At 34.0% G+C, this 144179-nt stretch overlaps 9 protein-coding genes across 10 annotated transcripts; 5 read left to right on the top strand and 4 right to left on the bottom strand.

Annotated features, from left to right (window-relative positions):
• The first annotated feature begins 21709 nt into the window (after positions 1-21709).
• Positions 21710-26702, top strand: LOC123696636 (epoxide hydrolase 4-like). The gene is made up of 6 exons (XM_045642956.1): positions 21710-22083; positions 22659-22969; positions 25218-25341; positions 25586-25691; positions 25896-26084; positions 26388-26702. Exons 1-6 carry the CDS (start codon positions 21868-21870, stop codon positions 26501-26503), a joined length of 1062 nt encoding a protein of 353 aa, XP_045498912.1. The 5' UTR covers positions 21710-21867; the 3' UTR covers positions 26504-26702.
• A 1831-nt stretch (positions 26703-28533) lies between these two features.
• On the bottom strand, positions 28534-40554 carry LOC123696635 (adhesion G protein-coupled receptor A3). The gene is made up of 9 exons (XM_045642955.1): positions 40096-40554; positions 39492-39557; positions 39093-39308; positions 37951-38831; positions 37587-37735; positions 36792-36986; positions 36207-36435; positions 34905-35033; positions 28534-33515 (listed from the first exon to the last, which is right to left on the bottom strand). Exons 1-9 carry the CDS (start codon positions 40302-40304, stop codon positions 30706-30708), a joined length of 4884 nt encoding a protein of 1627 aa, XP_045498911.1. The 5' UTR covers positions 40305-40554; the 3' UTR covers positions 28534-30705.
• A 264-nt stretch (positions 40555-40818) lies between these two features.
• LOC123696877 (kinesin heavy chain-like) lies at positions 40819-52520 on the top strand. Its single transcript, XM_045643259.1, has 14 exons — positions 40819-41330; positions 41425-41679; positions 41933-42061; positions 42360-42476; positions 42844-42994; positions 43385-43571; positions 46697-46845; positions 47498-47627; positions 48070-48214; positions 48636-48722; positions 48979-49014; positions 49090-49174; positions 49652-51728; positions 52116-52520. Exons 1-14 carry the CDS (start codon positions 40977-40979, stop codon positions 52255-52257), a joined length of 4044 nt encoding a protein of 1347 aa, XP_045499215.1. The 5' UTR covers positions 40819-40976; the 3' UTR covers positions 52258-52520.
• Positions 52521-61771: 9251 nt separating this feature from the next.
• On the top strand, positions 61772-71007 carry LOC123696889 (pre-mRNA-splicing factor Slu7). Its single transcript, XM_045643271.1, has 12 exons — positions 61772-62079; positions 62496-62650; positions 62756-62848; positions 63138-63327; positions 64139-64221; positions 64491-64636; positions 65473-65656; positions 67849-67994; positions 69331-69436; positions 70045-70126; positions 70354-70532; positions 70802-71007. The coding sequence occupies exons 1-12, from the start codon at positions 61914-61916 to the stop codon at positions 70973-70975; spliced, it is 1704 nt and encodes a 567-aa protein (XP_045499227.1). The 5' UTR covers positions 61772-61913; the 3' UTR covers positions 70976-71007.
• Positions 71008-71623: 616 nt separating this feature from the next.
• Positions 71624-76088, top strand: LOC123696818 (sorting nexin-12). Its single transcript, XM_045643190.1, has 4 exons — positions 71624-71886; positions 72048-72143; positions 72400-72502; positions 75078-76088. Exons 1-4 carry the CDS (start codon positions 71716-71718, stop codon positions 75203-75205), a joined length of 498 nt encoding a protein of 165 aa, XP_045499146.1. The 5' UTR covers positions 71624-71715; the 3' UTR covers positions 75206-76088.
• Positions 76089-79709: 3621 nt separating this feature from the next.
• LOC123696869 (cAMP and cAMP-inhibited cGMP 3',5'-cyclic phosphodiesterase 10A-like) lies at positions 79710-90969 on the bottom strand. Its single transcript, XM_045643249.1, has 14 exons — positions 90077-90969; positions 89146-89348; positions 88595-88768; positions 88153-88301; positions 87563-87732; positions 87149-87282; positions 86123-86241; positions 85410-85647; positions 84330-84485; positions 83665-83766; positions 83270-83347; positions 82581-82679; positions 81083-81252; positions 79710-79860 (listed from the first exon to the last, which is right to left on the bottom strand). The coding sequence occupies exons 1-14, from the start codon at positions 90390-90392 to the stop codon at positions 79734-79736; spliced, it is 2235 nt and encodes a 744-aa protein (XP_045499205.1). The 5' UTR covers positions 90393-90969; the 3' UTR covers positions 79710-79733.
• Positions 90970-91811: 842 nt separating this feature from the next.
• LOC123696868 (ashwin-like) lies at positions 91812-93974 on the bottom strand. The gene is made up of 3 exons (XM_045643248.1): positions 93800-93974; positions 93374-93727; positions 91812-92004 (listed from the first exon to the last, which is right to left on the bottom strand). The coding sequence occupies exons 1-3, from the start codon at positions 93872-93874 to the stop codon at positions 91942-91944; spliced, it is 492 nt and encodes a 163-aa protein (XP_045499204.1). The 5' UTR covers positions 93875-93974; the 3' UTR covers positions 91812-91941.
• A 1404-nt stretch (positions 93975-95378) lies between these two features.
• On the top strand, positions 95379-138167 carry LOC123696614 (blood vessel epicardial substance). Of its 2 annotated transcripts, none has more exons than XM_045642923.1 (6): positions 95379-96261; positions 116208-116365; positions 131900-132002; positions 133432-133572; positions 134324-134459; positions 137139-138167. In XM_045642923.1, exons 1-6 carry the CDS (start codon positions 95779-95781, stop codon positions 137201-137203), a joined length of 1086 nt encoding a protein of 361 aa, XP_045498879.1. In that variant the 5' UTR covers positions 95379-95778; the 3' UTR covers positions 137204-138167. The 2 variants fall into 2 exon arrangements, with proteins under 2 accessions (XP_045498879.1, XP_045498880.1); XM_045642924.1 differs by lacking the exon at positions 137139-138167 and adding an exon at positions 135358-135586 and having other exon boundaries at positions 95380-96261.
• A 3148-nt stretch (positions 138168-141315) lies between these two features.
• LOC123696884 (dnaJ homolog subfamily C member 25 homolog) lies at positions 141316-142849 on the bottom strand. Its single transcript, XM_045643265.1, has one exon. The coding sequence runs from the start codon at positions 142706-142708 to the stop codon at positions 141692-141694; it is 1017 nt and encodes a 338-aa protein (XP_045499221.1). The 5' UTR covers positions 142709-142849; the 3' UTR covers positions 141316-141691.
• Between the last annotated feature and the right edge of the window lie 1330 nt (positions 142850-144179).

Here is a 144179-nt window from a genome sequence, read left to right as displayed (position 1 = left end):
TAGGCTCATAAACTACTGGACCGATTTTAAAAATTCTTTCACCATTCGAAAGCTACATTATCCACAAGTAACATAGGCTAGGTTTTATCCCGGAAATCCCGCGGGAACGGGAACTATGCGGGTTTTTCTTTAAAAACGCGGGCGAAGCCGCAGGCGGAAAGCTAGTACAATATAAATTTTGTGTTATTTTAACCTTCTTTTCTTCCATTATTACACCAGCTTCAGTAAGACACTTTAAAAGTACTATAAAATTTTCCAAGTAAATCAATCCAACAAAGATAATATACCTATTCGCAATCGTGGGGTTATACTCGCTATTTACTTACAAGGAATTATCGAAACAAAATCCTTACTTACCTACAAATACATATTAATCTCTTTTAGCACAAAACATATAATTTGACTAAATAATTATGCATGAAGAAAATGCATTTAACCGCTCTATATAGATATCATCTTCGGACGCTCCGAGAATATGACAGTTGCCGAACAGTGACGAAGATTTCTATGCGCATTATTACTTTTGGATTACTGTATACCTACATTTTTTTAAAGTGAAACTATTACATCGTTTTATTTTATTACATCGTTTTATTACATCGTTTCAAACTTTTTGGTCCGTGTAGCGCATGTCGCGTGACGCACGATACGTACGATAATTATCGTACAAATACGACAATTTTTAGTTAAATGTCTATAGTGTGAAAAAAAGTTTCACTTTTACCGTGGTTTCATAAAACCACACAACATTTTTTTATTCATTGGCTATCTTGCATATAAGCGTTTCTTCAAATAATGTAAATAATAATTACACTCGACAAATAATAGTGTAAAGACTCATCTAACATCTTGTTGGTCTAACAACGCATGATAATATTTTTTGACGTGACAACGTCTTATAATTCGATAGAGCCGGCTGCACGCACGAAAAAACATGACTCATGTGGCGTAACCTCGCTCTGAGCCTCTGAGGCGTTCCATGTAAGGCTTGAAGTGCAAGCGAGAGCGCGGAACGAGCGACAAAGAAGCACAATCGGACGTTGTCACGACTTTACAGACAACCAATTTTTTTACTGTTTAAAAAGTGTTCAAAACTTATCTATTTCATAAACATAACTTTATGAAACATTATCATAACATTATACAAGACATCTATACGACCAAGAATAGCTCTACATTTACAATTAAAAAATATAAATAAAAATTTAATAAAATTACCACAAACTGGCAGCCCTAACAAAAGATCGCGAGACGTCCGCGTTGACGTGTCTTTAAAACAGAGTAAATATAAAACATCTCATGTTACGAGATCGATTTTAAAACAATATAGCTCTGCCCGGCGCCTCCGGGCAAACAGGACAGACAAACATACCTACACACATCTCTGTTTGATGTATCGTAATTTATTTGTCGGATAATTAAACTATCGTTACACGTTAAACAATAAAGTTTTATTTGATCCTTGTGGGTATTATAATTATTTATAATTAAGAAAACAATAGAACTTATAACGATAATAACTTATATATTATAATACTTCTACACTACTATTATAAAGAGGAAAACTTTGTTTGTTGATTGTAATTTGTAATGAATAGGCTCATAAACTACTGCACCGATTTTGATTAAATTTGCAGGCACCGACAATCTTTAAACCCTGAGAAAGAACATAGGCTACATTTATTGCGAAATATGTACCACAGGCGAAGCCGGGCGGACCGCTAGTTTATTATATAGGTATAATACTTAACGATAGAAATAAATCAAAGAATCAGCAATTACAAGTCGTGGCTTTGCTCGCATTGTATCCGTTTTCGTAAATATAGGTATATTATGTAGGATTGTAATTTTTCAATTGACATTTGATAGTTTAAGAGCAAGAGACAATAAATATACCTATATTGATTCATAATTACCTAATATAAAATCAATTAGAAATTGGGTAGGTACTGAAAATTTCTTTTTAATCCCGAAAAATTCTCTCATTTTTTAATATTATGCATTTGAATTTTACAGCAGATATTACAAAACCTACGTTTGCATTTCTAACTCCATGAATATTCATAATTAAATTATTCAACCACTTATTTATTAGGCATTTGCAGATAAAAAGTATAAAATAAACCCTGAACACTTATTTTATCACCTCGGCAAAGTTTATTTACAATTACCATTTACCATGCAAATTGTTTAAAAGAACATTGGATTTTAAAATGGCGTACGCAATAAATACGCTGTGTTCACGTAAAATATATTTCTTTTTACATAATGTATCGTGTTCCGTTTTATGAATCCCTATCAGAGCTTATCAAATTACTTTTCTACAATTCTCTATAAGGAAGTACACCTGTGGGTCAAAAACTAGAGCAAGCTAAAGCCATTTATAATCAAATGCCAACGATAAATAGCCGACTGTAAAACAATAGACAACAGATAATGTGATTATTGTGTGGCATAGATTAGCTATATTGAAGATGCGACAAATCTTTTATGAAGTAGAGTGTAAAAATATTGTGTACGAACTTTTAACTCGTTTGATTAAATACATTCTTTGATATTTGAATGCTGACAATTTTTTGGTAATTGATTATCAATTTTCGAAATTTTACTCACTGAATTTGATTCTCAATATTCAAGAGGTTTTTTCTAGATCGATCTTATGAGAGTATGTTTATGTGTTACAATTTGAATTTAATCATACGAAATTAATATTTTGAAATGATCTGATGATATATTTATTAAACCTCACAACTCAACTAATAAAGCCTGAACCAAATACCACATCTAAATATTTAATCTATGTATTACAGATACATTATGTTTGTGAATAACCGACTGCTTTACCAAATATGGCAACATTCAACATAATGAGGTGATTTTAAATACTTAGTCTGAACATGTGCATTCTAGCGCCTTTGTTATAGAATATAGACCCTATAAGTTCTGCTTATAAAGAATAAAATACTTTGTATTGCCCTACTTCAAACAATATCTATCAGTAACTTTAAATGAATACATTTTAATAGGTACCTACCTATGTCATTTGTTACTGTGAGAATTAATATCTCTACAACCATCTAAAATCTGAAATATATTTATCATGTATCGCTTCATTAGTACAAATCACAATAAACATATTATAGTACCTACATATTATATAGCAAGTACCTATCTATCAATATCAGACGCCAGCTGAAATGAAAAAGAATGAATTCTGAAGTACTAGTAGGTATTGTCTTATTTTCATATTACTGTTGTAAAAATTATTGTAAGCTACATTTCCTTAATTGTTAACCTTTTATGCATTTAATTTTGTACAAAGTATGTACTTAGGTATTCAAATCAGCAACATTCTTATAAGTTCCATCAAACCTTTAGCTCGTCTTATTTTACGCACTACAAAAGAACATTCAAATCATAAATTGAAACTTACATAATACATAATGAGCGCACCTTTAGTTGAACATCGTGTACTTTATTTCGTTCAGGTGTACAAGTGTACAATAAACGATATTCCAAGCACATGCATGTTAAATTAGTAAAAATGTTGTTTTATAATTAAATTTAAAAGTGAAAATGCAAATTGGTATGTAGTCTATTTGCTGGGGTTGTAATAAATCCTTTGTACCTTTTAAATAGATAATAAATACTTATGTTTAATTATGTTGTACCCATCGCAAGTAATTTATAACAACAAGACATGAAAGTAGAGTTTTTTCTGTAGAAAAAGAATCATTAGGATTGCACTTAGGTTGCGTTTATTTTATAGCTTAGGTACTTGCTGTCCCGGCAAACGTTGTTCTGCCTTCCTCTTATCTGCTTATCACTTAGGGGTATAAAAATTATATGTTGTGTGATTACCAGACCTCCCGATATGCACACATCATTTCAAACACTGCGACGCGAGAATTTTTTATGTTACTTATAAAACAAATGTTTTGGCAAAAAATGATAAAAAATAGTATTCTCTCAAAGGGATTGAATCACCGAATAGGCAGGCACCTAGTCGAAAACTATTATTGCTTGTTGCTCCTGAACCTACACTATTTACGATAACAAAAAAAAATTGAACAACATCAAGAAAATCGATTAACGACGCAGCCACGCGCCCGATCTCTACGAAAAACGTGGCACATGTCAAAAAAGGCCGTTACACAAAAAAAATACCATCATCATTCCCCTCCCAATAATCATGACATGTAAATAAAGTTCGCGTATGCAAAAAACTTTAATCTGTATTTAATTAAAAGGAAATGAAGTCATCTCTTATAATTATAAGGTGGGCGGTGGTGAGCCCAGTAATGGCTTGGTAATGAAAAGATGCCCGCGATACAAACTTTGGACACCTGTCAAAGCGTTTTAGTGATTAACAAAAAATAGAGTGTATTGTTCGTAATTAAGCTTTTATTTTGATAGCAATAAGGGTGTGCAAGTTAACAGGAGACACTCGTTATTTTCATCTGCAAAGGCATTCAGAGTTACATCTTGCCACGCCAGAATATGACAGTGGCTCATTTTACTTTTACAATAAAATCTATTGTGTGTCATTAAGAATTTAGAAAGTTACACTGCTATATGTATAGCGCAATTAATTACACATATAATTAACTAGCGGTCCGCCCCGGCTTCGCCCGTGGTACATATTTCGCAATAAATAGCCTATGTTCTTTCTCAGGGTCTAAAGATTGTCTGTGCCAAATTTCATAAAAATCTTATCAGTAGTTTATGCGTGAAAACCAAAAAATAGTTTATTTTCTTTTATATTTTTCCTTAAAAAACAGAAGATACATTTAATAAGATTGATATGCTATTATAAGATTTAACTGCTCTATTAGGTATCTTGAATAGTAAAATATAATATTGCCAATGACCTTATAATATTGAAGTAAACTATTGAACATAAATAATTTAGACAATTAACTGTTTATTATTACAAACATATTGGCGCAGACTACAATAGTCCATTTAGTGTTGTCAAGCAATTCATTATGTTGGTTAATACATCGTCAAACTGACTTTAATTTTACAAGCCTTCTGTAAATTATACACCAATTTGCTAACATCGTAAAATAAAACCTTTTTGTATTCCCGCCAATAAAATACTTTTGTTATTAGGTACACCGTACAGATTATAATTAAGTATTATTGAAGCTAAATAAGTCATAAAAAAACAGGTTCAATCTTCTGATTAAGATGACTATTAAAATCATAACAGTCGACAAAACCGTCGCCACAAAGCTGTTTAATATGATGCCCTACTCAAAAAACAATATCTATTAAACCCACCAAAATCTGTTTGTCATCCTTGACAGTGAAACTTAGAAAAAAACATGGCGCCGGCGCGTGAGAACCGCCAAAACCGAAAACTTTTACAGAAACAACAGTAACCTAATATTTTATACCGCAAAAAGTTTTCATATAATAACGGAAGTGTATCTGAGTGTTTATTTAGGCACATCTCGATGTAATGGAGAATAATATTTAGCCATCTTGTCGCAAATATTTTCGAAATGTTTTTACAGTAAATATTGGTGATGGTAACCCTATTTAGGCGTCATTTCGAAATGTCACTTCTATTATTTTAAATCATTTAGACCAATTAGTTGGCTGAAATGTTTATTGTTTGTTTCCTATCGATAACAATGCATTAAAATTATACTATAAAACGATTTTCAATAACTTACAAACGTTTAACAACCGATAAATGACAAAATAAATACAACGAATCAATATCTTTATTTATTTCTGTTGCTGTTTTAACTATTGTATGGTATTCAATTCCATAATAAGAAATAGTTATTATTTTATCTATAAAAATCAGTACTTGTACTATTATAAAAATACAGGATATTTTAAGACGAATAGATGCGGATGTGCAGGCGCCGTCATTACAGTTGGAGCTCGTCTATGCACGACTGAAATACTATGTCTCAAGTCATAGGCGGTAGCGGATAATTATGCTGAGTTTAACAGAATGTATTAAAAGCGCCCCTAAACGCAGTGTAGCTAGTTGGAGTTTCAGTTCAAAGTTTCCGTGCAAACCTTAGTTTTTATAAAAGAAAAATCAATACGATAAAGCTATAACTAGACTCTTAGGTTTACAAGACTATACGTCTATTACGTCTTAGGTTTACAAGACTATACTATTACGTCCGTTCGCGCTGGCTTGGTAGGTGGTACCTACACCCTAAATATTATCATCTAGGTCAAAATCTTTATGTTTATCAAACATTAGTTAGTTTGTACCATACGAATGAAGCTGTTATCTACAACTAGTATTATAATATTGCAAAGTGAAAAAGTCGTAGCCGTAAAAAAAATGGAATCATTTTTTCGTAAAACCTACTTACATACCTAATACTAATAACGTAGTAAACCCACTTTATGATATACATGATATACACTTAATAGCAGTTTCCTTTACCAAGAAAATAAAAAATAAAAATATTTATATAAAATAAAACAATTCAACGCTATTTACTATTAAATTGTTTATTGTACCACAAATCTCCTGAAATCTGATCAGCCAGGTTAGAGGTTAACTGTCTGCGCCGACGTGACAACCAAATGAACTTACGTCTTACACTGTCAACGCACGGTTAAAACCAAGTTAAAACATACTGTATACTGTATAGTGTTACCAACACTCAATATTATTAGAATCGTAATTTTAACACATCTTATTCAGACTTTAAATTGTTTATTCAGAAATTTACTTGATATCCTAATAATTATGGTACAAAGCAAAATATATTCAAATGCTTTTGATAAATTAATAAAATAAATTTTGTAAAATTTCGTAATTTTTCATTAGTGGTATTGAACTAGGGTTTATATCAGACTAGCGGTCCGACCCGGCTTCGCCCGTGGTACATATTTCGCAATAAAAGGTAGCCTATGTCCTTTCTCAGGGTCTAAAGATTGTCTGTGCCAAATTTCATCGCGGGAAAGCGTAACAGACAGACAGACAGAATTACTTTCGCATTTATAATATTAAGTAGGGATATGTACAGAAAGAGTACCTAGCTGACCCGTCAAACGTTGTCCTGCCCAGACACTCTAATACACAGTCTGTTAATCTGTCGACTGCGACAATCGACATTAACAAACTCAAACTCAAACATTGATTCATTCAATTACACTTCTTATAAAAGCACTTTTGACACACTTTTTTTAACATTTTTTAACATTTACCGATTCAGAAAGCAGTACCTATCAATGGAGAACAACCGGCAAGAATCTCCATAGTTGCTCTTTTAAAATCATGTCAATATTACAATTTAATTTAACATACTTAGTAGGTATTATGTAACTAACACATAGGTACCATAGTTGGCGCCTGAAGGGTCAGTCAGGATAATTTTATACTTACGTCTATCTAACATAATATAGTTAGTACCTACAGCCTAATTACAACGCTACCATGAGCAAACACGCTAATTCTAATGCCAAATCCAAACTAGGTCGAAATCAACGGGCAAACAAATTAATGCTTAGCAATTCCACCAAACAGCGAACCGGTCATCGCACAACCCTTCGAATATGGCCGTTGAATTATTCATGTACCACAGTAGCTAATTGTAATGAAATTTATGCCCCCACCCTTCGCGCCGTTTACTCTTGATGTGGTTGGGGCTACATGCCGCTGTGACTGACTGTGGAAGAAGGGGAATGGTTTTCAAGGGTATGTTGGTCGGAGCAAAAGAAATGTACCTACCTATGTTTATATTTTTTATCTTTCTATATAAATTTTATGAGTTGTGTAGTGCAAACTGCAAACAAAGGATTTTAAAGCATTCAGTTTTTAAAGAAGTTTCATATTAGGTGCATGCTGCAGTTAAAACTTGTTTAATGCGTTGTGAATTACCGAACATAAATTTGACGTCGTTTCATTATACGACCAATATGTTTATGAATGCATAGTTAATAATAATGCGCTAAAATCATTACAAAATATCACATAAAATGTAATGATAATAACAAAAATACAATATACCGTAGATATAGTTATGACTCATTATTTATTTAAAAATGTCATAACAAGAGAAGTATATTTAAATGCTGTTAAATTTAAAACAATACCTAGCGTAAATCTGATCTGTAATTTGTTAAAAATTAAGACAGGAAATAAATATATCCGGGTGTATATGTTATTGTTCTTATGTTTAACAAGTGGTTATTATGTACCTACTATGAATTATATATTAATCACGCTTTATTTTTAATGTGTAACTTGTCATCATAAAATTTTATAAAATAGCGTATAAATCCTGAGCTGGTCATAACTTGATATAAATAATTGTTTTGTTTCTACTGTTGTTGTTATTTATAAGAATTACTTCCGTGGTCGACGATGCGTTACGAATATTTTGTTTAGATAAAAATCTTTATGCACAACTTTTATAATTGTTTAATTCAATGATTATGTAAATAGAGACGATGGAACGACATTGCAAGATATTTATTTTAGTTGCCATTACATTTCCTCAATATATTTTTATCCTAATACCAACCAGTTGTAATCCGATGCGAACGGCTACTATATTATTATACTGCTGCTCCGCGCGGTTTCACCCCCGTGGCTCCACTCCTGTTGGTCGTAGCGTGATGATATATTATATAGCCTATAACCTTCCTCGAAAAATAGGCTATCTAACACCGAAAGAATTTTTCAAATCGGACCAGTACCTAGTTCCCGAGATTAGCGCGTTTTAACAAACAAACAAACTCTTCAGCTTTATAATATTAGTATAAGTCTATACTAAAATACGAAATATATAATAAAAAAAAAATAAAAATAAATAAATATATAATATAGTCTATACGAAAGCTAGTCAGCTTTCGCCCACGACTTTGTACGAGCATCCCCATTTTTCCCCGTTCCCGCAATAATTTCGGGAAATCCTTTCTTAGGGGACGCCTACGTTATGACATCTACCTGCATTCCAAATTTCAGCCCGATACGTCCAGCGATTTGGGCTCTGCGTTGATAGATCACTATATCAGTTACCTTTTAGTTTTATATAATATATAGATTATACTAGGTATGTACTATAATATGTTCTAGATGATTGATAACGGTTATCAACAAATATTCAAATTTCTTTTAATAATGCAAGGTCACCTTTCTCTACCTTTCGCATAAAAATAAGTTTTTTTTTTAAATAAAAACTCATATATCTGCGTCATGTAATCCCAATCTTACATCAAGCGTTAGAGAACGAGCGAGTCTTATTATTTTATTAGTTCACGCGCGATTTAATCACGATTGTTGGTTTTGGTAAGTTAATAAGCGACAACGGGTTGGGGTCCAAATGACAATTTGCCGCAGCGAGAGGGTTACGTACTTTAGTTGTAATGGCGGGCTGGCGCCAATATTTTGTGCAAAAACCTCTAAATGCTCTAATAATGTATCCTTGTAAGATGCATTTTAACGGCGCCAACCAAATTGTGATAAATTATTATTAAATGGCACTTCATTAATTTTAACAAAATGCAAATTATGTGAATTGACTTCTAATTAATGATTGAATAAATTATGTGTCATAAAATGAGTGATTCCATACATTTTATTACGAAAACATGTAATAGTAAGTAGGTAAATACATTATTTATGTCAAACCAAATTCTCTGTCGAAAATGTTATCTTATCAACGTTAACCAAAATCGCTACCAAAATACATACCTTTCACAGGAAATTACTTAGTGTAAGCTCAATATTGGACGAGGGCAAAAAATCGAAGACATTTTGAAAGCTCAAAAGACATCTTTTAGAGATCTCAACAATAGATACAGTTCAATGGGGTGTCGCCAGACCTTTTTTAATACGACGTTACAAAAATGTGTTTCGCGCGTTTTGTACGCGTTGGGGTAGTTTCGACCTAGCGCCCTGCTCATTAAGGGTTGTGTTTTTAGCAAGGAATGTATATGGGAAGTTGTGATAAGTAATTTTGAGTAGAGTGGGGCGTTATCGGTCGGTTGTGTCCATCTATTTACTAATGACTTCCGGGCTCCGGCGTCAGGTGCGACCTCCCCGTCCTATTTTTTTCGACTGAACTCTGATGAAATGTTCGTTTTTAATTTACGAAATGATCTAGGATTGTCGTGATGGATAAATTCGATAGGTACTGTTTAATGTTGGGATAACGAAATTTTGTAGAATCGAAAATAATGTTCGGTTACTACAAAAAATCATAAAAGGTAATTTTTCTAACCACACATTGATAAGTGATAACTAACTTACTTCTAGAAACTTAGCATAATTTCTTTTCATAGGTACTTACCAACAAAGAATTTATAAAATTTTTCATTACAATAATATTATAGTCATACCTAGTTGTTAAAATAAAAACTCAAATTGATTGCCAACACATCCAGTAGGTACTTATCTAGATTTTATCTTGCACCTACGGGACAAGCTTAATTTATAGATTAGTACTTAAGGTTGTTGTACTTACTTATTTTCTACTAGCTTCCGCCCGCGACTCCGTCCGCGCGGATGTCGGTCTTCGCGTGGATGGTTTATTTCTCCATTTTGAGTACCTCTGACAATAACATCTTATAAATATCTATTGCACCCAATTCCCAAATACGGCTAGGCCTATAATAATACGCAACGTGTGTTCGCGGTTCTACTGAACAACGTCTATGGATAAAACTGAAAAATTAAGATTAATTTTTTTCTACGTATTTTTCCAGGATAAAAAGTATCCTATTTTACGCCCAGGATAATAAGGTTTATTTATACCAAGTTTCATCGAAATCGAACCGCTAGTTTTCACGTGATGCCTTCACATACAGACAGACAGACAGACAGACAGACAGACAGACAGACAAAAATTTTTTTAATCACATATTTGGGTTTGGTATCGATCCAGTAACACCCCCTGGTATTCATTTTTTCAATATTTTCAATGTATCTACAGAATTGACCCTTCTACAGATTTATTACCTATATATGTATAGATTATAAGTTATTTTCTATTATAAGTTATCATTAATATAATCTAACTGTAACATGGCACCTGGAATAACTTGTTCATCTACAAACGTAACTTAGGTAACACACTTAGGTATACAAATATGTATACTTACATATTTTTTATAGGTATAGCCATGGTATATCATAGAATTGAAGACACAGCTGAAACTTTAATACAAATTTAAAACAATTTATAAATCGGTTTCCTTATTCTATAGGTAAGTTGATCAATCAGTCCTTTAAATAAGTTAACAATGGAAATGAGATAATTAATCTTCTAGGTAGGTACATAAAATGATTCGACATTACAATATACAGAATATTTACCTAACAAAATTTATAGTCCCCTATGTACCAAACATACAATGCCAAATAGCTTCTAACAACATCAATTTAACGGGACCATATCAATTACACTACAAAACCAAACAAAATTGAACTCTACTAACACACATTAGAGTACAATTTTCAATAGCAACTCTATACAGTACTGGGGTATCGCTTACAAAAGTACCTATAGCTATGGGCGGGAAATTGTGCTCTATCCCACAGGAATATAGGCGGGTTTGGTGTGAAATCAATTTAGAAGAAGTAAGGTATCAGTTACAGGATTGGCTGACATTGACTCCGCCTACCAAGTAAGTACAATATGATCATAGATATTGGTGACAGATAGATATAATAAAAGAACTATAGCATCTATAGACACTCCTTATCAATCCTGGAGCTTTGAGCTAAATAAATCTATTGATTTGTTGTAGGTACAACTTACAAGTGGTTTAAATCGAAATTGAGTAAGATTGCAAAAATAATTATACTCAAATTCAACATAGGTACAACTGAAAACATTTTCTTATATTATTATCATTATCATTATTTTATTATGTAGATACCTATGTACACAACCTAAACTTTAACAAATTGTAATTAGATTATACCTACCTCTTACCACCTATTTAAAATGTCGTTACTACCTATGTACCTATTAAAGAATCAGCAAGAAACTCAATTCGTGTTTTTTTTTAAGTCAATTACCTACATCAAGTCAATTACCTACCTACCTAAGTACCTATTAAAAACAACTGTCAAACTTCCAAATCATCTTCAATACATTTTGATTGATATAATGTTATTAACTAGACAAAATCGATTAACAACGAAAATAATCGATTGCAATTATGTTTAAATAATTTAGAACAGGCTATGACTTCATGTTTTATTAACAAGAAAAAACTACCTACCCATTAGGTATCTATAGGTGATCGATGATCGAATTTTTCTATTCTTTATATCTAAAACTAAAATAGGTAGGTACTTACCTATCAAATTCAACCTAAATTAATAATTGAGCATAAGTACAAAATCTTATGCAATAATCTTATACCTAGGGCTAGGTACAAAACAGTAAAACAATCTGAAACAAATTTTATAAGATTTTAAATGTCAAAAATCAGATAAATCTGTGGATAAATCAAGTTAGGTAATCAAATAATATATTTTTATTTTACCACTGTAACGATAATATCATAATAGGTAGGTAATTATAAGCACCACCATTTCCGTTCATTTTTTCAAATAAAATGAATAAAATATTCAATATTCATATTCAATTCAACTATTTTCGTTTAAAAATATTAATATTTCGAAACTCTTTTTTTTATATGATTATTAAAATAACTACAAAGAAACGTCATTCAATTGATACTAAACACAATAATAGGCCAACAATAAAAATAATTTAATACGCATGAGTAATAAAAATAAATATCCGAACATCAACAAACAAAATTATAATAAGGTTGAGAACGTCAATTAACAGTTTGATGTGTTTAGAGATCCCTAGGATATTGTTTCCTACCTATATACAATTTCTAATGTTCTGCTACAAAATCTAAGGTAGGTACCTACTTAGGTACTCACTCTAGGTACACACTTTTAAATTTTAATTATTAAATTAATACCTATAGGTAGATATTTAGAAATTACGTAAGGTAGTAATAATTTTACAATTACATAGTTTATTCAAAAAAATACTACTCAACGATGACGATACTCGACGATGTAGAATAATTATTATATCTAATAATATCTACTTAATTTCATGCAAGCAATCTGTTCATCTTAAGTAATAAATGATATAGGTAACTATAGGCATATAAAAACTTATACAAGACGCGGCATTCATCTCCATTCTCCACGGAACCCCCAAATAATTTAATCAATTCTAACATAATCATGTTGCCGGTCACGCACGGTCCAGTTGAAATAACACAGCATCCACACTCTCATCCCGTTGTCTATGCGCCGTACGTGACCAGAGACAATAACTGGCCATAGACACTGACCACAGATAAGTATGCTCAAGTGTCAAACTGAGTAAAGAACATTTTTTTGTATTCAGTATCAGTAGCATCTGCTTTGAAGAAAGTACTTGAATGCCGTATTTATTTTGATACGATCTTTTTAATTAACATCTGCGCGACCAGTTGCTTTACAAAGATATTATTTATGTTTATTTTATTAACTATTTTATGTTTTGGTATTTGGTCCTTTAAGCTTTATGGAAGATTTGTGATTCCTACTTAGCGGACGACTATGCATCTATTTTATCAAAACTAACTACGTAAGTATTATAATAGGTATATACAATATTAAGATCATAATAATTAGCTCCATCTATTGATGGCAGGTAGGTACCTATAAGTAAGTAGATACTATAATTATTAGAATACGATGTATAAGTAGATCATACAATAATTAATTGCAATTTTTGTGAACTCAGATACGAAGTTTACATACCTACCGTATACTGTCAAAATTAGAAGTTCCTAATGGCTTATAACTATTCACTAAAATATTTATGAAATAAATTGAGTAGTGAATGACAAGTTCATTGACCATGTCGCAATTTAATCCTCATTATAAATAAAAGGTTACCAGCTCAAACAAGTCTAGATTTAGGCTAGTCACAAAAAATCACTCCAGCACCCTTCAGCGTGATAATTGTTGGCAGTTGAAGAAGCCCGTCTGCTCTTTGCCTAACGAAGCCACTTACGAGACTGGCATCTGCCCGTCATCTTCAACGAGTTTATACTCTGTCTATGGTAACGTCTGTATTATTTTTTATCTGTGGTGGCGTTGCTACTGTCACTTGTATTATACAGCCAAGATGTTTCTTTTTTTTATTTACGATTGATAGAATATCTGCAAACTAAACTTTTACAAGTAATAACCACTAGAGTCTAGACTATGGAAGTTGTGTGACTAGAATTATTGGGATCAAATAGATTGTAGTTAGGCATCTTGAAAATAATATCTATGGCTTTTGATCTAGGTATGTAAAACAGTTTTAGGTACCTACACATACACATATCAAATTTTCGTATAAGTGTAACCGCACTCCTCCGAAACTGCTTGACTGATTTTTATATTATCTTTTTGTGCACAATAGGTAATTTAATCTAAGAAGAGGAAAATATTTTCATACCGCTAAATGATAAGGGTGTCCTAGTAGGTACTTAGAACTATGATTGCCAGGTAATAAATTCAATGATCAATATAAGTAAATAGATACCTATAGTACCTATGTTGGTAGTTAAGTACCTAAGTACATCATTAGCATTCAGCATTCATAAATTAATGACAACAAAACTGTTGTAGTCCCCCATGTCGACGGCACAATATGGGGATCAGTAATGGTAGATATCCTGTCTCTTTATCTAAATTATAATCATATATCTATGCATACGAATATACGAGAGTTAGGTACCTAGGTATATGTTAGAACCTAGATTATATTTGTCCATGGTTAGAACTATATAAGCTATAAATGATCAAATATATTATAGTCATACCCAAATCCTTACTAATATAAAATACTAGGTTTCCACCCACGGCTTCGACCGCGCAGTCAAAGAAAAACCCGTGGGATTTCCGGGATTGCGTCATTTTCCCGGGATAAAAAGTAGCCTATGTCCTTTCTCGGGTATCAAAATATCTCCATACCAAATTTCATGCAAATTGGTTCAGTAGTTTAGGCGTGATTGAGTAACAGACAGACAGACAGAGTTACTTTCGCATTTATAATATTAGTATGGATTATACCTATATTAGTAAGTATAGGTAGGTAGGTATATTTTATTGTTTATATTTCTATTGAGTATGGCTAGAGAGTGATAATTGATATGGATAAGCTACTTTGTACCGCGGTGAAACGTCGCGTTACCACGGGAATTTAAAATTGAAATTACATGAACAAATAGGTACGTGGGCGGAAAAGTAGCAGGAGCGTGATGAAATAATCACGCCAAAAGAAATTAATAAAACGGTTGTGAAATGCATTTCACCATAAAAAATGGGCATTTTTAGTAAACTGTTATTTACTTATTACTAAATTACCTATAACTATCTTCATATCGGTAGGTATATCTCATATTATTATTTATTATGTAAGTAGTCGCTACGCTACTACGTCCGCGTCGGTATAAAGTGTTCAATCAAAAACAGTACGGTACACCTAGCGCCATCTAGGGCGTTCAAGGGAAATTAATGATTTCTCAGAGTTTTGTTTTGCTCACAAATCAGAGAAATTGAATAAAATTTGTAAACAGTTAAAGGAATAAAATATTACAAGGCCCATTTCATTAAAAAAAATAAAGATGCTAATCTATTATTATAAGTAAGTAGGTAGGTAATTATTATAAGTAAGGTGAAGGTGAAAAAAGAAGATACCTTAGTAGATACAATTACATTTTTCTGTTAAAAATTTGATAAAGTTCAATATTAGAAAATACATATTATATATGACATTTTTTAAAACAGTTAGGAGCAGTTAGGTATAGCTTGTGCACAATCTAGGTTATCTTGAAAGTAAAAGAAGAAATGCATATCTACCCATTTATTGTACCTATGTGTATAAAATATACCTATTAATTAATATTAAAATAAAAGAGACCAACATATGAAAAATGTATCGCAATTAATTAAAATAAACTATAGAGTCAATAACTTGACTTCACAAAATATCATTGATTCCTAGTATTATATAATATCGTAAATTCAAAATTCATTGAACAGTTACAATAGAGAGTAATACGTCCATTCAATTATACGTTACACAACTTAAATAACAGTGCTCACCCTAACGTTACAACATGGCGACATGTCAACCGCCATAATTACTATAGACAATGTTTTTTTTTTTCTATAAGGCATAGAGCTCGGAGTCGAACGAAACCTCTTTTGTAATTTATTACAATATGATTTTACAGAAAGGCATCGATACAAAAGATGTACATAGCTGGGTGTAAAATAACATTTTAAATGAATCTTTTCAGAGGGGTGCCATAATAGGTATTGCGAGCTCTCGCTACGCGTGACGCACCCTCTAAGTTGAAATCAAAATGTTGTATTTTAACACACGAGGTCAATGGTCGTAGAGAATTTACGATTAAAGAAAATTACTTATTTAATTTGCAAAATACTGTTGTACTATAGTACCAACTGCCATTAGCGTGTTAAAATCAAATCAAAAATGATCTTGCATTTTCTTCTATAACATGAAAACACAAGACATCAAAATAAGGCCAAAAGAATCCTAAGACGAACAGCCTGAGGAGGACAACAACTTCAGGAGTTAACAACATTTATTATCTATACCTACTTATCTCTTCATAAGTAAGTAGATACTATTGTGAAATCGAAATTAATTATTAAATATCATTGTACTTAGTTACTATCATGAGTAGAATAAACGACACCAAATAAAAAAGGCCCAACAAAGTCCTCATCACTCCACAGTTAAATCGTATCGAGGGTACCTACGTGAGCGTTCACAAACGAAGTTACACAGTCAAGTAGATAACGAGTGCCCTCTATTGTGTCCTACACGTAATGCACAGAGTACGTAACTTTGTTACCGGCCGCCGGAGCGCATGCTAATGCCTTGCGAAAAAATTAAAAAAAAAGAATGTCAGAGCTACGCGATGGCGCGCGCGGCAAATGAATTTCAATTTTTGTGAAAAACGAAAGAGTCGGCCGCGGCCGGCGGGATGGTGGTTAATCGACCGGGACGAGTGCAATAAAAATGAGAATCCTAAACGATATCCAGTGGATTAGTTTCACATACCTATTTGTATAGAATGTATGAAATTACTATAATAAATAATTTTGAAGTAGGCATAGGTATAATATAATTACATCGAAAGTGTAAAATCGAAAGTTTAAATACTGAGTAGGTACTGTAGCACAGTAATACAGTATTACCATATTTCCTATAATATTGTAATACTGTAACTGTAGTATGTATGTAACTAACTATATTTGTTTTTATGTCAACATTCTTATAATATTTTTGAAAGCCGACATTTAAAACGACCCAAAAAGGCTGCGTGACGGAAAATAAGATCGATATAACAAATAAATATCTACAATCTGCGCGCAATGCTCACCGAGGTTCATATTACAAGACAAAAATAGCAACTCGACACCGCATACCTGGCGCATTATAACGAATAATTTGATAAATATCTCCATTACGGGTTGAAAAAGCTTTTGTGCTATTAATACGCGCTTTCAAATATTATTTTGTGTGACACGACAGTTGTGGTAACCTTTTTGAAATATGTGGGTCTTATCTGTATTGAGTTGGCTATGGTACGGGCGTGTTTTGGCGGGATTTATGGTTTGTTTTTTTTTTCTTTTAAATTTGTAACGAGAGTTTTACAAATTACAACTGTGGTTTTACTGTATTTAGGTGTTTTTATATCTATGCTTTAATATAAATAAAATACATTTTCCTTATTAACGTTTGTCTGTGTTTAATTTCTTTACCTTTCCACGCATTTTTTTATTGTAGATAATAATATTATGTACCTACTTCTAAGTTTCAATGTTCCATAGCCTCCATAGGTTACTGGGTTTAGTCCATTACTACTAGGTATTAACAGTGCTTTTTTTCTATTTTGTTGCAATATAAAATTAAATCAACAACTAAAAAATCTACAAAAAAACGAAATACACACAAAAATCCCCAGGCCATTACTAAAAAAAATAATTACATCCCAATGACATCCAATACATAGAAGGGTCCCTAATTATAAATCACATCACGACACGGGGCGTGCCTCTTGTCGTCTCCGTGTCGCCCCCGTCGAGGCATTTACATCACAATAATCCTAGCTATGTACTTAGGATACTTGTATGTTAATAGCAATGTGACAAGCCCCCGCTGGGTTGCCATGTCGCTAGAGATTTGGTGAAGCATTAACCGATTTGGAAAAATGAGGATTTATTGAGGAACGTTTTGTCTCAATTTTAGTGGATTTTTTTCACGATTCTTGTTAGGTGTTGAAAATGAATCAAACACCTAGTGCCACTCTACTTAAAAACGTGTAATTAGCACCAGGATAGGTAGAAGCTAGATAGATAATTGGGATTTTCTTAAACGGAAAAAAAAACTTTTTTTATTCTGCACCTGATGAAATGTTTCCAAATTTTTTTTGCTAATGTTCACGTACCTAATTAGGTATTTAGAAAATTAACGACAAAGAAGTTATTTTTATTATTTAAGTAACTACTTAACTTTATATATTTGAACTCACAAACCATTGGAGAAAATATAAGGCACCTATTTTTTAACGTACATATAATATTTCTTTTACGAGTGCGTAAAAACAAGAAAGCTTGTGAAATAAAGAATTTGTGTATCAGCAATTATTAAAAAATGGTGTTAAATAAAGATACGTTCTGTCTCATCAATGTGAATAATAATGCAGCATCAATATGAATAATAATAGCATATGTATTAAACTGTTTATGCATTTTATACATATCGCAAATGCATCGACACGTAGGGAAATATCAAAGATAAATCGAGCTTTATGTGATAAGCACGTAGGTATGTCAGCAAGATTCGCGTCTGAAAGATACGAAAAGACAATAGGTTTAATATTTTCATCTGTAGTGTATACTGAAAAGGTACGTATATAGTACTAAATTTATTCAATACTAGCTTTCCGCCTGCGGCCTCGCCGCGTTATCAAAGAAAAACCCGCATAGTTCCCGTCCCCGTGGGATTTCCGGGATAAAACCTAGCCTATGTTGCTCAGTGAAGATGCAGCTTTCTAATGGTGAAAGAATTTTTGAAATCGGTCCAGTAGTTTATGCGTGAAAACCATACATACATACATAATTACAAACCTTTCCTCTTAATAATATTAAGTATAGATTTTGCTTGAACAATTAAATAACGCTAACTTGGCAAATGTAGAACAGTTATTGATTAATCATTAATTAGGTACCTAACCAAAAAGTTAAACTTAAGAGTAGGTACATAAATGCCACAGCCTTTGAAGTAAAAATCTAGTATAGATAGAGACAGGGCTATACGACTATAGACAAAATATTTTAATAAAATAAGTCAAATGTGAAAAATAATTCCATAAAACAAAATAAGATTAAAACATGGCTTGTGATATTTCAATAACATCGGTTATAATACATTTCCAATAAAACATTCAAATCGGAATCCAGCATTAAGTACATAAGTCAAAACTTCAGTCCCCTTCTTAGGCTGGTTGCAGAGCTTGACCGACCATCAATGCGTACGTCAGTCGCGCTTGTCATAATATGTATGGAAATTCATAAAACCGTTCATAGCTAGACCGACCATACGCACGCGTATTGTCATGCGCATTAGTGTCATAGTTAGTCATATTGTTGATGCGTATCGTCAGGACCGACGCGGACGGTACGCACTGACGGTCGGTCAAGCTCTGCAACCAGCCTTAGGGAAGTCAGTCGTCACTCGTATCTAAAAGTGTTTGCAATGAAAACAAAACAACTCGCTCCTGACATAAAAAAATATAAAAAGCCAGTACTAAGAATATTTTCAAACAACGTTTCAAGATATTCATTCGCGACATAATCGATCATGCAAAGAAAGGAATCGAACAGATTATACACTATGAATAAAGCCCCTTGTCATCCTGAAGGCAATTTTTCACCAGCGAAATGATTTTATTGCATTCACATTGCTGTAGGCGTCACATTCTTTGCATATGGTGCGGATTTAAATAATTAAAGGCCCTATAAATGCCTTATAGTTGGTAAAATGAGACGTGATACACATGTAAACACGTTTATTAATAATATGACCGAAATACTCTGAGTAAGTCTGTTATGTCTAAATAGTAAACACATAATACCAACCTATGTATGAAAAAATAATTCAACATCTCTTTTGAGGAATCCGACTATAATATATAATATCTAATAATATTATATCTGCCAAGCATCTGCCAAGTACCTATCCTTTGCTTTCCCTTTGCGATGAATGTTTTTTTTTCTCATTTAACAAATTATGAAAACCATATTTTAGAACATATTCATTCATAAAAATCAGCAAACGAGTCCTAACAACTTTAAGTTTCGTTTTATTTTTTATCGAAGGCAATGGTCCCGAGTCTGACCCTGGTGCTTTAAACTGTGACTCTCATGGCATCGTTAGCCACCGTGACTTGCTGTCTACGATTGTCATTACGGGTTACTCATCTTAAGTGCGCTGTCTCACAGCCTTAATTTGTTTTTAAAACCAAATGACGACATTCAACAACAAAATATGCTTACATTATCCTCCTAAAAGACATTGAGTCAATATAAACATTTTAAGAGATTTTAGTGACCGAAATTAAAACATTTGAAATGATAGGTATAATGTTAAATTCTCGCAAAGAGTATTATGTACTTGCAAATACACAAAGAGGGGAGGTGTACTCTAAAATGAGATATGTATTGATAATCGAGTCCAGTTTATCTAGTTATGCGCTATAACCTAAATCTTATTCAACCAACTTCACTTTACTATTATTTTTTAGGCTCTTATGACCACTTATGAATAATGAGAGAAGACGTATTATGTCAGTAGTTATTACAACGTGAACGCCAATGGCCATAGCCTTCTCTATCTACAGGAGATAGAGAAGGCTATGCAATGGCCCACACAATGGCCCAATGACTTTTTGTGTAATGCAACCACAGAACATATAAATGTTCTGTGAATGCAAAGTCACAGAATACATAATAGTAGCTAAACGCTACAGAACGGACACTCTCCGCCTCCCGCCAAAATTAAACACTTACCTCACCCCGCACGATCAGACATGTTATGGTACCCATTTCCCCGCAAGGACGATACCAACGACGTCTTTAGACGAAACGCAACGAAGATTGACAACATTAATCAAATTGACTTAAAGCAATTTTATTATTTTGGATTTGTGATTATCGTTTTTCGTAGAAAATGGTTAGATATTGTGCTGTTTACGGATGTATTTCATCAGAAAAACGCGAATTTTTTTTTACGCTAGTCACAAATGTGCCAACCATAAAGAGTTTACACACACATTTGCAGTCTCTACAGTGTGACTGTCAAAACTATAATTTTTGTATGGAGTGTCCGGGGTGTGGCAAAGTACTAGTCCACGAACCTTAATATACCTAGTCATAGCTTAGACTAATCATAGTTTATATAAATAAATGAAAACCTTTAGGTTACTTCTATTTCACATTCTATTTTCTTCACCTCGTAGGTACCTACCTACTTCTCTAAAATATTAAAATAGGTATCAAGAGTTCGCAGAATAAAATTGGAATTTTAAAACTTGAATGACACCTATCACACAGGCCAACACTTTTCTGACAAATGACATATTATGACATTGACAAGCACATCCGCCGTCCGCGGGTAGCCGCTCGAATTCAAAGTTCAATCTCGGTTCAAACTTTGATAAAGAAGATAAGAAAATGTTTTAAGATAACTTACAGTATGCGTTGATCACGGTCGTGTTACACATGTGATGTCTATATTGCTGTGATAATAAATAAACATGGGTGTTAAAAGAAGCGGTGTACTTGAATTGGTGTCAGGTTGGGCGGCGGTGGAATTATTTTTCCAATGTGTTTATATTGGTTTGTGGCAATTACTCCAGCTAGCTGTGCGAAGGTTATGGAAAGGACATCGTAGAAAATTATCCAATAACAAGCCACCGGTGGAATTGACCGTGGACTCGTCAATTGGAACTCATTGCTATATAAAAATTATGGTATGTACAATGTGGGTATTTTACGAAATATAAAATGAACTAAAAGTATTGCATGAAACTTATGATTTTTTTTTTTCATTAATTATAAACATAAACCTAATAACAAACAATATTAATATAATAAATAAGAACATGGCTTAATAATGGAAATATTATTTTACAATCTCTACTATATTATATTTTATCAATAAGATATTTGTATCAATCCCTTCCATTATTTTAATATTTACTTATTTATTTTCTAACTAGGTTTCCGCCCGCGGCTTCGCCCGCGCAGTCAAAGAAAAACCCGCAGTTCCTGTTCCCGTGGAAATTTCGGGATTGCGTCATTTTCCTAGGATAAAAAGTAGCCTATGTCCTTTCTCGGGTATCAAAATAATACCAAATTTCATGAAAATTGGTTCAGTAGTTTAGGTGTGATTGAGTAACAGACAGACAGACAGAGTTACTTTCGCATTTATAAATTAGTATGGATAACATGTATTTGAAAAGCGAAATTAGTTTAAATTTTTTTAAAAGGATATTTTTTAATAAGGTTTAGAATACAGTTTTAATACATAATTACAACATTTCAGGGAGTCAAATACCACTACGTTGAAACAGGGCCTCGTACAGGCCAAGTGATATTAATTCTCGGAGACGCCCCTGACACTGGCAACCTATGGGTACCCTCCTGGTCCTCCATAGTTCGGAGGCTAGCTGACAATGGTTACCATGTGATCACATTGGACCTCCGAGGGTCTGGAGGCAGTGAGAGTGGGGATCGACGAGACCTGTCTCCGCCAAGGGCTGTGGAAGAATTAGCGGGGCTGTTGAAAGCTTTAGGGGTGTCGGAAGGCTGTCCCGCTATTGTTATTGGCTTTGGAATTGGAGGTTTACTTACTTGGTAAGTTTTATATCTTCAAGCTTTCATTTATTGATTTGTACTGTGTCCTTAATCACTACATAGTATAAAACAAAGTCGCTTTCTCTGTCCCTATTTCCCTACGGATTTTGATGAGGTGTTTTAATATTTAGAGTGATTCAAGAGGAAGGTTTAAGTATATAATTTATTATGTTTTAGACAAAGCGGGCGAAGCCTTGGGCGGTAAGCTAGCAAGTAGATAAAATATTTTTCACTTCCCTCCTTTAAAATATAAATGTTTGTAAAAATGTGCATTGTAAGTATGATGGCTGGTAGAATAGTACAGGAGAAACATGAAAAAGCATTTAGTTGTTGTGAGTAATTTATTTAACAGGTTATTTTACAGGTACCAAATTGTGCTCTTTACAATATGTAAATAGCTATTTTTTTCCTGTATTGTTATTCATAGTGTCATTGATTTATTTTTTTACTTAATTTTACACAAAAAAGCAATAGGGTGACCATGACCACTGCACCTTGTACTTAATGCATTTACATTGAGCTCTCTTCATACATTATTGTAATAGTGTTTGAGTGTACGGATTTACGACAAACTTAATATGTATTTTTAATACCTAATTTATTATTCAACGTCAACGTTTGCTTAGTATTTTTGGAAAGCTGGATATGTCGTTAATTAATTAAATTAAGACTTATTTATAGAAAGTGTACCTTTGCGAGCGTAAACGAATCGAAACTTTTAAGATTCATCAAAATAAGTTCAGCAATTATACGTGGAAGCGTAACAGACGGCTATTTAAATTCTCTCATAATTTTAATACGGATTTGTATGATAATAGGAAATTAAAATCGTATTGAATATAATTTTTTAACCCGAACTTGAGTATAATTAGGACAAATGTACATGATGCAATGTTTAGTGTATTTTTATATCAGTTTAAATGTGTTTAATACTATACTAAAATTATTTTAATATTATCTGTCAATCGTTCAATAACCTTTAGGCCTAGTCTGTCGTAATCAGAATACCTTGGAATATTTAGATTATCAGATGATATCTTTAATTTAATATTTGTTTACTAGATGCAATGATTGGTTAATTTGTATTTATTTGAAAAAACCCTTTTATTCCTTTAAAATCATATTACATCGGGATTCGAATGCTACGACTTGCCCAACCAACCCATTATATTTCATTCACCCCTAAAACTTTTCGATAAATGCATTGTCCAAACTAAATACATAGGTATTTTAAGTTCGATCGAGTAGTTACTAGATTAGCTCATTCAAACAAATTCAGCTCTATATTATCAGTGTGTAGTTACGTGACCAAAATTACAAAGCTACGTAACTTATACTCCCAAGAGCTCACGTGCAACCGTTTATTTCATAGGAAAATATCCTTGAAAGATGAGCAATTATACAAATTCCTCAAATAATTAAATGACTAACAATTAATTCTATTTAATATCCATGTCATTGGATGATTAATTACAAAAAAAAAACAGGTCGCATTGCTTCGTTGTAATCATTGAATTGACATGTTGTATTGATACAGAATAATTTTTGAAATATTTTGTACCGGTGTTTTGTTCTCTTTAAACTAGCTTTTAATTATAAAATCTCGTAAAATATTGGTTTTCTTATACCTAGATTCTACATTTCCGTCCCAACTAGTATCTAGTCGTAATCTAGTTATAACAAGATAATTACAACATTCAAAACTTAGCGCATACTAGTCAAATTCCTTATGAGTTATTTGTTTCTTAGATAAGAGAGATAGGGTAATACCTCTGATAATGAATCAGCTCATTTTAAATCCGTATAACAATTTATACCTGTCTAATACTCAGTAAGTAGACATTTACAAACTTATATCACGTAGGAGGAGGGTGTTTTCAAGATAATTACTTTTTAATTTACGTAACTACATTTTAGATCAGTATTTCTTTTTATAAAAAAAATAAATCGTTTGTTACGGCTGAATATTATTTATTCATTATTATTATGAACTTCGCCTCCATACCAAGAATTATCTCATTAAGTTGTTGTACCATAATAGTTGTTTTAATAGATTATAGATTATAATAAAACGGTGTCCGCAATAACAACACAATCATGGACATCAATCAGTCATCAAATAATTCGTAAAGCGACTGCTATTTACAATAATTACCAACTATTTTGATAATATTATGTATGTGACTCGTAATTAAAGCTTAATATTTCCTACTGTATCTTGCCTAATAAATTAAGCTTTTCTTGCTAGGTATCTAGTACACTGCCAAGGGTCCCTGATAAGCAAGTTCATAGTGGTTGGAGCACCACATCCGAATCTCTACTGGCAACACCCACCAGCTAAGTTTTGTCAACGATCTCTGCATTTCATACAGGTTTGTATAAAATATATTGTAGAATACTTTATAGAACAACTTATTATTATTTATTAATAATTTAAGAAACGAAAGAACGTAAATCTTCAAGATACGTTTCCCGTATCTTGAAGTTTTTCATTTCCGTATCTCTTTTCAACTCTAACTATATAATATGTTTTAAGTTTTTTAATTATCTCTGTAGTTATGCTTTAGTTTATACGGATTTATTGTTAAGTAAGTTCAATTGCTTCTTTTTGTACAGTGGCCTTATTTCCCTGAAAGATGGCTTGCTGAGGGCGTGTCAGAAAACAATAAATGGGCAAACTCTCGAGCAAGAGATTGGACCGGCGCGTTAAACTATGTCAGAGGTAAGAAGGATTGGTTTTTAGAAAACAAAACATCATCATAATTCAGTCCTGTCACTTAGTAAAAATTTACTCTGACGAAAAGATTACATTTTCTAGTTCCAGCTTAACTTTATCAGCAATATAGCTGTTGTTGCTGCTATTTTTCCGTACTAACAGGTACAATTACTGTCCTTCCTGTCATCAGACAAAGCCAAATTATTTTAGGGGCAGCCTGGTACCGAATACGACCGGAGCACAAGGTCCAAGCGCGTTGCTTGCTGGTCGGCGCCAAAGACAGCTCCGCGCAGCTGGTGGCCAGCGTGCAGTACTGCGGAAACGCGGCGCTGAGACTAGTCGATAGGACTGAACCGGGGGATTCGCATTTGCAAATGCTGATACACGATTTTATTGTTGGTGAGTTGGTTTTAGAGGTTTTAATCTGTGTAGTCGTATTTTACATGTGGTACTTGTGAGTTAGTTTTAGAGGTTTTAAGCTGTGCAGTCCTAGTTTACATATTGTGTTTGCATTTGAAATCCTGATCTACGATCATTTTCTTTTAAACCATTAGTCGATATCAAATTTTTTGTTTATTTTGTATTAATGCAGCCTTCAGGTTATTTTTAATGAGCATCTATTATTGTTATTTCCGATATCAATTTTAGAGAGCTTTTTCCTTCAATAAAAAGTATGTACGTAACCCTACAACAAAATTTCAGGTAAAAAGAAACCAACAGAGGAAATCCAGCGTAGCATAATGGGTCGGGTGTTTGAAGCCGTCGCGGATAAGGGCAGGGTTATTACTTCGCGCTTGGCTTTACCGGCCAATGCGTGATAGATAATAAATATGTATAAGTGTTCTCTATTGTTTATGTCACATTTCGTATTGGTTATGGTACGAAGTGTAGACAATGTATATTTTAGGTCTCCAATTGTTCTATTGAACATACTATAAACAACTACTAACAATCCTAGCCGTCGTCAAGAAGTGTCCGAGTAATGTTGTATGGACATTCGCTCAAATTAACACCTTATTCCATCATCCATGGCAGATTACTGCCAGATTCTGAACATTAGTTCAGAATCGAATTTCTCGTGAAAACTCTGCCCAATACCCGTAGGCAGAGTTTTTCTTCACTTGGTCGAACCATGCTTTTATTTTTCATGATTATATTATATACATTTTAGAATATAAAGTTATTTAAAATCGTTGGGAGTTAAAAAAAAATGGGAACATTCCCAAGGCACAGTAAAAATTTGGTTACACTCGTTTAAAACCTACCTACTATAATGTATTATGTATGCATGAAATATCATTTTGAGCGGCAAAATTAGCGCTGTCACGTCTGAAGCAGTTTTCACTGTAATCAAAGAAAGTACGAGTGCATAGAGAATAGTAAAATATTAAACTGCATAGAGAAAAATAAAATATTAATATTCACTGAATTCTCAAACTAAACTGAATTTTAAAACGTTCTTGAAATTATTTTTCTTTTAAGTGTAGATAAGCCGTGATGTGTGATGTGGTGATACTTAAAATTTAGTTTCGTTTGAGTATTCCGCATTGTAATTTGTACGTTCTATGTGAATTTATAAAATATATTATGTCTTACTCATTGACTATAATTATGTATTATATGAAGTAGTTTTAATGTGAAGTAAGTTTCTTTTACCACGAAACATTTCTTAAAACAAATAATATAAGCTAAAGGCCATTTTAGTGTATAATATATATTTTTTTTTGTACAAATAATCTAATTATAATATCTTAAATATACTCAAATTATATCATAATAATTAACCTTAATAATTCCGTATCATGCGTGTGACATGATTGGGTCAACATGTGTCTTTTTATATTACACTGAAATGATATCCACTGATTTTATATTATATATAAATATATTTAAGTTCTAATAAAAATTCCTTTTATTTCGTTACAATTTGTCGCCAAATCGTAATCGTATTAAATTTAAAGAAGGGTCATGATGTCTTAATAATATTATTTCCAGCGTGCGAAAGTGACAGCGCTAGACGACCTATATAGCGCTGTCCTCTTTCCACACTGGATATAGTACTGCTTAAGAAATCATGGTATGGGGACTGAAAACATGTCTTCATCATGCATTCTAACATGACATTCTCACATACATGTGATTCCATTTTATCTATCATCGCTGCAATTAAAATTAATTATTAATTTTCTCAATCACAAGTTATATAGTTCAATACTCAACCTCACTGATAGGAGGTCAAAGTGATAAAAAAATGTATTTTTGCATACGTGATAATGAAGTGAAATGCATGTTATTCCATATTATGCATGTATAATAAATAATATTTTGTAAACATGGTGATAACGTTTTATAATTTGTAGTTAAGTATATCTTTATTCCATTTCTTTTGTTTCTATGTCAATATTTTTTTATTATTTTTTTTTTTAATATTTTATTATTTCTTCCATGTCGGCTCGTTTGCCTTCTTCTATCATAAAAAAAATATGTATAATGTATTAATTTTAAGTTGTAAATTAGGGAGATGTTTCAAAATCGTGCGGCTTGGATTTGAACTTTGTATATCTAGAATCTAGATATATAAGAAACTATTTTTTTTTTTATTTTACGATATTAAATGATGTAAATCATTTTTAAAGCAAAAGATCACTTCAATTCAAAAGAACTTAAACAGATAACTATATGCGGGAAATGTCAATTTTGACATTTCGCTTTTTTTAAATAAATTATTAAATAAACTTTTTCCTACTTCGTATTACAAGCCCTTTGAAACATCTCTTTTAATAAACCAAAGAAATATTGATGTTCCTAATTATAATGTAATAAAATGGTTTTGAAATAAAACATCTTATAAAGTGCAAATGCTTTTTATTATGCAATATGCCCACAAAAAGCTAACCGTTTATAAATTTTCTATTCATATATATTATATTCACAAATCGGTAATATTTATCAAAACAGTTGTGTATATGTGCATTTAACTGCACGTTATATAACCAGACAGTAAATTTGTGACGGTTAAACATAACGAGAAGTTGGATTGAAACATAATTAGTAAAAAAGACGTGTGTCACTCGGGGACTGCCGCGGTAAAGCTATTGCATGCTTCAAGCCACACCTCCGCCCGTCGGAGTGGGGAGCGTGAGGTTTTTTCGTTACGGAATTTCTCGATTGGGTCACCGCGCTCAAGGCCATCGTTAAAAGCTATGCAATAGCTAAAAAAAATTCAATTACAATAATGTAGATATCAATCAGTATATTCTTTGATCTATCATACATTATTAGTAATACTTAGCTTATTTTTGTAGTAATTTTTAGAGGTGATGTTGACATACACTAAGATTTCTAATTTTACCTTCGAGCAGCCAATATTGAATCTTTTTGTTTACAATTTCACAATTTTACCGATTTTTTACATAAACACAAGATAAACAATTTAGAATATCCCTTTAACAAGCCAACATCCATGCAAATATAGCAACACATTTTCGTAAAACATTAAACCGCCACAAAGCCAATGCCTGAAATAATTAAAATTCTACTACATACAGGTTTATAAACACTATACAATCTACATATTACTTCGATAACGTAAAACATTGATATTACAATATAATATTTATACCGTTATTTATCTTAATACAAAATGGTTGATGTCAATCGAAAAAATTTGAGAAATGAGATCAGAAAAAGATTTATTTTCAGATACGAAAGGCACAAAAAACTGTTCCAATAAACTCAGTATGAATTTATGCATTGGAAGACCAGTGTGTATAATACAAATTATTACGCAATCTAAATTCAACTGACGTCACGATGAAAGAAAAATTATTTCAGTTAATTTTGTATAAACGTAAAATAAACCGTCAAAAAGACTAGAAGTAAGGCGAAGATAAAAATCAGTCAAATCTCTAACACCGAAAAGGCATAAAATCACCAACAATCCGATAAATTTGGCACATCGATCTGTCTTAACACTAATACATATTATAATTTACACAGCGACAATAAGCCGAAACAACCCGATATAATATCTAATCCAAACATTTTTACTGTACAAAATTATCTATTTGAACAATGATATTATGAGTAAAAATGTGTAGACAGTTTACCAACACAACTTTCGATCATCAAAAATGGCGCACGATTAGACGTAAAACTTAGATGGCATGTTTCAATTATCGTGAGAGAAAAAGAGACAACTGAAGTACTTATAATATGGCAAATTAGCCACATTTCGACTTTCCACGCCCGGAGCACTAACAACCTGTCTACATCTTTTTACTCATAATATCTTTGTTTGTTTTTTTACTCGATTTCTTTAACTTTAGATTATTTATGCAGCTAATTAAGCAGTGTCAATAAAAGGTCTACTATATTGGTGTACTATTTCACAAGTAGCTGCTACAAAGATATTTTTCAAATATTTTGTGACAAATATTATATATGTTACAAGAGCAATTGAGAAAATTCCTGCCCCAACTTTTATAATTTTTTTAAGGAAGCAAAGTTTCAACCCAATGTTTAGTTTGAATTTCGTCACACTAATAAATTTAACAAATTAAAATTGCAAAAAGGCTTAAAAATAAATAAATGTACATAAATTACAACTTAACATTACTTTATACAAACTTAAAACAAATGGCACATAAAAATATACAAAAATTTGTCAATTACGTTAAACAAATTGTAACATTCCAAAATTCCTAATTCTATGTTAGTAATTATTAGTTGGCAGTGATCATTTCAATCCATAAATGAAAATTTAGAATAAAATGCATAAACGACTATACAATAAAATAAATAGCTAATAAAATGTCCGAAAATGGTAACATTCTATTTTAATTTTCACTTGAGTAGTAAACATTTTTATTCTTATTCGACATAAAACCTCGAGAAATAGTCGCACTTGTTATTTGTGTTAATGAAACACTAAAGAAAATCGAGTACAATTTTCTGTACTACAAAAGTTCTTTACGCAAGAGCATGCAGACTTCAAACCAGAATTTCTGGCAAAAATTAGCTACACAGTAGTTTCCCCTTTCCTCTCTACATCAGACACGGCTTCGCTCACACAACTGTCACTGTCAGGTTTGAGCGTCACGTCACTATTAACCGTTACGTCCAACTGTTCCTTACGAGGTATCCTTTCCTTATCTCTACTTGTTATTTGCGTGTACAATTCATCTAAATCGCTAGAAAACGACACAGGACTCTCACAATTAACTTCTGGACAACTCAACGCTGGCGTTGGAACGTATTTGCCCAATTTTGGATTATTTTTTATCGTTTTCCGCCACCCCGGGTCGTAGTTCACATATTGACTCTCTATCGTTGATACGTCTTCGTTGCTGAAGCTTATTTCATTTGGACACATTGACGATGGCGAAGGGGCGTATAAGCCGTGACTTCGTATGCTCACTTCTGAGACTTGGTAGTTTGGACAATAAATGTCGCTTTCGTTTTCAAAGCCTTGTTCGCTCGCATTTGTACTGCAAGTCTCAAAATCGTACGTCGTTTTCGCCATGAAATACTCCTCTTTACCACCGTCAAGTTTTTCTTTAGAACCTTCTATATCATCCTGATTTTGTAGTAAGTTATCCATCTCTCCCAAACATACGACATCCTGGGGCGTACTAGATCGATTTATATCATCGCTGTGCATTGTACATTCTTCAGAAATATCTTGCAAAGATTTGTCGACTCCGTCTTTATTTTCTTGATTCTTATTTGGCTGTAAGTAGTCAATGTATTGACCGAAACTTTCCGTGTCTGTGATTTCGTTAGTAGAACATAAGGCACTGTGCGTTTCTTGTAGCGAGGTCATTTCTGAATGCGTATTGATAGTTTGGTCGGAGCATGTATGCGGCATGGCCATTTCGGAAGCTGAACTGTATTCTAGACTACATTGCTGGGATATTGTGCGCATTTCGGGCTGGTCATTGGCATGACTTTGCAGACATTCTTCTGATACGCTATTCCTTTGTCCGTTTAATGGTTTCTGTACATTAGCTTTGACCACTTGATGTTGTGGCACTTGCGTCTCAGGAACATTTGTATATATGTTCATTATTTGATCTCTTCCAGGCTTGGAATCGTCATTTCTGTTCCACGATTTTTTAACTGTGGAATAACTTTTAAAGTCTTTAGATTCGTCTTCCAACAAGTTTGGATTGACTGCGTTACGGGTCTCCTTCATGCCGTTATTTGTTTTATCTACGTGCAAATTCGTGTTGTTCACTTTCGTACCAGACTTCATCATATTCGCAATACCATTATATGCCTCTTTTGAAGGCAATGGTAGGGAAATATTTGATTCTTCGTCACAATCTCTTCGTAAGGGAAGTTCTAAGCAATTTCTTTTCATACTTTGTCTTTGTTTCTTGAAGAATTTCTTGGCTACGTTAATTTGGTTTGGATTATAGAACATCTCTGGTACGAAATTATTACTATCGGGGTACGTCATCATAGAATTATTTGATCTGTATTGCTGTCTATGCAATACAACTAGGTTGATATTAGGTGTTTTTCCATTAATATTTTTCTGAAGATCTTTCTGCAACGTTTGTCCGTTTAATTCAGCTCCTGCTTTATAGGTACCACTATTATTTGTTTTCGAGTTAGTTCTATTTGAGCTCCTACTACCGGATCTCGATCTATTATCGCCTGGGATCTGCGAAACGGGTGCGGTGGACGTTTGATTCGGCAAAGCTCTGTGATTTGTATCGAAAACACTTCGATTCCTACAGCACTGTTTGCTTGATTGTAGATAGCAATGCATCATTGACCATTGCGCTCTGACGTCACTTCTCGCTATGCCATAGAAGAACAAAATGAAAGTGCCCAATACTGTGGCACAGACAGCATATATAATGCTACATATATCTTCTTGATACGGCAAGTACGCTGGTAATGGTCTATACACTGCTACAGCGCCACAAGTCCAAACGGACAAGTATAAACAAAGCACTATAACTTGAGCTCGCAACTGTATTATGGGTGTATGTTCTACGTCATCTACTTCTGAATCGGCAGCCGATTTAATACTGCGTCTCTCAGCCTCATTGGCCTGATTCGGTTCCCACATCTCCAAATCAACATTTTCTGTTGCTTGTGTACCTTCAGACAGTTGTACGTTCATACTTCGTATCGTACACCGTATAAGAAGAAACAAAATCGTTAAAAACATTAGCAAAATCGCTCCAGGTATGAATAAGGCACTCAAAGCTGGTGCTGTGCTCAAAAAACATTGAGAATAACCGGCGTAATCTTTTAAGTTAACAGCTCCCGAAATCCCGCATACAATCAAAGCTATCCCCCATCCTACTAAATACAACCCTAAAATAGGTTTCTGAATCGGTATATCTGGTGGAATTTCATCTTCAGGCGACCTTACAGGATTGTGAGTTTTCGTCACCCATTTATACATATTACTGGCTGACACACACATCCACAGCAAACAGCATAGCGACAGATAATGAATCAAAAGACCGAGTATTTGACACAGTTTGATGTCTTCCGTTTGGTAAATACCCAAGGTATATAAGAAACAGAGCAATCCGATAGCTATCCATGTATTTATTAGGGCGTGTTTGGTTTTCTTCGCCATTTGTATCGCGGGATAGCACATGATGTATGTTAGAGTTGCGCAACTAACGCAGCCTATAAGAATAAGGCTCCCGACATACACAGCGGGATGGGACACTTTGAAACGCGCGCCATCTGTTCTCGCCCCGTATATACCAGTTTCTACGTTTTGTAATAAACCCACGTAGGCCAAGCGCGTACAACTTATTATAATCATTTCAGACACCACGTGTGATACTCGGCAATCTGAAACGAAAAATAATTTGCCGTTTAATGAGATTTTATTTTTTCAAGCATCACTTTTTAAATATTGAAAATATTGAAAAATGTACGAATTGGGTAAGTATGATACTAAGAAAAAGTCTGCCGTATTATGGTATACCAATCATGTCTTTTCTTAATTACTATATGCTTCATTGCTTTTCTTAATTATTATTATCACAAAACGTCGTCATCGATTGATATGTCGGCCACGATTATGATTTCGCTATGTGTTATTTTTATGATTGTCACAATGCGATGTGAGCGTTTTTATGAATGTCTTAACATGAATTTCATGTTGTAGGTGCGTAATTGTGATCAGGATGTATTGTGAACAATTTTTACGCTTCAATCGTAATATATACAGTGGTGGACGTTTAATTAGAAACATGTAACAGGATGAAGTAGTCATCAAATTTATTTACTTTTGTGTATTAACGTATTAAATATTAAGCATCATTTCATATGTAATAGAACACCCGTTTATCTAGTTTTATAAAAAATTGCTTAATTTTAATCAAACGTTAGCTTAAATTAATAAAATTAAACAACTTTATGTGAAGTCTAATATCCGACAAACATCCGAAAAACATATTTTCTAATAGAATTGGAACCTTTAAATGGATCCATCTTTGCGAAAAGAATTATTTGCCTATGCTCGCGAGGAGTGGTTTTTAATCATCGACCTTTTTTAGGCACTTAATCAGAAGTACCATGCTCTTTTAAATAAACTGTAGCATTGAATATCTTTTTATCGAACACTCTAAATTATTTTCAATTTTCCTGTAACTCCAGTTTTTGTCAAAATGTAAACTTAAAATTATTTTTCTTGTTGATGGGTCACAAATCTTACTTTTACCCATTTATACTGCAAAGCAAATTAATTTTCAGAAACTTTTAGATGGAATGTTTAAAAAACGGTGCAAATATTTGTCGAAGAAAAAAATATTGGCGGCATTTCAACAGGTTTTGACTTTGGAACACTCGAACCATGCTGTTTCTAATTTGTTGTCCAGACTGAAAATACTCGGAAATTAGATTTCACTTAAAGTTGTTTAATTTTATTAATTTAAGCTAATGTTTGATTAAAATTAAGCAGTTTCTCATGAAACTAGATAAACGGGTGTTCTATTACATATGAAATAATACTTAATCTCTATAATACGTTAATACATAAATGTTAAATGAATTTGATAACTACTTCATCGTGTTACGTGTTTCTAATTAAACGTCCACCGCTGTATGTATAGTGCGTGTGTATGTGTATGTGTATGTGTGTGCGTGTGCGTATGCCAGTGAGTGTATTTGTGTGTACACTATATATATTTCTATTTATGTATGTCTATCACAGACAGTTTGTGTGTGTGCACATACCCGACGTGTTATCAGTCCACCGCCGCACACCGCGGTCCCACAGCGCGGCCCGCGCGTCCCCCGCCCCGCCCCCCGCACGCACCGTCACTATTATCGGCTCCAGCAACGAGCCGTGCATTGATACGTCGTCTGAGCAAAAAAAAAGAATGTATGTAAATTTATAAAGAATAGAAAAAAATTTCAAAAAGGTTGTGTTCCATCGTTACAATATTGTATTCAATGAAAAGTGCTCCATATTGGTTGAAATGGTTGTTAATCATCTCAATAGATGGCGCGCGGTGTGTCCCTTAAGACACATAAAACTGAAAGAATAGAATAAATTCGATTGCTCTGGCGGGTCACGAGTGGCTAAGTTGATGAGGCATCCGCCCCGTAATGGCGCAAAAGGATGCGGGTTCGAGTCCCACCTCGTGATCGAATTTTTTCTATTCTTTATAAATTTATATTTATAAAACATTTGAATGCCATAAAACCAAAAAATATAAATTCAACAGAATGTCTGTACTTATGTACACGCGTTACAAGTTATACTTCTTTGGCGTATGGGAAAAATACTAGAATATACAACTTGAACATAGTTATCAATTTTCATACCACCTAGAACTAACTTCATGCTGTTAAATTCAGGTGTCGGAGTGCGCGCGCATCGTATAAATTCACTCTCATCATTTTTCTCCATCGCGCCAAAAGAAGTATAACTTCAAAAAACATAAGATACGTCAAAAAACAGGCTTAAACTTATGTTTTTTTTTTTTTTGTATTGTCACTGATCCTTGATAAGTGTACAAATAAGTCATGTAGTACAACAAAAACTCTAAAATTTGTGATATTATTGTATTGACACTGATCCGGCAAGTAAACAAAGTTTGAATTAAATCTGTCCGTTTGAAGTGGGTCTCAATCGAGTCGCTTTAATAGTAAATTAAAAAAATTACTCGAAAAAGGATAAAAGAAAACGTGAAATTGAGTTTATCAAGTTATCTGAATGTCTTTACGCTAAGATCTTTAAAATTACGCAACAGATTTTGATTTATTTGAAGTGAAAACTTCTTTAGCGGAGTTGAGCACTTTTTCTGTAATGGTATAAAATCTTAAACTCGCGTCAGGACACGTGACCTGATCGAAAAAGCGTAAGACGGATGGAGAGTAGACAGCTATCCCCTCTCTACTACGCGCGTTTTCACTTCTGCCGGCACTCCCGGACTACAACCCATCTTTTTTTTTAATAGATAGTGGTTGTTGATGTAAGGACAAAGCGGCCGAAACCAAAGGCAGAAGTCATTACTATAACAAGTCTCTTACCAAGTTGAAACCCAACCACTGGCGAAGTAATCTCCATATTCATATCCTCTCTTTTAGTACTCCTGCCATAATAGTCCTTAGACCGGTGTCCTCTTATTGGTCCGTCGTCTACCTCTGGTAGAAGGGGGAACAGTGAAGCGTCTTCGTAGAACGATACTACTAACTCTTGTGGCTTGCTCTGGAGGAGCAGACCTGAGTCTGATGTGCTGTAGAGAAGTGATTGAGGGATCTGGAAGGGATGTTATATAATTATTATTATGTACGGTTTAAATTTATATATAGTTGTTGGATAGACATGATAAAACTCATTCTAAACTACAGTACATTGCCAAAATTGTGGCAATGTAGCATGTACTGTGATTAATTAAAATGTCAAATGAATGGTTGGTGGGATAATATAATAATTATTTTACATATTATTTATGTAACAAACATTCTGCATAGCATTTTTGGATTGTCTAAAGATTACAAATTTTACTAATAAAGAAATACCGTGTTATGCAAATATTAAAAAATTAAATTTGTATGATTCAATTCAAATTTGCATTGTACAAATTGAAAAAAAATATACATTTACAAACTGACCTGCACACTAGCATATATAAACGCGTCTGTAACAGTCAACAACGGTGCCACAGTCCTATTAGTGGTCGAACAGTGTAACCGTCGTTCGCTTTCCCTCCGCCTCGGGCTTCGCCCGCCGCGCTCCGCACTGTACCATACACACGTGACTCCGCTGAACCCTTCGCGGGCTGGGAAACGCTCGATCGCTAGTTTTTGCTGAAATTTTTATAGTAATTTTATAATTTACTAGTGGTCCGCCCCGGCTTCGCCCGTGGTACATTTTCCGCAATAAAAGGTAGCCTATGTCCTTTCTCGGGTATCAAAATATACCAAATTTCATGCAAATTGGTTCAGTAGTTTAGGCGTGATTGAGTAACAGACAGACAGACAGAGTTACTTTCGCATTTATAATATTAAAGTATGGATTAGCCAACAAGTTTCCTTGTAACGGTAGAATAATGAAAAAAAAATTGTATTTGAAATAAACAACAAATGGAAAGATTCCCCAGAAAGTAGAAAGTAGATTCGCCTTTAGGGGATTTAAATTCTTAATTAAAAGAGCGTGTGTGCCGAGCACACGTGTCAGAAGTGAACTTCTTTGGTAAGTTACCAAAATCGTCGCCTAACACCATATCATGACGGTATTGCCATGACGCGACCTTGAAATGTTACTCTCAACGCGCCACAAGAAGTCACTTCAAAAAAATTAAATTGTCATCACAATATAAACATTTACTACTAAAAAAAGTTTTTTACGAAGATGGAATCCTTGGAGTGCTTTCTATAATAAAGTATTTTGTAAAATAAAATCCTCACCTTATGCCCTTGTACATTAGCTGTGTGTGCAGATATTTTCTCGGCAGCTCGCACCAGGTTCGTACACGATCCATGAATTATTTCCGCGCGAGTCATAACTGATGTGGATATGTTCATTGACGCTTCTATCACTTCTAGTAATGCTGAGCCTGGAATGAAAGGTTTTTAAACAAAATAGAAAAAGGTTTGAAATACAATTTTGCTTGCATAAAACATTCGGTTATGAATATATTCACAACTATATTATATTGATCTCATTGACACCCAAAATGGCATTTTCATAAAGCAAATACAAATTTGAATCAATAAATTACATTTTTGAAAACATTTAGTGACATATACATTTTATAATCTTATAACATACCTAAATCTTTCTCTTCAGCAATATACTGCATATAGTTTTTAACAGCGTCCGCGATAAACATAACATCGTCTGCATCTGATATTTCGGCCAACGGATACGTCTTCTCTTCAATCAGCATAGCCAATCTTTCCGTAGCATTTATAGCCGAAAATTGCACTAAACTGACGTTCAGTAACGCAAACTGTTGCAATAACTTTGTTATGTTGCTGATATACGAACATTCTGTCGTATTCGCTTGACCCCAGGTAGCGTTATCAAAGCATTGCCTATACGCTTTGCCTTCACCGCTCCTACAAGGCACAGATGCAGTATGATTTAACAATAACTGCGGCCATGAATACAACCCCTTGTTCCCGACTGTATTATCCGTCGGACAATATTGCGTAAAGTTCGATAAAACTATAATTTGTACTGTATAATTGTGTTTAATGTGGTTCTGGTCACAATATGAACACGTCCAATTTCCCGCATGGTGGGTAGAAATACAGGGAAAGTATACAGTTGTTTCAGCCAAGCCTTCTTCTTGCATATCGGTGCTTGTTATATTTACGTCACCACAGCATTCTTGCATTGAATGGACCCAGTTTAACTCATATTTGGCTACCACTGAAGCAAAGGGGGCATTACATGTTAAACTCAATGTATCCCCTTCAAAAACCACTTGATCATGTGATGGTTTCACAATCAAACTATTTGCGGGCAGAACACTACCACATGCAGAGAGATCTAGGAAAATTCTCAGTTTTCGTACTGGCTTGTCGGCCATGTTCTCTGGATATGCACATTTTGGACCACCAAATAACTTGACGCTTGTATTTCTTGACCAGTCGCCTAGCCAGAGTAAATCACAGTTGCATATTAGAGGGTTTTCTGTAATATCTCTGTAACAAATTTAATGATGGTAATTTTATAAAGTTAACAATGATAATATTATCATTAACTATACAATACTTTTATTTCATGAAACCTGACTGTTGTGACATCAAAAAAAGGTCAATTGGTAACAGTTGGATATATTATATTGAATGTAATTATAATCTATTACCTAAACTTTATATTACAGCTATTTTTTGTGTTTTTGTGGGAAAGAAATAGCTTTTAAACAAAACATCAATAAAAAGCTAACAAGAATGTTCACTTACAATTGTTTCAAACCAATTAAATAATCAAACGTCCCACTTCCAAGTGCTGATATATGATTGCGAGATAAATTCAACCGCTCCAAATTAACCAGTCCTTTAAACATTTCTTTGTAAACATTACTTATTTGATTATGTGATAAATCCAGTCTTTTCAGTGAAGTCATATTGTAGAAGGCATCTGATTCTATTAAGTTTATTTGATTTCTGCTTAGATCTCTGTAAAATATAAAGTTTATAGTAAGTTTATTTATTAAGTAGTTTTGGTAATACCTGATTAAAAGGCAATTGAAATAGTGAACTGTATGTATGTTGATCAAACTCAAACTCAAACTTGATTTGGAACCAATAGTTATAATTATGTAGCTAAGTAGACAAATTTCAAATAAGTAATATACTTACAGCTTTTGTAATTTTGGTAAATGAAGATCCCTTGACAAAGTTGAAATCGCATTTCCAGATAAGTTCCTGAAACCAAAGAATTATATTATAAATATTTTCTATAATAATTACATATTACATGACTGACCAACAGGCTTGGTTGGTAGTGGCCCTACTTTCCAAGCCAGAGGTCGTGGGTTTGATTCCCACCCGGGGCAAATATTTGTGTGATGAACATAGATGGTTGCTCTGTGTCTGGGTGTTAATCTTATATATAAAAATGAATCGCAAAATGTGTTGGTAAGCACATAACTCGAGAACGGCTGAACCGATTTCGATAATTATTTTTTTATTATATTCCTTGAAGTACGAGGATGGTTCTTATGTAGAGAAAACGTAAACATGTACCACGGGCGAAGCCGGGGCGGACCGCTAGTTATCTATATAAGTATTTATTTAAAATTATATATGTGTATGTTTATCAGCCACCTGGTTCCCTAACACAAGCGAAAGCATAGTATGGGATCAGATCGTGCCGTGTGTGAAAATTGTCCGGAAATATTTATTTTATTATTTTAACATAATTTACATTTTTGTGAATGATAAAAAATCAAGTAATACTTACAAGCTTACAACGAGCATAAAAAGTTTGCTCAAGTCGATTTCTTTGAGCTCCGTCAACTGGCCAGGGTTACCTCCACATCTCAACTCGCTCGGGACCAGCTCGGTCGCACTGTCACCCGATTTTATTACTTTGCACGAACATAACGATGGACAAAATCCAACGGACCTTCCCACGATTAAAAACCATATAATACACGAAAACCAAACCATTTTGCTTTTAAACTTAAAACCTCAGGATGGCACAAAGCCAAATACGACAAATAATCACATCTTCAATCCTCATAAATTCCGTACAACACCAACGACACACTTTGAAAACTACAGAGCAAGTGTTTAGACAATTTAAAGAGATAAATAGAACTAAATCCGGCCCGACTCCCTTTTATCATCGGTTTAATTTTATAATAGTAGAAAAATAAACAACAATCCATCCACACACAAGCACTTGGCCGACATTTGTATTTTGTAAAATTGTAAAAATGACCAATGACTGATTGACGATTGTCATTGGACATTGATTGAATTTAAATTTGACACAACATGTAGAAATGGTATTATAATGAAATATTAAAGTATTAAATGTAAAATCTGAATACTTTAAAATATTGTGAATAATTTTTTATCTAATTTTATAATTTTTAGGAAATATAAATTAGGTTCATTTTTAGTCTATGGATATTCTCAAAAAGCTAGTATCTTATCCGCTTAAAAGAACCATGTCCATTTAATTTTTAAAAAAGTTAGTTTAAAATTTTTTGAAAGTTGTGCCGTTGGAGAATATTAATTCTTGTTGTGTCTTGTTGTTTTAGTTTAGCTATTAATATATTAGTTACTTGTAAAATTTATTATATTTCATGTATCTATTGTATGTAAGTAATTATCATGTCCGATCGATATTCTGAGATAAATCAATCTAAACGAGATGTTCCATCTTTTATTGAACCTAGACCACCGCTTATATCAAATCCGTTCATGCGCCCCCGACCGCAGAAGGGAACAAATCTAATGGATCTTTTCGAAGAGGAATCCATAGTATGTGACGAGCCTGAATTAGTGCAAGTGTATTTGCGGCTGAAACCTTGCATTGCGCCAAGTGATCTATACGAAGTACGTTCTGATCGTTGCCTAATAACATCTCTCGATACCGCGACAGCTGGCCATGGCCGACGAACGCAGCATAATGTGTCGAAAATGTACACTTTCTCGCACATATTCAGATCAGACACTACACAAAAGGTAACATTATTTATGAACTTCTTACTATAGCTCCTTCTTTCGATTCTTATCTTAATTCTTGTTACTTTTATAACAAATTTATTTAAATTTCCAGGAAATATTTGACCATGTCGTCAAGGATAATTTAAAAAAGTTGCCTGAAGGTCGCAGCTTTACGTTACTTACATATGGAGCGTCAGGTTCTGGTAAAACCTACACCCTCATGGGGACAGTAGCGTCACCAGGCTTAGTCCCTCGATCTTTAGAATATGTCTTCAAGCTTGTGGATGTTGCTAAAGTGCCAGATTTTAAGCCGTCCGAAGGTGGCGTTGATAGACTTAATTATGCTGAGCAGGAATATGAGTTACAGGTAGGTTGATTATTTCTTTTAATTTATGTAAGAAGTAGTTATCATTTGCAAGTGTAAAACTATTTTCTACTACAAATATGTATTATTTATTTATTGAATAGCTTCAAACAAAGAATACAGATAAATTGGTCTACTGTTCCGATAAATTGCAGAAAGTTACAGCATTTAAATAAAACAATATACAATTTTTATTTGATATTTAGATTTTTTTTTAAATATAAACTGTGTGATGTTAATAATAGTATTTTTTCAGTGGGTGAAAAGATTAAGAAAAGTGTCCGCTCCATTAAGAGACAAGTACAAAAGAATGAGCGCCCAATTATCCTGTAATCAGTCAGTCAGTCAACTAGATCTATCCGCTCAAACTAGACATTACGTATGGGTAAGTGAGCATTGACAGCCTAATTATTAAAACTCCAGCTATATTAAAAAACTGGATAATCAACACTTGATTATTGTGCTCATTCTGATAAAATAATGTTCGCTCTTACAACTATGTAAGTGTAATCTTTATAAAATGTATCTCTGATAGTTCCTTGAATTTTTGTAAAAGTTTAATGATAATGTTGAATTTGAACGTAGCTATGTAAAATAAAAATAAAGATTAGTACACTAACACTATATTTCTAATTACCTTTTGATATCATGTACATTGTTGCATAATACACTGCTTATTGCAGGTATCATTCATAGAGATATACAATGAAGGGATATATGACTTACTTGCTGCCAGGGAAAGAGGGAATGCCACAAAACTTGTTATCCGTGAGGATTCCGGTGGAAATGTCTACGTAAAGGTATGTAATTTTAGAGTATTCTGTTCTTGATTATAATACATATTTGAATAATAACAAAAAAAATATTTCTTCATTGTTTTCTTCTAAGCTTAGCTGCAATTAGGATACTTAATCTTAATTAATTTAATATTCTATTAGTGATACAAATAGAAGCAATATTTATAGTTAGAAATTAGTTTTGGGCACAGATTAATTTTAAAATATGCTATTTTTCAAGTAATTAAATATATCCTGTCTAAAATCATTGTGTAGCTCAAAAATGTTGTTTAGATATTTTTACCATAAAAAACCGTTTTACATAAGTAGTTGCATATACATATTTTTCTTTTTTGCCATATTTTTTAATTCCATCCAAATGCAATAATAGGGAGCGACGCAAGCATTCGTGCGATCAGGTGAAGAAGCGTACGACATCATGGTGGCCGGTAAACATCAGCTGCAAGTTGCCGCTACGGGTGTACACGCGCAGTCCTCGCGATCACACTGCATATTCACTATCACTATGGTCACGGAGACAGGTAGAATTTATTATAAGCGTAAGGAAGAATAATGTGTGGAAAAAATAGCAATGTTTAGTTAGTTATTTTTTGTTAGATCTTCGCAAGTGAATAAAACACTGCTAAATTTGAAAATGTTAATTAAAAAGTGAGTGCTTTTCATGAATTCATATTGTTGAATAATACGTTTAAAAATTACCATTTTGTATGAAATTGTAAATGTTTAATTTCGGCAAACTAAAAGGAATTCATATTAAGTTTTATTATTTATAGCACACAAAATGCTTTATTATTGAGAAATAATAAATCCGCGTCTCTCGCCTTGACTCGCGCTGTGTTAAAAAAATAACAAAATACGTTTTACGTGAAGTTTTTCTGTATTGTTTGAATGTATGTATTGTGTATTGCAAGATGGCGCCTGCAGCACGTCGTGCGTGCGCCTGTGCGACCTGGCGGGCTGCGAGCGCGCCCGGCGCACGCGCAACACGGGCGCGCGCATGCAGGAGTCGCGCGCCATCAACTCGTCGCTGCACGTGCTCGAGCGCTGCCTGCACACGCTGCGGCGCCGGCACGCGGGCCCCGCGCTCGTGCCCTACCGGTGAGTGTGTGCTGATGTAGAGCGTGTGTGTAGAGCGCTGCCTGCACACGCTGCGGCGCCGGCACGCGGGCCCCGCGCTCGTGCCCTACCGGTGAGTGTGTGCTGATGTAGAGCGTGTGTGTAGAGCGCTGCCTGCACACGCTGCGGCGCCGGCACGCGGGCCCCGCGCTCGTGCCCTACCGGTGAGTGTGTGCTGATGTAGAGCGTGTGTGTAGAGCGCTGCCTGCACACGCTGCGGCGCCGGCACGCGGGCCCCGCGCTCGTGCCCTACCGGTGAGTGTGTGCTGATGTAGAGCGTGTGTGTAGAGCGCTGCCTGCACACGCTGCGGCGCCGGCACGCGGGCCCCGCGCTCGTGCCCTACCGGTGAGTGTGTGCTGATGTAGAGCGTGTGTGTAGAGCGCTGCCTGCACACGCTGCGGCGCCGGCACGCGGGCCCCGCGCTCGTGCCCTACCGGTGAGTGTGTGCTGATGTAGAGCGTGTGTGTAGAGCGCTGCCTGCACACGCTGCGGCGCCGGTGAGTGTGTGCTGATGTAGAGCGTGTGTGTAGAGCGCTGCCTGCACACGCTGCGGCGCCGGCACGCGGGCCCCGCGCTCGTGCCCTACCGGTGAGTGTGTGCTGATGTAGAGCGTGTGTGTAGAGCGCTGCCTGCACACGCTGCGGCGCCGGCACGCGGGCCCCGCGCTCGTGCCCTACCGGTGAGTGTGTGCTGATGTAGAGCGTGTGTGTAGAGCGCTGCCTGCACACGCTGCGGCGCCGGCACGCGGGCCCCGCGCTCGTGCCCTACCGGTGAGTGTGTGCTGATGTAGAGCGTGTGTGTAGAGCGCTGCCTGCACACGCTGCGGCGCCGGTGAGTGTGTGCTGATGTAGAGCGTGTGTGTAGAGCGCTGCCTGCACACGCTGCGGCGCCGGCACGCGGGCCCCGCGCTCGTGCCCTACCGGTGAGTGTGTGCTGATGTAGAGCGTGTGTGTAGAGCGCTGCCTGCACACGCTGCGGCGCCGGCACGCGGGCCCCGCGCTCGTGCCCTACCGGTGAGTGTGTGCTGATGTAGAGCGTGTGTGTAGAGCGCTGCCTGCACACGCTGCGGCGCCGGCACGCGGGCCCCGCGCTCGTGCCCTACCGGTGAGTGTGTGCTGATGTAGAGCGTGTGTGTAGAGCGCTGCCTGCACACGCTGCGGCGCCGGCACGCGGGCCCCGCGCTCGTGCCCTACCGGTGAGTGTGTGCTGATGTAGAGCGTGTGTGTAGAGCGCTGCCTGCACACGCTGCGGCGCCGGTGAGTGTAGAGCAAACATAGAGCGGTGGGTGATAGAGCAAGGGTGTGTAGAGCGCTATCGACGAGTAGATCGGTGGCGTGTAAAACGCATCACTAATGTGTAGAGCGGTAGTTGATAGAACAAGGACAAGTAGAGCACGGGAGACAAGTGGAACGGTGGCGAATAGAGCGCTAGTGATGTGTAAAGCGGTGGTTGATAGAGCAAGGACAAGTAGAGCATGAGAGACAAGTGGAGCGGTGGCGAATAGAGCGCTAGTGATGTGTAAAGCGGTGGTTGATAGAGCAAGGACAAGTAGAGCATGAGAGACAAGTGGAGCGGTGGCGAATAGAGCGCTAGTGATGTGTAAAGCGGTGGTTGATAGAGCAAGGACAAGTAGAGCATGAGAGACAAGTGGAGCGGTGGCGAATAGAGCGCTAGTGATGTGTAAAGCGGTGGTTGATAGAGCAAGGACAAGTAGAGCATGAGAGACAAGTGGAGCGGTGGCGAATAGAGCGCTAGTGATGTGTAAAGCGGTGGTTGATAGAGCAAGGACAAGTAGAGCATGAGAGACAAGTGGAGCGGTGGCGAATAGAGCGCTAGTGATGTGTAAAGCGGTGGTTGATAGAGCAAGGACAAGTAGAGCATGAGAGACAAGTGGAGCGGTGGCGAATAGAGCGCTAGTGATGTGTAAAGCGGTGGTTGATAGAGCAAGGACAAGTAGAGCATGAGAGACAAGTGGAGCGGTGGCGAATAGAGCGCTAGTGATGTGTAAAGCGGTGGTTGATAGAGCAAGGACAAGTAGAGCATGAGAGACAAGTGGAGCGGTGGCGAATAGAGCGCTAGTGATGTGTAAAGCGGTGGTTGATAGAGCAAGGACAAGTAGAGCATGAGAGACAAGTGGAGCGGTGGCGAATAGAGCGCTAGTGATGTGTAAAGCGGTGGTTGATAGAGCAAGGACAAGTAGAGCATGAGAGACAAGTGGAGCGGTGGCGAATAGAGCGCTAGTGATGTGTAAAGCGGTGGTTGATAGAGCAAGGACAAGTAGAGCATGAGAGACAAGTGGAGCGGTGGCGAATAGAGCGCTAGTGATGTGTAAAGCGGTGGTTGATAGAGCAAGGACAAGTAGAGCATGAGAGACAAGTGGAGCGGTGGCGAATAGAGCGCTGCTGATTTGTAAAGCGTGGATAGCGTGTAGAGCAGTGATATGTAGCGCATGTATGGTTTCAGAGCGGTTTGTAGAGAGAAGGCGCTGGAGATGTGTAAATCAACTCGTGCACGTGCATTGTGCTGCGGGCTACAGCTGTGTCCGAGCTCACGTACACGTATACTTAGGCCTATTGATTACATGACCGCTCGTTACGTATAGCATGCATGTACAAGTGACTTTTCACATTTAATTACTGTTTAGATGTATTTTATTTCAACGGTTTAATGCATATAATTTTTGCATCCAGTCAAAACGATTAATGGTCCATCTTTCTACAAGGGTTATCTTTTTTGAAGTGAAACTTCTTCGGGGTTGCAAAATTAGTGTAACATTTTTTCGTTACGGTGACATTTTTCCGTTACGCGCCATCTTTTTCTTATCCCTACCACGCGTGATTCGACGTATTTCAGCTGTAAAGTTGCATATAGTAAATTATTAAGCTATTGCATAGCTTCTATCGCGGGCCTTGAGCGCGGGGACCGAATCGAGAAATTCCGTATCGAAAAAACCTCACGCTCCCCACTCCGACGGGCACGGAGGTGTGGCTTGAAGGCATAGCATGCAATAGCTTTTCCGCGGCAGTCCCCGAGTGCCACACGTTGATTTTTTTTTAATAAGGTCACACACGCACACATTTTTTAAACATTCATAATTTTTCTGTAGAGAATCAAAACTAACCCGCTTACTTGGCGCCGGTCTATCCGGGGCACGTGGGGAGGCCGTCAGTATGGTGGTGACGCTGAACCCGGCGCAGGAAGATGCGCATGAGACAAGACACGTGCTGCAACTAGCTGCCGTGGCGAAGGATATACGTGAGTATACACACACACACAAAGACGTAAACATGCATATATACATACGCATACAAGCATACACACGCTCACGCCCGTACAGATATATACACATATAAAGACGTAAACATACACGCATACATACGTATACACACGCGTACATACGTATACACACGCGCACGTTCGTTTACACGTACACATATAGACGCACTAGATTTCCGCCCGCGGCTTCGCCCGCGTTTGCAAAGGAAAACCCGCATAGTTCCCTTTCCCGTGGGATTTCCGGGATAAAACCTATCCTATCTCTCAAGTTGGATCAAACTGCACATGGTGTGCGAATTTTATTATAATCGGTTAAGTGGTTTAGGAGTCCATTGAGGACAAACATTGTGACACGAGATTTATATATATTAGATGTTAGATGTTAGATAGACGCATCAATACGCAGAAATACACGCAATAGATGCGTAAAACAAGATGCAGATGTGACACAAAAATACAATCGCGCTTATACCTAGCACACACACAAACATTCGCGAGGACACACAAAAATACACACACTATCTCATACACAATGACACACACATGTGACTAAGCGAGTTGACTGCAACAATACATGGGCAATACTAGGTGTATATTTAAAGCCGTATTTATATTTGTTTATTATTTTCAGAAATTAACAATACAATATCTGAATACCCGAGCTCACTCGAGAGCAGTACACGAGACACGACGATAAGCTTCAATTCGGAAATCATGAAATTGCGCTCCGATAATGAGCGGCTTCACTTCGAATTGATTCAGTAAGTGTTGTTTGTTTTTTATATTTTTTAATAGACAATCCATTTTAATTAGGTTCGGTATATGAAATAATTTCGCCAAAATGGCCGAATAGAGTTGGAATTTTAAGGGACAAGACAGAAATATCATTTAATGATTATCTTTTCTAGTTTCCTCTGTACTTTTGAATTAAATGTTTTATCTATGTTGTGTCTTATTTTTATGGTGTTCAATTTTTTCTGTGTTGAAACTTTTTTTTACTATGCATAACAAATCCTTATATAATGAAAAAAAAACAACTAATAAGAATAAGAATGTTTATTTAGCACCACATAATACAAACAGAAAAAAAAATAACAAAAATAAACGAAAAATCAAAAAGAAAAAACATTAAAAAGGTAGGTAAACAAAATTCAAAACTACCCACATCCAATTACACTATTTTTATTGTTTTTTTTTCCACAGAGCACAATCGCAATACAAAAAACTGATGGGTGCGATGGAAGAAAGACAAGCGGCAAGCGCTGACACAATGCGAGAATTGGTTGAGGAAGCTAAAGAAATGACAAAACAGTATTATGAAGCACAATTATTGGCTTTAAGAGCTGAGGTAAGGATATTTAGTGTTTTTGAAGTGAGACTTCTTTAGGGGCATAGACAGTAAAATTTCAAGGTCGCGTAATGGAGATGGTGACGATTTTGGTATCATTGAATCTTGCCAAAGAAGTTTCACTTGAGACACGTGTGCATTTCGCGATACAAGGAACTAATGGGTTCTATGGAAGAGAGACAAGCGGCAAGCGCAGATACTTTGCGGGAATTGGTGGAGGAAGCTAAGGAGATGACGAAACAGTATTATGAAAATGTACTTAAATAATGTTTTTGTTTAATTTTAAAATGTGTCTTTGTTATTCTGTGACGCAAAACGACTTGTCTTTGTTGTACAAATGTTGCTTGTTGACAAATTAAATCGGAAATTAATGAGTTCAATAAAAACATTTGCAATTTTTTTTTTTTTTACTTTGTTATAGATCGAAGAGATGGCAGAAGAATATGAAAATAAACTGAATGAATTAAGCAAGCGGTCAGTGCACAGCACTCCTTCAAGAGATAAAAAGGTACATATACTATAAATTAATTCTATATATTTTACTAGCTTACCGCCCGCGGCTTCGCCCGCTTTGTCTAAAACCTAATAAATTATATACTAAAACCTTCCTCTTGAATCACTCTATCTATTAAAAAAACCGCATCAAAATCCGTTGCGTAGTTATAAAGATTTAAGCATACAAAGGGACATAGGGACAGAGAAAGCGTCTTTGTTGTATACTATGTAGTGAAGTAAATCTCACCAAATGGTTTTTTATTTTGCAGATCACACAACTGATGACTGAAAATGCTATTTTAGAAGTGAGTATAAAATTAAAATAAGTATCTATTAAAGTTTAAAAAACAAAAAATATCTATACTTCATTTTTTATTCAGGAAAAACTAACGGCTGAAAGATTAGCTCGCGTTTGGGCAGAAGAAGAGGTGCAACATTTACGCGCTTGTATTGAAGAAAGAGATGGTAATTTTTTAAAACATAAATAATCTCTTTTTAAGCATTTTTAGTAGTGTTAAAGTAAATAAAGTCTCATAATCTTGAGTTAGCATATTTTGTATAAATAATCCATACTAATATTATAAATGCGAAAGTAACTCTGTCTGTCTGTTACTCAATCACGCCTTAACTACTGAACCAATTTGCATGAAATTTGGTATAGATATAATTTGATACCCGAGAAAGGACATAGGCTACTTTTTACCCCGGGACATAGGAAGGGTTTTATCCCGGAAATCCCACGGGAACGGGAACTGTGCGGGTTTTTCTTTGACTGCGCGAGCGAAGCCGCGGGTGGAAAGCTAGTTAAGAATGAATTCTTCAGATACACATAATTCATCAACTTTTTTAAATCAATTTTATACAAATTTATTTATTTATTATTTGTTTTCAAGTTGTATAATATGTTAGTTTACAATATTCCATTAATTATTTTGTTTCAAGGAAAAGAAGAAGAGGATTTGGCAAGTGGAGATGTTATGTCAGTCACTGAAACAGACAGCGAATCTGAAGTAGACGATCCCTGTAATGAAAGCCTCGAACCGACTTTCAAAAAGGAGGACATAGAAAGGTCCAGAATAAGACATAATATTATAAGCGATAAGCAAGAAAACAGCATTTCAAGTGAAGCTAGTGTTCTAGAAAAATCTGATGATACACTAAAAGACGATAGTTATAATAGCATTGAGCATGCCTTTACAGATAATGTTCTAGTTACATGTAAGAAAGCAAGTATACGTAACACAATTGATATAGTTAAAGAAACAATAAATTGCGAATCGTCCCCAGACATTACGAAGGAAAAAGAAATTCAATCTCCCGAAGCTTGTGCAATTGATCATCTAAATAATGACACAACAAATGACGTAAGCGAAGAATTAACTCAACAAACACATGATCTTGTTCAAGTAAAAGTGAATCAAAAAGAAAGTTACTTCTTTAAAAAAGAAGATAATGTTAGTATTGAGAAGAAAGATTTACGCGGGACCTATTGTGTTTCCAATACTGATACGAGTGATGATTATGAAGACGCTCATGGCTCAGATAAAATAAATAATGATACTGCCAATAAGAGTATAGACGAAAAAGAAGATATTGTTCCCGAGATCAAAATAGCTAAACATACAGATATAATGAAAACAGAATCAATTGTTAACAAGATAATACAAAGAAACTCGAACAAAAGCAATAATTCCTTGACTCAATTTGAACAACTTGAACTAGCAACGAAATCGTGTAATGAAGGTAATAAGAAGGAATCTAAAGAATTTGGCAACATTAATTTATTGAAAGAGAAAAGAACAAATTATTTTGACAATGACAACCATTCGGATTACAAGTGTTCCGCTAAATTAGAAAGTAGAAAAGATTATTTTGCGGAATCTTCAAAGGATAATAGAAATTTAGATGAAGTAAAACGGAACGATGATTATAGATCTCCATCTATAGTGAAAGATGAAGTTACAGGCGAATATGAGCCTAGTATGATTAAAAAGTTATTAGGCAAAAATCTTAATCATATAGATGTGCCATCAGCGAATAAAAACACTCTGCGTATTTCAACCGATTCTGTTGACCTATTCGAATCCCCTCATCCGACAACGAAGAACTTAGAAAGTGAGGAATTAATACGAAAATCAATAGATAATATTGTTTTGACTGATAATTCTAATACTGTTGAAAAATCTGCCGAAGTTGTTAATACAGCTACAAAAGTTAATAAACAATCACTTAAAGAAATTAAACCACCCTTAATGAGTTCAAAGGAACTGGAAGAAATTAATAAGAAAATTGTTAAAGATTATGAAAGCCGCGCTCTTAAAAGTAAAATAGCTAACACAATTATAAAACTCGAAAAAGCTTCACCAGATATTTTCAAACAACCTTTAACATTACTAAAGCAAAAAGAACTTGATGTTGTACAATATAAAATCGATATTCAAAAGGGCAAATACAATACTGATCAAGAAAAGAAACCAAAATCAGAACCAGCTGATTTATCTCAAACTATAGCAAATACAACAGTAAATAATACACTAGAAGATTTTGAAAATATCTACAAGGAGGGAACAGTACCGCGAGCGACTGAGTTCGAACTACTCGTCTCACAGACAAATGAAAACGAAAAAGAATCAACGGAAACGGAATTAAAATATAACTTGCGTAAAAAATCACAACGAACACGAAGAGATTGTAAAGCGAACTCCATTGAAGAGAAAGACGATATAAAAACTGATAAATGCAAAAACGAAGATATATTGCTAGATAGTAACGCAAAATGTGAAAGTAGGAGACCAAAACGCAACTTAAGATTGCGTAGAGTTAAGAATTTCTATCTAGAAGACACGGAAGAAGATAGAGACGACAAATTGAAGGATATAGTTAATTTGCAAAGTGAATTCTCCGATGTGACAATGAACGTGCCGGCTCCTGATAAAGTGGTTAATGATATTCCTTCGCCAGAAAAAGTGGATGAAAATGTACCGCCTCTGATGGGTGTACAGAGCTGTCCTGCTAGAAGGTAATTTGTTTTTTAAATCTCTTAAGAAAAAGGCTATTTTTAACTCTACTCATGCTTCCATAATAGTAATATGGGAATGTTTGTGTCACGCTTAAAATTGCATGATTTGCTTCAAGTATAACAAATAAATTATATTATTACTAACAAGGGCTGCTTTTTTTCCGGTGCAAAGCGGACGACGTCGTAGGCAACAGCTAGTACGTTAATGATCTTCAATCAAACGTATAAAAGAAAAAAACAAGGTATTAAAAAAATATTATAAAAGTAAGGCATAAAAATAAGAAACAAAAACGAAGAACGAAGCATTGACAATTAATATAAAAAAGGTATTAACAAAAGTCCAATTTCAATTCTATAAAACTTTATTGTATTAAAATTATTTCACAGTATCACTAGAAGTCGCAGGAAGTTGTTCACCCCAAGAGCGGAACCATTAGATGAAAGTCTATCCCAAACAGGCGATAGTAACGAGAGGATACGCGTGCCGAGACCGTCCTACCATAGACCTAGAGCAAGGAGAAAGCTGTAGAAAAAATAAATTGTCTATGACAAATTTTTCGATTGATATTTTAAAATGAATAATGGATTTTGTTCAAATTTTACTTAATTTTTTTCTGTGACATATAACAAACAATTACAATTGGTTCTGGCAGCGCAATATTATTTTGGATTTATTCATATATAATTTAAAAATATGTCTTATAAATAGACTGATTGATTAAAAATTGTGTACATATAATATAATTAAACTGACATATAATTTTTAACGTTTATAAATAAAATTACTGTAAATGAAAAGGCATTTTTACTTATTCATCATTATCACCAATAAAATTACTAAATGGGATTAAAACCATGTTTGGTATTATATTTATCCTTTCAGTACCTATTTGATAAAACAGACATGCCTCAAACGGAGATCCTTTTAGTATAGTGCCTGGAGCATACAAAACCGTATAACCTCGGATTAGAGTTATAGTGAATGAATTAATATGATCGATGTGGAATATTGTATTTTAAACCATAAATTGCAATGTTTACCCAAAATTTTTTTGTGCACTCCATTGTTTCGTTGTTTAAAAAAAATGTTATGAAAAATTAATGTTTGACTTTATATTTTCACTTTAAACAGTATTTTTTTTTTATTCGAGTAGACATGTAGGAATATTTTTCAAAGACACCTGTGTATAAAAATAGCAGTAGGGATCTCGAACAGATAGAAAAACGTGGAGGGGAATGCGGAGCCACAACTGCTATGTACAATAGAATTTCTCGGCCGGTTTAATTATAAATTAAACGTACTCTATTGAGTAGTGAGTACATTTAAAAAATAAGGTAATTAATTACGACTAATGAAAAGAAAAAAAATGATTAGTACCAAATCTGTTTATTTAAATATATTACAATTACCTACATTGTTGCTTACATCAAATATTTAGTTGAAATGATAATATCATCGTGAAAGCGTTCTATTAGTCGTTTTTTAATAGTTTTTTCTACCGGGATATGCTCTGTAGTGATGACGTTTTTCAACTTTTGCATGGCAATCATCATTCTCTTCTATGTAGGTACTTGTATATTTGCTCCATTGCTGCATCTACTTAGATTAATTTTCTTTTCAACATTACTGAGGTGAATTGAATTTTTCAGCAAATTATAATAATTCGAATGATATTTTGCTGCAAGTGTCTCTAAAGTCGGTTATACCAGAAATCCTTTTCTGGATATCTCGATTATAATCGGTTTTCTGGATGGCTATAAAATTCGTGATGGATTCATTCAAAGTTGAAGTGTTGATGTATGAAATCTGACTACGCCGGCATTTTTTTGTATGGATATACTACAAAGACCTCGTCTACTCGAGAGAATGCGGCAATTTGGACGAATTAACCCGGAAATTGAGAGTAACAGAAAAAACCATTAAAATAATAAAAGGGTATTCAAACGTTTAGAAGACAACTTTTTCCGGTGATGTTGCACTTGCACTTTGCAGTGAGCAACAGGGGGGGGTCATTTTGAAAATTTATTGTAATTAAACACCTTGTAATTGGTTTTATTTTGTTTGCATTAAAATTTTGCACTTTTAGATTTCAATTTTTCGATTGAAGCCTTATGAATAATAAAATGAAATTTTCAGGGTAGCTACCTCATAGATAGAGTAAGTTTTTAAAAGCCAATCGGATATTTTTATGTGATTTTATTTTTTACGGGCCCTTGAAGTTATTAACATACTGGGTAATTTTATCTTTCTTGGCATTAAATTCTTTTTTTTATTCCATTCCATCTAACGATAGTAAATGTTACTATACTGAATTGGCCTATCTTTCAGCTTAGCACACAAAATCAAGCATTTACCGCCATAATTCACGTCACCATAAATAAAATCTCTACGTACTCGGCGATAGGTGAAAATTTGAAAAAAACTTCATAACTCCGAAAATGCGAAAAATCGCTATACAGATACAATATACATGGGGGTGATTCGGATAGCCCTTTATGTCCTCTATCTCCCAGCCACAGCTCCCAGCTTCAGTATATCACTACTCCTTGGGACACCCTCTATGGTCAATTATGAATTTTTCACAATAATTTGTTTAAACAATGAAACAATGGAGTGCACAAAAAAAATTGGGTACATTGCGCAATTTTGAAAGAAAGAAAGAAGAAAGAAAAGAAAGAAAAAACATTTATTCCTAGAAAAAGGTACACACACAAGAAGAAAACACAAAATAGAACAAGAAAGAAAGTACGATACATAAAATTAGACATAAAATTAGACATCATGTTCGCTGAGAATACCGTAGTGTGTGTGCACTGCATTTCCAGAAAAGGGTCTTGACTCAGCTTTCTGCAATGCTTTCTGCCATAGTCGCAGCTTGCTGCGACTACAGCGCTGGTATTCTGTCAAGACCGATTTGAGGGTGTGCTTTCGACTTTCCACTGCTATATAATAATCATAATATAGATAGTAAACAGATAAATATAATAATAATAATATTATAATAACATAATAATATAGATAATAAACAGATAAATAATACAAAATAATAGATAATAAATAAATAGATAAATAAAAATGAATTTAAATAATAAGTTGATCAGTTTATTAGTTTAGTTTATTGGTGCTTTAAATACTATGCTGTTACTCTACTGTTCTGCCAAAAGTAGACGTTTTAACTGTTGTTTAAAAGTAATTTTGGAACGAACTTGACGCAGAGGCGGCGGTATATTATTCCAACATTTTGTGGCACAGTATTTAAAGCAACCACGAAAAGCCATGCTACAATGCTTCGGCACTGAGAGCACATCAACATTAGGTCTTATAGGATTCCGGCTTGTGTCCTTACGCCAGACTAGCTTCTCAAACAGATACAATGGGCGTTTAGTTTTGAGAAGATCAAACAAGAAGCATGCTATGAAAAACTTGTGCCTATTTCTCATGTTGAGCATCTTTGAAGAGTTCAGAAAAGGTGTTATGTGGGACCTGGCAGGAATGTTAAAGCAGAATCTGGCACAGGCGTTCTGAACTCTTTGCAAAAGCCTCCGTGACCGTTCCAGTAGACAAGACCCGAATACGTTAATGCAGTAATTGAGTCTAGAGAGGACAAGGGACTCGCACAACATAAGTCGGAGATCCGTATTAATAAAGGGACGCAACTTATACATCACTTTTAGACGATAAAAGCAACCTTTAACAATTTCAAGAATATGGCTTTCGAATTTGAGATTACTGTCAAAGATCACTCCCAAATTACGAGCCTCTTCCACTTCTTGAATCGGGAACCCATCAATGGATATTGACAAATTCAGATTTTTTGCTTTATGAACCAATCAAGAAGCTTATATCTAATACACTGGAGATTTCGGTATGAACATTGACGTGTAACAAGAAAATATTGCCCAGTTCATGTTTTTTATCACTTTCACACCTAACTTGGTATTGCCACTGTTAATACGAAGTTTTCCCAAGACTACTATGTATGCTGTAATATTCTGTGCAAAAGGTTAGTTTTTGTACATGAGTTTGTTGATAAATTGCCAACAACGTCATTCAGAAGCATTGTTGGATGAGACAATTATTATTTATGCTAAATAAACTAAGTATCTGAACCAATTATTAAAAAGCGATACTCCCTGATTATGGGTAGTCACCATAATAAAATTGTAGCAACTCTCACTTTGTCAATATGGCATGTGTGTCAAAAAAATTGCGTCGCTTCGAATATTTAAGTTAATATTGTTGCTTATTTAATGAATATTTTCCGAATATAAAGAATGCATTGTATTGTGCAAAATTGCAGAAGTGTTTGGACACCAAATTCTGGCATAGAATTTCACAGGCAAGTGTATATTTACGTTATTTACAATATTCCTCAATACTCCTGCATTTACCTGTTTAGAATCATTTCAATGGCAAAAATTGTCTAATTTAGCATCATTTTAGTAAGCAGTCATGTTAAATTTGTTATTTCCCTAATACTTTATCATTTTTCAACAAGTTTTCAATAAACAGATTTAACAAGTAAGGTAACCATGATGACGAGTTTTTATGGATAGCGAAGAGAATATATTGTAATAACAATATTATGATGAAAATTTAGAACACCATTTTAAAGATTGTTACTAGTAATGAAACAACACATGACATCGCTATTGCACTCACATGTAGTTATAAGATTGTTCGTTTTTACATTGAAATTTATACTTTTTTAACTTACCTCATATTTTTTTGTTTTACGTATTTCAGCTTTCCAAAAAGTAAAATAAAAAGAAATATATGTGCCCATCAAGGTTACTGAGGATTACGACCCAGAAAAAAATACCTTTTGAAAAATAAACTTTGTAAAGTTAGCTGAAATTTGTGCAAGGCTGCTATAAACAGTTTTTCTTTGATGATTCTGGCTTGAAATTGACCCGTCGAAGCAACGCGTTTAAAAAGAAGATCTGAGTAGCTAACAATTTGGTAAACAGCATCTGATGCAAAACACAACTTTCCTCTATTTACAAAGGATATTAATGCTATATATCGGTTCATATCCAAGCTTTGTAGCCAAAAGTTATTTATAACTATCATTCTATTCCAATTAAAATTGTATGTACCTACCTATAAAGTATGACCATAATATTATAATATAAATACTGTTAAAAATATATGTCGTTATTATTTATAGCCATGATTTTTAGTTTTTTCTATTTTGAAAAATCCTGAATTTACAAACCAGCGTGGTCACTCAACAGAAAGAGACAAATAACATGACTGACGTCATTGAATGTCATAGTTTCTTGTTTCAAGTTAATGGTCATAGTGCAATCTCCAGTGTATTAGAGGATATAAGCTTCTTGGAACCAATTTATAGTTTAAAAAACAATATCCCACATCGATCATAATAATTCATTCACTATAACTCTAATCCGAGGTGAAAACCCCCAGGCGCTCTATTATTTATCACTTGACTTTTTCCCCATCAAATAAAACAATGCCAATTGCTAAAAAATATTGTATTTATTAGTAAAAAAGGTTAGGTTTAATTTAAAACATGAAAACGAATTAATTTTCAAATTATTATGCCTATAATTTTATTTATAAATATGACGGCGCCACCGTCGAAGCTTTAAAAAATAACGAACGGCGAACCGATAAAAAGCAGCGCGCCCGCACGACTCGGGTCATTCGTTCGCCGACCGTGGCCGAGTGCACATCTATTACGAGCTTACTATAACTTATTTGTGATATTTATTTGATTAGTGGTCATAATTGTAATATCAAGTGATTGTATTAGAAATGACTGTATTGTAAAACTGACATGATTAAAAAGAGCAACTATGGAGTTTCTTGCCGGTTCTTCTCTGTAGATACTGCTTTCCGAATCGGTGGTAAATAAAGAAATGATTGAGTTTGAGGTGTTTCTTTGCTCGATTACCCAACGCAACGCCCACAGCTTGAAAATAGATTCACATTCTACACCTTTCGCCGATATCAGAAGTGGGATGAAATCGAGCAAATGAGAAAACACGTGGCGATAACCTGGATACAATTAATGCGTGCGCTGATTAAAAGACAAAATGCCGCAACCACGTGGCACTTCGATCCAGTTTCAACGGGAAGAGGCATCCTACAGATCTACGAGCATACGTGTCACTGAGCAGCCGGTGACAAAGGGAGAGCTCGTTATGTGCGGGCAGGGTGGTAACTTCGCCTCGCGCTGCGCGGATGCCACTGCCGCTCGCACCACCGCGTCGGACCCCGTATCATCGAGAGAAGCGCTTCATCATGACTTCACAAGTCTGGCATCGCAGCGTTATCGCAGTAGCAGTGGCGCGGGCGGTGCGCCTACAAGCCGTGTGGTTCATGGCAGAGGAAGGTTATGGTGTAACGAAACGACGCGTTGGCAGCTGCCACTCGGCACATGTATGAGGCTAAGTGCTGGTGAATCTGGTCAGTCGTACTATTTTTATTACTATGTTTCTGATGTTCTCTTGTAAGAAATCGGTCAGTGGATAACATTTCACTTTGAGTGTGCAATTAGATAAAGAAAGGAAGGTTTTTAAAATGTAGTAACTTATTTGAAAGAAAAAGAAATTTATTGCCAAAAACATTAATTACAAAATTTATCTTAAAATTAATTGAGGAAAAATCGTCACAGCCTCGGCTAAATGCTGCATAAAAACAGCGCTGATTTACAGGCCGTACAGATTTTTGTTAAAAGTTGTAACCTACAAGACCAGTGTATAGTTAAATCTTATTTTATTTAACTCGACTTATTCACGCAGTGATGTTATTATTAGGTCGTGCGATATTGCTTTACGGTTTTATAGTTGGTTAAATCTTATTCCATTACATTTAGCCCATCTTAGTTACGTAGTGATAAATTATTATCAGTACCTAGGTCGTGTGACTTGTATTTCACTTATTCAGGGACACATTTACTTGAGTAGGTATATATTTAAAAAAAAACACTTCGCGGCGTAAGCACTGTCTTCAAGATGAATTAAATAACGACTTGTTTTAATGTTGGTTAGTTTGTGAGCTAACACTAAAGAAAGAAAGCGCAATAATTTGTACACTGCATCCAGATACTTCAATCTAACGTAAACAATAAACATTCACTTGTCCGTGTATCGGAACAAAAAACAGTATGCGAATTACTTTTAAATTAGTTTCTTAACTACCCGCGTTAGTTTCTTGACTACCCGCATTCATTTCTTGAACTACCTGCGTTAGTTTTTATTTAGACTATACCCTTGACAAATAGCAATTAATTGCTACACAAAGACAGCCTTATTGCCATTCGATTAAAAACGAAAAGCAATGCGTTAACTAGTGCTTAGAGGTTTAATAAACTTTTCGTAGGGTGATATTTGAGGTCATTTCTTTATAAAAAAAAATATTAAGTCGTGAACAATTCACAGTATACAGTTTTTACAATATGCAGTTTTATGAAATGTGGCAGATTTAGTTTGATCGGTAAATCGAGGCATTTAGTTTTGAATTTTTACTCGGAGAATTGTCTCTATTTAGGCAGTTCATAATACAATGTCACAGATAATTAGTGTGTTCAAATAAACATCTGGCGTAAGATTTTATGATTGGAGTACGGGTCTAGATTTGGTTTTAGCACAGACTAATAATAATATACTACGGTTTTAGTATGTAATTTGATTGCTTTAAAATAAGAGTTTTCAACGTTAGGGTCCGTTAAATATTACGAAAGGTTAATGGCGCATTTACAGTTTACATACTGTCGTCAGAATATAATGTCTGTTTAATTGAATAGAGAAAAGAAAAAAAATCCATCCAGGTTTTCTGAAGGTTATTTTGTAGCTTCAAAATATAAGAACGCAAATCCTAAACGTGGAGTATTCGATAGTATAATCGATTTACATTGCGTGCATTTAATGTAATTCCTTGATAATAGTTTTTGTGACTAGCTGCAGTTTGACATCAACTGAATACATCAATTAGGTAGTTGTACAGTAGTTGTTGAGCAGTACATTCTTATTACGTTGAAACTAAAATTTAGCTCAGCCCTTTTACCGTTCGATATGAGATTCACAGATGAGTTTAAGCCTACACTTATCAATTGTTTTAAGTTGAGTTTTCAAAAGTTAACATACCGTTAAGACATTTTAACCACATGATTACATTAAATTCAAGTAAATCATTAAGTTTGAGAACAAGCTTTTGCCACTTTTTGAGTTAGTCGAAATTTTGTGTTTTTTGCAGTTAAGTTACGAATTTACGTTTTAAACTTTTTAAGATATTGTAATTTTTGCGCTATAGTCAATGGTCATAATTAACGACAGGTTTAGTCAGATTGATTTTAATTAGCTAAATTACAGAGAGCGTTTTACGACACAGCGTTTAGAAACGAGGCAGTTAACAGTACGGCGCAGAAGTTGCGTAGCATATGGAACAACGTAGCATCATCAAGCGGCCAATGGTACGGGTCGATGACGCGATGCCACGATGACGCAGCGCAAACGTTGAGGATACGGTCGCGTACCGTTTTACTTATTTGCTGCGGCAACACTCTGTTTTCAGTTTTCATAGTTGACCAATAGCATACTGACATCTGTTTACTCGTACGCTGTACGAAGTAAATGTGTGTTGTGTCCACACAACACACATTTACGTAATATTCCAATATTACTACGGTAATGTCGTTTATTAGAAGAAAGTGATATGCTATCTGGCATGAGGTCCAGGATAGTACATGTGTGTTCTGACCGGTCAGTAGGATCAGGGCAGTGTGGAAACCCTGTAAGGAATTGTGCGTGCTATCTGGGTTGCAGTCCACTGTAGTTGAGCCTTCATTTTGTTATGTGGATGTTGTTGGTGTTCTGTAGGGTCAGTATGACCGAGCGGTATAGTTGTCTAATACCGGGATGAAATACCGTAGTGTTGTAAAACAAGAAGGGACGTACGAGGACGTACGATTGTCAGTATGGCCGAGGAGTGGAGAGAGTGGAGAGAGTCGTGAGTTTGGATTTAATATTGTTGTGTAAAAAAAAGAAAGAAAAGAAGAAAAAAAAAATAGTTAATCCTTAAAAAAATTATGAAAAAAAATTTTGCAAAAAAAATTATGCAAAAAAATGATGCAAAAAAAAATGATGCAAAAAAATGATGCAAAAAGAATGATGCAAAAAGAATGATGCAAAAAATATGATGCAAAAAGAATGATGCAAAAAAAGGAGAGCAAAAAGAATGGTGCAAAAAAAAAAAAGAGAGCGAGTTATTGAAGGGAGTCCGGTCCAATAACTCGGCTATAGGGATTGCAGATCCGGTCTAGCACGCTATAGGGAAATCTGGTCTAGCGCAGTAAGCTAAAGAGATTTCCGGACTGGCACGCTAGAGGGAAATCTGGAGAGATTTCCGGACTAGCACGCTAGAGGGAAATCTGGAGAGATTTCCGGACTGGCACGCTAGAGGGAAATCTGGAGAGATTTCCGGACTAGCACGGTTGCTGAAGGGCTTGCCGGACCAGCACATTGTTTTAATTGTCTTGTTCCCAGGTGCTCAGAAGTCGCTCGAGGACGAGCGTATGTCAGAATGGCCGTGACGGCGCCACCGTCGAAGCTTTAAAAAATAACGAACGGCGAACCGATAAAAAGCAGCGCGCCCGCACGACTCGGGTCATTCGTTCGCCGACCGTGGCCGAGTGCACATCTATTACGAGCTTACTATAACTTATTTGTGATATTTATTTGATTAGTGGTCATAATTGTAATATCAAGTGATTGTATTAGAAATGACTGTATTGTAAAACTGACATGATTAAAAAGAGCAACTATGGAGTTTCTTGCCGGTTCTTCTCTGTAGATACTGCTTTCCGAATCGGTGGTAAATAAAGAAATGATTGAGTTTGAGGTGTTTCTTTGCTCGATTACCCAACGCAACGCCCACAGCTTGAAAATAGATTCACATTCTACACCTTTCGCCGATAAATATTAAATCTGGCAATTTTCTCGAACAAAGTATATCGACTCTGTGCAATGTCTATGGTTACTGTCAATTTGACATATGTCGGTTGCCATATTGTTGTGATTGATTGACGAATGACGTTTAGTGTTTACGGCCTGCGATTAAATCGGAGTATATTTACATTTCTTTTAAAATTAATCATTATTAAGTCCTATTTATGATATGAATTGTATATAATAAGAATCAATTAACAAAAACCAACAATGACAACCACTGCAAAAGTAGCAGTGTCTCAGATACTGCGCAATAAAGATGAATTAGGTGAAGATGATGAACCTAAAAAGAAATCCAGGGAGGACTGGCGTAAGGCCAAAGAATTGGAGGAAGCTCGAAAAGCGGGTACAGCACCTGCTGCTGTCGATGAAACAGGTAATTTTTAGTTAAATTACTTGTGTAAACAACATTATAGTCAATACAAAAGCCTACAGTTGCATTGTAAATACATATATTTTCCTACGATATGTATTAACAATGCATTAACATTTAAAGCTCAGTTTCTCTGTTACATCGAAACTTAAGTATATTTAACACTATTTTATTTATTAGTACACAATAAGAACTATGTTATGTCATCTGAAACACAAGTTCATAATTCAATGACTCATTGATCAATGCAGCCTGCAGTTAAACTAATAAGTTACTTTTATACAAATAAGGTTATTATATTGACCAAATCAAGAAATCAATTATTTTAATAATAAAATTTCTAAAACCACAACCTGAACAACAACTTTTAATGTTGAGTTTTACCCCTTTTATATCAACGAAATTTCGTCTCACTCCAGGAAAGGACATAAATCCGCACATACCGCAGTACATATCATCTGCCCCCTGGTACTATGGGACGTCTGGGCCGACTCTCAAACATCAGCGTCCACAGGAAGACAGGGAAGGACAGTTTACCAAACTCGACACATTCTATAATAAGGGTGTTGATACTGTGAGTGTTTTAAATGTAAATTACGGTTTGATATGTGATAAAATAAAATTAGAATTATATTTATTTGCAAAACTATAATTCAAAACAAGTATATCTTTTTTACAGACCTCAGTTTCTACCAAATATAGGAAGGGTGCATGTGAGAACTGTGGAGCAATGACACATAAGAAAAAAGATTGTCTTGAGAGGCCTAGAAAGGTAAGATATTGACTGTTATTTTGGTAATTTAGTTATTGATTTTTAATAAAAAGCAACAACTTAAATACTTATATACAAAATTTGAAGAATCTTACAATAAACAAAGAAGATATTGTGCTGTGACAGACGGACTGAACTATCTTATAAGGGTTCTTTGTCTACGGAACCCTAAAATGTTTCTAAACATTGGTTACAACCTCTGTGACATGAGTTATATGTTTATTCTTTCAATTTCCAATTTAAATATACTTACATAATAATATCATTAAACCATTGTTATATTTTATAGATTGGAGCAAAATTCACAAACGCAGGTATCGCGCCAGATGAATTCAACCAGCCCAACCTAAACTTAAGTTATGACGGCAAAAGGGACAGATGGAATGGCTACGATCCATCCGAGCATAAAGCTATTATAGAGGAATATCAAAAGGTGGAGGAGGCTAAACGGGAGATGAGAGCCAAGAAGTTGGAAGAAGGTAGGATATGTAATACAGTGCAACCTCGATATAACAAATCGGAAGGGAACAAATAAATATTCGTTATATCAAGCAATTCGTTGAACTGAGGTTCGTTATGTTGAGGTTAGGTTGGTCTAAAATTCGTTATAAAGAGGTAAAAAAATAGTTTTATTTACCTCAACATTAGAAACGAGCAGCAGTGTTTACATTACTTTCCATTAAACAAAAATGATTGTTTTACGAACAAAAGCATGTCGAAACCTGTCGCGACATGAATCACATACTATGAAATTAAGAATCACAACATTGGTTGGAACTTTATATAAAGGTTTTGGGTTGACGAAATTCGGTAATTAGAGGTATTTATACTTTTTCTTGGTAGTAAAAATTCGTTATAAAGAGGTTGTTCGCAAAAAATGTTCGTAATGTAAAGGGATATTTTACATTGACTCTTATGGACAATTCAAGGGGATTACGAAAAATTTGTTAAATCGAGGAAATTGTTATATTGAGGTACGTTATATTAAGGTTGCACTGTAGATGTTTTTATGAGATTGAAATAACAATAAATTGGAAGGAAAATATTGTGTTGTGTAACAGAGTTGACTTATTTCTAAGCGATTATATTGTTGTGGATTGTAAAATGGGTAAATCTGAAAGAATGAAGGTAGTCAAAGCATCTACAATGTTATTATTGTGTTTATGAAAAATGCCTTGGAAAATCAGTATGAAATTAATCTATAATATTATCATTTGCAAAGTCTTAATAACTAGGATAGGCACAATTTTGATTGTTTGAACAAAATGTAAAAATGGTATTATTTTTCAGATCCAACAGCAATGGAGGATGATGACAATGAAGGTGAAGATGAAGACAAATATGTAGATGAAGTTGACATGCCTGGTACTAAGGTTTGTATTTTTATTACTTTCCAATGGATATTGTGATTTGTGCCTTCCTTTCTTAATCAGGCGCTGTTTTCTAAATAGAAAATAAATTCCGAATAACTCATTATAAATTTATTAACCAATTTTCATCTTGATAAAATCTGATAAAAATATTTTTTAGGTTAAAAAAATATAAAACACTTCGTGAAAAAACGAAATATTATGTATTTTTTTATTTATTATAGACCTTTATTTAATTATACTCTTTAAAAACAATAAATTGTTATTCACAGGTGGATTCAAAACAGCGTATCACAGTCCGAAATCTCCGCATTCGTGAAGACACAGCGAAGTACTTGCGCAATTTGGACCTCAATTCCGCATACTACGATCCTAAGACGCGTTCCATGAGAGATAATCCACATCCAGAGGCTGCGGAGTAAGTATTAGATGTGATTAGAAGTTGTATTGATGAAGATAATTTTATAACAATTTTTTTGATGTTACGGTTATTTGTCAAAGAATCAATACACTTTGTTAAACTCTTTCACAAATAAGATGTTAATAGAAAACTAAAGTTCTTAACACGCTCATTTTAGATTCATCACCTGTATTTTTGTATGAACCAACTCCTTTATACTTGACAGATTTAATTCAAAATTTTTACACTTATCTAGGATCAGTGACAATGCAATAATTTCATCTAAGCATGTTTATTAGTCTCTCTTTCTATATTTATTTTAGATAAAGAGTTACTTATTTTGAAATACCTATATAATATAAAAAAACTATAGCACTATTGCATTTATCACTACATAGTATAAAACAAAGTCGCTTTCTCTGTCCCTATGTTCCTTTCTATACTTAAATCTTTAAAACTACGCAACGGATTTTGATGCGGTTTTTTTTAATAGATAGAGTGATTCAAGAGGAAGGTTTTAGTATACAATTTATTAGGTTTTAGACAAAGCGGACGAAGCCGCGGGCGGTAAACTAGTAGAAAACTAAAGTTCTTAACACGCTCATATTAGATTCATCACATGAATTTTTGTATGAACCAAATCTTTAAAGTGTGTTGTTTAGTTGTTATTTCTACATTTATTTTAGATTAAGAGTTACTTATTATCACATACCTATATAATATTAAAAAAAAAACTATTGTACTTTACATTTATTTCCTGTTTTTATCACAAAACAAAAATATTTCCTCCTTTTTTTTACAAAAAAAAATTTTTTTTATAGAACTTCTTCTTAACAACGTAAAACTTTTTCCAGGAGTGACTACGCAGGTGAAAACTTCGTCCGTCTCAGCGGTGATACAGCATCACACGCACAAGCACAAGTGTTCGCTTGGGAGGCACAAGCTAAGGGACTGGATGTACATCTGTTAGCTGAACCCACGAAGTTACAGCTGCTGCAGCAGGACTACCACGAGAAGAAACAGCAGTTCAAGACGCAGGTGTGTATCTATGTTACCGGAAATGTATGAAATCAAGGAATTGTATACAATTCCTAGGAAATGTATACAATTCCGATACCATTTAGGAAATGTATAAAATATTGTTTAAAAAACTATTTAATGCATGCATATCCTAGGAAATGTATAATCTTCCTAGGAATTGTATACAATTCCTATATCGTATTAGGAAATGTGTAAAGTAAATGCTTTCTGTAATAAAACACGTTGTTATTTTTTTTTATTATAGCTCTTATTGATACAATCGGGTAACAGTCATACCGTAAAATTGTAATAATATTATGTTTATATTATTATCTTCGATCGTTCGATCTTCGTCGACGGAGCCCCGCTTCGCGGGGCTCCTATTTCTGTGTAGTTTTTTTTTTAACAAACCTAACCTAACCTAACCTAACGGCTAACCTAACCTAAACCTAACCTAACTTTGAGGGCGAATATCTCGGCTATTTTTGATTTTAGAGAAAAGTTGTTCCTATAAAACATGCTTATATAAGCGTAATCTTTACGATAAAACAATAATAAGTCCTGCGCCCCCTTTGCTTTAGTCCAACCTTTGCCTGCGACATATCAATATCTTAAATGTTTTACATTTCCGATAGCTGTTTAGGAAATGTATAGATTTCCTAGGAAATGTGTATAAAATAATTTATTTCACACATTTCCGTACGATTTAAGGAATTGTATACATTTCCTAGGAATTGTATACAATGACGGATTACATACATTTCCTGTAACATCTATACTAATATTATAAAGAGAAAAGGTTTGTATGTATGTATGGTTTTCACGCATAAACTACTGGATTACAATGAAATTTAGCACACATATAGAGAGTTACTTGGATTAACACAGGATAGGTTTTATCCCGGAAATCCCACGGGAATGGCAACTATGCGGGGTTTCCTTTCAAAACGCGGGCGAAGCCGCTGGTGGAAATCTAATTATGTATAAAGCGTCCTCTTGTATGAGTGCAAATGTTGTTTTGCGTTTTTGCTCCTCTGTTGCAATCCAGGTTTCCGCCCGCGGCTTCGCTCGCGCAGTCAAAGAAAAACCCGCATAGTTCCCGTTCCCGTGGGATTTTCGGGATTGCGTCATTTTCCCGGGGATAAAAAGTAGCCTATGTCCTTTCTCGGGTATCAAAATATCTCCATACCAAATTTCATGAAAATTGGTTCAGCAGTTTAGACGTGATTGAGTAACAGACAGACAGAGTTACTTTCGCATTTATAATATTATTATAGTATGGATAAATGCGAAACTAACTCTGTCTGTCTGTTACTCAATCACGCCTAAACTACTGAACAAATTTTCATGAAATATGGTATAGATGTCGTGGTCATATCGTAGATTTGATCATTTCATGATATGAGTGGCCATTTCACGAAATGGTCGCATATCGTGAAATGGCCAACATAGTTTGATCAGATCGTTAAATCGTCAACGTTTCACGATTTGGTCATCCACATTTGGCCAGATCGTATAAAATATAAAGAGTCCATAAAATATTAAAAAAATTCAGAATAACTATATTCTAAAAACTTGTTTAATGTCATTTAAGTTAGTGCCGCGGCAGCGGCCGGCGAGTGCCAGAAGCGGATCGCTTTTTAAAAAACAAACAATTATAATAATATAGTAGTAGTTTCTTAAATTATTTTATTTAAGTCGCATTTTTTCTTAAATACATATAAGATATCCACATTTTCCATAGTAATCGTACCTCTTTGTCGTAAATTCTTTGCTATGACTTTCTTCATAATATTGTTATTAAACGAATTATGAAGTTTTTAACTGCGAATAATTTAATTTTCGCCAGCGGCCGCCATCTTATCACATAAACACAGAGCTTGCAGCGCCTCTACCAACGATTAATGTAACTATTTTACGATATGATCAAATAATTTTGGTCATTTCATGAAAAAACCGTGCGTTAATTGGCCATATCGTGAAACGATTTCTTATCATTGATCTGCCCAAACCACATCATGATGTGGCCAAACTAAATTGGCCATTTCACGATATGCGACCATTTCGTGAAATGGGCACTCATATCATGAAATGATCAAATCTACGATATGACCACGACATAGACATATTTTTATGGTGAGCGGAACATAAGTGATGTAGGCGGTGTCGTCTCCATATGTATATCTCAATGACAAAATACCGTTATGCAGGTGAAACAATCAGTGCTGGACAAGTACGGTGGGGCGGAGCACCTGGCGGCGCCCGACAGAGCGCTGCTGCTGGCGCAGAGCGAAGTGTTCACCACCTACAATAGGGACGGCACGCTCCTGGCCGCCGCTGAGAAGTCCTGGCTCAAGTAAATACACAAAAATCTTACTAAGGGTCAACTCACACCGAAAGAGCGGCGAAGGGCAGCGAAGCGGAGCGCAGTTTCCGTGTCATATGAATTTTTACTTTATTGTCATTACTATAAAACTTATTGTCGCCTGAGAAACTCGAGCCCGCGACGCGTTCTAGTTTCTCAGGCAATAATAAGTTGACCCTAACGTTAATATTAATTTAACTTCACTGAGATACAAAACACACTCACTAAACACTTAATAAAGTAGACGTTTCCTTAAAGTTAAAGTAAACCTTCACTGTTTCGTTATTTGAATAATAATTATAATAATAATAAATCTTTTATTTGCAAGTAAACATGGTACACATAGGTGTTGATAATAAGATACATTATTTCAGCATGTTTAGCCGTTATTCAACAGCATGCAAATAACTTAAATACATTTTTCATTAGATATACTAGGAGTTGAAACAGGCTAAATGTTGTGTTGTGATTTACTGTTACTTTCTTATTCAACTTAACAAGTCAGTCTACAAAACGATCTACATACACCAAAAATCGCTCACTATTAAGTGAGTAATATAGACCATAGTTCAATAACAATAAATATTTCGGAACAATTTTTTCACACGGTACGATCTGTCCCATACTAAGCTTTCACTTGTGTTATGGAAACCTTATGGCTGATAAACATACATATATAATTTTTAAATAAATACTTATATAGATAATCAACACCCAGACACAGAGCAAACATCTATGTTCATTACACAAATATTTGCCCCGGGTGGGAATCGAACCCACGACCTCTGGCTTGAAAGGAATGGCCACTACCAACCAAGCTAACCGGTCAGTCTAAATAAAAAGTTCTAGCTCCAACGTTAATATTAATTTGACTTCACTGAGATACTGAAACACTTTAAAACTTTAAGGAAACACCAACTGTGTTTCCTCAAGGTTAAAGTAAACCTTCACAGTTTTGTTACTTGACACAGGCTTAACATTGTATTGTGGTGGACTGTTGCCATGTTAAATTTTTTATTCAACTTAACAAGTCCTTGCTGACAAAATTTAACATAAATTCTATGAATGTTTGTTCATCATAGCATTCTAGCTGCATCAGAGTGTAATGCTAATCAAGTTTAAATTCAATTGTACAAGGTACAATGGGATTGTCATCGTCCTTTACGACAAAAATCGCTTAATAAAAAAGATAAAAAAAAAACTTAACAAGTCAGCCTACAAAACGATCTATCCAAAAATCGCTTACGATTATGTGAGTAACATAGACCATAGTTCAATAAATAAATTAAGATACTAAATTTAAAAAAATATATCTTTGTTATTTCAGGAGTAAATATGAAGAAGATGTTCTCATAAACAACCACACGACAGTCTGGGGCTCGTACTGGAAGGACGGCCAGTGGGGATACAAGTGTTGCCATTCCTTTATAAAGGTAAGTGTTGCTATACTAGAAATTATTAGAAACTTAGTGTTGCCTAAACTAGTACATAATATATTATTATCTAATGATTTTTAACTGTTCAATTTTTGTCGTCTTTAAAATATAAGGGGCCGTACATTAATCATGTGATGTTTTTTTGGCATTTTTGATCCCCCTCCCCTTTGGTGATACGTGGTGAGGTTTAAGACTACCCATCCCCCCCCTATATCACGTGTATTTTTTCGTACCTGCAAAGAATCTATTTTTTATTTATAAAAAAATGCTGGTATAAGTATCATCTAATTTTATTATAGAAAATTAAAGGCTACTATAATAAACGTTCAGAGGTAGACAGAAAGATTACAGTTTGTTTTTGAATGACATAAAAATAATGAAAGAAATGCGAAAAAGTTGTACGCGTTTGACTAAAAATAAAATCACGTGATATATTACTTTACCCCCCCTCCCCCTGGTGATATTTCGTGATTTTTTGATGGACCCCCTCCCCCCCTTTTGAGCCTCACGTGATTAACGAACGTGAAATTTAAAAAAAAACGTACGTTTATTTTGTTAACTTTTAAGTATATGGTTTTCAAATTACGATATTATATTGTTCACAGATGTCATACTGCGTAGGTGAAGCCGGGAAATCTGTTGTAATGGACGTTCCAGAACCTTCCACGAGTACAGCAGAAAAGAAAGGTACTGTCTTAATAAATTATATTACCTGTATTATTATGTCGTATAATCTATACAGATATTTTTTTTTTTGCTTGTAATAATATTTTAGTGATGAAGGTGTATGCGAGTTATAGAAAAAAGCTTTTCTCTGGTTGTTTATGTTTCTATTTTTTACAAAATTAAATAAATTCATGTGTTTATGCGATACTCCATTAGAAAATGCATTAAATAAATATTTTTATTTACAGTAGTAACAACAAAAACAGAGAAATCATCGTCAGAATCGTCAGAGAGTTCGTCGTCAGAGTCCGAAGTGGACACGCGGACGAAAACAGAGAAGACAAGCAAGAAGAAAAAGAACAAGAAAAAGGCAAAGAAGAAGAAGAGTAAGAAAGAGAAGAAGAAGGAAGAGGATAAATTGAAAAAGGTAATTGTTTTTTCATATATTTAGATATGTTTATAAGAATGTACTTGTAATGTGTATTTTATTTCTACAAAAGAAGCAGGTTATATATTATACATTTTTTATTTAATAATTATATATATTTATGTCTAAGTGAGCAAAATTTTACACTTCACTTAATTTTTATGTATTTTTTCTTTCAACTCAATGAAAAAAAGATAATAAGTTACATATATTCAACCTTATTCAATGAATAAACAATCAATATTATTTAATCCTTTTTTTTCGAACAGGCGTTAGAAAAAGAAGAAAGGCAACAAAAGCGCGCGGAACACCTCCTAGCACAAGATGAAAGGAAACGGCCATACAACAGTATGGTGGAAGTCAAGGAACCGACTAGTGAAGAAATGGAGGCCTACATGATGAAGCGAAGGCGGGAGGAAGACCCTATGAGTCAGTTCATGTGATTCAATGTGAATAAAGATTAATAATTAGACAATACATATGTGTTTGTTTTATTTTGAAGTAGTGTTAAAAGACGTGACGACATCAAAAGTCTTATTTTATTTCAATCAGAACTAAAGATGATTAAATTTCTCAAGCATTGTCAATGGTTTTTATAAAATTACTCCTCTCCGTTGGCCGATACTGAATTTTTGAATAACTACCGAATACAAATACCCAAATGATTTGAATAGACTTCATAAAATATTATGATACTAGATTCCCGCCCGCGGCTTCGTTCGTTTTCAAAGGAAAACCCGCAAAGTTCCCATTGTGTTAATCCAAGTTACCCTCTATATGTGTGCTAAATTTCATTGTAATCGGTTCAGTTGTATTTGCGTGAAAGAGTAACAAACACACACAAACATCCTCACAAACTTTCACATTTATAATATTAGTAGGATTGTTGAGCCACATTATCAATTTTCAAAACGAAAAATGTATAGGTTTTTTCAAAGCTTTCGATGCATAATTTTCAATGTATGCAACTTTGCAACAACTTTTATATAAAAAATACACGATCAAGCTCTTTGTCTAAATACCATAGATATTTTTTTACTATCTGGCAATTATAAAATGACGCACGCCATTTACGAATTCTGTTAGAAACGTCAAAATTTGTTTCATTCATGTCAAACTCATTTTCTTTTTGTTGATTAATAGCAGGCTTTAAGTTTGTGATTGCTTAGATAAATAAAACGTAATGATGGCTGAGGATACGACGGCCGACGCAACAAGGCGATTAAATGTTAAAAAACAGACATTAGACGATGCGTACGCTGCACCGGCGAATTTCTTAGAAATTGACGTGGTGAACCCTACTACGATGGGAGTTGGGAAAAAACGGTACACAGATTACGAGGTTCGCATGAGGGTAAGTGGCTGGTATTCTTCTAGAAGTTGATTTAGTGATAATTCAATTAGATCGAGTTTGTAGTGCGTCGCTATTGAGTGCAACAATAAGTGGGCGTTCTGGCGATCAACTGTGCGTTCGTAGGGTCGATGTGCTGTAGTTTAATCAATTTCCTGTTGCAGACCAATCTTCCTGTGTTCAAAGTGAAAGAGTCGAGCGTGAGACGGCGGTACAGTGATTTCGAATGGCTAAGGAACGAACTCGAAAGGGATAGTAAGGTGGGTGTTTCATTCTTATCAGTGAGTCATTAGTCATTGATTCATGGTACTTAATTTCCTTTGATATTTTCCGTATCGTTTTAATTTCTCTCATGAAACTCAATAGGAATGACTAATTTTTAGTTAAAAAAATCGAAAAGATGATGAAATTACCTGTTAAATTTAGGGAAAAGTCAAGTTCTAAATTTTGTGTTATCCTGAAAATGTTTTTCATAGAATTTTAAAATTTTGTAATCATTTTTATGTATTCTTACAGATTGTAGTTCCACCTTTACCTGGTAAAGCATTAAAAAGACAACTCCCTTTCCGAAGTGATGATGGTATCTTTGAGGAGGAATTTATAGAGGATCGTAGGAAAGGTAAGAATTTACAAAATTTAATAATTACACATTTCCATAAAATACAGAAAGAAAAGAGAAAATTGAACAATAAAAATGCATAAATACTCTATTAACATTTTTTTATCAGAAATTCCTTCTTTTTATTAGTACAATACATGGAAGAATATTGCAAGATACACATAAATATTGAACCATAATATTTCATTTAAAATTCATGAATTAATACACTATTATTATATGATTATGATGTATATAATATAGAAGAATCTATTAACTACATACTTTGGATCATAATATGATTGTTATGCAGAATATATTAACTGTATTTACCTTGTTCTTAGTTAAGTGTTAGTAATCTCTAATAATAATTGTCGCTGAACTACTTCTGAAGAATAAAATGGTAGAAATATTTAAAATAAATAATATTATCAATATACAGGTTTAGTTAAAGTGGACTGTATTAAACAGCTCAACAGATTTTGTTGCACACAGCAAAAAAAAAAGTAGAATTTTTAACCGACTTCAAAAAAAAGGAGGAGGTTATCAATTCGGCCGGTATTTTTTTTTTTTTTTTATGTATGTACACCGATTACTCCGAGGTTTCTGAACCGATTTACGTGATTCTTTTTTTGTTCGATGCGGGATGGTGTCGAATTGGTCCCATAAAAATTTTATTCGGATAGGCCCAGTAGTTTTTATTTTATGAGCATTTTTGTCTGTAGGTATTTGTAAATTTTGCAAGTGCAAGTTTGAAGTCGGTTGTTTTTAACGCAGTTATCACTTGTTTTTTGCAATAAAAATACATATAAAATTAGGACAAAGATCATGATTCATATACTTTTAGAATATGCTTAATATAATTTTACATGTAAATACATGTACATACATGATATACCTTAATAATGAACTACACTATCAGGCTATAGCTACCCTACCTACCTAGCTTTGTATCATATAACGTTAATTACCACAATTATAATTTTTAAGCATTAATATTATATGGGTATCATTTAAACTATCACCAATTTAATTAGTTTTGTGCTTCTTAAATAATAGGGTTTGTGATGACAAATATAAATTTTGGTGATAGAAAATATAGTTCCCATATTATATATAAATTACCTGCAACCTTGAAATGTCAAATAGTTGGAGCTAACTTTAATAAGACATTAATTTATTAGTTAAGTGTGAAATATTCTGTATTTCTGTGAATTATTGCTTATTATTATTAATTCTATTTCCTACTAATATTATAAAATATTAATGCGAAAGTTTGTGAGGATGTGTGTGTCTGTTACTCTTTCACGCAAATACTAATGAAATTTAGCACACATATAGAGGGTAACTTGGATTAACACATAGGATAGGTTTCATCCTGGAAATCCCATGGGAACGGGAACTATGCGGGTTTTTCTTTCAAAACGCGGGCGAAGCCGCGGGCGGAAAGCTAGTATTATTTAGTTCTGCAATATTTTTATACCTAGTACTATATTATATTTGTTTTTACCTTATATGTATAATACTTGCTTACCGCCCGCGGCTTCGCCCGCTTTGTCTAAAACCTAATAAATTATCTACTAAAACCTTCCTCTTGAATCACTCTATCTATTAAAAAAAACCACATCAAACTCCGTTGCGTTGTTTCAAAGATTTAAGCATACAAAGGGACATAGGGACAGAGAAAGCGACTTTGTTGTATACTATGTAGTGATTATTGCTATATGAACATTTAAAGGCGCAAAACCTGCATAACTCAAGTTTATCTGTATATCTGGACTCTTGTATGATAATAGCAAAAATTGCACCAAAACTAAATTATGAAACTTATCACTCATATACTCATCAATATATGGGCAATGCTGGCTGAAAAACATTATATGTAATATATTAACGGTGATGGTTAAAAATTTAAATATAGTAAAATGAACTTTCTAAATCCCAAGTAAAATCTTAGATAAAGTTTATATAACACAATCATAAGACAAGCGCATTATAAGTAGTGTTAAAAATAATTAGTGAATCCTTAACAATGCGCTAACTTAATCAGTTGCCGACGTTAGTGTTCACCTTGAGTTATCTTTGTTGCGTCTTGGAATATAAACAATAATATTTAGTATCAAACGCCAGTCGTTGGCCTGTTTGTTATTCGTTTTTAGCGATTATCTCTGAATTTGCATTTATGAATTATTAATAAATAGGTGTATGCTATGATGGTTTATAGTTAGATTGTGATTTAGCTCTTATCTTTACACAATAAGCTGTAGTACTTTGGATACCTAATACCTATCCTTATTACCTCAACACTAAACAGCTTTGAGGATAAATGCTTTTAAAAAATTGTAGTTCCAAACTTATTTCAATCAAATATCTATCAACATTAGAAGCTATTATTTGACAAAAGTTCCTTATCAAATAGTGATGAGAATTGTAATATAATAAAACGAGTCGGAAGCGTTTCTAAAGCATATAAGAATGACTAACAGATTGGAATTGAATAATTGTGTCTACGTATCATGACCCACTAATTTCATAATAAAGCAATTACAGAAACATACATACCTATGTATTTTAATAATTATTTCTTTATTTTCAGGTCTAGAAGTTTTTATAAATAAAATAGCGGGTCACCCGCTGGCCCAGAACGAGAGATGCCTTCACATGTTCCTGCAAGATCCCAATATCGATAAGAACTACGTCCCCGGCAAGATCCGGAACACATAACCCTTCAACATCTTCATACTGTAAAGCAATTCTCCCATACATTATATATTTATTTATTTTTTAAAATAATTCGTGATTTTAATTTAATCATATCGTGTGCTATCAGTTTGTTATCAAGCTTTTCTGTAAAACAGTATTTTTGTACGGCTTGGCAAAATGTATAGAAAAAGATTCTGTTGCTACAAAATTAGGCAAATGTTGCCAACCTAAATATTTAGTTTGAAAAAGAAAAATGTTTTATAATATTTTTTGGCCAGTCTGTATACATGATTTATTTAGTGTTGCTATTTAATTAATGATGCTTATCTAATTATAAATAACTATTGGAAACCGTTTTAAAAATAAAAGGGAGAATTGCTTTACAAGTAGCCGTCCCGTACAGTGATAAAACTTGGACCTTCACTTATATCATTTGATAGCGAGATTTAGGCAATATTGAACACTTATTTCATTCCACAAGAAGAAGTGAAATTTTGCATATATAAATATTATGTGAGACTTCAATACAGAGTCTAATGAATTGAAATCAATAGTATCGTTATTTTAACAACCTTTATTCTGTTTTTTTTTTGTAGATTTCATCATTTTATCATATGAATTAGAATTTTATTAGATTTGTGGTTGTGGAATATTTTAACTCCACTGAATACACTAACACGTAAATTAGTAGAATTCATTGTATTGTTTATCCCAGCTGTTGTATTATAATTCCAGTTATTGTATTTAAAATGAATTATTATTAGATTGCTGGTCAATCTGCAAATAGTCCTTTAGTTTTTATTTTTCCAGATTATTTCCACAGATCCATAATTGTAACATGTTGTTTATGCAAATATTTCACTTCTTAATAATTGTCTATGTCACCGATGTGTAAGGTCTGTCGGAAAAAAAAAATGTATTTTAGAACAAAAATAATAAAATTATATTTAAGATACCTAGTTGTCGTTAAGCAATATTATTGGTATTGTTAATATTGTTTATTGATTGGAGCGTTTGGCGTTAAGTTATTAGAAATGTGGTTATAAATCGGCCCTGCGTTTTTTTTTATTTTATGAAAAAAATTTCGCGCGCTTTACGCTGTGAAGTTAGCGCGGTGAGATTTCATGTACAAATGTACGTGCACCCTTGATTTATTTTAATAAATTTGTATTCAATTTAAATTAATTATGTATGTACCTACTGCAATAAAACGAGGATCTGATTCGAATTATTAAATATTTTTGTTTTTTATATACATTGTATTTAATTTATGTAAAATCAAATTATGTTTCGCATGTACATTATTTGTACATGCGAATAACACTATATTTCTGCCTATAGTTTGAAGAAAAAAAAAATATTTTCATTATTTTTGATATTATAAAGGCAGAAAATTTGTAAAAATGAGGCTCAGATATAGCAAAGATTGAATTATTTTCACGTGGGGTCCGAATATAATGTAGTTGTTTGTAATCGTTCGAACTAAATATTAAGTTTATAAATCTCATTGTTTTTATGTACCAGTCATCATGTTCTCGTATATTTATTGTGATCGTCTATTTTTGGCGTTTTATTTTGTTTTTTGTATATTTTACTCGATTTTTTACCCTATCGGTATCATGAATGCATTTGGTTATACAAGCTATAAAATTTTGTTACAAAAATAAAAAAAAAAATACAAAGATAAAATATTATAAATATTCAGTGAAAAATGCGCTAAGAATAGACGGAGATTGTATGAGTTAGTTTTTAGTTAACGCCTCATTTTGCTTAAATGACATACAGTTAAACATTACAGATTATAAAAATATACAGTTATAGCCCTAAGGCCCGTTTAAATAAAGCCTGATTTATCTGTATTTATAGCAACACTTAAATGTAAAGTATATTTACACCAGTCGACATTAATTTGGTTTTGTAAATCATGTTAGGTTAGGATAATTAAATAAATTTGCTATGGTGTCGATTTGTGCTTTTATTTTAATCCCTGTACCTGTACCGGTGCTATTTTTATTTGCAAAAAATAAATTGATGTAACTTATAAAGAAAGAGTTAGAGAGAGAGAGAAAGAAAAACGAAACTCATGATATTATTGTCTTGTCACCGATCCTTGGTGAGTGTAAAAGTTCGAATTAAATCCGTCTGTTACAATGATGTAGGTTAATGTAATGTTACAATCATACAGGTGAAGCCTTAGAGGTGAAGCTAATAAAAGCGTGTAAAAAAACTACCGATTTAAAAACTACTTCCATCATAAGAAAGACCACTGAACCTATATTAATAAAAACGCAGATATGGCTCTCCTTTTATTTAAAACTGTATAGTTTGAGCCCAGAATGAATAGTTTTGTCATGAAAACACAGTTGAAATATTTTGAAAAATTTAAGTCTACAGAGAGGCTAAAACTAGCTCAACCATAAATACCTACCTACCAAGTAGGTAGAGAGGTAAAAGATAAAGATAAAGATAATTTATTTGACTCCACACAGTTGAAGTAACACAATTAACACACAATACAATTAGAATACAGTACAATGACAATATAATTCAAACACAGTACATAAAATTAAAATACAATATGAAGCTAATATAAGAAGTGGAGCCAAAAACGGTAGCCACTCAGCATAAATTGCAACGTAGTTGCAACACTGATTTTCAGTGGCCCGTCTTTTGGCGATTAGAGCGGCAGTACGTTCATAAATATAATATTATAAAATAATATGAATTAAATAGGGCAAAAGGAGAAAATACACAGTTAAGATAAATTTAACATGACATATAAATAGATAAATGTTTAAATTTAAGTCATAATAACAAATACATAATATAGTGATAGACAGATAGATAATATACCTACACAATATAAAATATTTTGGAACCTAATGAAAGTTAAACCCATCACACAACTAAGGTTGGAAATTAAACTCCTGCAATAGATATTTTTTATATTTTTGTTTGAAAGAGTTCAATGAGCTGGAGTTTAATATTGGTGGTGGAAGATTGTTCCAACACTTAGTTGCGGAGTATTTAAAACTTCCCCTGAAAGCAGCTGTGACATTCCTTGGCATAGCTAATTTGCAAAATGAGGAACGGGTAGTATAAACGCTGCCCTCTCCCATCCATGCTAGCTTGTCATAGAGATATTTTGGCGCCTTTGTCATTACAACTCCAAAAAGTAGAGACGCGAGGTGTAACCGCCTACGACTTTCCATTTTTAAGCATCCAGCCTTTAACAGGTACGGAGTAATATGGGACCGTGGGGGAACGTCCCAACAGAAACGCGCACAAGCATTCTGAACGCGCTGAGGTAACCGTCGTTTGTGAGAATGCAAAATTTTCACCAAAAAAAAGCAATATTCTAGAAAGTAGAAAGGTACAGACAGTGCGGATGAATTCCAACCAATACCCGCGGCCCCATATTTTTAACGTGTAACTCACGGCTCCTTCCCCGGGGGCGAATTTCCAATGTTTATACAGGGTGTCCCACTGTTCAACTGTTGGTATACTAAGCTCAAAGGAGGTTATAGTTTTGCATACGCTGAGTACGTAAAAAATACTTATAAAATTCCAGACGAAGTTTTTTTTCAAAAAGATGAATTCTTAAAACTCTATGTATACACCCATAACAAGCAACCCGTCCAGCTTTGCTACCAGTACGTGAGCTATCGTTTAAGATTATGTTTTCATAGACAAAATGCTCACATTAGCGAAGCGGTATATGCCGGCTGCGCGAAGCTAGAGAAGAAAACATGGATTTTCAGGAAAAATTTAGCAAAAAATTTTTGATGTAATTTTGTTCTTTAAGTATTTTTTACGTGATCAGTGTATGCAAGACTCCAAGGCCCTTTGCGCTTAGTATACCAATAGTGGGACACCCTGTATACTATTTTAGTCACGAGTCGGACGCGATGAGCTTTCGTTTAAGCATATTACCTACTCGACTAATCCTAATCTATCTGAGTAAAAAAAATGACTCAAATGGCCAAATCGAGATATTTTAAACATTACATGGTACCTCTTACTTAACTAAGTTTTTACCCATATGTTATGTTTGAAAATATATCGACAAAAATAATCCATTTGATTCACTATTTTTACTGAGATAGGTTTTGTCGAGTAGGTAATATATGCATAAACAAAAGTTCATCTATTAGAGTCTGATTCGTGACTCAAATAAATATGTAGTAAGTATCGGTTTATAAATTCGCTCGCGGAGGCTAGAAGCAAAGTTCGAGTTTATCAAGCAATAACTATGTAGTTGATATTATGTTTTTTTTTGAGCCCAGCCTTTCGCGTTTCTGTAAATTAGTTAGTAGCTTTAATCTGCTTATATTATAAACGCGAAAGTTTATAATTATGGATGGATGGATGTTTGTTATCCTATCATGTAAAAACTACTGAACCAATTACAATGTTTGGTAATAAGGTAGAAGAAGAAACTGACTGAAGGCTTCTTTCTGAATAAGACTTCTTTTTAAATGAGAAATAAAACAAACGTTTCTCAATAGTTTTATTTATTTATAAAATCACAAATATTAAAAAAGAGCAACTAATTATTGCTACTCTCAGTCTTGATCTGGAAATGTCCTCGACCGGGTTTAGGAACTGAATCTTCTTGGCGCCAAAGTTTTTGTCCGCGAATTTCAATTTCTTCATGCCACGCCTCTTGAGTTTTTCTGTAAAATATATTATTGTATTAATACTTTATACATTGAATTTAATTGGTAAAAGTTTAAAGCAGTGCTTACATACATTCTAAAACTTATTTTTTATTTCGTTTAGTCTCTTATCTATACAAATATTATAAAGAGGAAAGGTTTGATTTTTTGTTTGTTTGTTTGTTTGTATGAATTGAATAGGCTCCGAAACTACTTGGCAGATTTGAAAAATTCTTTCACCATTCGAAAGCTACATTATCCACGAGTAACATAGGCTAGGTTTTATCCCTGAAATCCCACGGGAACGGGAACTATGCGGGTTTTTCTTTGAAAACGCGGGCGAAGCCGCGGGCGGAAAGCTAGTCATTAAATATGGCGCGCGTTTTGATGACAGATTAAAATGTTATTATCGATCGAATTAAAATTACAATAGTATACTTATTTAGGGTTTTGCTGAAAGCTGGAAAATAGGGACAGAAGTCACAATCAAAAATATTTTATTAAAATATATGAAAACAGATATGGCAGCTTTTTGCTTCCAACAATCACCTAGTACAATTTAAAAAACACACAAAAAACCAGACAATTTTTTAAACTCAATATTCTATTATTTCCAGCTTTCATGTCATTCGACTGACCGATTGGCTTGGTTGGTAGTAGCCCTGCGGCCTGCCTTCCAAGCCAGAGGTCGTGGGTTCGATTTCCACCCGGGGCATATATTTGTGTGATGAACATAGATGTTTGCTCTGTGTCTGGGTGTTAATCCATACTAATATTATAAATGCGAAAGTAACTCTGTCTGTTACTCAATCACGCCTTAACTACTGAACTAATTTTTATGAAATTTGGTGTAGAGATATTTTGATACCCGAGAAAGGACTAGGCTACTTTTTACCCTGGGACATAGGATAGGTTTTATTCTTGAACGGGAACGGGAACTATGCGGATTTTTCTTTGACTGCGCGGGAGATGCCGCGGGTGGAAAGCTAGTTATCTATATAAGTATTACGCTATTGCATAGCTTCTATTGCGGGCCTTGAGCGCGGGGACCGAATCGAGAAATTCCGTAACGAAAAAACCTCACGCTCCCCACTCCGACGGGCGGAGGTGTGGCTTGAAGGCATAGCAGTCTCCGAGTGCCACACGTCGTTTTTTTTTATTTAAAATGATATATGGATGTATATCAGCCATCTGGTTTCCATAACACGAGCGATAGCTTAGCTTAGCTTGTGACATTGACCTGCAGTTGTCCAACAGCACGCTGGTGTTGGGGAAGACGTTGTGCAGCATCATGAGGCAGGGTATGACCACCACGGAGAGGAACTGGATCTGTTCCGCGGGCTGGTTGGCGCTGCGACGCCGGTCCATCATGCTGAGGGGGTTGTAGCCCATACACCGCTCTTTGTCACCCTGGAGAGAAAATCTATGTATATTTTTTGTTATATTTATGGATTGCGAATAAAGATTTAAGCAAAACATGTTTTTTATGCAACCAATTCATATATTTCCTACTAGCACTAAATTAAGAAAAATTAAGATTTATTTTTTTTCTACATATTTTTCCGGGATAAAAAGTATCCTATTTTATGCCCAGGATAATAAGGAATAATTATACCAAGTTTCATGAAATCGAACCGTTAGTTTTCACGTGATGCCTGAACATACAGACAGACAGACAGACAGACAGACAAAAATTTTTTTAATCACATATTTGGGTTTGGTATCGATCCAGTAACACCCCCTGCTATTTATTTTTTCAATATTTTCAATGTACAGAATTGACCCTTCTACAGATTTATTATATGTATAGATTCTATAATATCCTATTTCCATAGATAATAAATCTACACTAATATTATAAAGAGGAAAACTTTGTTTGTTTGTTTCATTGTAATGAATAGGCTCATACACTACTGGAACGATTTTGATGAAATTTGGCACAGACAATCTTTAGACCCTGAGAAAGAACATAGGCTACTTTTTATTGCAAAACATGAAGCACGGGCGAAGCCGGGGCGGACCGCTAGTTATTTATATAAGAGTAAGGAAATAAAATCTATATGTAGTAAATTGTAGCTTCTTAAGAATAAACTCAAACTCAAACATTCATTTATTCAATTAGACTACTATTTAGTAGCACTTTCGAATCGTCATTACATAATTATTTTTAACATTTATTTTTAATATATACCTATAGTCGAGCCAATTTAATAGGCAACATTTGACGTCTATCAATTTTATCTTCGAAGAGATGTAACTTGTATAAAAACATCGATTAAAGTGAATTAATCGATACGGATTTAAAACATTTGTCAATCGAATTTATTAATTTATGATGATTTTTATTCACAAGTAATCAATGCATTCGATTCTAGATGTCAGATTTCGATTTTTAGAGTAACATCTCTGGTATTTAAAAATAAAAAAGGTTTATTGACACAAAATTGTAGCGACGTCAGTTCTTCAATTAAGAAATTGTTTATTATGTGTAGAATGGTATAACAGTAAAATGAAATCTTAAAATTACTTGTATTGGTCATTATTATTATAAATATGTAATCGTAATTTAAAAAAGTTAAGCAAATGTGCAGTTCTAACAAAACGGAATATCATGTTATTCTATGTCGTCGTTACTAGGTTACGTTGTTGAATTTAGTTGAACTGTCAAATGTTGCCTATTAAAATGGCTCTACTATAATACCGAATATTTCATATTTTTTTCGAATCATAAACTGTACCTGAGCATAAAACTCCGCATACACCGCCTCAGCGATCGCCTTCGCTACACCAAACGGTTTGCACGATCCAGACAGATCGCTTGTTGTCATTAATATACCCTGAATATTAAAGAAACAATAAGTTTTAAATTATAGTACATTATTATTATTTACTAGCTTTCCACCCGCGGCTTCGCCGGGTTATCAAAGAAAAAACCCACATAGTTCCCGTTCCCGAGGGATTTCCGGGATAAAACCTATCCTATCTCTCAAGTTGGATCGAACTGCACATGGTGTGCGAATTTTATTATAATCGGTTAAGTGGTTTAGGAGTCCATTGAGGACAAACATTGTGACACGAGATTTATATATATTAATTAATTAATAAGAAAGATTATATTATATTTTAAAGTGAAACTTTTATTACATCGTCTCAAACTTTTTGGTCTGTGTAGCGCATGTCGCGTGACGACGATGAGACGTACGATACGTACGATAATTATCGTACAAATACGATAATTTTTAGTTAAATGTCTATACTTAGTGTGAAAAAAAGTTTCACTTTTACCGTGGTTTCATAAAACCACACAACATTTTTTTTTTTGTATGATTAAACTTCTTAAATGACAATAGCAATCTTAATAAATACTTCCTCTATTTACCGAATTTACATGAATATATTGAGATAGATAATTTAATTAATTAATTACCTTTAGCATTCGTCTATGAGAGTTATTGGTCCAGTCGAAAGCTCTCTCAGCTAATAAGGGCGTTAGTTGCGCGCGTAACTGCAAATTCGTTTGAAACAAAACTTTTCTTGTAATATTTATTTTTTACAGACATAAAAAATAATGTGTGAAATCGTTAAAATTTTTATAAAGATTCCTACATTTTGTGTTAACAAAAAAACAAAACAAAAATTCATGAAATTAGGCACAGACAATCTTTAGACCCTGAGAAAGTACATAGGCTACCTTTTATAGAAGCCGTGGGCTGAAGCTATTTATTACATAAATTCTTAAATGGTATTCTTAAGTTAGTTACTCAAATTTTTTGAAGGAAAAACATAAGATTATCGGAAATAATATAAAGATGGTAAACCTACTTGGAAGTAAATGGCCAAATCGGTGCATAAAATGTTATATTTTAATTCAGTCATAATCCGCGTCCTGTCCGTAATCGAGAGCTTCGCCAGTAGATTTTTATCCTGTTGGTAACTATACGAATTAAAATGAATTATAAAACAATAAAATATATATTTCTAGTGATCAAGTAAAGAATTTGCAAAAAATTGTTTAATACATTTTCGTTCTCAAAGGGAAATTAACAACGAAAATGAGCGTCAGAGCAGAGAGATAAGATTCCTGAGCGCTTTATATTTACTTTTTAAAATGAAAAAGCATTGACATTAACTAACTCTGCGATCCAAATGCGATCTTGGCTTCTGATAATTATGTAATTTTTATCTACACTAATATTATAAAGAGGAAAACTTTGTTTGTTTGTTTGTTTGATTGTAAACTACTGGACCGATTTTAAAAATTCTTTCACCATTCGAAAGCTACATTATCCACGAGTAATATAGGCTATTTATTATCACGCTAAGACCAACAGGAGCGGAGCCACGCGGGTGAAACCGCGCGGCACAGCTAGTTTTTAATTTTTTATATTTTAGAGTATATTTCATCTACAACTTAGATTTCGCACAGAAATTTGATGACATTGATCATCTCACATTCCTACAAACAATTAAAACCAAAGCCCTCTCACCTCAATAATCTTCTTAGCTAGAAAGAAATGGTGATGCTCTAACGTGGAAGTTCTGTACATGCGTGCGAGTGGATGCCGGGATAGTTGCAGGTAGTTGTTGTTCAGCCCGGGGTGGTCCAGGTCGTGGCATAGCCCGGCCAGCATCAGAGCTGCCGTCTGAGTCAAACGATGTCACGTATTTATTTTTTATTTATTTTTCATTCCAGAAAAAAAAACACTTTTTTTGTTTGTTGGCAGATGTTCCTTTTTTATAAATACATCTTTCTTATACAATTTACACTACATTTTAATCTATATTTTATACTTAAACTTACAATATTATATTTCAATGGCCAGGAATATGTTACAGAATAGTTCACTTTAATGAATCACTGCTATATGAACTAACTAGCTTCAGCCCGCGACTCCGTCCGCGCGGATGTCGGTCTGCGCGTGGATGGTTTATTTCTCCATTTTGAGTAACTCTGACAATGACATCTTATAAATATCAATTGGACCCAAATACGGCTAGGCCTATAATAATAATACGCAACGTGTGTTCTAAACTATACGTAAGTTAGTGTGATGTGTTTGTTTACTGTATTGCGTAAATGTGTTAGTTTAGTGTATTTGTAAGTTAATGTAGCGCGATTGTAAGTTAGTGCGCTTCATTTGTAAGTTAGTGTGGTGCGTTTTTAAATTAGTGTATTGCCACAGATTACATAATAGTAGCTAAACGCTACAGAACGGACACTCTCCGCCTCCCGCCAAAATTAAACACTAATCAAATTGACTTAAAGTAATTTTATTATTTTGGATTTGTGATTATCGTTTTTCGTAGAAAATGGTTAGATATTGAGCTGTTTACGGATGTATTTCATCAGAAAAACGCGAATTTTTTTACGCTAGTCACAGATGTGCCAAACATAAAGCGTTAACACATACTTTGCAGTCTCTACAGTGTGACTGTCAAAATGATAATCTTGTATGGAGTGTCCAGGGTGTGGTATTGCGTTAATATGTTGGTTTGGTGCGTTTGTAAGGTAGTGTGGCACAAGAATAAATGATTTTCTTACTTATTTTTTTTTTACAAAAACTCACCTCAACAAAATCAAAATAACCCGTATTATTAACGAGTATCAAGTACATAGTATGCGTAAACAGAAACGCGTGTTCTGCATTATGGTACGGATTGTGTCGATAGCACTGCAGTACGGTAAGTGCGAAGTCAGCGAGTTGGTGTCTCTCGAAGTTTCTATCTGCGAACGTTTCCACAAACATGTAGCAGACCAGACCCGCCATGTCCTCTTTGGAGCCATCGCTGATGTGGTAGTCGAAGCTGCGAAGTTTTTAAAATTGAATGTGTACGAAAAACTGGCAGATATGTCAACGTACAGTCTACACCCGCGAAATTTTAAGTTATCACCAATTCTTTAATGACGAATTTGGGAATTTGGGACGTTGGTGGGATTTTTTTTTTGGGTTCGATTCCCTCGTTATACAGTTTTTTCTATTCTTTAAAAATTTATGAAAATTTTAGAGTTTAAGAAAGGATTTTGAGTTTGATAGATATAGGATGTAACTTGTAAGGATCACATATATTCTTGATGCCCAGGAAGTACTTTCGTAAGTTTAGCTACTGTAATGTAATGATATACTATGCAAAAATGAAATATGACACGCGTAAAAGTGTGATGTTATCAGACGACATTGTAAAAACAAGTATAATGCCATTGCGCAGAACACATATTTAAATAAGACATTTTGATCACTACAAGAGATAATAATTATCAAAAAAGCAATGTCAAATATACCTTCTGAAATTATTAGGAGGAAGGACAACTCCATTGGTTTCCATCAGTTCTTCTAAGTCATGTCTACACGGTAAAAGGTGCAAGCTCATTAAGTTTGAGTAGACTTCGTTCAAATTTTCCTAAAAAGGAATCTTACTATACTATAATATTATAAATGCGATAGTTTGTGAGGATATGTGTGTGTGTGTGTGTGTGTGTGTGTGTGTGTTTGAAACCGATACTGAACCGATTACAATGAAATTTTGCACACATATAGAAGATAACTTGGATTAACACATAAGATAGCTTTCATCCTATAGTCCTTTTCACGTAGGATGATTCCTGTGACACTTCGTCGTGTTCCGAATTACGTATTTTATGTTTAAAATGCCAAAATAATTTTAGTGCATAGTATTTTTATTTTATGGCGGCATTAATACCAAAAATATAAAAATGAAACATCTTAAGCTTATAAATCAAAAACAGTATTGTTTAGTTTAATATAATGAAAAATAAAATAAAATAACACAAAAATATAATACCTACACAATTCGTGTACATGAAATGGATCGTTAAAAAATCATAGAGTTGGAAAACATATAATCGGCGCCCATCTTGTGATCGTTTGTCAATCGAGTCAATCGTCTGTACGAGTGCGTCAGCTTTGTATACAAGTTGCATTTTTATATTGATATTTTACGTGGTATTCTGTTATTGTTACTAATTGTTATTGTTGACTTTTTTTTTTGCTGTTGTTTGCTAAGTTTCCTTAGTTAATTGTTGGCGAAATGCCGAAAAAACTAATTTTGGTACTTTATTCAAATCGATTTCATTTCCATATAAAATATTATCGATTATCGGAAACAATTGATACGATTTCAGTAAAGACATCTCTACACGTGTCAAAAATCGATGTGTCACAGAAATCATCTTAGGTGGAAAGGACTATAGTAAATCATATGGGTCTGTTTTAAAGAAGGCAATTAACTTCCATACTTTTTCGGAAAGCAATCGATAAAATACGCAACAAAAAATGCACATACATACATGATAAATTTTCCGTATTTGCATATTATAAAAGTGCACAATGAGCGAGCAATAGTTCACAAACACGTTGAATATCTGCTCATCATCACTGTTGAACGGGTGGGCGTTTGTTTTGTTCGTCAGTTGGACGACGCCTGGAGACAAAGGGACTTAATATGTCATTTAACACAGAACAATTAATTTTACTTGAAATTTGATTGGTTCTCAACGAATTAGTTACACGAATTAGAGATACACGATTTCACGATACACGATATTCATGAAATTTGGAACCTAGGTAACTTGAACAAACTCATTGGATATAGATCCCGAAAATTCAACGGCACGAGAAGTATGCGGGTTTCCTTTGACTACGCGGGCGAAGCTGCGGACAAAAAGCTAGTATGTACTACCTAAAATCATCAAAAACCTCACCAATAACCTTGTCCTTATCCATGATAGGGGACACAAGACAGGATCTAACCACAGTGCCCGTGGTGGGATCGATCTCTTTATGGAATCTCGGGTCGTGATACGCGTCGCGGATATTTAGAGATTGGCCTGTACGTGCTACTAGACCGGCTGGTGTTTGTTCTTGTGTCAGACTGGAATGGTATGCTTTTTGAATGATTTGTTGTCTCTATATGGTAGCACTGTATTTTTAAACTATAGGTTCACAAAAGAGAGGTAAAAAAGAGGTAGATAGAATAAAAATATATCATAGTAAAAAGTGTGTGTGCCGAGCACACGTGTCAGTAGTGAAACTTCTTTGGTAAGATTCAAAGATGACAAACACTGTCGCCTTATACCACGACGTGATGATATTGCCATGACGCGACCTTGAAATTTCACTCTCAACGCGCCTGAAGTTTCACTTCAAAGAGAGGCATATTTATGCAGTTCGGTCTCTACAAGTTGCATATTAAGCATCATCAAAATCCGTTCAGTTGTTTTCGCGTGATAGACAACATCCATTCATTCTTACCGACTTTCGCGTTTATAATGTTAGGAAGATATTGGCTTACTTCACTTTTACTTTCTTTCTCGGCATTGTGGATTTCTCCGAACTCCAGCCATCATCCCACATGTCAGCTTGTAGGTGTTCACCGATATGATCCCTGTCGATTATGTAGAAACTGCTCCTCATTGCACCGATGAATGATTTTATTACAGCCTGTAAAATGAACGAGGCTTTTGACACGTCAAGATAATATCTGTACAGAACTGAGGAAAAATAAAAACTGCAGCTCTTTCTCAGAAGACATTACTGGGTAAGAGCTGCAGTTTTTATTTTTCCTATAAATTTTAGACCTTCTATGACTAAAAATGCAAATACCACTTGCAAAACTATCTACTAAAACTAGGTAAAAAAAATATCTAAGAACATAATATATAAGTTCCTGCTGGCAAAAGTGCCAGAAAAAAACAAGTAATAATTTAAAATCATACAAGAACAACATTTCTTACAAGCATATCCGTAAGCATAGTATCAATAGACGCCAGATCGCAGAAATAGTTCTGAAGCAAAGCGCGAAGTTCGTTATTGAGGTGCGCAGTCCGTTGCAGCGTGATCCGAACCTGCGCCTGGTGGACTGCTGCACCGGCCCAACAGGCCACACTCACCACTGTGTAAATTACGTTCTGGCGGACAGATTGACTGTTTATTTCCTAACTTACACAGACAACTTCGTCTGCTCTTCACTACATAGTCTAAAAGAAAGTCACTTTCTCTGTACTTATTTCCCTATGTCCCTTTGTATGCTTAAATCTTTAAAACTACGCAACGGATTTTGATGCGGTTTTTTTTAATAGATAGAGTGATTCAAGAGGAAGGTTAGTATATAATTTATTAGGTTTTAGACAAAGCGGGCGAAGCCGCGGGCGGTAAGCTAGTATGCTATACGATCCAAATAGGGACAGGCGGATATATAGATGATCTATTCAACACTACTTAAGAAGAATCTGTAGATGAATTCCTTATTATATTATGAAAGTTCTATAAAGCTAAAAGTCCTTACATGATCATACGGCTCACTGGTAGTCCTATACAACTCCAGTACCGCATAGCAGTCACCATCTGGTTTAATCACAGGCATGCACAGAGCAACCTTCGCGTCTATCCACTTGAGGCCTTCAGCGAAGCGCCTGTCGCGTTGCACATCGTCAATTACTAGATATTCCTTGGTATAGGCCACGTGGGCTGATGCTATTTTACCCTCCTCTGTTAAGGATACGTCATATTCGTCATAATAGAAACATGTAGTTCAAATTTTAGGGTATTTACTGGATATGAAATATAGCTATATTAAAGCTCGTGTGGTTGGTTTGAAATTTGGAAAAAAGACGGTAGGTATACGGAATAAGGTGACAGCCGACAGGTAAAGTATTTTGGTATGTTTATGGCAATAGAAACTCGATTTAAGTAGCACTTGAAATAAACAAAATAAAAGTGTTCAACAAAATTTCTATACACCCGCAATAATATGTAAAAACATTTACGCTAAGTTATAGAACTAACCAATTGGTATATTGACTTCATGTCGTTCTGGATTCTTCGTGTTTTGAGTCATGAGAACTATTTCATTTTTAAGTGTGTCAACGATGTACACAAACACACCTAGAAATGAAATATCATGCTATTATAGTTTTCCGTGTGAAATTACACACCATAAAAGAAAAGCATTTGAAAAAGAAACGATCGCAATGGAAAGGGAGGCTATCAATGATGTTTTAAAACGATAACGGCCGTTTATAACCCGCGCTCTTCCATTCTCACATATAAAACACATAAACATCAGGCAATTACCTGACTCGTACTGGCAATTCTGGAGCGTGTATAACATCTTAGGAAGCTATTTATGATAAATTTCGTTCTTATTAACATTTGCCTCTTAACTTTACGCAGGATTTACGAACGTAATTTACATTGAATTAAAAAAACAGACTAACCGGAACTATTCGTAATAGCCTTCAAAACGTTCGCCGTTTCATACAACAGCGAGTCCAAATCGACCGTATCCTCTAAGAAAACGGTAAACCTATTTATATCCAAATAAGTTCCCTGTTTGGCTTCCTCTATAACATCTTTTCTTTCAATCTGAGCGTATGGAGCTATAACTCGTCGCGTCACTTTGTCCAATTTATCAGATGGCACCAGAAAATGTGAATGGACCTTTGATACATTATGCTTTATTACTTCTTCGCTCTGTTTTATTGTATCCAGACGACTTTTGACTGACTTCACACTTCGAGGCATTGGATCCATGTCTATTTATAAGCTGTTTCAATCAATTATATTATAATTTACCTTCTTTCGATAAAATAGCAGAGATTTCAGTCTCGCTTTTGAAAAGATTGACAAGCCCTTGACACTTTTTTGTTTTTGTTTGTATGAGCATAGCCAACATAAATGCAGAGATGAATAGATTTTACAGTAATTTAAATTTGAGGAATAATTCGCATATTGCAATATTTATACCTAAAATCACATAAAATTATAACTAGAAATTAAAGACTTTTTAACGGATTTTAAACGCGATTTGTTCATTATATTATTTTCCCGACATTTCGAACACTTTACAGCTAGCGCGGTCACGGGTCACGAGTCTCCCCGTGACCGTTAAAAAGTCTTTAATTTCTAAATGTATAATGCTCGCGTAAAATAAAACACTAGAAAATGCATATTATATACAGTATAGTAAAGAAACACAATTCACAAACAACATGGGCAGTTTATTGTAATAAGAATCTGAATAAAATGGAACTAGTGAATTGTGTTTCTCTACTAAGTATAAAATGCAGTTCCATCCAGAGTTAACAATACATACTAACATTATAAATGCGAAAGTAACTCTGTCTGTCTGTCTGTCTGTTACTCAATCACGGCTAAACTACTGAACCAATTTGCATGAGATTTGTTATGGAGATATTTTGATACCCGAGAAAGGACATAGGCTATCTTTTATTGCGAAATGTGTACCTCGGGCGAAGCCGGGGCGGACCACCAGTACAAAATATAAATCATATAACTACATACCTCTAGATATTTGCATGTCCATCTTTACTTATCCATTATGTTTTGTTAACTAGCCTCACGGTTTCACCCGCATTGCTCCGCTCCTGTTGGTCTTAGCGTGATGATATATAGCCTTCCTTGATAAATGGGCTAACTAACACTGAATATTCGGTGCTGTGCTGGAAAATGGACGTTGGAGAACACGGTATAATCATGAGCTTTATGGAATGTACGAGGAGCCGAATGTCATAAGCACCATAAAAATCGGCCGTTTACGCTGGGCCGGACACGTTGCACGTATGGACGACAACAGGGCTCCTCTGCGTCTGCTCGATGGAAAACCAGATGGACGTAGAAATCGTGGAAGACCAAAGCTCCGTTGGTTGGATGGCGTGGAACAGGACTTAAAGACGATAGATGTGAAAAATTGGAGAACCTGGGCAAAGGATCGAGATGTCTGGAAGAAAATACTAAACCAGGCCAAGGCCCACTCGCGGCTGTAGAGCCTCAGATGATGATGATAACACTGAAAGAATTTTTCAAATCGGACCAGTAGTTTCTGAGATTACCACGTTCAAACAAACTCTTCAGCTTCATAATATTAGTATAGATCAGTATAGATTTATTGATTCACTACACCAGGCTTTGAGAAATGATTTTATTTTTCAATTCATTACAAATATTTTCTATTTACATCTTTTGTTTCACAATAATTATTTAAATCCATTATTATCACACACATTTATAAAACATTCAAAATGCATTGTCAGTCCATTTAATGTAAACTTATTTATTAAAACTACGGCCATGTTATTGGTTTCCTTTCTCTCTTGATCGGTGGACAATCTGTGACAAGTGTTGCCTGAAAACAAAATATAATTACAATATTAAATTTTATATTTGGAAACATAAACGTTTATTTTACAACTTTTCAGTACTAATTTTTGTAATTTTTAAAAACTTTGAAAACAATTTCTAAATAAATTTCCATGAACCTTTACCAATATACTTATGTTACATTTTCCATTTACGAATGGATGGATACAAACATACACAATCACACGTAAAAAATGAGTGTGTGTGCCGAGCACATGTGTCAGAAGTGAAACTTCTTTGGCAAGATTCAAACATACCAAAATCATCACCTTACTCCATGATGTGACAGTATTGCCATGAGGCGACCTTCAAAATTAACTCTCAACGTGCCTAAAGAAGTTTCAGTTCAAAAACACACAACAGTCTTATAGTTATGAACCAGAAGTATACAAGTTACATGTTATGGTTTTATTCACAGTTATCACAGTTAGTGTTATACCACAGAAGAGTAACTGTCTTAGTTTTTCAAATATCAAATATATAATCAAATATTTTTGGTGGCAAATATTGTTAAGAACAGCAGTTCAACTGAACTACAAATTTTTTGAAAACCTAAAAAATGTTCCGGTTTTTAATTCAATGCATTTACACATCTTTTTTTTTTATTAAACTTTTCTTTGAAGGGCAAGTAGGTTATTGTCCTACTAGAATACAGTAAGTTAGTAGTAAGTTATGTTAAAATTAAGTATTACAGTAAGTTAAGTCAAAATTTGTGTTATAAACCAAATGGAGGCTTTTAAACTTATGGGATTTGTATTCCCATTATGAGATTGAGATTGAAACACGTAGGTAGTAATAAATAATAATAATAAATAAATAAATATTATAGGACATTATTACACAAATCGACCTAGTCCCACAGTAAGCTCAATTAAGGCTTGTGTTGTGGGTACTAGGCGACGATAAATATAATATTGAATAAATACATATAAAGATAATAACACCCAGACCCAAGAATAAATAATTGAGTTCATCACACAAATATTTGCCCTGACCAGGGATCGAACCCGGGACCGTCGGCTCAGAAGGCAGTTACTTTACCACTGTGCCAACCGCGTCGTCAGTAGTAACTTTGATTAAATGTTACCAGGTTTTGCACTTGTGGTTAAAATTCTCATGGAAATATACAATGATGTTGACCTTGGAAAAAAACTAAAGCATAAATCATTCTCTAGTTTCTAGACCATTTCTAGACACAAAAATCATTATATCATGAAATTTCATAGTTGAGACATGAAAGGAAGAAAATGAAATAACATTCGCATTTGTAAAACATAAGGAGCAAGGGTAAAGAAGTAAGGATTGCGAAAACCAAAAGAATATTTTGATAAAATAAATATGTATAAAATACTTACAGGATCAATAGGAACTTTTCTCTTGAATTTATCAGATTCATTGATTACTGGTTTTATTTCTACTTTCATTTTCTTATTTATGTGTCCTGATAGCAAGTCCGGTGGAGGTCTCAATCTGTCATTCTGAATTGTGTATTTTAAATGAATTTGTGTGCTCTCTACATTTACATGTGCGTTAGTTGACAAATTAAGTTTTGTGGCTGGTTCCGGACTTGTATTTCTGTTTTTATTTAAAACTTTGCCTCTCCCAGAATCCTTGTATTTCCTTTGCCCATAGGGCACACAAAATTGATGAAACAAAGACAGGAGATCATGCCTCTGCATCGATAGAATATTTGGCACTCTTAAATGTCTCTAATAACAAAAAAAATAAATAGTAAACCACTGTACTTTTATATAATTTTCAACGAACGAATAGATAGATACCTGTTGAATTATATATATTAATTGTTCATTGCTCATGAGTTCAGGATGCAATAACATATCGCAAGACATTGTCATAACGTTTAACTGCTAACACATGAATGATTTGTTTTTATTTTAGGAAATTTGTAAAAATAGCCGCCAAATACAACCATTATCGAAACTTGAAATCGAAGATGTCAATTGTCAATACCTAATTCTATTTTTTTGTCAAATGTCATTCGAAAATTAAATGTCATCTTGACACTAACCGTCCACAGACAAAGTGAAAAACTTTGGTACTAGCATTTTTGATGATAAATTTGAGCCTCAACTCACTAGCAATTAAAATGTCTTTGAATCAACACATGTTATTGTTTTTCAAAATATTTTTTTATTATTATCTCGTACATAATAAATTAATGCTATCTATTATTACCTTAGAGTATATATTACAATAGTATAGAGCGAGTGTATTGCACAAATTGCATAGTGCGCATCGTAGGCAGATGAGCTATAGATACTATATAGATGTGTGTGTGACAAATAGGGATGGGTAGATATCAATTGCGTGTTAAACTATCGATAAGTTATGTAAATAAATATGTATCATAAGTAAATTTTATGTTCAATAAGTTATTAAAGGAAAAATATGTGAATAAAGTATAAATATGTAATTTTAATTTTGTTTACCAACTGAATAAAGTTTGTTTATTCCATTTGAATATTAAATATTATATAAGAAATTTTCTTGTATTAATTATAAGTACTTTAAAAAAATATGTTTGATTGGAATATAAGAAAAACGTGAGTACTTTTTAAATAATAAAGTTAATAAAATAAAGGATCGGGTTTAGTGCTATTTATTAATAATAAATCAAACAATAATATAATAAATAATATTAATAATTTCTTTATTTAATTTTATCCATTCTACTATCAAAATCTTCAAAATCAATTTAGCGGTTCAGAAAATATATCGTAACATTACATACTTTACATTTACACTATAATACATTCGCATTCATAATTTAGAAAGTGTATCGTACAAAACACACCACAAATTTATTTATAATACATTTTTAAAAGAGTTTTAATTTTAAAGTTAAATAAATAATTTGTTAAAATATAGTTCTTCTAGTAAACTTTATATCGAGTACAGCGTTGGTCAGGTCACATCACTACGATCACGTGGCGGCAGTGAGGCGCGCGAGCGAGCCTGCGCGTGTCCGCCTCCCACCTACTCTTCACCCCCGCGATGCTAGATTTATTTTCATAAAATTATGTATAACAATCGACTTACTGATGAAATGTGATAGTGGATTTCAATTTTGTGTATTTTCTAGTATCGTTTTTGCAAGATAGAACTGCACATTTCACCACTTTTATTCGTAAATATGAAAAAAATCCAGAGCAACGCACTTCGTGAGCACTCAACCACGACTGCGAGCGCTCGCGGCGGGAGCGTCGTGTTGTTCCCACCTGTGCCTACTGTTCCCACTTGGTTGTTCGCACTCTATAGATAGTATATATACTCTAAGATTATTACATTATATCATGCAGTAGGTATATGAAGTTCTGCTGTCAGATGTCTTGTAGTCTGTTGTTCACTTCACACTTCAGCGTAATAATCACTATTCAGTTGTCATTTGTCATTCTTTAGGTTTTGATTGTTTGCTGCACGATATAATCCTTATTTATTTTTAAAATAATTAAGTATTTTAAATTAAAAACGATTTACTAGTCAAAATATTTTTATAAGTGCAAGTTAAACTAAACCAACAATTTTCGTTATCGTTACAGTGCTGTAAAAAAAGTGTTAGTTGCAGTTTATTTATTTTTGAATGAAAAAATAAATCTTGCATTTTCTGAATACCTTCATGAGTCTAAAAAAAATTAAAACAGCAGTGTAAAAGTGAGATAAAATAGCGCGCAAATGCAATACGTCTTCGAGAAAATATCGATGTGTGGATTGGACCCGGAGGTTTGTGTTCGGTGGGATTATGTTATTTCTCAGTGCCTTAGCGATTGGAATGATAACTGGCCTGCAGAATGTTACCACAGAGTTGACGAGCACGGACAGTGACGTCGCTTCCACGACGGTTTCGGACATGGGGCTTATCGAGACGTCGAAAGCGCCCGAGACTAGCGACTTCGTGAATGTGACGATACAGGAGCGGCCCTCGATGTGGGATTTGTACCTGAACCACTGCCCGCGGTGGAGGCCGATAAATCATATATTTTTCCAAGTGTCGAACGTATTTTTTTTGTTATCGTTCCTCGCGCCCCATACTCCGACGGGTCTGATATGGTTGCGTGTGTCGCTGATCCTCGGGTGCGCGTTCTCTGGCCTCTGGGCTTGGAGCATCGAATGCTACTTGGATGCTGTGCTCTGGAACAGTGCATTTGTGATCATAAACTTCATATATTTTGCGATACAGTTCTACTTGATGAGACCTATAAAGTTTCATAAGGAAATTGAGGAGGTGAGTGTTTTTTTATTGTTCCCCTTTAAATGATCAAATAAATAATTAAATGTTTGAATATTAGCTTAAAATTAATTGAGTCTCCATTGTTTCAACAATTCCACAATAATTATCATAAGGTTATCAATATACCAAGGTTAAATATGCATAATCAAACAAATCTCTTGTGAAACTGATTATATTAAATTAATTTGATTTTTATACAAATGTTATTTTTTGTAATATAGGTATTAATAATAATTTACATGCATTATTAGGATGTAAATTATCCTGTAGTCTATGACTTTTATGTTATAAATGAAATATGGAACACCATTGTTGTTATACAAGACCGGTTCATCGGAGTGATGTAATATTGCAGTTGCTCCTAACTCAATAACTTTCAAAGAAATGGTAAATTTTTCATGCAGTAATGGTCTTTTTATTTAGATTCGATGAGTGCAGTTATATTGATAAAGACACAAAGTTCCATTAGTTTATATAGTAATCAAGCCCTTTCTCATTCTGTTAAATTATAAGAAAGTACAAATATAAAATTTATTTTTTATTTGCTTTAAATAGTAATTATTGTACCAAGAACTTAATAACTATTGAAGAAAATATTTTATCAAATACCTAGTTACCTATTACCAATTACCATTATAAATGACTATGTTTACATGTTCATTTCTTTATATTCTACATTCATAGAATGATTGTATATTATTTTAAATAATTGAAGAATACATATTATTTTTTAACTATGATTACTTTAAAATATAAATTCAATATTACGTCCCATTTTTTTTTTACGAAATTTACTTCTGGGGACGGAAATCACGACCTCGTCGTAAGTGGGCAATCAATCAATGTTAAAATATAATTATTTCAGTACTTTAGATTTTATAATCACACAATTTGTATCTTATTAGAACAATTTGATACATTAGCGGCAAGGTATTTACCGCGAGTTTGTTTTCACTTTTCAGTCCACTTTCGATTTTATTATACTAACAATCAAATAATCGATAAAGAAGCTAAAATTATAACGAAATATCAAAGTTATTGAATCCTTATTCAGATATAATTAATAATTATTATCAAGCTATTTTGTCATAGACATTTTTCCGTGTAAAATTTTACGTTCAATTCATTCAAGCTGTGTATTGTCTCCTGGATATCTTTAAAAGTATTTTATTTGGGTTATTAAAAATACGCAAAACTTTTTAGGTAAATTTTAAATGTATAGAATGCCCGTTTTTGGAGATGATTGTCGCTACTATACTCCCAAATTTCTCAATCATGTCACTACGATTTTAGCAATATTATTTTTATGATAAATAGTTATATTGTATTGTTGTTTAAAACAATAAGAGCTTTTCTAAAAGCACATGCAACCATATTTGTCTCCATGAATCACGTTAGCTTCGAAAGTCAATACATAGGCCGAAAGTGACAGGAGTCGGCGGGTCAAGCGATGAGCTGACGAGTTTTACTCCGTTCCTATTTAACAATACTTGTAATATCGTAAGGCCCCTAGGTGGTGCAAAGTGCGTCGTTAGAGCTTCTCCATGCGTGCCAATTTGGGTAGCACGTTGGATTTCGATCCAGAAATTTACAATCGACATGGCCTCTGCGATAACAGTCTAAAGCCAAGCCAGCGTTGGACGGCCACGTTTCCGTTTTCCCTGGGAATTCCAATCAAATATTCTCTTCAATCTATTTAATTATGCTAGGATCGGACTGAAGGGAAAGTTTAGTTGGAGCATAGTTATAACTTTGAATAACATTAAGATTTTGATCTCGGTTCAATCCCGGATTTGATGTTAAATCACTTTCGCTATTAAGACGAATTCAATGCCTCTCAAAGTTTACTGAAGAAAATACGACCATACATAGATGGAACATATATAAATAGAGCATAAATCCTCCAGTCCGGTCCAGTAAATTAAAATAAGTCATAGTCTTTAGTTACTAGTTAAGTACTACTAAAATTAATGCCCGAAATCATATCTACTCAGTGTTATTCTCTAGTTCTTCCTTAGAACACCAGGTCACACGCTTTTCGCGTCTAAATTAATTTCCCGTAGCAATAGAGTTGCTTAACATCGAGTTACAAACACTGTGCCCACTGTTTCGGATGTGACAGCCATTCTACTAATTGCTTGTACAATTTGTTGTAATGACGGTGCCCGGTAAGGTAACTTTGAAATACGAGTTCGGTAGATATTTTCCATCGATCACCGAAAATCGAAATAACTAAAACAATATACTTATATAGCAATTCGATAACTACCTATGTAATTTGTTGGTATTGTAAAGTATAAGAATTATAGGTACTTAATAATCACCGAAGTATGTATTCATCTTCTTAATATATACAAATCTCGTGTCACAATGTTTGTCCTCAATGGACTCCTAAACCACTTAACCGATTATAATAAAATTCGCTCACCATGTGCAGTTCGAGCCAACTTGAGAGATAGGATAGTTTAAATCTGAAAGCGGGCGAAGCCGCGGGCGGTAAGCTAGTTAGTTTATGAGTTAAAAAATGTATTTCAAAATACAGTTTAAAACGGAGCCCAGATGTTATGCTTATGACCGATGTCTCTTGTATTCTGACCTAATGTTATGTTAAATTTTAGGTTACGCTGAAACTAAAGTTTAAAAAAATGGTGGGTACACACTACACACAGATCCTACGTCTTTGTTCATCCTAACTAATATTAAACACATGAAAGTGTGTTTGTTTATCTGGCCTTCTTACACGTCGCAAATGAGCTATTGATGGGTGTGATTTTAAGTGTACAGAAACCAAAGAACAACTTAGAAAGCTAGTATACAAATAAAAGTGCCATCATAACATAGAAACAGAACGTTCCTAACGCTGGTAGTTACTTGAATTTGTTATTATTCCGATTGCTTACATTTCCGTCGAATGATGTGGATTGCGGTATGTAGATTGTTATCAAAATAATATGCTGATAACATTACGTTGAATTACATATAAATGTTGATTGTCTTTGCATTATTACAATTTAGATAAGAAGTTTTCTGAACACGTAAATTATGCTACTGTTATTATTAATATGTAAATACTTATCAAGATTTCGATTGTTCTTCCATACTAAAATGGACTTGTTGAAATTTATTTTATAGCCAGGATTAGAACCACGCGAGCAAAGCCATCAGCTGAATCTAGGATAATACTTTTTTGTGGGAGCTACTGCCTTTTTTTATGCTATAGGAAAGCAAACGAGCAGACGCGTCGCCTCGTTGTCGGTGTTAAGCGATACACGCCGCCCATAAGTGATAAGCATCCACTCCACTGGGAGAGGATGTGTTGCTGTCCTCAAAAAGGAAAGAGAGGGATATAACGGGAATTGATTAAATTTATTTTTTAGTTTACTGCCGGTTTTTCAGGTAACTTCTATAATATATGCTTATAAAAATAATATATGCTTGGTTTTAAGCTAAATCTTTTGCGATTTATTAAACACGCATTTCTTATTCATTGATTATTAACTTGGACCACCGATGTAATCGAACACGAAAAACATTTTATATGAAGGTAGGGGAGGTCCCTTGTTTTTATAAACAGTATTTAATTTCACCTTTGATCCAATATGCCGTATTACGTAAAGGGAGTATCACGCAGGTGTTGTTATTGTCACAAAAGTTGAACAATACTTGATAAAGTCTATCAAATGTTCAAAACAAAATACCCTGGTGTTCCCGGTACAGATCGCGATAAATGTTACTAAGTAGTACACAGTTTCAAAATGAAGAAAGAATTTAGAAATATCAAAATTAATCTGATCAAACACAAATTTTCCTTAAACTGCTTAATGAAAGTCTTATTTTGTTTTTCTTTCCTTAATGCTTTTCATTTGCTCAATACTTCAAAACATTACATAAATGTTATTATAAGTTATAATATGGGTATTAAAATTACAACACAGGAAGTTCGTTCTCATATAATTAATGGTTTGGTCAATGAAAAGGCACTTACAGAGACAGTATAAGTGCACTATTAATGCCTAGATGGTTCAGGGGCGGTATTTTCCGGAAGGCACTGTCTTTGTCATCAATCTACAGGAAGAACTGATATTTATTACGGGAAATTGCGAAAGGTGCCGGCGGCTTCTTAATAACTGTATACGTAGTTATGCAAATAGGAGCTTTAATACATGAGAGTTGGTGGCAAGTTTACCAACTTCATATATTGTTTTGAAACTTTGATGTTTTAATACAAGGGTCGGTTGAGAGGTTGGGATATATCAGCATATCTTAAAGAAACTGAAGAAGGAAAGTTGGGTCAGTTGTGTAACATCGGGTTCGTAAGTGGCCCAAATGGTTATTTGTTATCCTTTTTATCGAGAAATGTTTAATAAAAAAATGAAACCTATCAATTCAACTTTTGAGTGATACTTGAGTCTAAAATGTTTATTTTATTCTTGGAAACATCCGAATAATGGAATGCATATTATTTTTGGACCCATTTAATGTTTCAGTCCAGGTTTTGTCAAAGTTATAATAGAGAACAAATTTCAGACGTCAAAAGTATCACGTTCAAATTGTGCTGCGGTTTGAGCAATGTTTAACTCTAGTTACGTATGCATCTAAAGTCTAAACTATTCGTGGAAAATGCAAAAATAACACCGGAAAAAATTGAAATATTGGAGAATAGTTGACGTGTATGGGCAGGTTTGATTTTTGTTCTGAAAATAGTAAAGACTTGTATTATAAGACTAGTATTATTGCAAACATTGAAATGTTTTTAAATCCTGAAATTTATTTTTTGCATTTTTTACATTTTTGGCAGGCAGGATTACGCAATAAGGCAGGATTGCGATGTACGTTTTGCCACCAATACATGTCCACAATTGAATTGCACCATTGTCACGGTACACCCCCAAACAGCCAGATTCGAAGAAATGTTTTTTAAAAATGAGTTTGTGCACGACTTGTTACGAAACAAATGATTGTTTGAAGGGGTCATTTAACTTGGACAACTAGGTTAAGTGTTCTCTATCGCACGATATATTAGATTTAACTGCGGCTTACAGCTTGGGAGTATTTAAAGCGTTTATTGGAAATATGGCCGCTTTGATAAATATTGTACATAAATAGTACGTTAATGGTTTTGGAAATGGGGTGAGATAGTTTTAGTCAACTGATATCTCGGCTGTTTCGAAATTCTATTACTATGAGCATGATTTCACAGTGTTTACAAGTGTGTTGTTAGTTACAAGGCATTTTTAAAAATGTGATTTATTTTCCCACATTCAATTGTGGCACATAAAAGTTGAATGAATAATATATTTGTAGTGGGTAGTTTATCATGTCAAAATTTGATCATGATCCATGTCGAAAAGTCATTCAATTGACGCATTGTCTAAAAAGTTAGATCAAGGCTTTACCGGTTTGCTAGAGATAGCCTATAAGGTCTAAAATTGCTTGCATGTATTTATTGGTACCGGTCGCGGTGTCAGTACACGCTTATTCTCCTTAAAGGATTTTGACTGGTGTAATACGATTGAATAGTTTGTACCAAATATACAACACGGGGCATTACGCTTGTTATCCAATTACGTTTAAATGTACACAAGTGATAGGCAGATAAGAGGATTTCGATCAAGGTCACCTGGCTGGCTATCTAAAACTATATTTAACACTGGACATTACGAAAGATCATGTTTAAAACATTTTTGGATAATTATTTCATTTATTGACTCTTATTTTTTTCATATAATATTTAATACTAGCTGAGATAATAAAGTCTTGTTGTTAAAAATGGAGGTTTCTTTGATACAAACCAATCTTTGATATTTTTGCGTTATGACGTCACGATTCCATTGATGACCTTGTCAATGACGAAATTCAGGGATCCTCCCTGTTATCACTTCTAGCTAAGTGTTTTCTTGATGGAACTGCATCTTGTATAAAACCACGTAATTCACACTTGAGAAGAACATTAAACTACCTCATTATTATGGAAACCGGTTCGTATTTTATCAAATTAATGTAAGTACATAATATTTCTTTTTACAATTAAATAATAAAAACAAGTGAAACTAGAGAAGTGAAAGTGGTTTAAATTTAGTATTCCTTATGATTGTTTTGTACAATACATAACTCTACTTCAGCCATTCATGGTTCCTTAGTAAGCTTCCATTTATTATTTAAAGAATAATGAAACTGAAGCCGTAATAAAAAAACTTTACAAGGAAATATTTGACATAATTTAACCTACCAGAAATGTGTATTGTAGAAATGTTCAAGGTAATTTTTAAAAGTGCTCGGACGTCCTTTTAATGTCGAAAGTAAAATAGTGTGGAAATAATTTATTTATTTATTAAATTGTAATTTTAGTATAATTTACGAATATTTAACCAACTTTCTTCTTGTATTTTAGGTGTCGAATATGTTTGGGGCTTTGAACAAGGGATATTTTGAACAATATCTAGGAAAAAAAGAAGTGAAACTTCTTTGTCAAGATTCAAAGATACCAAAGTCATCGCCTTACTTCATGACGTGACGGCATTGCCATGACGCGATCTTAAAATTTTACTCTCAACACACCTAAAGAAGTTTCACTTCAAAAATTATTATTGGGCACCATCTCTTTCACCTGACGTACAAAATAATCGGTATTCAGGATTCTAGCCAAAAATTATTGGGTACTCTTGTAAATTAAATTAATTATTGGTAAAATTTGAATAGGAATGTACGTGTGTGCCTGCGTGTACGTACTACGTACATACGTGTACATACATGAAAGAGAAAGAATAAACAAATGAACAGCAACGAATAAAGCACTTTTGCTACATCCGACGTTTACATTATATATAATAAACAGCTGGATAAGTACCCAATAACCTAATGAAATTAAAGACAAGTGAATGATTACAATAATGCCCAACAATAGATTATACATGATCAGGGTTCAAATGTTGTGGTCTAGATTTTGTAATACGTGTATTGTTCTAGAATTGCTTGTTTATTACTCCACATGGCCGTATAGATTTCATTTCGGTATTATTGGTACGTGAGCTGAAATCTATTGCAGCGTTATGGACCTAGATTGTGAGCCTAGACAAATATTTTACTGTCTGTGAAAATAACTTATTGAGGTTTCAGAAAAGATATTTCAATCCTAAGTAAACTTATTAGACAATAATAATATAAAAATGCCACCTGTAAAATGTTAAAAACAACATTTTTGATAGAATATTCGATGTGTAACGCCTTTAGTACACCGACGCGTTCGCGTGCGGCAGCGAATCTCTGCGAAACTACAGCGTAGCGAAATATCAGCGAAACGTTAGTACACAGCAATGTTTCGCAACTTTTTCGCATTGATATGCCATTGTCATTTTTGACGACTGCAGGTGCAGACGTAATTTCAGAATGTCATCTCAGTCAATGTCATTTTTAGCAACTGGTGACACATATACAACAATATATTTTTCTTATCGTTTGGGTGAATGCACCGTTTCAAAGATAGTAACTCAAGTATGCGAACAAATTTGGAAAATACTACAGCCAGAGTACATCCCGGTTCCTTCTACTAAAACATGATTGGAAATAATAATGGGGTTTTCCTAATTGCCTCGGGAGTATTGACGGCAAGCATATTGTTATTAAATTTCCACCTAACAGCGGCTCACTGTTCTATTGCTATAAAAAACGATTTTCTACTGTGTTATTGGCAATAGTTGATCCACATTACAAATTTACTTACATAGATGTAGGATCATAATTATGGTAAAGATTCCGATACTACAATATTTGAGAACTCATCATTTTATCAGCTTTTAAAAAGTGGACGGTATCTGAATTTGCCAGCTCCAAAACCTTTGCCAGGTTTCAAACAGACTACACCACATGTATTCATTGAAGATTTAAATTAGAAACCTTTCTAATGAGACAAGAGACGCAGCAATGAATGACAATGATAAAAAAAGATTTAATAAATCATTAAGTAGGGCACGAGTAGTAGTAAAATGTGCGTTTGGCATTTTAGCACAAAAATTTAGAATATTCTTGAGGCCCTTTGAAACAGATTTGAATAATACTATTAAAATTGTTAAAGCTGCAGTATACACATACGAAAATAAACAATTTTCGGACACTTTAGGAGCATTCGTACCAATGCATGCCAATAGACATAGGGCAGACTTAGCAGCGCTTAATGTTCGATCACAATTTGTATAATATTATTTCAAAGAAAATTAAAAACATAAAATGTATGAAATATAAACAATAAATTTTTTACCATCTATCAGAGTCTTTTCTTGAAGTTTTCTCCATGCTACCTCTTTTTTGTACGTATTTTTATAATCTGCGTGTCCAATTGCGTATAATACGGGATAATCTCGAATAGAATGCAAAAATAATTCAGTATTTTCGGCATCCATGGCCAATGATATTTTATGTATAGATACGTTATTATAATACTCACAAATCACAATATAGTATATAAATAAACAAATAGTTGCCATGGCAATTGGCATTTTGGCACGTTGGTGGCGTATCTAGGTACCTCTTGTCTATATCTATACATATAATAAATCTGTAGAAGGGTCAATTCTGTACATTGAAAATATTGAAAAAATAAATAGCAGGGGGTGTTACTGGATCGATACCAAACCCAAATATGTGATTAAAAAAAATTTTGTCTGTCTGTCTGTCTGTCTGTCTGTCTGTATGTGAAGGCATCACGTGAAAACTAGCGGTTCGATTTCGATGAAACTTGGTATAATTATACCTTATTATCCTGGGCGTAAAATAGGATACTTTTTATCCTGGAAAAATACGTAGAAAAAAAATAATCTTCATTTTTCAGTTTTATCCATAGACGTTGTTCCGTAGAACCGCGAACACACGTTGCGTATTATTATAGGCCTAGCCGTATTTGGGAATTGGGTCCAATAGATATTTATAAGATGTTATTGTCAGAGGTATTCAAAATGGATAAATAAACCATCCACGCGAAGACCTACATCCGCGTGGACGGAGTCGCGGGCGGAAGCTAGTATATATTATTTCTATATCACTTCTATATATAGATAGAGCCATAAATAGAGCCGTCTCGGTAAAATATCTCGGAGTCTGGTTAGACTCTTGCCTCTCCTGGAAACAGCACCTTGAAGCCATCTCTTCGCGGATACGTAAGTTAATATTTGTTTTTAAAAAATTACGGATCCCTGCCAATAAAGGTGTTCTTAAAATAGTGTACACCGCATTATGCGAATCAATTATTGGTTACTGCATCACTGTCTGGGGAGGTGCTCCGAAAAACAATATTCTACAAGCTGAACGAGCTCAAAGAGCAGTGATTAAATCTCTTCTCAACAAACCCTTCAGATACCCAACGAAACAAGTATACACTGACTTTAAGGTATGCGAAAACCTTCCATACTACTGACAGATTTTTCGTTTTTTCGCTGCCGCTCGCGAATGCGTCGGTGTACCAAAAAGGCGTAGTAAACAGCAATGTTTTCGCAACTGTTTCGCAATGCGTCTGTGTAATGGCCATTTCGCAGTTCCTTGCGAAACTATACTGACAAGGACGCAACTATTTCATCTATCTATGTGCTAGAGTGAGACATATCATATGCGAAATCCTGCCATAGTACTGACAGATTTTTCGATGTTTCGCTGCCGCACGCGAACGCGTCGGTGTACTAAAGGCGTAAGGTTTAGCAAAAGATTTAAAAATCTGGCCTGTATTAAATATTTATATTAGATTTTATGTCGAGTTTAAAACTGATTTATTTTCCATGTTTCCATTCTGTTTAGACAGATATTACATGATTCAAATATTAAACCTTGATTACAACTGGCAGGTTGAGATGCTAGTTGCCTCCACGCCGATACGGGCTGAATAATGTTATATGAATAAATCACGATTTCCATCCTTTCTTAAAAGTTAAATATTTACAATGCTCTCTAATAATTTATCTCTAAAAATCCTTGCTTAATTCTTGAATATTAGTATAGGTATCATTGTACACATCTTGTATTATAGTTAGTTCAATAATAGAATACTTAAAATGATACCTTTTATAAAAATATATTCACGTAATATCGCCAAAGGCCTGCTTAACAATTCTGACCGCATCATATCGTGCGATTAAAATTTATTGATGAAACTCAAGTGATTTAAGTTTAACGCTCAAATCTACGGAAATTTGAAACAGTCTACATTAATAAGGGGCTCTTTGTTACTCTTTTTATTTTATATTTCACGTTCACCTGGACGCTTTTTAATTAATCTCAGAAAAGAATGACTGGAGAAAAAAATATTTATTATTCACTTGTTCTGGCCCGCGGCTACGCTCTTGTGGTAGTATAAAGTGTATGCTATTTTGTTCTATTTCTAAGTAAAGCAGTTCTAGATTTATAAGATATCAGAACAGTCAATCTTGAAACTGCGCAACAGTTCTTGTTTTTTATTATTTAGTTTCGGCTTCCTTTGTCTTTCTTTCTGTGGTATTGATTCTGTTTGTTACCACTTAAAAAATATCGTTATTAACTTTTACTAGAACTTACCCTTTTTATGGAACCCCAATAAGCTACTTATAACTCACTAAAAAGAAGACTACTAGTTCGTTGATCGATAACGTTAAAAAGTTCACCGGCAATAAATTGACCTGTTTTATATTTCAACCCCATAAGCGCAGCGTATGAATAGGCAAGGGGTAAATAGGGCGGTGCGAATGACCTACAAATGGGAGGGCTCGTAGCGCACGCAGTTTTGTGCGACTTTGATTAACTATTGTCTACGTGGAGTATAAATTATCTTCACTTCTAAAATACAGTAGTTCAAAGAGCTTTGGGTTGGTTAGGAGGTAGGATTAGAAGTTTGTATGCAATAGAAGGATCAAATAAATTATTACACCATTTGAAAGCTGTGTGATTTATTATTTTCTTTAAGCTTTTGACATTATCGATTTAATACGGCTAGAGTCAGGGTGTGTGTCTAGTTATCTAAATCATTTTCAGAGAAATTATAAGCGTTTTACCAAGGCTATAAGTTTGAGGTTGAGTAGACTAATTATTCATAAGTCAAGATGAGGCACATAAAGCTGATTACCTACTTGACTATAGATTAGAGTAGATGGGAAATGCATGTGCATCATTATCTCAGGTGGATATTTGTAATCCTATAAAATAAAGTGAATGGTAAGCATGACGTTGAGTAATTTTCACAAATCAAACAAAAAAACCTCCTTGGTGGGAATTCTACACTGTGTCTCAAGTGAAAACTTTGTTATTGATTAACTGACTATTGTCTATGATTCCGGCAGAATAAGAAAATATACACAACAAAATTGGTAGATCTAGTGAAGTAATTTGTAAGGAAGTAAATTCCGACTTGAATATCCAGAAAGCTAAATATGACAGTAGTTAAAGGCCAGAAAAATTAATCTTTCAATGTTAGTATTCTTCAATTATTATGTCACTCCAGGGCACTATTTATGACCTAGGTTCAGTGCCAATGGTCCAGGTCATTCAGTTGCAGTAATGACATAATACTCAAAGGCAGATTGACCTACTTTTATCTGTAACAGAGATTCAAGTTTTTATTATGAAAGCCAAAGATTTAGTTCGATTTGTACCTATATTTTTGGGTCAGGAATTTATTGGGTCAGCATTTATTTTCGTTTGAAAAATATAAATTTGAAACCAAAGGTGTATCCGGTATCGATAGAACTATACTATCGATGGAATTTAATTTTAAACATAAATTATTTTTCTGAAATATAATACGTTCATGTTATACCCAAGATCTTACTTATAACATACGCTATCTGTGAGCTAAAGATTTATTATTTTCTGACAAAAACAAACTGATATACAAAATAAACTTAATAAGTTTGTAACGAAGCCCATAATTCAGAAATGACTGAGGAAACATTAATTTTATTTTATTACAATACATGTGTGTTGTAAAGGGTTATGTAACCCTTTATATAGGCTAATGTATGTATGTAAGAAACTTACAGTATCTATATAAACTCCTGATTGTACTGATATACGCGTGTTTCCCTTCTGTACGATTTTCAAACACGTCACGTCCGCGCGTAGGAAATAAGTTTTCCTGTGAAAAGAAGACTGTTTATGTGCGGTACTATTGTGTCTGATACCTGAAAAGCCTACGGAGTATTTCAATACTAGATTTGTTTAAAGCTGTAACTGTGTCAGTACTTTTGCATCATACCCTCAATTTATAGCGTCTGTTATTATAGGTCAGAGCACAAAGTAAAGACTAAAAGTCCTCAAAATTATTAAAAACTCGATTTATGTTGAGAATGCTGGATCAAGATTGATTATACGCCGTCGTCAGCAATTAATTTAGATTGTATCTTTTAATCTCGTTGCAAAGTCTATTTTGTTTTCTACCAACATTTCGCCCGCAGCTATGCTTACGTGCACTTCGTTTTATCGCATGCTAATTTCGAACCCCTATTTTACTTCATTAAAACTTCGTTTTCGCGGCAAAAAGTAGCTTGTTCTCCTAGGTATAATATTTCCACACTAAAATTGGATCAGATATTTTGGTATGACAAATTATTCAACTTTAAAAGCTTTTATGACGATAATACAGAGGAATTATTTTTTTTACATAAAATTATTTTGATATTCGTCTTAGTGTATCTAAACATCACTCTGCAAGAAATATAAACTTTAGATCAACTTTAGCTGTACATGAAGATAACTCGTAAGTGAAATTACTGTCTACAATATGCCAGCTGTAGTAGATGATATGAGATCCATCCTACATCGTGCAAGAACACGTGCGAGTGGTTAATTACTTCGTCTTGATATTAATAACTAATTATAGTTATTATCCCATTGGGAGGATCATGTTTTGGATATTAAAAGACAGTTTCAGGACTAGTTTATTAAGTTACTGGTACATTTTGCAGTTTATTTTCATGTGAATTACTTTTTGCAATATTAACTGAACATATCCAAAATCTGTAAAACTCAAGGGTGTGCAATTTTTTCCAAAAATAATCCGATTGACTCAGAAATTGACAGATCACACAGCACCTTAATAGGTATCCAAAGATATTCCGTAACTAAGAATAAGAGCGTGTTTCGCTTTGGCCATGCTCGATTTATCTTCGCTTCTCTTCTAATATTAGTACTACAAACCACGGTAGCGTCAAATAAACAAGTAAACATTAGGAGATTTACAAGTCGCTATCCATTTCTAAATTAAACAAAACTTGTAAGTGCTCCAGTTTAGACTTTTGCGGTATAAGGAGTATAGTAATTTTTATGTACCAACTGTACATAAACTGGATATGTTACTATAGTCTGTGATAAACACTAAAATATTTTGAAAATTTTCACCAGTGCTAATAGTCACCAAAAACTAGTGAATTACATTTCTGGAGACACAGTATCTTCGTCTTTATTTTCTACAAGGACTCTTCTTCTACGAGCCGATAGTGTGTAGGTCCCTGCACTCAGCAGGGTGAGTCCGACATAACCCAGGGCTCTTTCCCCGAGTGCCCTGGGTATGCTTAAATGCATTCTCCACTATAAAAAAAAAAAAAAAGGGTATAGAAAATAATTACCACCATTACTTTACAAATGAAGATTATAAGCTACTTATAAGCACACGAAAACAGATACGATTCTTAAATAACGCTACACGGTTCAGATTGATTTATGCAAAGCTTCCAATATTGCATCAAGTCGAGGGTTCGATGCGATTCTGTGCTAGCTCCTGTTATCGATTCGCTTACACTCAAATGGATTTATGCATGTGAAATGAGGTTTGCTTGTACATGGCTGCTGACCGACTTGTTTGGGTGAGAGAAAAGATTTCTATAGATTATGACGACTAATATATGGGACGCTTATAAGGACATACTATGGAAGAAATGCAGCTAAAAATTTAATTTAAATATGAGGAAGAATTCCGAATTTCAAAGGACCAATGTAAACGGAATTTATTTACACGCTCAGCCGCTTCGGAAAAGCAGCTTTATAGAAGTGTTAGTAAAATTGATTAGTTACGCTGTCTAGGATGGCGCCAGATGAGGTAATTACAAATTCATCTGTAAAGGCAATATAACGAGGTATACGTTATTCCTTTTTTACGCCATAGTAGACCTCGTCAAGTAGCCTCATAGAAAACGTTGATGTTGTATTAACCGTCACACGCATTATGTGTTTGCATATGGACGCCTTTATACTACAATAAAAAAATGTAAATTTTATAACATAAAATATTGACATTCTTGAATGGAACACTGCTGACCAGAATTAGCACAGAGTAAATCTATTTAAAATTCTTTAAAAAGTCGACAACTCGTTGTTGCGAAGGCTGTAGAGCGCTGCAGTCTTGAGTACTTAATGGTCTTATAGTATTAGCCTATATTTTTAATACAGTTTAATTTATGTAATCACTTCTTTTCAGTTATAAGTTAAAAATTGTGCCGTTCGCTTAATAATCTGCAAAGGGCCTTTCGTAATCGCGCTTATGTTGCGGTTTTAGGTAAAAAAAATATTGGCAAATAGTGTAATTTAAATAAATAATGTGTTATTTAGCTTTCCTAGAATTTCATCAGTGGCTGAGAATTGAGATCTTGTTGCAATGATTCTAATTTTATTTTCCGACCTTGCACTAAAACAACTGCTTTTATTACCACCAAACATGGCTAAGAACTGGTATCTACGGTGCTATAGACAAAAAAATACCTACACATTTTGAACTATTGATACCTACTACTTTTTCGAGAGAAAATATTGGTCTAATTATGAATACAAATATTAAGCTGATAATGCCTCTCTTTCGTCAGAGTTCCAAAAACCTTAGTAGGTATGTATCCCTTTCTTATTATCCTTCGGCCACAGATGAAAAAAGTCAGTTATAAGCCCAAATTATAAGCTACCTACTTGCCAGGTAATAAAAGACCATTAAATAATTAACATTTTAAACTCTATTGACGAAAACTTATATTGTGTGCTCAAACGCAAGGCAGGCAAAGTCGCGCATATTTTTTGTTTGAGTTTCTACCTGTTCCGGTGATATTGAAATTTTTAACTGATGATGCATTTTACAATGCTGGTGTGATTTAATGTTATTTTAGTTTATATTATCTCGATTGTGACTAAATTTTGTTTGGAAAGGCTTTTTAGGACACGTTATAACTATACAAGTATACAGTTGTTCCTGTAAATTTATTTTATTTCAATCCATTCATCTAACAAAACTTAGAACTATAGATGCCCTTTAAAGATCTTTGGTATCTTCGTAGTTATGAATACCTAATTTGTCTTTTAGTATTAATTTATTACAACTATTGATAATTCCTTAAATTTTATCGTTAATTTTACACGATCCAATAACATTCAAGGCAAGGAGACTTAATAATTGTTTACTTGCTTCGTTTCAAGGCGAACACTTTTTAATGGACAATTCGCATTTTATCGAGTGAAACGAAAGATCACAGTGTCAAAGCAAAGTTACGTCATCCCGTTGTAAAACATTTTATCTAAATCTTTATTTGACGAAGACTAATTAATATGGGCGACCTTTGAGTACGGTATTTAGTCAGTAATTAACTAATAACATGGAGTAACATGTTATGTTTTTCTTGACTTCGATAGTTATGAGTGGGTAAATTAGGATCTATAAATAGTTTTGGCTGGAGGTGGAGGATTTTATACGCAAGATATACACGCAATTTATATTGAAGTAAGTGCTTATATGAAGATGATTATTTCGCCCAGGGTTAGAGAATTGGATAGGATAGTATGGGTAAGATATAGGAACGGGTTGAGAAAATGTCACTAAGTACATATTATTAGGCTGGTTGCAGAGCTTTACCGACCGTCAGTGCGTACCGTCGGTCCTGACGATACGCATCAACAGTTGTATGACTATGACAATACGCGTGCGTATGGTCGGTCTAGCTATGAACGGTTTTGTGAATTTCCATACATATATGACAAGCGTGACTGACATACGCACTGATGGTCGGTCAAGCTCTGCAACCAGCGTTATATGTGAAAGCATGTTATAAATATGCTGCTGTTTACTATTAATTGTTATCACTGTGAAAAATTGATGTGTGTGATGTGATCGAAATGTTCCCACAGGAACGCTGCAAGTTTCCATTGTAAAAATTAGCTTTTTTATGAAAAGAGAAAATGAAAATAAATAAATAAATAAATAAATAAAAGTGGAGGTAAGGGCGGCCGTACACGGACCGCTTCAAGCAGTTGAGACCGACCGCTTGAAGCCGCGATCGCGCGGTGAACTATAGGCATTCATTCACCGCCGTACACGTGACGGCTCGAGCCGTCGCGACCGCTTCAAGCCGTCAACTTCATGACGAAATTCCACCGTGCCGTTGACAACTTGCGAGCGGTCGTGAGGCATACACTGACTGCTCGAGCCGTTGACTGCGCTAGAGCCGTCGACGGCTCGCTCCTCCCCTGAAAATCAATGACTTGACTAGTCAAAAAATCAACCGCTCGAGCGGTTGATAGCGACGGCTCGAGCGGTCAACAACCGACGGCTCGAGCAGTTGACGCCGACCGCTCGAGCCGTCCGTGTACGGCGCTCAGCCGTTAACTGCTCGAGCGGTCCGTGTACGGCCGCCCTAACAGAGCAGACGTGTCACCTGATTGGTGATCAGCGTCGCCTATATTCACCGAAACATCATGAATTTATGCTCAGGTTTAATTTATAAGATCCATGTTTCTGGCGTGATTTAGTAATATCATACCAACTATTGGAACTTTCACATGCACAATAGAAGGTTCAGATTAGATGATTAACTTCTTATAACCTCGTAGAAGTACTTTTACAGCATGTGTTATGTATACAAAACATTTTGCCTGAAATTTGCTTAGTATGAAAATATAATACTTAATTTTGATAACGATCGGTAATGTACGCGACAGGAATTTAAAATGTAAATGAAGCTCTTAAGGTGTTTGATAAACTTCAATCGGAGTCACATCGCGTGTGCGTGTAGAATTAACGAAATTGTAATTCACGATAAAAACACGTCGTGTACCTAGTACTTTAAATGTAAATAGTAAATGTAAAGTTTTTAATAAAAGTAATTAAACAAGACTGTACAATTCAATATTTCCTTGTTTTATTTTTACGACCATAAAGTAATAGTTTTCTTTAAATATTACTTAATATTTTGCCTTAACAACAAACCTGACACTGTAATTAACAGCTTTACACCAACACAGACCTTAGTTTAGTTTCATCTATTTGTGTAAAATGCGACTCCTACACGAATTCGGCGCTTCTGGATTCTTTCGTAGCTAGATTAAAACCAGAATTTTTGTGTCCTCTCATTTAAATATTACAAAGTGAAACAATGTTTTATGCTGATCATTCTTGCATGCTTGTAATCCACGTTGATTAAACCGCGTCACACGGCTGCTGAACTCTCTCTGTAATTAATTTAATAGTGAGGTATTCATTACGGACTAACATTAATTAATTGTTCATAACACTGATTGACACGTCCGGTGTCGTGGAATGTACGCAGCGAGTGAGCGTTGGGCGTTCGATTTTTTAAAATTCGAATCTGTATTTTTTTCTTCATTGATTTGAACTGTAAGGTTTATATTCTATTTTGAAGTTAGGTAGGTAGACTAATAATTAATCTGTAATTTTATTTACATAAATAAATTTTAAACTACTAATTTTAAATAGCTTTCGCATCTTAAAGCGCGTCACACACGGTGAAGATACTATAATATTTTATGTTAAGATTCTCTAATATAAAACGTTATTAGTATCTTAAGGTATCCGGTAATATACCCACAAAACGGGTCATTTGTAACAGGATGACGGTTCTACAGGGGTCTTAGTACGCAATGACAAAAATAAAAATGATGGTCAGAACGCTGATACCGGATACCTTAAGATACTATAACGTTTTATATTAGAGAATCTTAACATAAAATATTATAGTATCTTCACCGTGTGTGACGCGCTTAATGCTTTTCATAAACTGGTTTAATAGTTTTAATTAAAATTTTATTAAAATGTAAAAAAGTAGTAAATTCAACACACACATTTTGATTAGTACGAAGATAAAACCGAACTAAATTTACCGCCCTGATTTTAATTTATGTAGGTACACAGAATTTGGTCAAGTGAATATATTTCTTGTTACCAACACATAAGTCATACAGTCGCGTGTAAAAAAATAACAATACAGGGCATTCTTTGTAGAGCATTGTTTCAAGTTGAAATTGCAGTGTGGCTTTAAAGATTTTGCGGGTGTTATTGTGCTCTATCGAAGCTCTTTTATGGCCGAGTAGCTTTCGGTTCTCTTAGGGAAATATGGCAGCTCTAAAGTCTAAGAGAATGTTAATTGTACCAAGAAGTACCTATAGTTTCGAGAACAGTAAGATTTTTCATTAAGATATTTTTATATGAGTTGAAACTGATTTCGCTTTAGCCATAAATAGCTGTCTTTCGTCATTGTGAATGTTCGGTCAAATAAAAATTCGCCAAACTGCATACTTATTTTACATTAGTAGTAAATGATAAGTGCTAAAGTTTGAGTGGCAAACTTCATGTATCTTCTGGGCTGTGTAATTTATTATGTATTATTGGTTTCGGTTTGATATAAAGGTATGACTCGGTTATTCCCACTTTCATTCAAATAACACAACCGTTTCCTTTGCCGGTATTTAATGTGAGGAAGCTAAGCTAAGCTTTGAAGGGTTATGTTTCGAATGAAGTCTTTGCTGTATTACTTATATTATTATGATACAAACTGTTTGGTCGTACATATAACTAATGTATTCTAGGACCCAGAGAACGTCTGCATTTTTCCCTAATGACTATAGTTGGATATTTTCAGCTTGCGCATTAAAAAGCTGATGGTTATATGCAGTAGTGTAAGATCCTAGCCTAATGACGCCATCCATTTGTTCCTTTTACAAGGATAGAAGGCTAGATGGCTGGAAAAAGTTGATTGTCTCGGGATGCGTCTATTAGATGATAACTTGATGATAATGAGCTTTTTCTTTGACAGCCAAGATCGATGTTATTTGATACAGCCTCTTTATACTGTCTTGTAAACTTGTTAAGGACGCAATAGCAATGGAAATAAGAGAAGCGCAATCTTACAAAGAACTCTACACTAAGTTTTCTAAGCGTTTTAAATGATTTACGCATAATTTGCGACTAAAAGGTGTTGTATGAAACGTCAATTTTTTTAACGGTGTTTATTTTTACGCAATGGATAATCTTCTCATACGTTATAAGAATATTGCCTGTGCAAATCACAATGATATTTATTATTGTATATTTATAATAAACAATAATAAATTCTATGTACATTTAATCTTAATACATGCAGTGTAAATTAAACGAGTGTCGAAAATACTATAATGAGCCGAAATTCGACCACCGACCTATCCCAACATTAAAAACGTATAACGTTAGTACGTCAAAATCAAAATCAAATCATTTATTTGCAATCAAACATGGTTACAACACAACAGACAACTTACATAATATAATAACTATAATATGTGGTACATTTATTGTGACATTTTGAACAATGTCTCCTATGCTAGGAAAAAAACCTGTGTTATAGGAGACATTCATCCGTCCTTTGTTACAATTTACGTAAGGATTTATTACTAAGACTATGCAAGTTTTCTAAAATTTATAACGGTATCAAAAACATGGTAAATATTCATTAACTAAAATAAAAATATATATAAGTAAGAAAACATTGTAAATATCGTTGATAGAAGATGGATAGAGGTATAAATATTAAAGAAAGGAAGTGTATTGATTGTGTGTGTGTGTGTGAGTGTGAGTGTGTGTGTGTGTGTTTGTGTGTTGTGTGATTTATGTAAGTTAGTTATGTAGTAAGTTGTTTTAGTACGTATACGATACTTAAGTAGTTCTTATTAAAATTATTGTCTTCTTCCAGGTATACACAGCACTGTTCAAACCGCTGCGCGTCTCCCGCCGCCAGTTCCGGCGCGTGCTGATGTGCATGCGCAACGTGCGACACCTCAAGTGCCACGAGCTGTACGCGCACGAGAAGGTCACCAAGGTGGACAGCCTGTCGCTCGTGCTGTCTGGCAAGTGAGTGTTCTAGAAGCTTCTGGTAAAATAGATTTGGTAGAGATGAGAATAGCTTTGTAAGAAGTTTGACACTGAAAGAAGAAAGAAAGAAAAAATGTTTATTTGGCAAAATAGTGAGACACAATACAGTAAAAGCATAAAAAAGAATTACAAAAAAGAAATGAATAAACAATACAAAAACAAAAAATAAAACAATGTTAGATAAAAGTGCCCCCGTATCGCCAAAAAGGATCGAGTTCAGCATGTGCCAGGCATATGCCTGGCGCTGGTTTTCGACAAGATCCCTATAAGACCCGACTCACGGATGTGAGACGACGCAATGATAGTATGTAATAGGTAAAATAGTGTTTTTATTATGAAATGCATATGAGTGTGTGAAAATTATATATATATATTATATATAAATAATTATAAAATAATACAATAAAATAGAACATACGTATAATATATATCTAATATATAAAAATCAATGCCACTTTTCGTTGTAATTCCATAACTCGAGAACGGCTGAACCGATTTCGATAATTCTTTTTTTATTATATTCCTTGAAGTACGAGGATGGTTCTTATGTAGAGAAAACGTTAATATGTACCACGGGCGAAGCCGGGGCGGACCGCTAGTTATAATATACATCTTGATAATAACTACACGCAGGCTTAAATAAAAATAAAAAAATAAATAAAAAATAAAAATTTTTTAAAAAATTATCTATGCCATAAATGTCAAATATAATAATAAACCACACAATAAACAGACTAGACACTAGCTTATTCTACGCTGCTCATCGATTAAGTAGTTTCTAAGTTGTTTCTTAAACGTATTAACATCGGTGGGGGCAAGTCGTTCCATATTTTTGATGCTGCATAGCGGAAGCTGCCTCTAAAAGTAGTCGTTCTATGTTGAGGAATAATAAGTGGCTGAGCGCAACTTCTGCATGCAACATCTCGACTGCTCGTTGTCCAGTTGAGCTTTTCGTACACTGGACCTACCTACTATACTACCTATAAAGTTATAAGATATTTTTGCCACTACATAGTCTTATCATAATGGAGGGCATGCATACATGTTTTTATAATATAACGATTGATGAGATGCATGAAGTCTGAAAAGTTGCGAAATTATTAAGTGCTAATTGCGAGAATTGAAATAGCATGCACACAATAATTAGCAAATATTTTGACGAAAAGTGGTCAGCTAATTGGTCATTAGAGAGCAATTTGTAAAATTCCAATTCATCAAAACTGTTTTTAGAAGATTTGCGGTACAAATGTCATCAATCATGTTCCAAAGCATGATAAAGAATGAATGCGTAAAATTCAAATATAAATTAAGCGGAGTTAGGCTGGGTCGGACGCTGTGACGGTAATCGGCCAATAAATCTAATTATGCACACATTTGCAGAGTTAAGGCTGACATCATCTCACTGCGCGTGAGTCGTGTCCTAACGATGAAATTACTTTTTAAATGTTTTTAAGTTCCGTACTGATACAAAAAAATATATTTATTAGTCAAGAATGGAAAATGAGTACGCACTTATACACAAAACGAATGCATAAATGTGAAAATCACAGATTTCGATGGATTTTTGTACAAATTTATTCATTTCTATAAAAAATGCGTATTGTACTGACGCGACGACTTATAACCGACTGCAATGCACTTATAGCGTAATATAAATTGATGACACTAAAGAAATCAATCAATTCCTTGTTATCGTAAGTACACCCTTCCTACAAGTTCCTAAACGATGAATCACCGTTCTCAATCATTAATATATATTACTCTCACATTGGTGTTATTAAACCTATTTGCGATGTTTCGCACTCCAGATGTGCTTCTAAGAAGCGATATCTCTCACTTGTGAGTCATATACTTAACTTCCAAACAGGGCTCGAAATAACTGTAATCCTAGCTCTGCTATAAATGAGTTGATGGAATTAAATTAGCTCAGTTTATTCCGTAACTATATACTCTACCGTATTTTTCCTAGTTTGTCCTGTATCAGATTTCGTATCTTCCTCATAAATGACAATAAACTGGTTGGTTTTTTGTGATTGAGTAAGCGCCGATTTTTCAATCCTTGGTTAAAATTTATGCGTCCAATAAGGTATTACACGAACATTTTAAAATGTCACCTGTAAACTGTCAAATACGAACAATTAGAATATATTTTTGAAATGGTAGTTTAATCCGTTATTCAATGAATAAATTTTAACCAAGGATTGAAAAATCAACCCTAAATGTAATAAATGTTACATTGAAACGGTCTCAGTTGATACTTGATAAGCTGATCTCTAGAAAAGTAAATATCACAATTGCCCAATCAAGACATAAGTGATATTGTAAGTGTAAAATACGTTAAGAGCTAATAGGATTCATGAAACGTAGGTTAGGTAGGTAGGTCAAACTCACTATTACAAGCGAACCATTTTTATTGTCTTAAGATGGGATAAACTTTCATAATATCCCGGACTGTTGAATGATTAGAACAACTACGTTACTATAACTTACTACAAGTCACAAAGGCATCTTAAATGTGATTAAAGACCAGCCGACACAGCCAGTAAACATTGACTTCACAAACAACGTATTTGAAACAAACACGCTGGATGGTGTAATCTGCACTGAACTTGACACTATCTACCTGACACGTGGTATCGTGATACAATGAACCGCAAGATAGTGGCTTTTGCGTATCACGTGTTTGCTAGAAAAAGCTACGTTTTATGTAGATACTAGTACTTCTTTATTGAGAAACTTCTGGAGAGTTCTTCTTGAGATGCTTGGTGCTTCCAAATTGGTTTGTTGCGCTTCGAAAGTGTTAAGCTTTGTGAAGGTGGATGGTAGATGATGATTCGTAAATAAATATTTACAGAATGTTGACACTTCTAGGTGTAAATATATTTACAGGACAAGTAAATAAAATGAAACAGTCCTCACTATTCTGAGAGGTTAATGACGTACTTAAATAAGTTATAGACATTTAAGTGAGTATATTCAGAGTAAAGTAGGAATTATAATGAGAAATAAATAGAGAATCCTAAAATCCCTAATACGTTATTGATACGGACTATCTCATAGTGTTCAATTATGTAGATCGGGTAATGGAAACATTAATATAGAAGCATAAACCCTTATCTATCCATAGCAATTCAATGGGTTCAGTTAAGCAATAAAATGCATAATAAATGTAGAACTGAACAATCTATCAAGTCTGTTGACGACGGTTATCAAAGTGAATTTAATTACTGCCTGGTAATTACTTTGGTAATTAGATTTAACGCGAGCTCACAGTGTCGCTATTCAACGATTGAATTGTGCCCGTGCTATACAGAATCCTGTAGTCTCTATTTATTATATTTGCTTACCAACTCCATCTATTCTAGGTGTATGTATTTCAAGTGTATTTTGGATTTTTTGGCTTACGATTTATTTGGACAGTTGCGAAAACGCTTGGCTAACAACCAAATGAGTTAAATTTTTGATTGTTTTAGTTCTATAATGGTTTACGTAACTTGAATTAAATATTTCTGTTACATCTTTCTATTCTACTTTCATCAAATAAAATTAATCTTTAAAACTATGTTGGTGAAGAAATCATTCATCTATCAGTGATGTATTTTCTGTTTCTGAATAGGACTATCAATCTGAACTCCGGACTAACAATGATGTTCTTTTGTAACACCAACAACAATGTTTTGTCATGTATAAAATTTAAGCGGATTCAAGATGCACAAGATAAGTTCGTTATCTCGAAGATTCCTCGTATCGGCAGTTGCCAAAATCGCAACTCGTTAACGTGGAATTTATGAAAAGTTTATGCAGTACAGATGCCGCGTCAATTGCCGCATCGAAAGTTACCTCATCGGTGACCTTTCATATATTTGTGAATAAAAAAATAATGTCCACGCAATCGATTGGTTTAAGAATTGTTACTGAGACATTGATGTACGAAGAGAATTAAAATAGGTAATGTTTGTTGCAAATTTTCACAAAAAGCCCTTGACGTATTTAAATGAAACTTTACAGTAAAATAAGTTATACATTACAATAACACTTGGGCTTTCCAAGAAATACATGAAATTGCCCGCGAATGAAACCGCGCAGGACAGCTAGTGCATGATATAGGAACATACGATGTTCCATTTCATGTACACGTGTAGCGTTAACTAGGACGATATACATCCTTGAATATCCCACCTCTCCAGAGTCCGTGTCTCTCGTTTTAGTCAGAAAACTTGTGAAATTTCAAAAAAGAAGAAGCTAATGAGTTTAATATCAGATACCGTTAGGTCTATATGCGAAATACGATCTTAAGCTCACAACAAATCGATTACCATTTATTTTGCATGACAACTTATAGAAGCTCGATTTGTACAATTGACAAGGCTAATTTCGATTATTCTTCAGTTATTGATATTGTTGTTCAAACAACATTATTGAAATAATAATGGTTCAATATATCAATATGAAACAATAGCGCTAACCAATAAGTCAACTTTGAATTGAAATTGAAAATTCGTAGAAAAGGGACTCAAAGCCTTACAAATGCTGATTACTTGATATTACTCTGTGATTGGTTTTGAAAAGTACTAGATTTACATTGTAATGTTGTCTAGCTTTTTTTTATTAATCTTGTCATTTTCTTTTGAATTATTATTAATCATCAGCACAAAATTTCCAGAAGTTTGAATTATTAAGTGATTCTTTTCTTAAGAAATACCTATTAAAGAATATAAAATAATTCTCTTCTTCCTATCCTATATTATGTTACTTACCTACCGGCAAGTAATTCTTTACTTATATTGTACAGCTGTAGCCAATAAATGATTGATGAATATAACACGACTTGCTTCAGTGTCGTATGGTATTTGGATAGCATCGTCAGGGGATCGGGTCAGGGTAGCGCAAACATTGGACAGATCTGCCTTATGCGGTTTATTTCTCAATGTTTGATTTGCACACGTTGTTTATAGTTGTGTGTATTGACGTAGTGTGTGAATTTTGAGCATATTGAGGCTTACGCCTTCATGTACTGTTTTTGTACTAGGGACGATTTCGTGTTTCTAAATTATTTTGATGTGAGAAATTCCGATTCGAAATTCAGATCAATTAAATATGTGCTACAATCTGCTTGTTTTTGTTATAATTAATTTCTTAGGTATGAAATGAGCGATACAGAAATCAGAGGCGGCTCGCCCTAAGGAGCGCTGGTGCAGTGAACTCCCATAAATAATTATAATAAAATCATACTCCTTAATTTCATTATTAATATTAATTATTACTATTTAAAATCAATCGTAATCGTAAAAAAACTACTGGCAATACCAATGAATATATCCATCATTCCATCATCCCATACACCTGTAGGTATAATACTGTATTATAAAACGCGCGTAGCGGAGCGCTCACGATTGCGCTCCAATGAAAAAATATTTAGTACATTTTCTAATACGAAATCCAATAGGAGTGAAAGAGATAGTTTTGTCAGAGTCCTGCGCGTGAAACAGAAGATTTTCTATGAAAATATAGCAAAATTCGGAGCGCCGCTCCCGCAAACGTTGCCGGTTCGTTTTTACCGCGTGCCCGGGCGCCCGTAAACAAGACAGCGATTGCGGCTTGCGCGCGATGTTGCCACTCATACATAAACAAACACTCTAGTCAACTTGCACGCGCGCAAATGTAGGGTAATTGCGCTGGTTTGCCGTCCAGCTTCTGTTTTCGTCCATTTGACTGACCTGCTACAATCACGTGCGTAAAACTTGAATACAAACCTACCTTCCCGCGCAAGTTTGCACTTTTTACGGTCCATAATGTTTAAGCAACAGTACTATCAACATTAAAATTTGATTTGACAAGAAGAGAGTTCAAAAAATTAACGTAAATGTGGCCGCTTCGCATACGTGCCTTGCAGATGTCATCGCGCGAGAGAAAAATTTGCCGGCGAGAAAAGTTCATGGTAAGGTAAATCACTGTTTTAGCTAGTTTACGTAATGTTTTTGGTACGTATGTTTATTTATAAGCATAATAAACGCAATTATAAGTGTTTATCATACATTTTTATAATACTCTTCGAAATATTAAGTGGACGGATACTAGGTTACCAAATTCTCAAAATATTTGGTTTTCGTCCAAGTGGACGGAAACTCAAACAGCTACGTGAATATTTGTTAGGGTCATTTTACTTTATCGGACCTTTAAAATACTGAATAGTTTCTCCCGAAGTGATCTTTATTGCTATTAGTTTAGTTTTTTTGGTTTCCGTCCACTGCTATGTCAGTGCTGCCAAAATAAAAAAATATTTAAAGAAGTGGACGAAAACTAAATTTAGCTTTAAATGTTTTAGTTTTCGTCCATGAATGAGTATTAGAGTATCCAAAAATTAAATATAGCCATTCTTTTGTTTTACTTTTCGTCTATTTTTACGTATTGAAAAGTTTTCTATTCAGTATCTTCCTTATAAATAATTGGTGAGGGCCAGAGTGTTGTAGGTACCTAATATTGTCATTCATTCAGTCATGTATCATTCTCCTTATGTGAAGTAGAGTCAATTATTCGTAGCATAAATGGGGGTAGGTCAGACATAATACACTGTATTTTTCTTGATTATCATTCACTTGAGTATCATCTTTTATTCTAGGTCTGTTTTGCCAATGCAGTATTTTTTTATTATACTTACTCAACGTATCCTCAGAAAGATCTTACTGTTTTTAGATGGCCTCGAAGGAGTCTAAGAAATCTAGAAAAAAAAGACGCTGCGTACACTGAAGATTCTGTAGCTAAAACTTATTATTATGGCTGTGTGTTTATAGTACGTTTCATTTGATAAACAAAGTATTAGAATGAAAATTTTTGTTGTTAGAATGAATATTTCTGTTTTTTTATGTTATTTCTTAGTCCTGTAATTATTACTTGTTTCATTTACATTGTAAGGAACGCATTCCTTTCTTTATTACGAATGATTATACAGTCATCACTAACGCCTATAAGGACTGCCAAGTGCTACATAGATCTCATTGTTGACTAGTTATATTGATTATTATTAGTAAAACCACAAGTAAAACTAAACCTGGGTAGTGAAAAATTGTAATGTTAATTAAATAAACGTATATATTTACCTGTAATTGATTTTAAACTTAATAGTTGACCTACCCTCCTTTTTCTACACGGTGGTCGAAAACTAGCTTACACTAGGACGAAAACCAGTTTTTTTGGACGAAAACTAGCATTTACCCTACTTTTGCAGAAAATAATTTAAATAAAAAGATACATCAAAATGATTTATTTTCCCTTAATATTATCTTAAAGAAGACTATATAAGGACTTAAAAAAAAATTATATGTTTAAGGAAGGGTGCTCCAAAATATTTATTTCGTATCACAAAGTTGGCAACTCCTATAATTGGACGAAAACCAGCGCAATGACCCTATATTCGGGAATTTTCTAATTAAAATCATAAGATACGTGTTGACTGTTGAAATAGCCTGTAGTTATCAGTATTACTTGTGAGTGTTAAAATGGACAATTATAATGTGGCGTTCATTAAAAAGTGTGTTAAAACGTTACAAATTCGGCTTGAATTGAAAGCTAAGGGACCGCCACGGTCTGAACTTGATTTACGCAAAAATGTACGACAGAAACGAAAACATATACGCGTGTGTTTAAATCCGAACAATATGTGAAAACACCGTGGTTGTGTGATTGTGATGAACATGAAAGCAACAAAATATTTTGTTTTCCGTGTCTTTTATTTGAAGCGGGCGAGCCGGCGGAGGTGAGAGTGCTTGGACTGAAACGGGCGTTGACGACTTAGCTCATCTTTCAATCAAGATGAAAAAACATTCACAATCTCGGTAGGTACCATTTGTTGAATGAACTGCAATAATTGGCGTCTATCGAACGACAAGACATTCGTAAAGCATTAGATTCCGCGTACCGAAAGTCAATACGCGAGTTCAATGACCGTGTCGATGAAAACAGACATATTTTACGAAGGTTAATAGATTTTCCTTTATAAGTAATTTTTTAATTAAATTGTACTGCTTTACACCATGTAGGTATTTTCAGTGTTTTATTTCAAGTGAACACCCATAAAATTTTGTCACGAGCCGCCTCTGACAGAAATACCTCTTCCTATGAGTAAGATGTCGATGATGGGAGAAGTGTAAATAAAACTGCCGTTTTGATAGATTTACGTCTTATAGCTAAAACTTAATATGTACTTACTTTCGAACGTAGAATCCTGAAATGCAATACAGTACGTCATTTTGCTTATAGCTCCATTACACGAGGAAGTCGTATTATATACACCTCTATACACTACAAAATCCCAGATAGCCATCCTCGCGCGTCACAAATGGAGTAAAATACAAGATCCACTTACGTGACACAATCGTATAAGGACTGTACCGTAACGTGACGTGTCTGCTGATGTGGGATTGATAACGGAGTTATCATGGGACCAGACCTCGTATGTTTTATAGTATCTATTACTAGCTGTGCTCCGCAGTTTTACCCGCAGTGCTCCGCTCCTAATGGACTTAGCGTGATGATATAATATAGCCTTCCTCGATAAATAGGCTATGTAACACCGAAATAATTTTTAAAATCGGACCAGTAGTTCCTGAGATTAGCGCGTTCAAACACACAAACTCTTCAGCTTTATATTAGTATTTGTAGTATTACTTCCAGTATGAAACAAAGAGCGCTATATAGCTCGTCTAGTGCTATCACTTTCCCACACTAGAAATACGTCTGCTATAAGACATTGTAGCCCCCCTATTCCCAGTTACCATTGTGCACTATTGATTTGATTTTCCCGTGAGACCTGCATTATGCATAATTGCCTGATTATTTGCCGTTGTATTGATGAGGTCTATGGTGTGATAAATTGAAAGACTTGGTAAAGTTTTTTATCACAGTTCAAAACAACGATCTGTTGAATTTTTTTTTATTGTTACTGTAAATGAAAATAAATTGTAGATTTTCCTTGGAAGGTGTCGTAAAAACCGGCGCCTATTTAAGTTGTGCTCGAAAGGGCCAGAATTTATTTATTTGATGAAAAAGTGGTGCTATAATTTAGACGTTTTGTTATAGATTTCATTGAATAATTCATACTAAAACTTGAAATTACTATCAACAAGGAGTGTTATACTTTTCTCTCTAGTTACTTTTAAGGCAATGTATAACCAGAAACAGCGTGTAACAGGTCCAATATATTATGAAATTGTCTAGTTTTTATTGTTATTGGATAGTTATAAATGGTCGAAATGTCGCTAATCCTAAATTGGAGTGGAAAGTAGGTAATCGCGACGTAAAAGTTAGTGCTAACAGTTTACGAGCGGTGCGAGATTGCTCTGGGCCGGGACGTTAAATGTTTTGTGAACGCGATGTTTGAGGATTGGGTTGGGTAATTTTGGGGGGAAATATAAATATATTCATTACTTACATAAGGAAATATAGATGGTTTCTTTGCAGATAAATGCATTAGTTGGAACTTGGAACTGAACACAAGTAACTCGTCGTTTGATTATATTTATTTATTTATTTTAAGGTTCATCAACAGGTGTTACATTTAATGAATCACATCGAGCACAATAACACATTACAAATAGGTAGCAATGCGCACCTTTATCAGACAATATTAGGGAAAGGAAAATTTTAAAACAACTAAACTCTGCTTTTGTAACTTATGCAATATGCAATTTCATTTATTTGTATGAAATTCTCGTACTTCTTTAGTTTAGTAAATGTAAAAACTAACAAATTGAGATACTCTTTTTTATAAATCGATTAAAGACAATACGCAAATAAAATAAAAGTTCCATTGCGACAGAGTTTAATTGGAAATATAAACTGATCGAATTACTTTTTACCGGTTACATTATACCTTACCGTTCGCGGAAAAGGGTCTGGAGGAATCCTTAGAAATGCTGATTACTTAATTGAATACTTATATATACCTCTTTGATTGTAACAACAGTAAATACTAAATACAAGTTATATTTATTTTTTGTTTTAAATTTCCTTATTTTTGTTTGATGTTTGTTCAGTGGGAATGAATAATTTATTGTTCTATGCTCTTAAAAATCTATTGAGCACAAAAGTCGCTGAACAGTATCTGATGAAATTTGGTTTATAAGTAGGTAGATTATACAAGCAATGCGTAACACGTAGGAATGACTATACTTCTTTTCCATATACAATTGCTCCAACCTAAACTAATCTCTGAGTAATCCACTAGCTGTCATAAATAAAATTATTGCGTTTATCTAATTTATCTGCCATTTAAATTTTTAATTTATAAATATAATCTCGATAAAAAAATTGCTAAAAGAAATGAGAATGTTCGCGCACCGGGCGGCAGAGCTTGTTTCCTGTGCCGAGAAATCTCGTTCCTTCCTCCGACATTAAAGTATCGGGAAATATGTATAATTTATATCTTATAATATGGATAAAATTCCGTATACGAGTAATTTTATGAGGAATTTTGTCAAGCCAATAAGAATCGAAACAAAAAGCAGGAAAGCTTCATCGTTCAAAGTTCATTCAAATATCGTATTAAAATTGATAGGTGTACGATGTAATTATTGCTAAAATTATTATTAAAGTTTATCTAACAATACGTTTCAAGCTTAGGTAAACAATTATACGATATTTTCCTAAAAATTGCAAATATAAAAACACCGAAAGAGATGAGATATAAAATCCTAAAATATAAACTGCATTTCTCTCACTACAAAGCACATACTATTATGTGCTCTTCAAGTGTGATTTATAAAGTGTCCTAGGTGTAAATTTAGAACGGGTTGGTGCAGTAAAAGGTGTAATCAATCTTGGTGCTAAGACGCTGTGTCAAGAGAGTAAACGTTGGTATAAAATTACATATATTTCTCAGGATATTCTCTGCATATGATTAAGTAGACTGACTTCGGTGAATGGGTGAGATTTCAACAAACCCTTCATCCTTGGTTAAACGATATACTTATGTATCTACCTGCGTAGCTTACGAACTTCTTCTTCTTCTTATTGTATTAGGCAATTTAGACTCTCCATAGGTTTGTTAGGAGAAAAGCTATAAAAATATAAATTAATCGTGGAATTGTATGTACCTACGTCCTACGCGTATTTTAGGAAGTCTGCATCATATTAGATCGTTTATATGTGTTCTTCATTTTCAGGAGAGTTCGTATAAAACTTTAAATTATTTGTTCAGAAAATGTTAATATTTTTTCTTCCTTTCATTGCAACCTCATCAAAACTTCTAAAAGTTATTACAGATCGCCTTTCGCTTTTTCCTTATTATCTGAGATCCAGTAAATTACCTACAGAAATGATATTAGACTAATGAGATCTTGTCTCCAAAGATTTGGGACCAATAATTATGTCATTATTTTGAAGTAGGTATAGTTATCTCCTTTTGTAAACGATGGAAGTTTTAAAGATGACCAAAGAAATATATAAAATTAAATTGCTTTGGATAACTAAGAAAGTAAATAGGAACAATCTCTGAGCAATTGGGTCTCATAGTCAATGGTCATATTAGTTTAAGAGCTATCGGTAACGTGATAATCTATACTTATATTATAAAGCTGAAGAGTTTGTTTGAACGCGCTAATCTCAGGAAGTACTGGTCCGATTTGAAAAATTATTTCAGTGTTAGATAGCCCATTTGTCGAGGAAGGCTATAGGCTATATATATCATCACGCTAAGACTAGCAGGAGCGAAGCAATGCGGGTAAAACCGCGGAGCGCAGATAGTAAATAATAAAGATACCAGTTACCGTGGGTTTTGTGAATGAAACGTTTCGTTGAAATCAAAAGTCTTTATCGAAAGCGTATACCATATGTTGTAGTACGTAGGTGTATTACATAATCAGTCCTCTTCAGGCTTTATTCCCACGCAACCTTTAATCTTGTGTAATTCGTATGTAATAAGCTGTTCCTATTTTTTGGTAAGGAGGTATAATTTGTGTCGTGCATAAATTATGATGATTCGATCTGCTACACGTACTTTAGTTGATTGTAATTTTCTGAATTGAGGTGGTTTGAGCATGAGTAAAATTATTATCGTAAGAAAGCGAGTAATTGTTATTAGAATGACGATGTAGTTATATATTTTTAAAGCATTAAAAACAATCATCTTTGTAATCATAACTTACATTTAAAAAGTATATATGGAATGATCTTTTTGTCAACTCATACTTTATAAATATTTTTCGGCTATTCCATTGGTCATCTTCCCCGAAGTTTTAAGTTTGCCTCTACAGGTTTGTCGCTTTCCAAACACATTAGCTTGTTTCATTTAAGATCTTTTGGATGTCCTTTATTAGCCTCGAGTGTAAATATAGCATTATAAAGTCCTTACACATGAACCATAAAGTTGGCCAGTGCGTCTATAAGTTCATGATTCATAGCAATCATTACGACTTATAAAGTGAAAATTATTGACCTATTGCAAAACTGCAGTGGCATTCATTTATGGACCTTTATACGCACTCACGGGATTGCAATTTCATGAACAACGTTAGAGCCAGTGTGTAGTAATGAACTGTCACTTGACTATATTTATTATTTATTACTAACTTGGTTGAATGTTATTTGTTTTGATAGTTATAAGTTGAGTGTCGTTGGACCGATTTTAATGAGTTGTTTAGATGTAATCTATTTGAAACTTGAGTTTGATGGCATGTATAGTCAAATATGTTAAAAGATTTAAATTAGTTGCTCCAAATTATTCTTATATATAAATGTTGGCTTACTTAACAAGTTCGCTTCATTGAAGATCAGGAAAATACGATTTAAAAGCCTCTGCTTTTAAGACCCCTCTGGGTCTTATACTATTCGTCTTTGTTTTGTTTATCAATAATTGTTAGACTGTTATTGTTTACATTTAAAATAATGTCCCATACCGAACTTCGAGATGCATACCTTCGCGAGATAGAGACCTCAACCGACCAAGTCAATAAAACCATATCGTGCTAGCGATGATGTATGTCCTTATTTACGTACCTTGAATGAGCGGACCCGGTTCTGTGTTCGTTACCTACTGGTTGCCGCACCTCAACAAATCACGACTCGATCACGTTTGAATCAACTTACACCTGGCTTAGGAAACGATAATGGATAGCATTTTTACGTCATTTGGTTTTGGTTATATGCGTTGCGTTGTGTTTGTTTACTACGCTTTTATACTTGACTTTGGCATGATTGTTTACGGTGTGCTTTTTTATACTGTCTTGTTCAAAAGCAACAGCAAATCTATAATGTATTAATTTTAATTATTAAGCTATTGCATAGCTTTTATCGCGGGACTTAAGCGCGGGGACCGAATCCAGAAATTGCGTAACGAAAAACCTGACGCTCCCTACTCCGACGGGCACGGAGGTGTGGCTTGAAGGCATGCTATGCAATAGCTTTACCGCGGCAGTCCCCGAGTGCCACACGTCTTTTTTTATATTGAATGCGGTGTAAGCAACTGTTTCAACAGAATACAATATTTTATCGTAAAAATTGTACTACATTTCTGTTGTAAAGTCCTGAGGTTCGAACTTTACGAGTGCAAACAAAAATCAGCACTCTACAACTTTTTATAGTATGTATTGATTGCTAAAGTGTTACGCGCCGTTTTTAGATCGGTCTAGTCAGTAACTTGGTATGCAGAGACCTGGCTGGTTATGGTCATCGTAGTTTTTATAAACACTACTAGCAAACATATGGTCTTGTTTATATTATGATGTTAAAGATTGTGATACTTAGTCAGAGGAAATTGTTATAAAGTTGAATGTAAGTATAGTATTGTTCTAAATAAATATTGTTCAGCATTTCCATTCTGTGCTATAATAACAGATCTACCAAATATGAGACATGTCTGCATCTACTTACCAGTTTTTTTTTCATTCAACGACATTGAAAATAGAAAATTACTAAAAGATACTTGGATTATAAACTGTAAGAAAGTGACTTGGCAGAAACTTGATAAAATATGGCTCTTCTAGACAACAATACTAGAGGTAATACTTAGCAACATAATAATAAACCGCTTAGTGCTCGAGCGTATAGTAACGAATAATGATTTACTTGTAAAGAACCGATTAGTGAAACAGATGTGAAATATCTCATACTCAACGACATATAACAGAAATCCCTCGTATATACCAGAGTTAAGAAGCGTGTGAAGCGAATGATTATTTTCAACTGACTTCAAAAAAATGAGGAGGTTCTCAATTCGACTGTATTTTTTTTTACTTTGTTACCTCATAACTTTCGACTCGATGCACCAATTTTCATGATTCTTTCTTTGTTTTAAAACTAGTGATTTCCAATTGGTCCCAATAAAATTTTGTTCAATGCCAATGAACCTTTTTTTGTGAAAAAATAATTATGTAAATTTAAAAGAAACTAAAACAACACGGGCACATTTTTAATAAAGCGAAGAATGAACCGACGACGCCGTGCATGACGAATTCTGAATGTCGGACAGGCTCGATCGCGTCGAGGTCGCAGACAGGCTCCGAGCCTCCGACCTAATGGATTATGATTGAAGAGGGTCACCCTTTGATGTGGATTGATACTTGTTTGTCGGAACATATGGTACCTGTAGGCTGTAGTAAGGATGTCTTTGGCTGATCTTAAGTGAAAGGTTCAGAACTCGGAATAGTGAAAAGATTGAGGAAAAGTTTTTCTTTTGTAGGATTTTGTCTGATATAAATTACTTTAGCTATTTTTATTTGTAATATAATATAACATTGCCTGTAGCAATTTAAATCTTGTGATAATTTTAAAAAATATCGTACAGCGTGTTCTTCATGAAGTTTTTGGTTATAAAGCAAAATCACCCAAACCATAATAAACTAAAAAGAAAAACGCTAATCTGCTTCGCTAGATCTTTAAAAAGATCGAAATAAGACATCATGTGATATCTAGCGAACTAGATACGAAGTTTAATTTAATTTTAAAGCTTAGATTCAAATGTTTTCTATTTGCTGAGGTTTTCAGTACAAAAAAAAATGGATATCAATTTAAATGATAAAAAAATTAAAAAAAAAAAAAGAAAACGAGGAATTAATTAATAATGTCAAGTATAACTGCCTGGAAACTAAAACTTCAAAGTTCTTTTTCTATTTTAGGTGATTTTAATAAAGATCTTCAACTGGAATCTATAATTAAGTTACTAAATAATTAATACAATAGTTCACATCAATCTCCATATAATCTATTAAACTTTGACCTTTCGACCTATGGGACGAATAGGAAAGGTTAGTTAAATATCATAGTTAGGGAAACTGGGAACCTTTGATATTAATTTGTCTTTGTTTGAAAATTTATTAACCTTTTCATATTGTTTAATTGGATCACAGTATATTCGAGGAATGAGAGAAATTATTTTGGCCGAACACTGATTTTACTCAAGTGTTATTTTTAGGTCTCGATTAATTTGCATGTACCCTATCTCAAAGGCTCGATCTACAAAAATACCGTCTACAGAATGTTTTACTTTCAAATTGTAACTGAATATATCGTTTCTTTTTTCAGGTTAGTAGTATCCCAGAATCAGCGAGCACTCCACATAGTGTTCCCACATCACTTCCTAGACTCGCCTGAGTGGTTTGGCGTGTCTACGGATGAATATTTTCAGGTATTCTATTCATTATTCTTCAATTTTATAATGTGGGGTATTTTATAAGCTAGGGAAAAGTGTATTCCTGTAGGATTATCCTAGGACTAAGTCTTTAATCCTGAACAATCTATGGAAATGTTTACAGCCAGTCTTACGGATATAGTCAGAGGATAAAGAGCAGGTTCTGAACCATTACCTATATTTTGTATTCATGTAACTTTACCTAATTTAGTCACAGACAACTTCAGAATCTTTCGGATTGTAGGTATAAGTGATGATAATTACAATATAATTGAAATAATGTTTCGTATTGGTTGAGATAATTGTTTATTATCTCAATGAATGGTGCGCGGTGTATCCCTTAGATACATAAAACTGAAAGAATAGAATATATTCTATTGCTTTGACGGGATCATGAATGGCCGAGTTGGTCAGGAATCCGCCGCGGATTGGCGTGTAAGGATGCGGGTTTGAATCCCGCCTCGTGATCGATTTTTTCTATTATTTATAAATTTATATTGTATAAGTATTTTTATCATGTTCAAAGTGTAAAATTCTCCAATTTGTTTAGCATATTATAACACTATCGTCTGTGTTACCATGCAGTGCTAAGCAATTTCAGAAACAATGTTTTGCCAATATCTTACATAAGAGAAAGTAGACGATCGACCATTAAATGTGTCACCGATACCATTGTGTGCAAATTATACGCTTAATTTGCTTTATCAATGCTGTTATTGTTTCGTGTTACTTAATGAAGTAATACGTTTTAATTATTTTTATAGGAGGATTTAATGGAAAACATTAGGTGGTCGTAGATGGAATGGATTGTTAAAAGAGCTTTTAGGAGCTGTTATAGTGACTGATTATTCTATAGAAATTCTGGAAGAATAATTTTTGATTGTTGACTTTAATTTCTTGAGGGTTGTATAGAAAGATTTTCTAACGGTGCATTTAGATCAAACGAGCGAATGCTCATTCTAACCCCACTTTGTCAAATTCTTTTAGTGTAAACAGGCGTAGAGCATTCTTAAGTTGTTCTTAGTGCGTTCGAAAAGATCTACGCAATGTTATAATACAACAACACTGAATAAAAGTTATCGTTTACACTAAAATATCACGAAAAATGCTCTTGCTCTAGCTCTATGTTCGTTTGATGTAAATGCACCGTAAGATTGCAAGTCTGTCTGTTGTGTGGCAGAATGACTACGATCCACTTATAAAACCTATAAATTATCTATACTAATATTATAAAGCTGAAGAGTTTGTTTGATCGCGCTAATCTCGTGAACTATTGGTCCGATTTGAATAATTCTTTCGGTGTTAGATAGCCCATTTATCGAGGAAGGCTATAGGCTATATATCATCTCGCTAAAACCAACAGGTAAAACCGCAGAGCACAACTAGTAAATTATAACTACTAAAGTATATCCCAATATATTTACAGGTATCCATAATGGCGATGGAAGAATCGCGAGTGTTAGTATGGCACCGCGACAAGTTAAAGCTGTCGATCATGTCGGATGCATTCCTGCAAGCGGTGTTCGACCACATCCTCGGCAGGGACGTTGTGCACAAGTTGATGCAGGTTTGTGTGTCTGTTCTGGTTGATCTTGGAAATGGATGGTCTGTTTTAGAGAACTGTTGTAGTAGTGGACAGTAGATTGTGTACGTGTCACAATAAATTATCTACTGTTTAAAGAGTTGGGGATTCCATATCTACTTTATTTCTTCTTTTTCGGGAACTTACGTTTTAAATAGTTAATGTAGATTGTAAAAATTGTTATGACATAGTTATTTATTTTATGGGTAAAATTACGCTAAATCGAATACTGCCTTTATTACCAAAATTGGTTGTAAAACGAACAAAGACGTGCAAATAAAATCCACCTTGTAGAAAATAAATCGCATGAGTGGGCAATAAATTTAGTAAATGTAGTACAAAGTTGTAACCTACTTCTCTCCGGGGCTGTGTTAAGGTCGCTTATTGATGTTTTGTTAAACGGTAATAGCTTGTCACGGATTGTAGAGAATATAGTAGGTAATTGTTAAGAAATATAGGATATTTTATAATACGTATGTAATAATTTTCGTGGCTCAGTGTTCGTTAAAAAATTCCTCAATTAGTGACCACCGATTTTTCCTGTTTTTTGTGTTTAATCGATAGCACAAAAATCTGACTAATATCGATCTAATCGTTCCAGATAATAATTTTATTTTTTAAGTCTGTATTAATATCATTACTCTCTTGTATTTATATAACTTTTTTATTCTCATTTATATTTTTATTAAAAGAATTTTTATAATCTTATTAATGTTTTTATCAAAAAAATCCGCAGGTGAGCGAAACGATGGCTGTCAGCAACGGTCACTTACCAAACAGTTATGAGGAAGGCGAAGACAAGCCGATGTTGATCGTTAAGAAAAGCGGTGATGGACCCGGCATCACGGCATTGTTGAATCGACAGTTGCAAGGTGAGATGGGAGGAAAAAATCACAAAAAATACAAAAATAAAATTTTTCGATTTTTTTTTTTTATTGGAAAAATATATCGAATAGGAAGGGAGTTTTGCTATGGGGTATGGTCGGTTTTAAAATGGGAAATTAGATCTAAAAACACTATTCTTTAAAAAAAATAACAAATAGAATACAGAAAGATATAAATTGAGTCTGAATGCGTTTCATATGATTTTGTGGTCGAACTTTAATTACGAAGTTAGACAAAAAATCACATCTGTTCACTGTTCGACTTTCTTAAAAGAAAAAGTAGGTGATTAGCCAGTATCATGGAGGCGGTAATAAAACAAATTCTTTTTATGAAATTTATACCAGCAGTTGTAGTTATTACCTTCAAACATACAAACTGTTTTATGATTTATCTGTATATTATTATTTTCCTTTTAAAATGAGCTTTCGTAATGCTATTCATGTTGTATTTGATCGTAAAAGCTATGTAGTGTATGTGAAGATTGAGATCAAAGCTAAATTCATACCCGTTTGAAAAAAATAAACATTTAAAAAACATTATTTTATACAACATATTTCGTTTATGAATTTAGCTTAATTTCATTGCCCTCGTGAAGTCATTTTGAGCATGTAATTTTTTTAAATAGTCATTAATTTTAAAAATTTGCAATTTTTTTTTTTATGAAATGACATCAAGTTAATTGCAGTACCCAACTTTTCTAAACTACGACATAGGATTCACTGCCATTTAAAAGTCTGTATTTATTTTGAAAACATTGAAATAGTGTTTTAATATAATTAAATATTTTCCCCATTTCACACATTACCGTACAAATTCATTACATAAGATATCGCATGGCAATGTTTACCTTAAAGCTAACTAAATAAGGTCCATATTACTGTGCAGGCGAACACGCGCCATTACTCTGCGCGCCCCCAACGCAAGAATGCTGAACTACGAACCCTACCTTATGTCCTTTTTCCTTTTATATTTTTTCCTTTTAATCTTTCAAATAGTACAATCGCTTTAACAAATTAAATATGAATTAAAAAACATAAATGTACATTCTGTACGTAAAAAAATCGAAGTGTCAAATTAGTTGACATGCGAATTATTGCCAGCAACAAAAAATGTTTTGATAACTTTAAAACAATTGTACTATTTGATTGCTTATAAATCACAAGTATATTAACATTATATTCCATGTGTTTGTGTTTCTGAGTCAAATAAACTTTATTTTATTTATTTATTTTATTATTTACTAACGTATTCAAATTGAAACAAAATTTTTTATCCGGCTTTTATATATAAAAAAATATCAATATTCCTAATCCGTCCTTTGATATCCAAATTAACGAATTTATTTTTTATATTGGTATTGCTCAATTATTATATGTGATTGGTGTGTAATTAATATGGCTTCATATGTGTACTTGGTTTTTATTTTTATGACGAAACGCACATTTATGTACCTTTATTATAATTATAATATAATTAACATTGTATTATTCATAACATATGCAATTTATATTTAGTTTAGATTAAGTTTATAAAGTACAATATACACGTAAGTATTTTGAGTATTAACGCACAGTATCATTAATATTAGGACATTATATTATCAATTATATGATATTAATATAAGTAAATAAGTAGATGTTATTGACGAAGCTTAATGATTTATAATTAAATAATAAGATATTACGTCTATTATTAAAAATTAAACGTAATAGCAATTTGATACGTTTTAAAATAGTATTATTAAGTTTCGTCAATTGACAAAAACATATTTAAGTGTTGCATGCTATGAAAATATTTTGGTGTATCTGTATGCTTCCATAATATGAATAAAGATGAGTTCACGCATTCCTCGACCATAATACGATATTTTCGTTAGGTTATCTTCACACGGTACTACAATATTTTCATCTTTGTTCATACTAAATATAAACTATATTTATTATTACAAATAGTATTTTGGGTCGAGATAACACGCTTGGCTGTCATTGTTGTCTATGTATACGCCATCGTAGTTCATGTAGTGATGCACAGATGTCGCTTTTATCAAACATTAAAAAAAATTGTGTTACCATATTTCAACTTGCTTTTCGCGATAAGTGTTACTATAAAAAAGAAAAGTGATTTAATGACTCGTCAAGTTAAGTGTATCTTGACCTATCACAACAATGCTTTAATATGATCCTGTTACCTTGAATATATTTAATTATAATAACAATTGATATTAATCTAGTATTATCCCTCGTGTCTCCTTTCCGTTGTAATCCTATGCATGTTTGGAAGACTCGAGTTATTCAGGTAATGCTTATTTTATTATTTTTTTCCAAATTTAAGTTTCTTCTTTCTTCAAAATTAATAAACAGGTTTTAACGAAAAGCAAGTTGAAAATCATCAAACCACACTCCCTTTATCAAGAGCTACTCCATTGTCATTCATATATTATGTATCGCTCTATATTTTATATTTTTAACGTTCATTTAATTACCATTCAAACATGATAATTAGTTAAATTATAATAATTGTCTCAATTAACTTGAATATTCTGCATATATTATACATGACGACAACGAACTGATGCTTATACTATATAAACGAAAAGTAAATGATCAAAGAAACGATATAAAAAGGTAGATAATAATAAATTTAATCGTAATTTTATAATTTTCCAGCAACAGATCCGAACGCATGGCGCCTGGGCAGAATCGAAGAGACAGACCACGAGACGCCGGTCTGAGGTCACGCATTGCACCTAGCGGTCCGACCGCGGAGACGCGATTACCGTTAGGGCAAGTCTGCACATGGCGGCCACAGACTATACACGGACTTTATCGCGTCTGTGGACGCCGCTTTGTTCCTACGTTGACAGTGACAGATGACAGCTGACAGATTCGTTGTGGTCATAGATAACAACATGGATTGGTTGTGTGTGAAAAAGTCTACTACCATAAACATTCGGCAGTGGAGTTCGGTTCGAGGGAGAATTTGTGTAAAAAAAGTCTACAGGGCTGTCCCCGTTAAAGAAATAAAAAAGGCTCGAAGCGATTTCACCGCCATTTGTTTGGCAGCTAGTGACTAGTACACTAATTTGAATGGTATTGCGTAAGAATAAAATATTTCGACGACGTACATTAGGTTTTAAATGGCTTTAATATCGTTGCGTTGACGCTTCGCTTTATCGTATATGTTTTTTTGTTATTTGAAAAATGATTTTGGTTGAACTTGTGATTGATTGGATCTCTCTAGTTGTATTGGACGTTATTTTCTTATAATAATATTATACGACCGTGTCGCGGAGATATTTTCTTATATTGGATAGATTACAAGCTTATTTTGTACGTGGGAAGCAATATTTTTGGGTTTATTTACATATTTATAAGCTTCGCGATACAAGGAGTCTATGTATAAATTGACACAAACGAAAAATATTATTTTGTGTACACATTTATGTAGATAGAGAGAACTAGGAAACGTAGTTATTGGACTGACGTACTTTTTCAAGGCGGAGTTAAATATTGTATATAATAAGTGTCTATGTACAAAATTAGTTTCGAATAACGTAAATGTCGTTGCTAGTGAGATAGTTAATGAACAAAATTGAAGTACTATTGAATTGACTTGATATAAAAAGGGATGGTAATGGATGCGTTGACAAGGGTTGCCAATTTTCTTAATGTGTACAGCTAAATAAATAATTAATAGGGAGAATAGCATTAATCTGTTAAAGATAATTCAAAATTACATGCGGACAAGAAATTCACACATAACATAATATATAGTTCAATTGTACAAAAAGAACAACCATCCTGGCCTATTATTATTTTAAATATCAATGATAAATATGACCTCTTAGTACCCACCGCCCAAATGAGTGTTATATGGTTGGTACTAAAACGTCATATTATTTATAACTTATACCCGGCGCGGCCTAAGATGATCCCTATGACAGTTCGTCTTAGTGATTGCTCGTATGATGGATCGTGTCGATACTTTACTATTTTATAGGCAAAGGCGTGGTTTGCATGCAGCCACGTCGGTAAACATGTTTTTACAAATATTATAAAATGAATTTTTAACGTCTATTATGTAAACGAAACGGTAAGTAAAACGAAAGTTTTCTAAAACATAAAAATGCACCTTATCATTTTCTCGTAATTTTTAACCCGTTTAACACAGTGTTATATTATTTTATCATGAAAATGGAATCCCCCATTTAATTTTTCTAAAACTTATATTATCATAGGTAAGTAAATTAACGCGAACGGAAATTAATTAATTAATTATGCTGCGATCTTCTGTTCCATTCAATAGTGAATGAACTATAGCTTAAGCATGGAAAAAATGTGAACTCGTTTCCATTATCGAAATTTGTTTATCGATACTTTCCGCACTAGTCGATAAATGCCAACGATGTAAGTTTTGAAGGACGTAAACGTAAAGTCAGATTGATATAATTTCTCGTAAATGTTAAGAATTGTTATAATGCCAACGGAATATCATTGTAATAGCATAAAGCTACGTAAAAATTAATAAATGCCATTTTTAGACGCCTCCAATACGTTTCTAATTTAATGGTGACGCCATTACAAGTTTGTCTCTTGAGAATAACTGTCAGTGTCATAGGGATCATCTTAGGCCGCGCCGGGTATAACAAGAAGGTTGGCAACCCTAGGATTGACAAAAGTGAAGTGGGTATCAACTTTGACATTGTATAAAATACCTATTTATTTAAATCTACTTCCTGCTCATATAACCTACTCTTCACTTAAAAATAAGAGGTGTATCGTAGTTTCAGTCATCTTTAAGTTAATTGTTCCTTCAAAAATATTTTAGTTTCAAATATTACATTCTTCACTCAAGTCAGACGCCCACTGGCCACTATGCATCTCTTATCATAAAAAAATAACATTATCAAAAATCTTACGCACAAGATCTTTCTCGACTACTTCTAAACTCATGTAAACCATCAATAATTGTTTTGAAAATTGTTCTCCCGAATAGCAATTAGTCATTAACGATAATGAACTTACAAAAGTGCCCATTAAATGCAATAAGTGAATATAACTACTAACGTTGACTGTGTTAGATAAATAATTTGACATTCCAAATTTTTTTTTATAGCTTGAAATTGCGAATGAAAACGTGAATTGATTTAGAAATTATTTTAGAAGTGAACGTGTTAATTTTTACTTTAATGATTTCGCGCCAAAAGTATTTGTTCAATAACATAATGGAACATGCGCAAGTTAATGTCATTTTTTACGCGCGCTCATTCCAAGTACAAGTATTGCCTTAATAATCTATAAATGTATTTTTTTGTTTTTTTTTTATGCCAATGCAAATGGTATTAAAATTGCATTTTTAAATCAATTCACCGTTTAGTAATTACTATTAATAATATAGATTATCATAAATGCACTGCCATTGCAAATGTATGTGATTTGTTATATGCCGAAGTGTGTAATATTGGATCTCAATGGATGACGAAATTTGATAGGTTACTTGGAGATTATGTTTCGCTTGATGTTCTCTATACTATATTTCTTCGAATACACACAGGAAAAATGTTTGAAATAAGGCCCGATAAATCGTTGTGAACATCCAGCCAAACCTAGCCTACATGTAATGATAGGTACTATAAGAAATTTTAATTATTTTAATGCACAAAAATCAACAAAAATGTAGATAAAAATATGTTGTTTTTTTTTTCTGAATTGCATAACAAGTTGTTCAATAGTAAGTGTTGACATTAACAAAAGGTACGATTTTTCTGCTCTAGTTAACACGTTGCATAAAGAAAATGTCTCTTAACTTCAGAGACTCGGAAAGGTTGTTTCTCTGTGAAGAACAATTAATTTTCTTTATTCTGTCCTCAGCTGTGATTGCCATAATCAAGATTTTACATTTATCGTGTTTTTAAATTATTAATTCAAAATTACCATTTTTCTGTTACGATAATAATATATTATTTACTAGATTTAATAATATATTATTTACACAGTTAAAGCATTATTTTTCATTGAATAAATCTACTGAGTTACAGATTAATAAAATTACAATTACATATTCTTGTTACATTATTTCTTGGTTTGAAAAATAAAGTGTGCATTAAAATATTTTTAATTTCTTACACGACTATAACTGTTGTATAAAATAAAGGTTATCAAAGTATAAGTTTTACTTTGAAGTCACCTTTAGAATGCCTTAATGATTTGCCATGTGTGATATATGTAAATTATGTGTGGGTGATCACTTGAATCATTGTAGTACATGTTAATGAGATAGAAAATAAAATACCTTATGAATTGTGTACATATTGTTTTATTTACCCATTTTTGGTTTGCTTTTAAATTAATATGGAATAACAAATGTGTAGAATTAAATTGATCTGCAAACGATTTGATAATTATTAGACACATTATTTGTACAGATGGCAACAATTAGATTAGGTTTTGAGCAACTATAGCTGCAACGCAACAACCATACAAGTTAAAAATAAATTATTATTAGGTGCCTATATTATTTCCTTAAATTCAAAAACTAATTTGATATATTTAAATTTCAGAAACATACCTTTGTCTTATATAACTGGTATGTATGGTAAAAGTAGATAAGATATCAAACAGCATATGCCAATTAAAATAAAAATGAAACAAGAATTTTAAATGTAGCTTTTTTATGAATGTTTTAAATATAAATTGCATTCTTAAAAGATAGGAAGCTATAGTTAAAACAGTGCTGCTCTTTACAAAATTCCCAATGCTTAATTAATTATTTTTATTTGTCCTTAACTTAGTAAAAGCCTTCCTAGTCTATAATATAGGTTTTATCTGAATATTATATTGCTTATATTGCTTGATGCATCACATTTCATTGCTGATCTTTGACACAAGATTATAAAAATTATTTTAATTTCTAGGTTTTTAAACAAACATTTTATATTTGTTTTCCTTATAAAAATAGCGATAGCTTTAACCTGTAGGGCAACTACTTTAGTTATGTATTAAGGTAAGTTTTTAGCTACAGGGTACAATAATCTCATCACTCGTGTAACAATAAAACTAGTCTGACAGTAATTGTAAAATTATATATTAAATGTTCTGACACTAACAGCCCAATAAATAATCTAAACAAATTATTATAAATATAAATATATTAAGTGAATATCCCTCACAACTCATTTTAAAATAAATAAATGCATTCAAAATATATCTTATTAAAGTTATCACGAATCGTCAAATGTCATGCGTCCCACGCCATGACTCTTTATGTACCTTCTATATTGCTTGTATTTATTATTTTCTGCTAGTGCTTTCTTAGTTTCTAAATCTTTAATTTCTTTCCAAATGATAAAGTTCTCTTTTATCCATAGTTCCTCATCAAGGAATGATTGTTTTTCATCATCTTCTAAAGCATCAAATTGATGCTGTCCAAGCTGCATATTTTTTCTAATTAAATATAATTTCTCTTCATCGCCATATGGCTTTTTTAAAATTGTGAAATTCCATAACCATCTTAAATACCAGTAAATATAATAAGACACTGTATATGGCAATAATATTAACTGTATCCATAAAATATCTTTAATCTCTGGTTTTGCATATGCACCTTTAATATCCATATTTTCTTCTATAACTCTTCTGACTATCCTGTCCTGTTCCTCTTTTTGTTCTGCTTTACTTTTCTTATTTCTGCCTTTGCCCTGAGAATCTTTGATTTCTGTCTTGGCCATATCCATCGCTCTGTTTCTATACTTAGGTACAGTCATGAAGTATTTGATGGCTGTATCATATTTAGACCAAGCGCTATAGTACTGTATTACAGATATGATTGTGATAGTAACTGCGAGGACAATTCTTACGTCGACTTTAGGTGCCATCCGCCGCCTGTAATATCTGTAGTAGTGAGCATAGTATTCTTGTGGATTGTCCAACATGTAGTCGTAGTCAGATCGAGCTTCATCGTCTCGTAAGATCTCATAAGCAGTCGCGATTTGCTTGAATTTCTCTGCGGCTTCTTTTTTCGCTTCCTCGCCTCGATGCAAGTCGGGATGGACCTTTCGGGCCAATTGTCTATAGCTCTTACCGATTTCATTCTTGGTTGCCTCTCTTGTTACGCCTAAAACTTCGTAGCAATTTTCTTTACCGCAGTAAATACCTTCAAGTAGATGATCGTGGCCGAAAGCGACAGTTATGTGACATATTATAAACACAAGAATAAAACGTTTGTAATAACACAACATTGTTATTATTTTACATCAACTTTGTTTTGAAAATATAAAAAACTAAGTCACTATGTTAAAAATGAATAAAAATAAAACGAAAATCGAATCGAATCTAAGCACCGCAAGCACAGCTGGCTCATGTCAGTTTGAACTTTTATAAAATAATGTCAACGTCACATCGACGTCAGCTTATTTTTTTTGAGGTGTAAAAAAACGTAAAAAAGTACTTAGGTACTCCCACCACAGACTCCCACGAGATAATCTTACAAAACGTACAAAACTGTTGCGCTAATTTTCTTCAAAGGTTGAAAAACGTAAAAATGTTATAAAGTGAAAATAAGTGAGAATGGTTTCCTAATACAATAGGGAATGTGCGTGTATTTTTTTTTAATAAACTTTATTAACTACTTCATAATGAAGCTCCTGTAAATATTTTTTGATAGTATTTAAAATTCATTGAGAAATCAATTTCTAAAAAGTCCTAAAAAAGTCTGGGAAAATCAAATATATAAAACGCGACACCATTGGTCAGAGCAAATGCATGAACTATGACGTAACGACGTACGATAATGCTTATTGATCATAAACCATGAATACTACTATGAGGAAAATTCAGACATTTGTGCTATAATGTATAAGTCGCGTCAAGTAAAAAGAACGCTGACGGTTAAGCTGCGCATTGGCGATTTATCGGTCTATTTGGTATTATGAGGTGGTATAAGAATAACAAATAGGTAGTTGAGAAGCCACGATTCGCGAGCCTAGTTCAAAAATAAAATAATCGGCACATAGCTTACGTGCAAAACTCGATCCATGCGCAAACACACCTAATCAGTCCATCACTTTCATCCAGCGTTCTTTTTACGTGACGCGTACTGTACACAAGGATTTTGCCATCAAAAAATATAAAATACTAGAAGTAGAAAACAATATCTGATTGAAAAATGTACAGATTGTTGGTGTATGCTATTTTTCTTCTATTGTTTAAAGATATAATAAAAAAACAACATTTAAAATGATTTTTTTTTTTTATTAATAAATCCACTAGCTATAATCACTACATACAAGGTGGGCCAAAAGAAATCACCCTATTGGAAGATGCTCTCATTTTTGCAAATGGCCGCCAATGTCAAATCTGTTTTGACATTTGTGTACTAGACATATTATGTAGAATACAAGTGAACAAGCCATGGAGCGTTACAGTCCCCAAGAACGCGGAATAATCGTGTCCATTTTTTTGCGTAACAATTCGTCGCCGATTCCCTGGCCGTCCGACACCGACTGCGCAAACACTGCGCCGTTTGGACACCAACCTTGAAGAGTATGGGACCACACGAGACGTTGCCAAGAGTGGCCGGACCCGGAGCGCCCGTTCTGCCGAGAATATCGCCGCTGTTGCCGAGGGTGTCGAGCTGTCGCCGGAAACATGCTACGGCCACGGTGCACGCTATAGGGCCATGTTGACTGAGTTTTTTTCTGCCGCAATTGG

The sequence above is a fragment of the Colias croceus genome, chromosome 13, assembly GCF_905220415.1.
Source record: "Colias croceus chromosome 13, ilColCroc2.1".
Lineage (NCBI taxonomy): Eukaryota > Metazoa > Arthropoda > Insecta > Lepidoptera > Pieridae > Colias > Colias croceus.
This window is presented reverse-complemented; position numbering and strand designations above follow the sequence as displayed.

Excerpts from the sequence above, each read along its gene's own strand:
- LOC123696614 (XM_045642923.1), top strand. The coding sequence starts at position 95,779 with ATGTTATTTCTCAGTGCCTTAGCGATTGGAATGATAACTGGCCTGCAG. Across the intron at positions 133,573-134,323 it reads TTGTGCACAAGTTGATGCAG|GTGAGCGAAACGATGGCTGT; the intron begins GTTTGTGTGTCT and ends AAAAATCCGCAG. Across the intron at positions 134,460-137,138 it reads GTTGAATCGACAGTTGCAAG|CAACAGATCCGAACGCATGG; the intron begins GTGAGATGGGAG and ends ATAATTTTCCAG.
- LOC123696869 (XM_045643249.1), bottom strand. The coding sequence starts at position 90,392 with ATGGATCCAATGCCTCGAAGTGTGAAGTCAGTCAAAAGTCGTCTGGAT. Across the intron at positions 87,283-87,562 it reads GGATAAGGACAAGGTTATTG|GCGTCGTCCAACTGACGAAC; the intron begins GTGAGGTTTTTG and ends CTTTGTCTCCAG. Across the intron at positions 83,348-83,664 it reads ATTTGGCCATTTACTTCCAA|TTACGCGCGCAACTAACGCC; the intron begins GTAGGTTTACCA and ends ACGAATTTGCAG.
- LOC123696636 (XM_045642956.1), top strand. The coding sequence starts at position 21,868 with ATGGGTGTTAAAAGAAGCGGTGTACTTGAATTGGTGTCAGGTTGGGCG. Across the intron at positions 22,970-25,217 it reads ATTGGAGGTTTACTTACTTG|GTATCTAGTACACTGCCAAG; the intron begins GTAAGTTTTATA and ends TTTTCTTGCTAG. Across the intron at positions 25,692-25,895 it reads CGCGTTAAACTATGTCAGAG|GGGCAGCCTGGTACCGAATA; the intron begins GTAAGAAGGATT and ends AAATTATTTTAG.
- LOC123696868 (XM_045643248.1), bottom strand. The coding sequence starts at position 93,874 with ATGACAATGTCTTGCGATATGTTATTGCATCCTGAACTCATGAGCAAT. Across the intron at positions 93,728-93,799 it reads TAATATATATAATTCAACAG|AGACATTTAAGAGTGCCAAA; the intron begins GTATCTATCTAT and ends TTTTGTTATTAG. Across the intron at positions 92,005-93,373 it reads GAAAAGTTCCTATTGATCCT|GCAACACTTGTCACAGATTG; the intron begins GTAAGTATTTTA and ends TTTTGTTTTCAG.
- LOC123696889 (XM_045643271.1), top strand. The coding sequence starts at position 61,914 with ATGACAACCACTGCAAAAGTAGCAGTGTCTCAGATACTGCGCAATAAA. Across the intron at positions 67,995-69,330 it reads GCTGAGAAGTCCTGGCTCAA|GAGTAAATATGAAGAAGATG; the intron begins GTAAATACACAA and ends TTGTTATTTCAG. Across the intron at positions 70,127-70,353 it reads GAGTACAGCAGAAAAGAAAG|TAGTAACAACAAAAACAGAG; the intron begins GTACTGTCTTAA and ends TTTTATTTACAG.
- LOC123696818 (XM_045643190.1), top strand. The coding sequence starts at position 71,716 with ATGATGGCTGAGGATACGACGGCCGACGCAACAAGGCGATTAAATGTT. Across the intron at positions 71,887-72,047 it reads ATTACGAGGTTCGCATGAGG|ACCAATCTTCCTGTGTTCAA; the intron begins GTAAGTGGCTGG and ends TTCCTGTTGCAG. Across the intron at positions 72,503-75,077 it reads TATAGAGGATCGTAGGAAAG|GTCTAGAAGTTTTTATAAAT; the intron begins GTAAGAATTTAC and ends CTTTATTTTCAG.
- LOC123696635 (XM_045642955.1), bottom strand. The coding sequence starts at position 40,304 with ATGGTTTGGTTTTCGTGTATTATATGGTTTTTAATCGTGGGAAGGTCC. Across the intron at positions 39,309-39,491 it reads TTACCAAAATTACAAAAGCT|AGATCTAAGCAGAAATCAAA; the intron begins GTAAGTATATTA and ends TATATTTTACAG. Across the intron at positions 37,736-37,950 it reads TGCTGAAGAGAAAGATTTAG|GCTCAGCATTACTAGAAGTG; the intron begins GTATGTTATAAG and ends CTTTCATTCCAG.
- LOC123696884 (XM_045643265.1), bottom strand. The coding sequence starts at position 142,708 with ATGTTGTGTTATTACAAACGTTTTATTCTTGTGTTTATAATATGTCAC.
- LOC123696877 (XM_045643259.1), top strand. The coding sequence starts at position 40,977 with ATGTCCGATCGATATTCTGAGATAAATCAATCTAAACGAGATGTTCCA. Across the intron at positions 42,995-43,384 it reads CACTATGGTCACGGAGACAG|ATGGCGCCTGCAGCACGTCG; the intron begins GTAGAATTTATT and ends GTGTATTGCAAG. Across the intron at positions 48,723-48,978 it reads CTCCTTCAAGAGATAAAAAG|ATCACACAACTGATGACTGA; the intron begins GTACATATACTA and ends TTTATTTTGCAG.